At 42.3% G+C, this 107,149-nt stretch overlaps 1 protein-coding gene across 1 annotated transcript; it reads right to left on the minus strand.

The window, feature by feature from the left end:
- Positions 1-7,139: 7,139 nt before the first annotated feature.
- Positions 7,140-97,047, minus strand: LOC126199266 (acetylcholinesterase-like). Its single transcript, XM_049936072.1, has 10 exons — positions 96,902-97,047; positions 89,068-89,202; positions 72,332-72,596; positions 55,110-55,295; positions 46,288-46,493; positions 37,417-37,582; positions 28,823-29,004; positions 14,403-14,526; positions 8,241-8,367; positions 7,140-7,358 (listed from the first exon to the last, which is right to left on the minus strand). The coding sequence occupies exons 1-10, from the start codon at positions 97,001-97,003 to the stop codon at positions 7,211-7,213; spliced, it is 1,641 nt and encodes a 546-aa protein (XP_049792029.1). The 5' UTR covers positions 97,004-97,047; the 3' UTR covers positions 7,140-7,210.
- Between the last annotated feature and the right edge of the window lie 10,102 nt (positions 97,048-107,149).

Here is a 107,149-nt window from a genome sequence, read left to right on the forward strand (position 1 = left end):
GTAGTTCGTGGTGGTAGTGAGGCGTTCACAGAATTTTACTGCTATTGTTTCCAACAGTGATAATGTGGTTAGTGATTTGTCTTTCAGTGATTCAGATTCTGAAGAACCTTTGAGTCTAAAGAAGGAAGTAGTGATGGAAGTGATGATAACGATGAGTGTGCACAAGCCCATTCAAAACATGTTCGTACTACGACGCAAACTGAGCGAAGTAAGAGGAATCGGAAAAAATTAGTAATAACTCAGTGTCCTTTCTTTTCCATGTTTGCGATGGCGTATGAGCAGATTTTTTGAATAAATATAAATCACAGCAACCATTTGAATTACTTATTGTTTTATAGAATATATGGTTATTGCTCGAACTGGTTTGTGACGAGACCAATGCTTACTGCTTACCGCACACGGAAAAAAAGAAAGACGAGCAAGGGAGTCAGAGCAAAATTAAAGATGATGATAATCGGTTGATTGGTGATATGTATTAAATATTAATATACGCGCAGCCACTTGGGAAATGAAATACGATCGCACTGAATCAAGGTAACAATCACTGCTAAATAGTTGGAAACAAATGATATTGATCTACCACACCACTTCTGATTGGTCAGTGGAATTAGCCACAACCGCCGACATCTATTACCATAAATCTTTAGAAATTCAATATATATTGTAAAAGTGGGCAACTTTGTGGCAAAGGTATTCCTTTGTGATACCAGCATACTGTAGAGTTTTTTGTTCACAAATATTGAAACGTGAGTTAACTTGCACCGGGCAGCTCTTGTGGCAGTGTGTTCTATCTCATTTGTAGGTGGAAGAACGTTGATTTATTGGAAATTATCCTCTATTAAGTATAATTTTGAAGAGGTAACCAAATGAAGTTACATGTGGTGACCGTTCATAACATTCTGCTAAGCTACTGAGAAGTGGAAAATTATTCTCGTAAATTAAAGGGGTATCTTCGTGACAGCACACGTAACTGCAGAACAAGAGTATGTGATATAAAGTATCCGGACGCCTGGCTGAAAATGACTTACAAGTTGTGACGCACTCCATCGGTAATGCTGTAATTCAGTATGGTATTGGCCCGCCCTTAGTCTTGATGACAGCTTCCACTCTCGCAGGCATACGTTCAGTCAGGTGCTGGAAGGTTTTTGGGGAATGTCAGCCCACTCATCAGGGTGTGCTGCACTGAGGAGAGGTGTCGATGTCGGTCTGTGAGGCCTGGCACGAAGTCGGCGTTCCAAAATATCCCAAAAGCGTTCTGTAGGATTTAGGTCAGGATTCTGTGCAGGCCAGTCCATTACAGGGATGTTATTGTCGTGTAACCACTCCACCACAGACCGTGCATTACGAAAAAGTGCTCGATCGTGTTGAAAGATGCAATCACCATCCCCGAATTTCTCTTCAACAGTGGGAAGGAGGAGGGTGCCTAAAACATCAATGTAGGCCTGTGCTGTGATAGTGCCACTCAAAACAAGGGGTGCAAGCCCTCTCCATAGAAAACACGTCAACCGCCTCCGAATTCTACTGTTCGCACTACACACGCTGGTAGATGATATTCACCGGGTATTCGCCAACCCTATACCCTGCCATCGGATCGCCACATTGTGCACCGTGATTCGTCACTCCACACAATGTTTTTCCACTGTTCAGTCGTCTAATGTTTACGCTCCTCACTCCAAGCGAGGCGTCGTTTGGCATTCAGCGGCTTGATGGTTCAAGTAGCTCTGAGCACTATGGGGCTTAACATCTCAGGTCATCAGTCTCCTAGAACTTAGAACCACTTAAACCTAACTAACCTAAAGACATCACACACTTCCATGCCCGAGGCAGGATTCGAACCTGCGACCGTAGCAGTCGCACCATTCCGGACTGAAGCGCCTAGAACCGCTCGGCCACCGTGGCCGGCCCCGGCGTGATGAAAGGCTTATGAGCAGCCGCTCGACCGCGAAATCCAAGTTTTGTCACCTCCCGCCTAACTGTCATAGTACTTGCACTGGATCCTGATAGAATTCAGAATTTCTGTATGATGGTCTGAACAGACGTCTGCCTATTACACATTGCGACACTCTTCAACAGTCGGCGATCTCTGTCAGTCAACAGACGAGGTTGGTCTGTACGCTTTTGTGCTGTATGTGGCCTTTCACGTTTCCACTTCACTATCACATCGGAAACAGTGGACTTAGAGATACTTAGGAGTGTGGAAATCTCGCGTACAGACGTACAACACAAGTGACACCTAATCACCCGTCCACGTTCGAAGTCCGTGAGTTCCACGGAGTGCCCCATTCTGCTCTCTCACGATGTCTAATGACTACTGAGGTCGCTGGATATGGAGTATATGGCAGTAGGTGGCAGCACAATGCACTTAATATTAAAAACGCATGTTTTGGGGGGTGTCCGGATACTTTTGTTCACATAGTGTACGTGTGACAACTGAAATTAATGAAATTAAGACCATTTGTAACGGAGTTACCGAAAGAGAGAGTATTTTATTTTCCATAATAACTTTGCTTCTAATTGTAGCACGAAATTCCTCCGAAGATTGTATTAAATTTTTTAGGTTTTTCTTTTATCTCGTATCACGAACCTTGTTAGTAAGTGTGTAATAGTTTGGTGTAACTACCTTCGATATAGAATATTGTATTAAATAAGTTGTGACTTGCTTCGCTTTCTCGTAGGCTTTCCCTGGACAGATACGCAAATGAGGTGTAACCGTTTTGACTAATTACCTTGCTTGGTTCAGGTCACTTACTTTTCGCATTCTTATTTCGTTTCAGTAAGTGTAGTTCCGGTCATTTCAGCTTTATGAAAGAGTAATATATCTCCATTTTGTTTGTCTTGGACATCAAGTTACAATTTTTTAGCTGTGGTGGGGCGGGTGAGAGGGTAAGTTTGTGACAGTGAATATTTCGTTTTCCGAATAGCTAGTAGGGCAAAAGAAAGCTAATTTCAAATTCATGTGATAAAGATTACAGAATTCTACATATGTGGCATCTAAGAGTCTCACTTCATATTTTTAAAAGATTATGTTACAAAAACTGCTAAACGTGTTACAAAGTTACCCACTTTTGTGGTTATATCCTTTTACAGAGAAGACAGAATGTGATTCCTAGAAAAAAATATTCCGTTTTCCGAATAGCTAGTAGGGCAAAAGAAAGCTAATTTCAAATTCATGTGATAAAGATTACAGAATTCTACATATGTGGCATCTAAGAGTCTCACCCCCCCCCCCCATGAACCATGGACCTTGCCGTTGGTGGGGAGGCATGCGTGCCTCAACGATACAGATAGCCGTACCGTAGGTGCAACCACAACGGAGGGGTATCTGTTGAGAGGCCAGACAAACGTGTGGTTCCTGAAGAGGGGCAGCAGCCTTTTCAGTAGTTGCAGGGGCAACAGTCTGGATGATTGACTGATCTGGCCTTGTAACATTAACCAAAACGGCCTTCCTGTTGTGGTACTGCGAACGGCTGAAAGCAAGGGGAAACTACAGCCGTGATTTTTCCCGAGGGCATGCAGCTTTACTGTATGGTTAAATGATGATGGCGTCCTCTTGGGTAAAATATTCCTGAGGTAAAACAGTCCCCCATTCGGATCTCCGGGCGGGGACTACTCAGGAGGACGTCGTTATCAGGAGAAAGAAAACTGGCATTCTACGGATCGGAGCGTGGAATGTCAGATCTCTTAATCGGGCAGGTAGGTTAGAAAATTTAAAAAGGGAAATGGATAGGTGAAAGTTATAGTGGGATTTAGTGAAGTTCGGTGGCAGGAGGAACAAGATGTCTGGTCAGGTGAATACAGGGTTTTAAATACAAAATCAAATAGGGGTAATGCAGGAGTAGGTTTAATAATGAATAAAAAAATAGGAGTGCGGGTAAGCTACTACAAACAGCATAATGAACGTATTATAGTGGCCAAGATAGACACGAAGCCCATGCCTACTACAGTAGTACAAGTTTATATGCCAACTAGCTCTGCAGACGATGAAGAAATTGAAGAAATGTATGATGAGATAAAAGAAATTATTCAGGTAGTGAAGGGAGACGAAAATTTAATAGTCATAGGTGACTGGAATTCGACAGTAGGAAAAGGGAGAGAAGGAAACATAGTAGGTGAATATGGATTGGTGCATAGAAATGAAAGAGGAAGCCGTCTGGTAGAATTTTGCACAGGGCATAACTTAATCACAGCTAACACTTGGTTCAAGAATCATAAAAGAAGGCTGTATACATGGAAGAATCCTGGAGATACTAAAAGGTATCAGATAGATTATATAATGGTAAGACAGAGATTTAGGAACCAGGTTTTAAATTGTAAGACATTTCCAGGGGCAGATGTGGACTCTGACCACAATCTGTTGGTTATGAACTGTAGATTAAAACTGAAGAAACTGCAAAAAGGTGGGAATTTAAGGAGATGGGACCTGGATAAACTGAAAGAACCAGAGGTTGTACAGGGTTTCAAGGAGAGCGTAAGGGAACAATTGACAGGAGTGCCGGAAAGAAATACAGTAGAAGAAGAATGGGTAGCTCTGAGGGATGAAGTAGTGAAGGCGGCAGAGGATCAAGTAGGTAAAAAGACGAGGTCTAGTAGAAATCCTTGGGTAACAGAAGAAATATTGAATTTAATTGATGAAAGGAGAAAATATAAAAATGCAGTAAATGAAGGAGGCAAAAAGGAATACAAACGTCTCAAAAATGAGATCGACAGGAAGTACAGAATGGCTAAGCAGGCATGGCTAGAGGACAAATGTAAGGATGTAGAGGCTTATCTCACTAGGGGTAAGATAGATACAGCCTACAGGAAAATTAAAGAGACCTTTGGAGAAAAGAGAACCACGTATATGAATATCAAGAGCTCAGATGGAAACCCAGTTCTAAGCAAAGAGGGGAAAGCAGAAAGGTGGAAGGAGTATATAGAGGGTCTATACAAGGGCGATGTACTTGAGGACAATATTATGGAAATGGAAGAGGATGTAGATGAAGATGAAATGGGAGATACGATACTGCGTGAAGAGTTTGACAGAGCACTGAAAGACCTGAGTCCACACAAGACCCCGGGAGTAGACAACATTCCATTACAACTACTGACGGCCTTGGGAGAGCCAGTCCTGACAAAACTCTACCATCTGGTGAGCAAGATGTACGAGACAGGCGAAATTACCTCAGACTTCAAGAAGAATATAATAATTCCAATCCCAAAAAAGCATGTGTTGACAGATGTGAAAATTACCGAAGTATCAGTTTAATAAGTCACAGCTGCAAAATACTAACACGAATTATTTACAGACGAATGGAAAAACTGGTAGAAGCTGACCTCGGTGAAGATCAGTTTGGATTCCGTAGAAATGTCAGAACACGTGAGGCAATACTGACCTTACGACTTATCTTAGAAGGAAGATTAAGGAAAGGCAAACCTACGTTTCTAGCATTTGTAGACTTAGAGAAAACTTTTGACAATGTTGACTGGAATGCTCTCTTTCAAATTCTTAAGGTGGCAGGCGTAAAATACAGGGAGCGAAAGGCTATTTACAATTTGTACAGAAACCAGATGGCAGTTATAAGAGTCGAGGGGAATGAAAGGGAAGCAATGGTTGGGAAGGGAGTGAGACAGGGTTGTAGCCTCTCCCCGATGTTATTCAATCTGCATATTGAGCAAGCAGTAAAGGAAACAAAAGAAAAATTCGGAGTAGGTAATAAAATCCAGGGAGAATAAATAAAAACTTTAAGGTTCGCCGATGACATTGTAATTCTGTCAGAGTCAGCAAAGGACCTGGAAGAGCAGTTGAACGGAATGGACAGTGTCTTGAAAGGAGGATATAAGATGAACATCAACAAAAGCAAAACGAGGATAATGGAATGTAGTCGAATTAAGTCGGGTGATGCTGAGGGAATTAGAATAGGAAATGAGACACTTAGAGTAGTAAAGGAGTTTTGCTATTTGGGGAGCATAATAACTGATGATGGTCGAAGTAGAGAGGATATAAAATGTAGACTGGCAATGGCAAGGAAAGCGTTTCTGAAAAAGAGAAATTTGTTAGCATCGAGTATAGATGTAAGTGTCAGGAAGTTGTTTCTGAAAGTATTTGTATGGAGTGTAGCCATGTATGGAAGTGAAACATGGACAATAAATAGTTTGGACAAGTGGAGAATAGAAGCTTTTGAAATGTGGTGCTACAGAAGAATGTTGAAGATTAGGTGGGTAGATCACGTAACTAGTGAGGAGGTATTGAATAGGATTGGGGAGAAGTTTGTGGCACAGCTTGACTAGAAGAAGGGATCGGTTGGTAGGACATGTCCTGAGGCATCAAGGGATCACAAATTTAGCATTGGAGTGCAGTGTGGAGGGTAAAAATCGTAGAGGGAGACCAAGAGATGAATACACTAAACAGATTCAGAAGGATGTAGGTTGCAGTAGGTACCGGGAGATGAAGGAGCTTGCACAGGATAGATTAGCATGGAGAGCTGCATCAAACCAGTCTCAGGACTGAAGACCACAACAACAACAACAACAACAAAGGGTCTCACTTCATATTTTTAAAAGATTATGTTACAAAAACTGCTAAACGTGTTACAAAGTTACCCACTTTTGTGGTTATATCCTTTTACAGAGAAGACAGAATGTGATTCCTAGAAAAAAAAAAAACAAGGAAATTATAAATGATGCCAAAGTAATTCGTTTGTTAAACTCTGTCGCGTTCTTGAGTATTTTAAATGTCTTGGACCTGTGGCAAACTAGATTCGTTGAGTAGATGGAAGTAGTAAAACAAGAGCTGCCATTTTCATCGCAGGTTGTTTTGCGTTTGTTAAGAGAAATTCTCAGCTTACTGTGGGAGACGCAACGGGAAACATTTAATGAGTCATGGAGTCGTTTACGCTTTATCACTTTGAAAACAGATGTCCCAAGGAGTGAGAGAAGACAGATATTTCTACCTCCAATGTTGATCTTGCTTAATGGTCATGATAAATATAGAGATACTTCAGGCTACACATATTAAGTACACGGAGTTGATTTTCCCAAGTGCTAGAGATAGACTTAGAATTGATTCTAAATATCTTTTTTATGCAGAAATATTCCATCACTGTCAATAGGCATAATGGTCTGATGCCGCTTGTGGTCGGCAGATACCAGCACACATATCATTAGAGGTACAGTTTATTCACACATTCGGAAATATGCAGTGTACAATGCAGTAGCGAACGTAGACGGTGCCTTATTGAGGTAGGATTTGTTTCCAAAAGTCCATACGCTCCTTGAGGAGATCTTGCCGGGTGACAAACTCCAGCTTCATGTCCAGGTAGTTAGCAGTTTCCGCCGTGAACTTCTCCCAAGTTACTGGACTTCCATCTGTTGTAGGCTCTCTGCGGAAACAAAACGTCCACCATAAAAACCTCGACATAGCCACTTATCTAAAAGGCACCCATTGTCACTAAGCACAGTACAACAATAAGCGCTAACATACAACTACTTCAGTGATCTAATGATGGAAGTAGACTGGTGATTAGAAGCGTAAGAATCACGCAGTAGTGAAATATTTATGACAATTTTAAGTGAGAAACGTATGGAAATGACGTTACATTATAATTTATCGAATATTCACTGAGGTGTGATATACTTTTTAAAAAGACCGGCACTTGCATGCGGTGGCAACAGATACTTTTCAGTACACTGAAGATCAAAATAGCATACTGAAGTCAAGGGAGAGAGCAATGTGCACGGGTTTTTCTAATACTCAAAAATCTAACTGCATAAATTATACACTGTGCATTTGTACATATTTATACATACCGGTTTTATGAATGGTGTGCCCGTGAATCAAATTAGGCCTACATTTCCAGGTTTTTGTCAAAGGAAGTTACTATATGAAAGTAAATAATCCAGGAAAAACATTTATATCACTGAGCTATATTAGATACAGTAAAAAATTACGTAAGTGTGTGTATGTGTGTGTGTGTGTGTGTGTGTGTGTGTGTGTGTGTGTGTGAGTGAGAGAGAGAGAGAGAGAGAGAGAGAGAGAGAGAGAGAGAGAGGGAAAGGGAGGGAGAGAGACTACTTTCTTTGACTGCGCCTTATTCACAGCCTACTATGTAACAAAAGCCATTATGACCACCAACCATTATGACATGAAAATGATTTACATTACGTTTTGAGATACTGAAATATCCTCTTCCCAGTATTATAAGGCTCATACGCGACGTCTACGGCAATAAAATTAAGAGATTTAGTAGTCTGGGACTACTTACCCGAACTTAGCGAAATTTGTCCACAGAGTTGTTAGCAGCTCAATCACCTTCCCGTCATTAGAATTCGGGTCCATGTCTGGCCCAAATGAAAGAAACATGTATTGTGTTTCTGCTGCGTGGCTCATACCTGCAACAGGCGTCTCAGAAGAAAATACTTCCTTTGCTTCATAACAGACATAGCTCCAGCTAATCGCGTTCACTAAGTGTAAGAAATGAAGGTTCTAGTTGTAGTCCGGCATTTTTTCTTCTACCATTCCACTGCTGATGAATAATTTCGAGAAAAGAACATTTCTCTCATGAATTGCATTCATTCTAGAACTGTTAAGCAAGTTTTGATCTTATCTATGTATACTGGCGAGGCAGATGTGTATGTGTTATCAACAAACAAGTGACAAGAAGAAAATAATTTTTGTTTTCCTTTAACAGCCATTTCTATTAGTTTTGTCATAATCTGTTTAAAGAATCGTAAAAATCATCACATGTGTAAATGTGTGCAGTGTACTTTTTCGCATTATTTAGGTAGTCATGAAGATAATGTAACTGAATGTTAAGAATCGTCTTGTTTGGGCTGGAAGCCCCTGTCGACGTTTTTTGTTGTATACGAAGTGAATTTCCGTTTTCAAACTCCACTTCATGCCGAAACGTTGCAGCAGTAGTTTTTTACATTATGACGCGGTACCATACCCAAAAAACTTTCATGTCGACCAAAAACACAATGTTTCGACACATTCTCGTAAGTATCATCTACTGTGCGTTTTGATTCACTTTTGTAAAATATCATACAAACATCATGATTGTTTTCCTGTTTCAAGTAAGAAACTCTAGCCTGTGCATTTTGTTTCATTCGCTTGAATTACTCACCTAAAACTACATTATCTCTGAAAATGAATTGCAGCTTTCTAAACGATAAAAGGCACAAAAAGAAGCAGATCTGTAGAAATTCATTTTCACAGTTAGTGTAGTTTCATGTGAACTATCGAAACAAATTAAACAAAACTGTTGTAGGCATCAAACAAAAAAACAGCCATGCACCATGTATGAAATTTTACAGAAATAATTCGAGACGGACAGAAGTTGACTTACAGCTATCGGAACATGTGTTGATAAATAGTAAAAGAAATCATTATGTTTTGCATAAGGCTGAGTTTATAATGCCCTGCTTTAATTTTTTAATTATTTTAAATTTGCCTTGTAGTACCTTCTGTAAAAATTAAGAGTAAATCGAGTTTGTAAATGAAAAGATAGGAAATAGGGGCAAACATAGCAGTTACCGATCAGGGACATATATGGAATTTGAAGGTCACATTATGTACGACTACGAGAAAGGACACTACATTTGTGGAGCGCCAGCTTCGAGGCAACACAATTCCGGCGTTGACTACAGTGAAGAGGGTCATTTTGACGGGAGGAAAGTCATTGTGACCTACGTTGGTGCATCCATAGGTGACGGTCGTAGCGGTGGATGGTCCACTAAGATAATAGATTTACACTTAATTTATCCTTGATATTAATGGCTGAGTTCTGTGACTGTGGATTAAATTACTTGAAGAAATAGAGCAGGGAGCTGTCGATGGCTGTAACCATCAGTGTGTCGCGTCATCGAATACTTTGCACGAATCTTCAGTAAAGGATGCAAAGCTTCCAGCTGCTAACGTACCGCGAACCTGACAACAGAGAATGCAGATCTGCGTACCAACATGTATAGTAAAATGAGAAACAACAGTGACATCAAGAGTATTTCCATTTGTTCATCCTGTCACACTGCCCTCGATGGAGTGCAAGTCACTGATTTTCGCTTAGGTCGATCACCGTAGATACAGTACTTTTGGCACTTTTTTTGTGTTAATCATAATTCGCCCATTTGTAAGCTCCAAAACGTTCATTTGTATCATGATATTATAACACAAATTTTCTGAACAAAAAATATTTCCCATTAAAAAAGTATTTTCCTAAACGGATCGTACCTTAAACCACACTCCTTGAAGATTCCATTCTCATCAAACCCTCAAATAGTGCTTTTCATACCTTCTTACTTTGTAAATTCGCTGCCGAAACTAATGGTCTGTACACACACTACAATCTCCCTCCTCCCCCCCCCCCCCCCCCTGCATGCACACAGACCAAAGATCCGAAAACCTCTTTCCGAACGTTAAGTTTTTTCTCCAAATAATTCACTCACCATTATATTAACTTAGACTTTTTAGAAGCTTCCCCATCTCGAGTCTAAGAATACTACTGCAAAAAATGTGTTACTGACTATTTAAACTAGAATGGTTTTAAACCCTACCCTCTTGCCTACAATGATGTGCTAACCTGCTGTAATCCCATACTGTAACACGACCCATCTAAAACCTAAGATAATGTATCCTCCAGATACACTTGAATTAACAGCACCCATCGGCTCATCGGCTCCATCAATACAGCACTCCACTTTAAGAATTCACCTGGACCCACTCTGACCAATATATCTGACTAAATGGTTACATCTAAGTCCCACTATCTTCTACACTGCTACCGAAGTCCTGAAGCACATCAGTCCTAGAGCCCAATATTCTCCAAAAAATCCAGCTGTCCACCAGTTTCGCATTTTATCTAAATGCCATACTCCCTAAATGGTTCCCACTTCCTTTTCTCCCAAATAGATATCTTTGTTCAAACCCATATCCATTCTATCACACACATCGTCCCCTCCCCACTGCATTCAGTTCCCTATAAAATATGGCCGGATAGTTTCTAATTCTAAGAATTTGCGTAGTACATACTTTTTGATTACTCCCACATCAGCTCCCAGTCAATACCACACTTCTACCTCTATTTTCGTGCTACATTCTCACCAAACCGCTACAGAACCGGCTCCCAAGTTTCAGAAGTCGTTAACCGCTACATAAACCACCCCTGCATTAATAAAAAGCTTTTATTTGTGGTTATTGTACTTCGTGTTATATGAACATGCATGGCTGAAGTTCCACCACATAAGTCCGTCCGGCCCTCCTCCCTCTTTCTGACGGGCAAATATAATTCAAAACAGGAAAACTTGCTTGACGTATTTAATATCAAAGAGCCTCCCCAATTTCTTCAGTCACGCAACAAATAAAATCAGCAGCCTCCACCATCTATAGCCGTGCTCAGACGTCCGATCCATCATAACTGTTGAAGCAATGTTTCCTTTAATTTTCTGTGCCATGTGGTCTTCCGTATTGCGTTTTATACACAGCCTTCCTGCCTCTCTTTATTCTCAACTGATTGCGTTTGCCCCGGCCGCGGTGGCCGAGCGGTTCTAGGTTGAAGTAGTTCTAAGTTCTAGCGGACTGATGACCTCAGATGTTAAGTTTTTGATTGCGTTTGCTCTGTCCGATTCTTTCTGTGCTCATATTTTAACAGAAATACAGAACGACTGTCTGATTTAATCATCTACTTAGTTGGAAATTATATGTTTATTTTATTAGTAATTGTAAGATATATTAAGATTGAAAGGTTTTTTTTAAAACGCTAAGTAATATTATCATCTATTCGAGAACTGTTTCTCAGCTTTGAAGATGACAGCATATTCTAGAAGGAAGAAGTGGTTATTATACATCTAAAGTCTGACGAAGGAGTTCCAATCAACACCACCTTCAAAAATGAAGACATCCGCAGAAAAACGGGTTAAACGTCAATTATAAAAACTTACGGATAAGTGCTGCCATCTGTTGCTGGGTACAGGAAGTATCAAAATTAACATTGATCTCACCCCTTAATATCACTCAGGGGTGAGACCAGTGTGAATTTTGATAGTTCCCGTACCCAGCAACAGATGGCTACACTTATCTCTGAGTTTTCACATTTGAGGGTCAGCCCGTTTGTTCGCGTATGCCTTTAAATGTTTTATGTTATATCTTTAAGCAGGCGCACAGCTGTACTGACAACTTGTTGGAGCTGTGACTGGGGCAACATGGATGATCTCCATGTTATGTTTACAGTCATTCCTTGATTTATGGACCTCACTTCCTTGGTCTCATGATCACCGACTGTCATCAGTGATTTTCTGGTACTTCGGAAAGCAACACTAACAAGGGAACCTCCCCATCGCACCCCCCTCAGATTTAGTTATAGGTAGGCACAGTAGATAGGCCTTGAAAAATTGAACACAGATCAATCGAGAAAACAATAAGAAGTGGTGTGGAACTATGAAAAAAATAAGCAAAATATACAAACTGAGTAGTCCATGCGCAACATAAGCAACATCAAGGATAGTCTGAGCTGCGGAGCGCCGTGGTTAGCGTGAGCATCTGCGGAACGAGAGGTCCTTGGTTCAAGTCTTCCGTCGTGTGAAAAGTTTACTGTCTTTATTTTTCCAAGTTATGATCTGTCCGTTCGTTCAATGACGTCTCTGTTCACTGTAATAAGTTTAGTGTCTGTGTTTTGCGACCGCACCGCAAAACCGTGCGATTAGTAGACGAAAGGACGTGCCTCTCCAATGGGAGCCGAAAATATTTGATCGCAAGGTCATAAGTCAACCGATTCCTCCACAGGAAAACACGTCTGATATATTCTATACGACACTGGTGACGGCATGTGCGTTACATGACAGGAATATGTTGTCGACCCACCTAACTTGTACACTTGGCGAATGGGTAAAAAGATTCTTCTACCTTGCCCGATTTAGGTTTTCTTGTGAATGTGATAATCACTCCCAAAAAGTGAAAAAAACATAAGAGTTTTTCACATAAACTGCAGCAAATGAATGCAACAGTTTCACAGTCGCACTGTTTTCCCTGTGCTCTATCAAAACATATGTTTTTAACGTTTTCAAATTTTTCCGTATGTAGACCGTCAAATCCATCGGACGGACGGACGGACAGATAATAATTGTCTGAAAATAGAATATTTAACTTCTCACTCGAGAGAAGACTTGAACCAAGGACTTTTCGTCCCGCAGCTGCTCACGCTAACCACGGGACCACGGTGCTCCTGAGATCACACTCTCCTTTATGTTGCGTATCTTGCGCATGGACTACTCAGTTTTTATATTTTGCGTATTTTTTTCATAGTTCCACACAACTTCTTCCTGTTTTCTCGATTGATCTGTGTTCAGTTTTTCAACTTACAACTTAATCTGAGGGGGGTGGGATGGGAAGGTTCCCTTGCAAGTAAGGGAAGCAATAGCGCGGAGAAACACACCCTTGTCTCAGGTATTTTTACTATAATATTATCGCATCTCTCTGTCACCGCAACATCGCTATTCTTCATCATCATTGTGGTGTCACCGCCAGACACCATACTTGCTAGGTGGTAGGCTTTAAATCGGCCGCGGTCCATCAGTATACGTCGGACCCGCGTGTCGCCACTGTCAGTGATTGCAGACCGAGCGCCGCCACACGGCAGGTCTAGAGAGACTTCCTAGCACTCGCCCCAGTTGTACAGCAGACTTGCTAGCGATGATATACTGACAAATACGCTCTCATTTGCCGAGACGATAGTTAGCATAGCCTTCAGCTACGTCATTTGCTACGACCTAGCAAGGCGCCATTACCAGTTTATATTGAGATTGTTATTAATGTATCAACAAGAGCGATGTACACCAATTATGGATTAAAGTTAAGTATTCCAGCAGCAACGTACCTTATTGGCTATATTAATTACATTGTCCTGTTCCAGACCTCACGCCAGTTTGCGTGAGCTTTAACGCGTGCCTTTCGTCTTAATTCACAACAATCATCATCTCCATTTTCTTCTCATCTTGTCTTTGTTTTTCTTCTGTTGGTTCTGCCAATTCTTAAAACATTATCAGTCAGAGGACGTCTTTTCATCGTAGAGCTACTTTTGTCACGTTAGCTCATTTCCCTAAAAGTTGTACAGCCTATAATATCTTAGCGTGTAATATTTCGTCCTTGTCTGCTATTCCGTAGGTTTGTTCATTTTCCCCGACTACTTCTGAAACTGTGACTAAAACCTCCTGAAGCTGAATAATATTCTCTCAATATTTTAATTTCGATTCGTATTTTGCTATTTTCTTTTTCATATTAATTTTCCCTAGTACGTCGAATCCATATCGAAATCCATCCAAGGAATGCTCCAAAATACTGTTAAATCACTATAGCTTGAGAACTCTTGCATACATTTTACTTTCGTAAAATTATGTGTAATTTGTGGTTGAAAAAAGCATTTCCCGACAATACTTACCGTATTCTGTGGCACCGTAGCCATCATAGTCGAAGTAATACAAATAGACAGGTAGGTCGCTGGTATTTGCCACAATCCTGGCTAGTTCTTCAGCTGGCTGTATGAAGTCCATATCAGAATACATCTGTAAACAAACAACAAATAAGAATACCACTACCAAGTGAAGAATTTCTGCTATTATCATTCTCTGCTGTTTTTTAAATATTGTATCCCATTAGCTCATTAATAAGATGGTGTAAAGGTGCCGAAAAGTTATTGTTTGAAGGTAAAGGAAGTAACGCAGGAATGATGAAATAACTATTGAACCGTTCAACTTCACTAACTCGATGATATTGGAAAATTATCCTGCAACAAAATGTGCACTTTTACAATATTGTTGTGGAAATGCAGACTTCAGAGAACTTGAAGTATAATGTTCAGTGAATTCGCGACCATGGCTTTTCCCTCAAATCTGGGCCGTAAGAGAATGTGACGAGATAGGCCTAAATTTACCAGGAAAAAAAGAAAGAAAGATAATTCAGGAATTATTCACCATCTACGAAAAGAAGGTTTTGCCTCGACCCACGACTGTAAGCACACATGTTCTTCACAGTGCTATTTCTACAGTGTAATTCATGCAAGTATCATCACAAAGAAACAACGACTACAGGACAAACGTCTATCGCTAAAATTATTTACGTGGCAACAGTTTGCTTGCATTACACAACTGCTGCCTTCACAATCTGCTCGTGTTTATCAGCTGAAGTTTTCTGCTATTTCGCAACAGTCTTATAGGATCTCTTAAGTTCAGCGGGTGACCGATGAAGCAAATACGCTTTTGCCGATACATGCTGACTGAGAATAGTTCAGAGGCTCACGACAACTCAGGAAGCAATCAGACAAGATGGAGGGAATATGTAATCTACTGAACCCTTCAGCCAATACATTTGTTGGTCCCCACATCATTTGATAGGATTTGGTGTGTAAATAAAAATTAATTCTCGAGTAAGCCTCATGTGGGTGGGAAATAATGGATGTGTGAATTGTTTGTCGCTTTGTCTATAGAAAGACTGGGCGAAGAAACTGCACTTGGGTGCTACACTAATAAATGAAACTGAAAACAGATTTCACATGTATACAGGTACCTAATCATTTCATCTGACTTTAATCACCTGTCAGGACAACCCTTAAATGAAATCTCAGTATCTTGTATTGAAAAATGTGCAGCCATTCGGATCCGCAGGGGGAGTGTGAGAAAGGGGGGGGGGGCGGCCGACGTCCACTCACCCCGGTTGAATCTGGAGTAAATACAGGGTGGTCCAAAAGTCCGGAAACACCCTCATAAAATTCAAATGGAGTAGCAAACAAGGAAACAGAGCCCCTACACACGAGGAACGGGAAGGGCGAAACTTTATAGGCTATGCCACCAACATGGCAGCCATTTCGAAAGCCTCCATCTTGGATTCAACTCCAAAATTTCAAATGGGAATGTGGTCATGTGACATATCAAACAGGTAGAGAATTTCACCAGAAAAACAATGCCGTTGTTATTTTAAACATAGCTTTATTCATTCTCGGGTTATAGCAAGTTACATGTGGCAGCGGTGGGACGCCCGGCAGCATGTGTGTTATGTGCCGAAGAGACATTACGCCGATGTTACACAGTCCTAAGAGACCACCAACAGTCATAGGAATGGCTCGATATGTTGTCCATTATGTTGGATTGTTAATGCTATCCTCCGAACCCAGTCCTGATGAACTTAGACTAACACATCTGGCTGAATTTGACCACACACATCAACAATGCACTGCTTTACATGATGCAAAACCCATATTTTCAAAGAATAAACCAGTGCTTTGACATGACCCCAAAGATCAAAATCCAAAAGAGTCAAATCTGGTGAACGTGGTGGCCACTCCACAGCACCCCTACGACCAATCCACTTTTGAGGGAACTGCACATCCAGGTATGCTCGCACATTGTGAACATAATGTAGTGGGGCTCCATCATGCTGGAAGAATTCTGGAAATGTCCCGTCCTCCGTTAACAATGAGGGAAACACTTCTTCATCCAATAACCTCAGATAACCGTTGGTTGTTAACATACCATCAATAAAAAATGTCCAATGACTTTGGTGCCCCACACACCACACCAGACATCACTTTTTGTGAGTCGACCATTTTGGAAGCATCAATCCAATGCGGATTTGTGTCAGAGCAGTATCTGTGATTCTGCTTGTTCACTTGACCATTGATAAAGAAATTGGCTTCATCACTGAACAGCACCTGATAGGGGAAACATGGGTATATCTGCAGCTGCTGTGTCACCCATTCCCATAACTGGACCCAACAGTCTGGGTCATCCTCGTTCATGTGTTGGAGCAGCTGAATTTTGTACGGGTGCCATTCGTGCCGCGATAAAATTCGCAGTATGGAGGTACGGCTAATCCCACATTCTTGTGACAGGTGACAAGTACTCCGTTGTGGATTCTTGCCAAATGATGCCAACACGCTCACTGTTGTTGCTTCATCGGTGGCGGATTTTGGTCTTCCAGTCTCTTCCTGTGACAGAGCTTGTTGCTCAGAATTTGGCCAAATGCTTGGCAACTGCGCTGTGAGTGATGGGCTGTCTGGTTGGGTGATGACTGTTGAAATCCTCAGCAATGACCCGTGTGCTTCTTTCTCCTGATATCAAGATGATTTCAGTGCGTTCTTCATGTGTTAAGGACATTTTGTAATCTGTAAATAAGGAAACAATGATTAAAACGTTAGCATGAGTAAATGATACCTAACAGTTAAACACATGTAACATATCAGGCATGGGGTAGTCACTTTGCACCATTTCAGGCTCAATTTTATGACTTCTCAGTATGTAATACTCATGCTGCCGAGCGTCCCACTGCTGCCGCAAGTAATTGGCTATAACCCGAGAATGAATAAAGCTATGTTTAAAATAACAATGGCATTGTTTTTCTGGTGAAGTTCTCTATCTGTTTGATATGTCAGATGACAAAATTCCCATTTGAAATTTTGGAGTTGAATCCAAGACGGCGGCTTTCAAGATGGCCGCCATGTTGGTGACATAGCCTATAAAGTTTTCCCCTTCCCGTTCCTCGTTTGCTACTCCATTTGGATTTTCTCAGAGTGTTTCCATACTTTTGGGCCACCCTGTAGTGCCATTTCTTTCTTCTTATATAGTGATACATGGTACTTCCTGGAATTAAGGAAAAATTGGAAGGGAAGACCCTCCAATATATCTTTCTTTTCACACAACCTGTTTGTTTAACAATATACAGGGTGGTCCATTGATAGTGAACGGGCCAAATATCGCACGAAATAAGTATCAAACGAAAAAACTACAAAGAACAAATCTCGTCTAGCTTGAAGGGGGAAACCAGATGGCGCTATGGTTGGCTCGCTAGATGGCGCTGCCACAGGTCAAACGGATATCAGCTGCGTTTTTTAAAATAGGAACCCCCATTTATTGTTACATATTGGTGTGGTACGTAAAGAAATATGAATGTTTTAGTTGGACCACTTTTTTCGCTTTGTTATAGATGGCGCTGTAATGGTCACAAACGTATAAGTACGTGGTATCACGTAACATTCCGCCAGTGCGGACGGTATTTGCTTCGTGATACATTACTCGTGTTAAAATGGACCGTTTACCAATTGCGGAAGAGGTCGATATCGTGTTGATGTATGGCTATTGTGATCAAAATGATCAACGGGGGTGTGCTCTGTATGATGCTCGGTATCCTGGACGACATCATAAAAGTATCCGGACCGTTCGCCGGATAGTTACGTTATTTAAGGAGACAGGAAGTGTTCAGCCGCATGTGAAACGTCAACCACGACCTGCAAGAAATGATGATGCCCAAGTAGGTGTTTTAGCTGCTGTCGCGGCTAATCCACACATCAGTAGCAGGCAAAGTGCGCGAGAATCGGGAATCTCAAAAACGTCGGTGTTGAGAATGCTACATCAACATCGATTTCACCCGTGCCGTGTTTCTATGCACCAGGAATTGCAAGGCGACGACTTTGAACGTCGTGTATAGTTCTTCCAATGGGCACAAGAGAAATTACGGGACGATGACAGATTTTTTGCACGCTTTATATTTAGCGGCGAAGCGTCATTCACCAACAGCGGTAACGTAAACCGGCATAATATGCATTATTGGGCAACGGAAAATTCACGATGGCTGCGACAAGTGGAACATCGGCGACCTTGACGGGTTATGCATGGTGCGGGCAGCATTATGGGAGGAAGGATAATTGGCCCCCATTATATCGATGGCAGTCTAAATGATGCAATGTGTGTTGATATCCTACGTAATGTTCTACCGATCTTACTACAAGATGTTTCACTGCATGACAGAATGGCGATGTACTTCCAACATCCTTTCGTGTCCCAGTCCTAAAAATGTCAATGCGGTATGGTCAATTACTCCCGAATATTTGTGCCAAATTTTGCCCAACTAGCGGTACCATTGAACGATCTCCGAAAGAAAGGGGAAAAAAAAACAGATTGGGGCTCTTCCCAACAAGCATCTTTTGAGGCCTTAAAGAAAGCTCTAACCACCGCCCTTTGTTGGCTATGACTGATTTCATCAAGGACTTTATTGTACAAACAGAAGCCTCCAAGTTTCCGTCTGCAGGAAGAAGAGTCTTGGAGACGCACTGTAGCTTATGATGATTTTAAGTCGTATTTGGGACACCAACCATTTTTGTTAGAAGTCGATAATCTTGGTTTCACATGAGTGTTGGCAAGGCCAAGGAGAGTAGGGCAAATTGCTAGATGGGCAGTACGTATTTTCACATTTCAATTTAAGGTCAGATATATCCGTGGTTAGGAAAATTTTGTGACCCATGGCCTAAACGGAATGTTGGACCACTACTCGGAGGATCAACTGATGGTGAAGAAACTCCAGAGGGGGTTATTCTGGAGGCACTGGTTAATCAAAGTTGTGTTATTCTTAGTGGGCTTCCGCATCTTTTTAATGACATTTCCGTGCATCAGGATAGGGACAGTGATAAGTAGCATTAAGGAACGTATAAGGAAAGGAGAAAACGTCAGACCCTACTGCTTAAATGGAAAAGTAATTATGTTGCACTGGCGTGGGCAAAGAGGTGAGAAAGTAGTGATTCCGGTGATCTGGTGTCCTTAGTCTTTGAATATTATCATGAAACTCTGGTGGGGAGGTCATTTGGGAGTGTTCGAAACGCATATGAAGGTTAGGGACGACTTTGTTTGGAAGGCCATGGATAGACAGGTCAAGGATATGGTGTTAGGTTCTAAAACCTGTGGGATCAGTAAACCGGCCTTGAATACGTGATAAGACTTTTGGTCGTCCGATGTTGCGACTGAACCCGTGGAGAAATTGTATGTTGATTTCGTGGGACCTTTCCTACGTTCCAGAGAGGGCAACCGGTATGTGTTCGTTTGCGTAGATGCGTTCATGCGCCTCTGCTGCTTGCTTCCCACTTGAAATATTACCCCGTAAACGTCTATAAAGTGCCTGGAGCGACTTTTTGGTACCTTTGGGCCTTGTCGCATACTGGTTTCTAATAAAGCTGCTTCCTTGATATCAGGGGCATTTCGTAATTGTTGCTTCGAAATAGGGGTGGCTCGTAGTACAACCACACCCTATAACCCGAATCCTTCCCCGTCGTTGCGGATGAATCGCAATCTCAGGGCCGCATTGATCGCTTTCCATCATGGTGATGAGACCCGGTGGGATAGTTCCTTATCTTGATTAGGGTACGCCTTCAATACCGCCATGCACGAGGCCGACAAGGCCACACCGGCTAGCTTGATGTTTGCGTACAAACATCATTTGGCACTCGGATGATTTTCATCCGAAGAGGATGGACGCTGCTCAGATCTGCGCTTATTGGAAGTGCGCCTTTAATAACTTGAGGGTAGCCGATGGAAAGACGAAAAATCGGTATGATGCTGGAAGGCAGCCGAGAGCAGGGTATCAGGTGTGGGTGAAGAACTTTCGGGTGACAAGTCGTGAGGCAGATATAGTTATGGGAAAGCCTCTGCCCAGATTTGTGGGAAATAGGAGAATTATTAGAACCCATCAAACTTAAACCGAATGTGAAGGAGAATGCACCAAAATAAGAAAGTGTAGTTGTGCCGATGGAACTAGTATTATAGTTGTTTGCTCAGCGTAGTAGTTGTGTCTAGTGCCTTGCCCAATCTGTTCAGACCACCATGTTGCGCCGGCCGTAGTGGCCGAGGGGTTCTAGGCGCTTCAGTCTGGAACCGCGCGACCTCTACAGTCGCAGGTTCGAATCCTGCCTCGGGCATGGATGTGTGTGCTGTCCTTAGGTTAGTTAGGTTTTAGTAGTTCTAAGTTCTAGGGGACTGATGACCTAAGATGTTAAGTCCCATAGTGCTCAGAGCCATTTGAACCAGCATGTTGCTTTTCCTTGTTGAAATTAACAACTTATGGAAATGAGCGTTTGGCCTCGTTGGCCGGGTGGCCCCTTGCGGGGCAGGTCTGGCCGCCTTGGTGCAGGTCTTATTACATTCGACGCCACATTGGGCAACCTGCGCGCCGGATGGGGATGAAATATGATAAAGACAAAATGGTTCCAATGGCTCTGAGCACTATGGGACTCAACATCTGAGGTCATCAGTCCCCTAGAACTTAGAACTACTTAAACCTAACTAACCTAAGGACAGCACACACATCCATGCCCGAGGCAGGATTCGAACCTGCGACTGTAGCGGTCGCGCGGTTCCACACTGAAGCGCCTAGAACTCCTCGGCCACTACAGCCGGCATGATAAAGACACTACAACACCCAGTCCCTGAGCGGAGAAAATCCCCGACCCAGCCGGGAATCGAACCCCGGCCTGTAGAACGGCAATCCGTCTCGCTGACCACTCAGCTATCGGGGCGGACAGTTAATACCTTATAATTTAGAGGCGAAGATGAACTGTTTTCTCGCTGCTACTATTGTAAGATAGAGTGCAGAATTGTGTTTAATGCGGAAGTGCGAGTTTCAACCAGAATCAGCTCTCCGTGGGCTTCAGTTTGGCGGGGAAGGATGTGCCGACATTAATTCGTCAAGAGTTGCGGCGACTTGAATTTCCGCGCCGCCTCGTCGGGACTTGATGTGGCTCCGACTGCTGGCAGCCGCTCCTTGCCGGCCACGTTGCCACCTCTCTTATGACCCAGCCGTACCTCTGCAAGGGTCGAGGAGTCAGCTCACCTGCCTGCAGCAGGCCGATCGCCGCACCGCCGTGTTAGCATCTTGGTCCGTTTCGGTGTCAACGTCGCTGACACTGAACTTTTTGTTTTCACATGTGGTTAACGAAGACTTTCCGCTGGTAGTGGAACCTGTTGGGCGCTGCTGAAAGACTTGGTCGATGTACTTTAGCGGGAGCTGGGTTTTTTAATTGTACTAGTACTATTTAATGGAAGCAAATTTGTTGTTTTGGTAAACAGACAGTGTGGGCTGTCTTGTGTATAGAGCTTTTGTGGCAGTCTTGTTCAGGAGTGGAGTGTTAAATTTTTCGTGTTTTATGGTGGTGCATTCTCAATATCATTTATCTGTATACAAGTTCTTTTGTTCAACACATTCAGTTATACGTTCAATTGATCTAAGTCATTGAAATCAATTGTTTGAAAGTGTGTATCATTTACTGTGTCAAGTAGTATATTAACTATTTATCTTACAGGTGATCTTGGGCTTTTAAAATTTTTGCTGGTTTTCAAACTGTAATAAACAGTTGTTCAAAAGAATGTCATACGCACTTCCTCGTAGCCCTCCCACCGATTACAAGTGCCAACAACCATTCCACGTTCAAAGTCCGTTAATCTTCATCGTGCGACCTTAATCAAGTAGGGAGTGTTTTCACGTGAGTCACTGACTGCAAATGAGAGTTCCGCCAATGCACTATCCTTTTATACCTTGTGAACGTGATACACCACCGTCTGAATATGTGCATATCGCTATCCAATCACTTTTGTCACCTCAGTGTACGAACCATGCCAAAGATATTAAAAAACATTCACAGCAGTAACAATAATTAGGTCAGTAGTTCACTACACTCAGCTGGCGGCTACACGGGTAGCGGAGGCTGTGTGGCGTGGACTGGGCGGTTTTTTTAGGTTAGAAGGCCTCTGGAAAGTACGGGGTGGGCTGCAATCTCAAAGGGTGCATGGCAAATACAGGACGTACTTGGATCAAGGAACAGTCGGAATTGTAGATGTAAATTGTTGTAGTTGTACTGGGAAAGTCCCTGAGCTACAAGCGCTAATAGAAAGCACAGAAACTGAAATCGTTATAGGTACAGAAAGCTGGCTAAAGCCTGAAATAAATTCTGCAGAAATTTTTACGAAGTCTCAGACGGTGTTCAGGAAAGACAGGTTAGGCAGAATTGTTGGTGGAGTGTTTGTGTCTGTCAGTAGTGGTTTATCTTGTAGTGAAGTCGAAGTAGATACTCCGTGCGAATTGGTATGGGTGGAGGTGGAGGTTATACTTAACAGCCGAACTAAGTTAATAATTGGCTCCTTCTACCGACCCCCAGACTCCGATGATATAGTTGCTGAACAGTTCAGAGAAAATTTTAGTCTCGTAACGAATAAATACCACACTCATACGGTTATAGTTGGTGGGGACTTCAACCTTCCTTCGATATGTTGGCAAAAATACTTGTTCAAAACCGGTGGTAGTCAGAAAACATCTTCCGAGATTGTCCTAAAAGCTTTCTCCGAAAATTATTTTGAAGAGTTAGTCCACGAACCCACGCGAATTGTAAATGGTTGCGAAAACACACTTGACCTCTTAGTCACAAACAATCCAGAGCTAATAGAGAGCATCATGACCGATATAGGGATTAGTGATCACGAGGTCGTTCTAGCTAGGCTCAATACCGTTTCTTCCAAATCCACCAGAAACAAACGCAAAATAAATTTATTTAAAAAAGCGGATAAAGTGTCACTAGAAGCCTTCCTAAGAGACAATCTCCATTCCTTCCGAACTGACTATGCAAATGTAGACGAGATGTGGCTCAAATTCAAAGATATAGTAGCAACAGCAATTGAGAGATTCATACCTCATAAACTGGTAAGAGATGGAATTGATCCCCCATGGTACACAAAACAGGTCCAAACGCTGTTGCAGGGCAACGGAAAAAGCATGCGAAGTTCAGAAGAACGCGAAATCCCGAGGATTGGCTAAAATTTACAGACGCGCGAAATTTGGGACGGACGTCAATGCGAGATGCCATTAATAGGTTCCACAACGAAACATTGTCTCGAAATTTGTTAGAAAATCCGAAGAAATTCCGGTCGTATGTAAAGTTCACAAGCGGCAAGACGCAGTCAATACCTTCGCTGCGCAGTGCCGATGGTACTGTTACCGACGACTGTGCCGCTAAAGAGGAGTTATTGAACGCAGTTTTCCGAAATTCCTTCACCAGGGAAGACGAATGGAATATTCCAGAATTTGAAACACGGACAGCGGCTAGCATGAGTTTCTTAGAAGTAGATACCTTAGGGGTTGCGAAGCAACTCAAATCGCTTGATACGGGCAAGTCTTCAGGTCCATATTGTTCCTTTCAGATTACGCTGATACAATAGCTCCCTACTTAGCAATCATATACAACCGCTCGCTCACCGATAGATCTATACCTACAGATTGGAAAATTGCGCAGGTCGCACCAGTGTTTAAGAAGGGTAGTAGGAGTAATCCATCGACCTACAGACCTATATCATTGACGTCGGTTTGCAGTCGGGTTTTGGAGCATATACTGTATGCAAACATTATGAAGCACCTCGAAGGGAACGATCTATTGATACGTAATCAGCATGGTTTCAGAAAACATCGGTCTTGTGCAACGCAGCTAGATCTTTATTCGCACGAAGTAATGGTCGCTATCGACAGGGGATCTCAGGTTGATTCCGTATTTCTGGATTTCCGGAAAGCTTTTGACACCGCTCCTCACAAGCGACTTCTAATCAAGCTGCGGGCCTATGGGGTATCGTCTCAGTTGTGCGACTGGATTCGTGATTTCCTGTCAGGAAGGTCGCAGTTCGTAGTAATAGACGGCAAATCATCGAGTAAAACTGAAGTGATATCAGGTGTTCCCCAGGGAAGCGCCCTGGGACCTCTGCTGTTCCTGATCTATATAAATGACCTGGGTGACAATCTGAGCAGCTCTCTTAGGTTGTTCACAGATGATGCTGTAATTTGCCGTCTAGGAAGGTCATCCGAAGACAGGTATCAGTTGCAAAGCGATTTAGAAAAGATTGCTGTATGGTGTGGCAGGTGGCAGTTGACGCTAAATAACGAAAAGTGTGAGGTGATCCACATGAGTTCCAAAAGAAATCCCTTGGAATTCGATTACTCGATAAATAGTACAATTCTCAAGGCTGTCAATTCAACTAAGTACCTGGGTGTGAAAATCACGAACAACTTCAGTTGGAAAGACCACATAGATAATATTGTGGGGAAGTCGAGCCAAAGGTTGCGTTTCATTGGCAGGACACTTAGAAGATGCAACAAATCCACTAAAGAGACAGCTTACGCTACACTCGCTCGTCCTTTGTTAGAATATTGCTGCGCGTTTGTGGGATTCTTAACTGATGGGATTGACGGAGGACATCGAAAGGGTGCAAAAAAGGGCAGCTCGTTTTGTATTATCACGTAATAGGGAAGAGAGTGTGTCAGGTATGATACGCGAGTTGGGATGGAAGTCATTAAAGAAAAGACGTTTCTCGTCGCGGCGAGATCTATTTACGAAATTTCAGTCACCAACTTTCTCTTCCGAATGCGAAAATATTTTGTTGAGCCCAACCTACATAGGTAGGAATGATCATCAAAATAAAATAAGAGAAATCAGAGCTCGAACAGAAAGGTTTAGGTGTTAGCTTTTCCCGCGCGCTGTTCGGGAGTCTAATGGTAGAGAGATAGTATGATTGTGGTTCGACGAACCCTCTGCCAAGCACTTAAATGTGAATTGCAGAGTAGTCATGTAGATGTAGATGTAGAAATAATTGACGCTAATAATAATAATAATAATAATAGTAACAGTAATGGGCATTTAGAATGATATATATTAGTTTAGAATATTTGAAGCCTTTTCAGTATTATCGGGACGGGAACGATAAAGGAAAAGAGAAGACTGAAATGACAGTGACAGTGGCTATTAGGAAAGAACAAAACATGAACAGGGAACTCCGCCTGAGACGATGGGGCTCATTTCGCTTTCCCGCTACCGATAACTTTTAGCTGGCTCTCACCAGTGAGCGCGGATTACACCTTTGTTCGGTCATCGCTGCCTCCCCTAGACTTCAAAAGGAGGCGCTAGAGTCGCATTTGCGGAGAGGCCTCCGAAGAGCGCGGTCCTGGCAATTGGCAGGTAGTTTTCGCAGAGTCTGGAGCTGGGTACAGTAGCAGTGTTCGGAGCAGCGGTGCGGATCGGCACGATGTCTTTCCCGGGTCGTCATTCACTCTTTTTCACCAGGGCTGGGCAGAATGCAAAGGCCCGGTTCGCTTAAGCTGTGGCCAACTAGTTCAGCTCTGTGCACCGATTTCCCGGTCCGCAAGATGTTTGAGCAGATGTTCGTGTTTATGTTCATTGAGTCGTCATGCACGCCTTCTTATTTGGATCGCGTAATTTTATGACTAGTGTATTGCCTGTCTTCTTTGTGTGATTTTGAAGTAACATGATTTAATCTGCTCGCCAGCATTCTCTCTCAAAAAATTTGCCATGGTTAATGTTACGGTTATGTAATGTGCCCGGCTGTCACGCATAGCCATATCAAGGGCCTACGCCTTATCTGGTTTTCTATCTCTCTCTCTTTTGAGTTGTGTTTGTTTTAAAATTGTCATGCAAGAGAACCAGCTGTTTCTGAATTTTAATTTGTTTTCACGATGTTTTAGAAGATGGCTGGTTCTCCCTTACTATTAATCAGCCCTTTAAGCATGTTACGAGCTAATGGTAAGACCCTAGCGAGTGGTTATTCATATTCCTACCTGGAAGATATTGTCGCTCCCTTTCAGCAGTTCCCTGTTACCGAAGCTTATTTCCTAGTGCATATACACTTATTCGAAAGGCTCTATAAGTGCAGTTATGGGTGAACCATCACTTTTGATTGTAGTATAATCCTTCTGGTTTGTTAACTCCACTTTTGAAGTTACCGTGTCGGCGGCCTCTTGTCGCATGGGCCTGGTCTACTTGCGGTCGTGTGCACGGCTCTCCACCATTTCCTAGCGCTGGTTGCTATTGTTTGCAGTCGCTAGTCCTGGTTGTGTCTGCTCAAGTTGAGTATCTTATGTTATCTAACTTGGACTGTAACCGAAATTTTGTCGTCGGCTAAAAGGCCTTTGAATAACTGGCTTCACAGGGGGAATTTTCTGTTTAATGTTTTATATTTGAACTTGTGCATTTTATTGTAATTTTTTGGTGTAAGCCATTCGGGTATCCCCTAAAGGTCAATTGTTATTTTTTTTAATATTTATCTTTTGGGGGTCTGCCTAATGTCTTGAATTTTAATTTGTTTCAAGAAATTTATCTAGACCTGTTTTAATTATTTTAATTGGCTGGTATATTTAAACTTTTCAAATTTAAAAATGTTAAGAGAGGCCAATTTGTCAAGGTCTTATTTCTTGAATTTGTTTGTGGTTGTTATCATTGTAATTCAACGGCTGTAACTTTCACCATTTGAAGGCCTTCATCTGTATAATGACAAATTAACTTCATGCTATTTTGTCGAAACTGCATTATTCTCTTTTCTATGTACATGTATACCCATAATCTAACGCGCCACTGATGATGGAAATCTTTCTCATTGTTATGGTTGTAATATCGCCTTCTCCGTATACATACTTCCATGTTTAACATTTTAAAGAACATAGTTCTTATTATAGGAAACAACGATCTATAATTATTATAAATCAAATGGAAGCAGTCTCGATCGCATATTTTCTTTTTTTAAATGTGGTGACCAGGTGACCGGTTTCGATCTTATTATAAGATCATCTTCAGACCATAGATGTGTGCCGGAGGCAGTGGCGCATGCCAACCGTCTTGCTTATGGATGGTGGTGCACCGGCAGACATCCATGGTCTGAAGATGATCTTATAATAAGATCGAAACCGGTCACCACATTGAAAAAATTTATGCCATCAAGACTGCATCCAGTTTATTTATACTTCTATGTGGTGAAACTTCTTGGTGTGTGAGAGGTGCTTTACGTTATGTGTATATATGTATATATAAAAAGGTGCATCATACAGTTTTCGCTGCTGCATGATCACAGTCAGCATGGGAAGGTAAATAACAAATTTTGCATCGTAAATAATGAAAACATCTTCTCTTTAATAATTGATTTACATGACTTAAAATCTTTGCGAAGCACAATTACACTTGAAAGGCATTGTCTCACATCTTGTTTTGGCTGTAGGGCACCATCACTCCAAGGAAATTTATCAGCTGGGAAAACAAAAAGTGAAAGCTAATGTAAAATGTCTGAAGCTGAATTTGTCGGTTCGAAACCGGTAACGGCACTGTTTAAATAAATAAACATATTGTAGAAAGTGGCTGGTTACTGTTTTCTTCTATGCCAGAGTCAATCTATGTAAATTAACTTCAATTGTCCGGCAGGTTTCTCGAAGGGGACCTGTTGTTACTCAAAAAATTATTTGAAAATAAATGTCGTTTTCCAAGGATAAATGATGTTAGTTAAAGAGGCCTAGTCCTCCCATGTCATTTCCCTGATCCTGGTAACTCCACATGTCACTGCCGACAAGACGGGGGACTGACGAGAGTGAGCTGCACCTGATATGGGGGAGCGATGTGACTTGAGATGCAGTGAAACGCAGGGACAAACCCGTTTGTCGGATAATCTTCTTTGCTCAGTGATGAATTTTATTCATACTTTGAGTATGGTATTCTTATTTCCGTCTTTCCAGGTACTGTAGACCTCTAAACTGGATTTTATATGGATCGCGAACACGTTTCCTTTTCCAGGCATACGCCTACTTCAGCCGTTGTTATATGCGTCCCAATTCCTCCCACGTTCTTTATTAATTCTGCATTCCATGACTCAGGCCTACCGCTGTAATTCTCTTTGCAAAAGCAAAAGGTTTATTAACTTGTATAGTTGTGTGACAGGAACGACTACGTCATAATAGTTTTCAGATATCACTTCACAGACAGCTCACCACTAAAAGCTATGCAATGTAACCACTGAATAGTGGAGAGCTAAGAACACACGTAGGGGTGAATTGGAGACGTTCTGAAATCCATCAAACGAAATGTGACTATACGGAAGCTCATTTAAAAGTATATACAGTTCAGCACGAAGTTGTAAACAGTGGTGTTTTACTTGAATGCAGAAAACATTGATCTGTCTACCATTAATTTCACCGAATGCACGGGAAAGCAGATAACGTCTACAGTAAGACAGTACTTACGTCGTAAACAGCCTGGGTGTTATTCACGGAGAACCCTTCTTCCCCAAAGTAGAAATTCTCCACCTTTACTGCCGCTTCGGTTTGTTCCTCCACGGTTGGCAACGGCAGCTGGGAGCCAACGAGAAGTGTGAAGTTCTCTCTCATATCCGCAGCGAAAGCTTCGTCCGTCAGAATTCCAGACGCTGAAACAAAATACACGTTGCCCGTGAAATGCCACCTTCCTGGATAAGCATGTCGTTTTACATGTATGTTGTTACAACAGTATTTTACGGACTATAAGACGCATTGTTTCCTTCGAAAAATTGCCTCCAAACTAAAATAAAAATTTCCAGTGTTGATTTAAAATTCCTGTCCGTCTTAAAAATGGCCATATATTAGATGCCGAGGGAAACCTATCTCTATCTGGCAACACTGTATTCAACTGGCAGTAGCAGTGCACCGATGCGACGAAAATGGGTTCACAAGCTTGCTAACACTGTCTCGCTCCCGCCCCGCCAAACCCAGAACTCTGTTTAACCTACGACGCGTCGTTGCTGTCTACGGTACCAGTAAACTCGAATTGAAAGTGATTTGTGTTATCGATAACAGTACAATAATTTTGTTAACAGCTAGATATTTAATGGAAAAGGCATTGATATGCTGCGGCCTGTAAATTGAAAGTAATAATATATGCAGAAGTACATGGACACAGAGCAGCCGAGAGGCATTTCGGTTCTCCAACGGAAAATGCCATTTCGGATTAGCGGTCTAGAAAAGAAGAACTAGAAAAAATGAGGAAGACTAAATGTGCAAACAAAGGACTGAATGGAAAACGGCCAAAACTAGAGAATGACCTACTCAAGCGGATTCACACCTCCCAAAATAGCATTAATACAAAAATGATTCAGATACATTCTCGAAAGGTAGCGCGACAATGTAACTTAACAGACTTTAAGGGTGGACTTTTCGGGAAGCAGGGGCCTTGTAACCTATATAATATCAATGAAAAAATTTTGTAGATCGTTATCGTACTTTATGGAAACGACCGGTTTCGGCCTAGATCTGTCCCTTCTTCAGACAGCACCACGAGTTGAAGTTGACTGTGTGTAGAATACTCAGTAGACCTCAGATTCAGCGACAGAGGTCAACTGACTGTTCTGCACATCGTCAACTTCAGATGATGGCGCTGTCTGATGATGGTCTCAGCCTTCGCCGAAACAGATTATTTTAATAAAGTACACTCACGATCTAGAGTGTTTTTTCACAGATTTTAAGTGTGGAGTTTTTTGGTGCTACAGGTTTATGAAGTATCACGGACTTACCTGCGAAACAAAAACAAAATGTATCATAAAATGCCACAAGAAAACGAAGAGAAAATATTATCTTTTCATCTCTTTATTACTTAACATCGAAAAAACACCAATGTTGAACTAAGCCAAACAGCGAATATGGACGAAGCTCCCCTGACATTTGATGTGCCGAGTAAGAGAAATGTTGCCATGAAAGGTGCTAAAACTGTAACTATAAAAACAACTGGACACGAAAAAATGCACTACTCTGTTGTCCTTTCCTGTTGTGTTGACGGTACTAAACTTAACCCAATGATCATTTTCAGACAAAACACAATGCCAAAACTTTCTGGAATACCACCAGGTGTTATTGTTCACGTACATGTCAAGAGTAGAACACACGAGGCTGGTATGAAATTATGGATCAACGGAGTGTGGGGGAGAAGGAAAGGTGCTTTACCGATGAAGAGTTCTAGTGTTGGATCAGTTTAGTAGTCATTTGAAAAAATCTGTAAAAGAGAAATTAAAGCGGGAAAATGCATAGCTTGGTGTTATTCCGAGAGGACTTACATCACAACTGCAACATCTCGATGTCTCGATAAGTAAACCATTGAAAAATTTACATGAGAGAGAAACGAAGCAATTGGATGAGGGATGAAACCGAACACGAATTCATGCTGAAGGGAGCTTTAAAACGACCTGCAATCGAGCAAGTGTGTCAGTGAATAAAACAGTCGTGGTCTAGAGTGAAAGAAGCCGTTATTGTTAAAACTTTCAAGAAGTGCGGCATAAGTAACGCTCGCGATGGCAGCGAAGACCAGCTTACATATGAAGAGGACAACGATGAAGATAAAGATGAATAAAAAGAAGAAGAAGAAGAAAGTTCAGATGACGATTCTGAGGCATATAAAGGTCAATTCGGCATTATAAACTAAGAATTTTTTTAGACTGTCTTTGCAAACTCAAATGTTCAAATGTGTGTGAATTCATAAGGGACAAAATTGCTGAGGTCATCGGTCACTAGACTTAAACATACTACTTAAATTAACTTAACGCTAAGGACAACACACACACCCACGCTCGAGGGTGGATTCGAACCTCCGGCGGGAGGGGCCGCACGATTAGTGACATGGCGCCTCGAACCACGCGGCCACTCCGCGCGGCTGTTTCAGTCTATTAACTAAAATACTAAACATGTTATTTCTTAAAAAACTGCTTAAGAAATAAGGTGCGTCTTATAGTAAGTAAAATGCCGTATGGACAACACACTCTATTCCTCTTATAATCCATCCGCGCAGAAAAGGTGGCAAAATGAGTCGACAAAGCGAAAGATGTAGGATAATTCTTTGGAAGCAAGGTATACTTCCCAAAGTAAACGTTGTCTTAGATAGTCCACGATATTCCAGTTGCGATTAATAAAATTTACAAAACACGAACAGGATGGAAGCTCTCGGGACTTAGGTAAGGTCACCATTTTTCGTAGGTCCGCAAGAACAATGTTTCTCACAGCGCATAGTCCTTGAGGATCTGTGATGATTGCCTCACGTGGACTGAAACAGCCTGTATCAGACCAAACGCCAAGGCCAACCACGTGTTGATGGCAGGGGTTTCCGTCACAGATTGTGACGACTCATAGGTAGACTACAGTCCAACAAATAACCCTGCACTTCAGCGCTGGATAAACCTTAGTAACTCATCTTTCCACACGATTAACGTCTACAGGAAGATCGGTGCTGTGACTAGTGTGATGACACCAATGTGACGGCGATTGTTTACAAAGTGGTTCGTTTTGTTTTCCCAATTATTAGGTAACATTTTAGAAACAAAGAAAAGAGACTACGGTTTTGTGTATTGTATTTATGTTAACTCTTCCTGTACAGGGGCTGTCTTACAGCTGAAAGAGTTTAATTTCAAGGGAAAAGAGAAACTGGGGTTTCACATGTGTTGACAACAGGAACTACCATAAGCTGTGGAAACGTTTCCTTTCCAACACGGGCTAAATATGTCTTACATGTATTTATAATGATTTCCAGGTAACAGAGTCTTAAAGTTAATTAGAAAATTGAACCGAAATATTTATACTCCAATGAGATCGTGAAGGTCAAGAGTTCTTCATACTCAAACAGTAAACAATTGTGGAATCTTTCAGAAAGTATTCTCTTTTTGGTAACACATGAAAATTTCTCGCGAACCGGGCCTCGAATTCGGATTTTCTGTTTGCTGTGAGAGGTCGCCTTAACGACTTTGTCTACCCGAGCACCCTTCCAGGACAGATCCAAATTTCCATACGTTATTCTATCAACGAATCGCTCGCAACTTTACCTGAATTCTGTCCACAGGGTTTCAATTAGATAATCGTAATCAACGTTAATATTATGGTAGTCATTTTGCCTGTAGAGGCTTTTGATAATCATTTTTAACAACGTCTGAAGAAACATACATTGGTAAATATTTTGCAGCTGTACTAAATTTATGAAATTTCACGTGTCACCAACAGATAATATCTCTATACCTGATTCAGAAAAATTTTGCAATTGCTAATAAATTGAAGTTTAGTACAGCTGCAAGTTCATCACCAGTGTCCGTTTACTCAAATATTGTTAAAAATTAGTGTTACAAACCTAGATATGTAAAAATACGATCGTAATACTAAAGTTGAATACGTTTGTGTGCTTGAATCCCTGTGGCAGGAATCCAAGTTGCGAGCGATGGGGTCGTTGACAGCCTATCTTATATGCTGATCCAATACGAACTAACTTTTGGCACCTCTAGAAGAAATGTACTTTGATTTGCAAATTATATCAGTGTGAATGAGAAGAACGTAGTTAGGGGTGTTCTATTGTTTGCAGATTAACAGACTAAGTCAGTGGACACTGTCTTTTATTACAGAGGATCCTTTTCACCACCAGTTATTAATTTTCTGTGGCAGTTTATTATATGTACGTCACGGAGATAGAAACATGGTTTGATCATTTTGCCTGGTGTGATCAGTTTGTAAATTCATTCAAATGAAATGTACTGCAAAGTTACGAGAAAAATGGAGGAGGAGCTTTCAAAACGACCATGTTTGTTACAAAAATTGATATTTCCTTTTACTTTCTGCATTCTCCGGTCAAAAACATCCTGTGAATGGCGAAGAATTTCTGCCGCATCGATAAATCGGACAACAAGGTAATCAAAATTCCTCATATAGATTCACCAGTGAAATTCAGGAGTCTTAATGTGCAAACTTTCAGCTAATTCATTCCAGGTAGTCTCTTATAGTATCTGCAAAAGTAGATTGGACACCACTGTGCTGGAAGCACATTTCTACTCTAATCGTCAAATTTCCTTTCTTCTGTCAGTCGGTAGTTACATTGGACTGGCCTAAATGTAAAATTTCAATCATTGTTTCTTAGTGTTACTTGTTTACTTTTGGTGTTTCGTTGTCAGTTTGTTAGCTACTATGACACTATTAGCGGATATTAGTTTATTTGTATTTAAAAAATCGGAATTTATAAGGATTTCTCCGTAATTAGTATGATTATGAAAAGAGACTACGGAGACTTTTCACTACTCATCTGCATGAAAAGAGACTTGTAATACCTTATCTCGTTGCCCTGTTTCTGATTTCAGCTGTCGCGAGACCGTTCGCCTACTTAAAGGTATTTTAGCACATCTGGTAACTCTGAGGAACAGAACGGCAACAGGAATTTTAGCAGTGGGTTTAAAAATTTGTCGAGACGAGTTCAATAGAGATGGAGCCATAGATCTTACGGAGCGTGATGGTGGAAGAAAGAATCCGCCGATTGTATGAATCAACTACACCGGCAAACCACTGAAGTTACTTGGGGAAAATCGACAACTTAAATCAAGATGCTTAAACGGGATCCCAAGCTGCCCTCCTTCGGAACACAGGTCCACCGTCTTAGCCACAGCGCCAGTTCTCTGTTGATTAGCCGCGATGTTTGTCAGGGCTATGTGCATTCCTTAATTTCCTGAAGATATTTTGACGAAAATAAAGAAGGAATGTGTGACAACGGAACATATGTGAATAATATATTTGTTTGCACTGTCATCTTATGCAGAAGCTGTAAAAATCGGTTATGTTGGTTTCTCCGCCTTAAGCTCACTGCAATTTAAATAAACAGAGTTTTACATCAGATGCGTTTCGATTTTATTTATAAAGCATCTTCTGTGCTCATCCTGTAAATTAGATACGTATGTTTGCATATTTTGGTTGTTTTAGAAAAAAAGAGCATTTTGTTAAAGAAATTGGTGTGTAGTTTACTTGCAGTGATTCTGCCTCTGTCCGTGCTAACAAAGAGGGTGTAAGCAATGGTTTGAGAATATGTAAACAATAGGAAGAAACACCATAAGCAAATTGCATGCCAGCTTTATAAGCAAAATGTTGTTTTTAATCTAAAAACAAAAACGTACAAACATATCTACCCTATTTGCAGCATGAAGACAGAAGATGTTTTATATACATGAGCGAAACGCGTCTGGTGTAAAATTCTCTTTAATTAAACTGCAATAAGCTTAAGAAAGAGAAACCAATAATAACATCTGAATAACTCTTATTTAGCTAATGGCACTGTAATGTTTACCTTTAGAGCAGACAAATCTCAACAAGGAACAGCAGAACTGAAGAAAGCACATTTGAAAATATGCCTGAAATTAAAATTATTAAAATAATGTAGGCAATAACTAGCGCGTCGACAGAAGAACAGTACAAATAAACAATGAACTTATAAAAGTGGATCGGATTGTATATTTGTCAGTTCGAGGCAACAGCCAAACAGACAGAAAATAAATAAGTATACTGAACACTGAAATTTTTTTGTAGAGTTTTCAGTACACTAAACAGGTTTTTCAGAATTTGGCTCCTTCCTCCCATTGTGTCTCGAAAGGAAGGTTGACTGTGTTTATTTGACTTGAGACCATGTGACAAGTACGATGTTGTAGTGCCTATGTTATTCCGAATAACGGTGCACTGTTCCTTTAATAGGCACTGTGGCAACTATAGTCGTTATCAAATACATTAAATGTATTCGCAGTTGCAAATATGGACAACCATCGGGTGTGAAATGGAACAACGACTCAAAATTTTTGCTGGACAAGGACTCGAACACGGATTTCCCTCTTACCGCTCGCGATAAATAGAAGTATTGAAAATGTGGTGGTGTCGGGCGGATCATGTATCTAGCCGAATCGATTGTACATGAAGCAAGGAAATGCTTTGCTGCATTTCAAGAGATGATATCAGATCGATCTGACGTCTTAAATGAAGGCGGGTTCATAAGAGACAAACTAAAACTATTATGTGTCAGTCACTCTTCATTTTTTAACATGAATCGTTTCGAGGCCTTACACCACCATCATCGTCATGCGTATCAGTGGATTACATTACATTTTTGTTTTCTGGGTGGAGCCAGTTGTCTTAGATTTAATTTCGATAGAAATAATAAACATTTGTTAACATAATATGGCACAACGATTAAAATTTGTAAACAATAATTAATATACTCACATTACATAAACACAAAACAACAACATAAATAGTCCTGAGATTGTACAAATGTAGATATATACAACCTTGAAAGTCAAATAGCATTCATTACTAGCTTACATTGCGAATAAAATGCACAGATAACGTAATACAACATTTTGGCTTCACAATATAAATTATAAACCCACATTTCATCACATTTATTTGTTAATCTTTCGGTTTGATGATTTGGGAGTTGCTTTTCTGACTTCCTGTACATCGTCTAGTATACTTGAGATGCTTCTAATAAAGCTGATTGCCACGTTCTCAGCTTTATCAATGAATGTGTTAAGCCCATGTTACCTGTTATGAACAAAAATTGCAGGTTATTCATAGAGGTTCAGTAGTTTCTTTTTTAGTTTGTAGAGTATTATTAGATTACTGCAGCGTAGAACATGTTTTGTGTCGTTAATGTGACTAGTATCTAAATGTATTTACAAGTTCTGTAAACCCAGTTCGGAAACGTCGTCTAGTCTGGCTATAATGGGTACTTTGTCTCGTAAACATACGATTTGCAAAATTTTTTTTATTTTTATTTTTATTTTTGCTGTAGGGCAGTGAATTACATAATGTATTATGATGGAAAAAACAACTCTTACGTACCAGTGTGTTAGTATATTAGCAATTCACAACAGAAAACATGGGCAGAACACAACGACAAAGCTGAGACAGTGGCAGTGAACTCTTTTTGAAGCCTCGTAGACACATTAGACGTTGTTTCTCAAGCATATTAGGTGAAGCACAGTAACTTTTACTGTTATAATTTTTGTCAGTGCCTAAATGATAAAATAACTCCCAATACACCAAATCGAAAAATTAGCAAACAAATATGCTGAAATATAGGTTGATAAGCTGTTTACTTTTCATATTTTTCGTTAATGCAATAGTGATATTCTTGAGCGAAAAGGCCGTGAAGAGTTAAATACACACGTATTTGTTATCTCTCCTTTTTCCCAATGTAAGCTGGTGACGAAAGCTCTGTGACTGACAAAGCACTGTTTTTCTACTTCCATACAAGCTCTGTACTTTTAATGTTGTTGTTTCATATTTGTGTGACACCTAAAACTGATGTATATTTATGACGAACTTCAGGGTTATTTCTGCTGGAACATACTGCAACTAGTTTCATTTTTCTTTAAAATGTGTGATCCTACTGTTATATTACGTTAACAAATACTGGTTATACCATGTTTGTAGTGCAGGAGAACTCTAGAACTCAGAACAAACAACCGACTACAGCCAGCAAACAAAAATGTAATGCAACCCACTCATCCACCTGATGATGACGGTGTAATTTACCTTTTACTGCCATAAATGGTCGTGGTTGACACATCCACAGCCCATCATGGACGACACAACATTAACGTTGGTAGATGCTACTAGAAAACATACATTAACAACACACAAAACCCAAACTACAGCCCATGATGTATGCACAGATATAGAGGACATCTTTATCCACATGTGGATATTAAACGTCTAGCGACAACGACAATGATGATTATGATACGGTGCACTGCAACATAACTTCGGAAACACACTATAAGGTAGGCTTTGAATCTTAAATGTAGTCGCAGGCATCGGTGTCATGTATTATGTTAGGTTAAGCAATGAGGCACATAGACCAGAAAACAGTTAAGTAACAGAGCCTAAAGATAATGCACTCCCAGGTACACATCTACATTGTGAGACGTGTTGTGTGTCAGCAGTTATAAATGACATATTAGTGTAGTAATTTATGTAGTCGGCTTTGAGGTAACAGTGCACTACATTTGTATACAAGTTTGTGTACGTACATTCAACAATGACACTGCCATCTGCAGAAGTGACGCCTGTCATGACGGCGACCTGGTTGTAGCGGCCGTCCCTCAGGATGTCACCTGGAGACTCGGTGACCACCGCAGTGTCAGACTGTGGCTCAATAACGGGCGAAAAGGCGATTCCCTTGCGGCCTCGCTTCTCCTGTAGGGAGGTAACAGCAGGTGCTGCTCAAGGCACACTCAGTGTTGGAAATGGCAAATGAGAACGTTTATACTAAAGCTTGTGACAGGGGCACTTATAATTGCAGTGGTCAGATACAAACAACTTCACACATTCAATAAAGTCACCACATGACCGAACAATATTTTTCACACAATATAAAATTCCGATTTTCATTTACGTTTAAAGAGATAGCACAGTATAATTTTTTTCACGTTTAAATGTGAACACTTGTAAAGAAAAGTTATTTCAGACAGACCATTGAAACAGTAAAAATGTGTTAAATACGAGGGCCGTTCAGAAAGTAACCTCCAGTTGACTTAAAAAAATACACCAAGTTAAATAAAAATATTTTAATACACTCCTGGAAATGGAAAAAAGAACACATTGACACCGGTGTGTCAGACCCACCATACTTGCTCCGGACACTGCGAGAGGGCTGTACAAGCAATGATCACACGCACGGCACAGCGGACACACCAGGAACCGCGGTGTTGGCCGTCGAATGGCGCTAGCTGCGCAGCATTTGTGCATCGCCGCCGTCAGTGTCAGCCAGTTTGCCGTGACATACGGAGCTCCATCGCAGTCTTTAACACTGGTAGCATGCCGCGACAGCGTGGACGTGAACCGGATGTGCAGTTGACGGACTTTGAGCGAGGGCGTATAGTGGGCATGCGGGAGGCCGCGTGGACGTACCGCCGAATTGCTCAACACGTGGGGCGTGAGGTCTCCACAGTACATCGATGTTGTCGCGAGTGGTCGGCGGAAGGTGCACGTGCCCGTCGACCTGGGACCGGACCGCAGCGACGCACGGATGCACGCCAAGACCGTAGGATCCTACGCAGTGCCGTAGGGGACCGCACCGCCACTTCCCAGCAAATTAGGGACACTGTTGCTCCTGGGGTATCGGCGAGGACCATTCGCAACCGTCTCCATGAAGCTGGGCTACGGTCCCGCACACCGTTAGGCCGTCTTCCACTCACGCCCCAACATCGTGCAGCCCGCCTCCAGTGGTGTCGCGACAGGCGTGAATGGAGGGACGAATGGAGACGTGTCGTCTTCAGCGATGAGAGTCGCTTCTGCCTTGGTGCCAATGATGGTCGTATGCGTGTATGGCGCCGAGCAGGTGAGCGCCACAATCAGGATTGCATACGACCGAGGCACACAGGGCCAACACCCGGCATCTTGGTGTGGGGAGCGATCTCCTACACTGGCCGTACACCACTGGTGATCGTCGAGGGGACACTGAATAGTGCACGGTACATCCAAACCGTCATCGAACCCATCGTTCTACCATTCCTAGACCGGCAAGGGAACTTGCTGTTCCAACAGGACAATGCACGTCCGCATGTATCCCGTGCCACCCAACGTTCTCTAGAAGGTGTAAGTCAACTACCCTGGCCAGCAAGATCTCCGGATCTGTCCTCCATTGAGCATGTTTGGGACTGGATGAAGCGTTGTCTCACGCGGTCTGCACGTCCAGCACGAACGCTGGTCCAACTGAGGCGCCAGGTGGAAATGGCATGGCAAGCCGTTCCACAGGACTACATCCAGCATCTGTACGATCGTCTCCATGGGAGAATAGCAGCCTGCATTGCTGCGAAAGGTGGATATACACTGTACTAGTGCCGACATTGTGCATGCTCTGTTGCCTGTGTCTATGTGCCTGTGGTTCTGTCAGTGTGATCATGTGATGTATCTGAATGTGTCAATAAAGTTTCCCCTTCCTGGGACAATGAATTCACGGTGTTCTTATTTCAATTTCCAGGAGTGTATATACATCTTACAACTACATCTTTGCACTATTTTTCTACATAGTCTCCATAGCGATTGAGGCACTTATCGTATCTCTTCACAAGCTTTGAAATTCCTTCTGCATAAAAATCACCCGCTTGTGCCTGGAGCCAGCCTGTGAGCGCATCTTTGAGCTCTTCGTCGTCATCAAACCGCTGTGACCCGAGCCATTTCTTCAAATGCATGAAGAGGTGATAATCACTTGGCGGCAGGTCTGGGCTGTAAGGTGGATGGTTGATAACGTCCCACTTGAAGGACTCAAGAAGGGCCGTTGTTCTGCGAGCAGAGTGAGGACGGGCGTTATCGTGCAAAAAAACGATACCGGAAGTCAGCATACCACGGCGTTTGTTCTGTATAGCCCGTCGTAACTTTTTTATTCTTTCACAGTACACGTCTTGATTAATGGTCGTACCACGTTCCATGAATTCAACCAACAACACCCCTTTGGCATCCCAAAACACCGTTGCCATCAGTTTTCTGGCAGAAAAATCTTGCGAGGCTTTTCTTGGTTTGGTAGGCGAATTTGAATGTGCCCACATCTTTGATTGTTCTTTTGTCTCAGGGTTCACGTACTTAATCCAGGTTTTCTCACCGGTCACGATTCTGTTTAGCAGTGGTTCTCCTTCGTCCTCATAACGTGACAGAAAGTCTAATGCAGAGGCCATTCTTTGAGTTTTGTGGTGGTCGGTAAGAATTTTGGGCACCCATCGTGCACAGAACTTACGGTAACCCAATCTTGCTGTCACTATCTCGTACAAGAGAGTCTTAGAAATCTGTGGAAAACCAGTAGACAACTCCGACATTGAGAAACGTCGATTTTCACGAACTTTTGCATCAACTGTCTGAACGAGTTCGTCAGTCACCAATGATGGTCTACCACTCCTCTCTTCATCATGAACGTTTTCTCGTCCACTTTTAAATAAACGTACCCATTCACGGACAACTCCTTCACTCATAACTCTTGGTCCGTACACGGCACAAAGCTCACGATGAATAGCTGCTGCAGAATATCCTTTGGCTGTAAAAAACCTTATGAGAGCACGCACTTCACATTTGGCGGGGTTTTCTATTGCAGCACACATTTCAAACTGCCACAAAAACTAAACTAGCGCAGGTACGACGTTCACTCGACCACGGCTTGATGCCGACTGACATGTTGAGTGCGTGAACGCACAGATGGCGTCGCTACTCCCCCCACAACCCGCACTGTGACCAATCGGAGGTTACTTTCTGAACCGCCCTCGTATATTTTTATAATTTAGAAAAGATTACTAATGATTACTATTATTCTGATTATTTGTACGATTTTGAATAATCATTTAAAAAAAGCTACGGTGTCAGTTACCGAAGTATGAATTACTCATAAATGTCATTTCTTGTGTAGATAGTTTTATGATAAAATGAATCTCTGACCTCTTCCTTCTTTTCGGTGTGTTTTAAGTAGTTGTTATTGAGAAGAGTATGGTGTTGATTGCCAATGTCTGTTAAAGCAAATATTTTAATTGAAAACATCAGTCGTCCAATAAATTGTGTGTGTGATGATATATCCTTCAAAACAAAGTAATAAATAATGAAAATATTAATGAGAAAAAAACCTCGCAGCTGATCATTTTATAATGATGTATAGCAAAATTAGCGATCCTAGATCTTTGCTTTTCAGACAGGAGTCAACTTTCTAGATTTACTGTGACAATGTAAAACATGGAGAAAACTACAAAGAAGAGACTAAGATAAGTAACAGACAATATAACGAGTTTTAAGCCTTATAATTTCACTCAAAAGTTATTAAAAATTGTTTTGTATGTTGTCAAGAACTATTTAGGCAGATCACACCAATGTTCACCACTGAGGTTAGGCGATCAGTTTCAAAGATTGATTTTATCCTAATGCAAAATAGTGTTAGACGCTCAAAAGCCATTGCTGAATCGTAATGACCCTAACATTCTTAACCATTTGTGTAACTGCAGATTGTAAACTACATTAAGCCAAAAAAAATTAAAGACATTATTGCCAGTGGGCATTGACCTATATCAATTGGAGAAGTTAAAATTTTTTCTGGATTGGTATCGGAACCAGGGTCCTGTGTAAAAGGCTGATGTGCTAGCTACAGAGCTATCCGGACACAATGATCACCATAACCACGCAGACTACCCTAGCACTTCCCATCACCTCATGTTGGACACAAATTCTCAATTTATGCCACACACTACTGATGTAATGCCTCTGCTCATTAGCATCAATCCTCATGGCGTCTTGCTGATTTGTGTAAGAGTTCAAGCTTGACATGTATCTTCACTGAGGGGATCATTGCCCACCACCATGAATCAAGACGCATTAGCTGCTACTGGGTATTGATTTATATCAATAGGGGAAGTTCAAAATTTTTGCCGTACCATGGTTCGAACCTGGGCTCCTGCTTACTAGGCAGATGTGCTGGCCACTGTACATAATTAGGGTGATGACGGCAAATGATTCCTTCAGTGCAGTTGTACACCAAGCTAGACATCTCATGGGAATCGGATAGTGCTGCAAGTATTGAGGCTAATGACCAGGAGCACTATATCAATAGTGTGCGGTATAAGTTGAGATTTTTGGGTCTGGTAGGAGGTGTGCTAAAGCTATCCGTGTAGTCGTGGTGACCACTGTGTCTGGATGGCGTAGTGGCCAGTGGATCTGTCTAGTAAGCGGGGACCGATGTTCGAATACCACTCCACTACAAATTGTCAACTTGCCTCATTGATATAAATCAGTGCCCACTGCAGCTAATGCCTTCAAGTTATTTGTGTCTTGATCCATAGTGGATGCAGGATCAAACTGGTGCCTTTTCTTTCAGACGTGTCCTGAAGAACAGACATCACATATGTAAAATATTAGTTAAACTCTGACTCATATGTTGTTGTTCTCAATCGGCGTAACTCATACGAAAACCGTGTATTGTACAAAACTGAGAACTGTCCATTTCGTTTTCATGCAAAATCTTTGCAAATGAAACAAAATATGTTCAAAGGATGCAAGTTAATGTATTCGGAAAAAAATATGTTTTCCTGGTCACTTACAAATAACTGACAGGCCAATCACTCTGTTTAAAAATCTGTTTAGTTATGACAGGAAAAGACGTGTTCTCTGGTTAGAATATAAAACATAACACGAAAAACATAGCAGCTCGTAACAGTCCCCCATCGTAAACATTTTAGTTTCTGTTTTATGCTCAGGCTTCCCGCCAGTGTGAACAGTTGGTCATCAACTGTTTGAAAAGCTTCTAAAACACAATAAGAATTTAAGACTATTTTCGTACTTAATATTTCAGCAGTTGGCCCTGTGTCATTATACAGGTCCAGTGTACCTATTCTAAGACAAATTTGCTCCTGTCATTTGTTTTTACAGATGATTCCTGACAGGATTAACACAGAGCATATATGCCCATTATCATTGAAATTTATTTCTCCCTATTATGTCAACTACTTTATAGGTGTCTGAACTTAATGTACATGTGTTAACAGTTTCGGAGCTCTTGTTAGTACCAAACTGTCTGAAATTCGTTCTTCCTTATTTCACAAGCATATACATCGACGGTTCGTAAAGGCACCAATTCTTGCTTCACCAGAAGTCTACGTTTCTCTTAACTTTCCAAAGACTTGCCTTCTTGTTCAGGAATGTAAATGCGGTTATTCAGAGTATCGTGATAGGGAGTATATGGATTCCACGTAAAAGCAATGAAAGTTCTGAGCTCATAACAAATGTATTGGACTTTGTGGAAGATGGAGCTGTTATTGCAAGCGTTGAAATGGTTTAGTAAAAATTCTGGACTGTCCAGAAATTCAAATAAATTTGTTATGAGCTCAGTACTTTAGTTGTTTCCACGTGCAATCCACTTACTCCCTAGCACGATACTTTGAATAACCGCGTTTACAGCCATCAGTGTCTCATGATATTATGATTTTTTTGAAGTTCAGTTGTTTGGAACTGTTCATTCTTCTCTAGCGTCTCCTGATGCAGCTCAGACCTTGCTAGGTTGTGAGAAGGTGAGCAAGTCCCGACTCCACTCTACAAGAATAGCTGACTGTTGGACTGTTGCACCAGCCGGCCTGAGTGTGGTTTTTAAGCGGGTTTGCACGCTGGGGCAGAGAAAATCTCCCTGTCGTGAAACACGATACGCAGTTATGTTAGGTTGACTGACGAAAGTGATGACAGAAAGGGTATCACGCCACAAAGTTTAATAACATAATTTTTTTAGGTCATGAAAGCAGAGGGTTAATGAGAGAAATGAGAACTCACTTCTCATCCAGTTTTCGCTGTCTCAGCCAACTGGCGGTATATACTTGTCGGCTTAACATTTTTTCTGCTGAATTACTTAAAAATTTCGTGTAGCTCAATGGCCAGGTAAAAATATTCGATATAACGGCAGTCCATCGACTTGAGTATTGCTAATCCATCATGATTATGCAACTTGGGAAAGGGGATCTGGAAATCGTTTCATAAACAAGTAGATAGCTGAAATTTCCTTGCAGACCAGGGCTCAAATCCCTGACCTCTTATTTTGTTTACAGAACTGTTACAACTGAGCAAGACATCCACGATTCTCGTCCCGTCCATACTGCCTCAATCCTAACAGTATTTATCTCCTGTGTTCCAAAAGTCAGGGAAGCATTCCTGCATACCCTGGGGGCGAGGGGGGGGGGGGGGTCAAGCGATCCTAAAAAGACGTTATCGTAAAGTTGAAACTTACTGACAGTGCTCTGTTTTCAAACTTACTGATATATCAAAAAAACAGTTCAAAAATAAGTTATAAAATGAGTCGAAGACCTTGGCTGCTCTTTAGGACTGAGCTGTATGGGCACAAGTGACGACTCGTCCTTTGCTATGAGAATGAGTTGGGGCGTGTCTGCGTAACTCATTTGGAAAGAGAATGTTCGGGATTTGAGTCTTAACCCGTCACATAGTTGTAATCTGCCAAATAGTTTCAAAATAACACTCCACTGCAGAAAAACGCCTTTGTTTTCATTATTACTACCGTAATTGGCGTATCATACCCGTCGCTCTCTCCCCCTTCCTTCGCTATATACAAAACGAACTTTCCTCCATTGAACTTTTTCGATGTACTTCGTCATCCTATCTGATGCGGATCCCACTCAGTGCAGCCGTACTCCAGAGCAGGTTGGACAAGCTCAGTTTTGGCATTTTCTTCAGTTGACCTGTTGCATCTTAAAAGGGTTCTTCCAATAAGTCGCAGTCCTTGGTTCGCTTTCTTCACAACATTATCTACGTGGTAATTCCAATTTGCTATTCGTAATTGTAATCCCTAAGTTCTTAGATGAATTTACAGCCTTTACATTTGTGTGATTTACCGTGTAGCTCAAATTTATCTGATTTCCTTCAATTTTCATACATATGACTTCATATTTTCCATTCTTTAGAGTAAATTACCACTTTTCGCATCATTCAGATATCATGTGTAAATCATTCTGCAATTGGTTTTGATCATCTGACGACTTTACAAGACCGTAAATGACAGTATTATCTGCAAATACTCTAATAGGGCTGGTGAGGTTTGTCTCTTAAATCCTTTACGTAGATCAGGAACAAGAAAGAGTCTATAACGGATCCTTGGGGAAACCCGGGTATTACTTCTCTTGTATTCTATGACTTTCCCTCACTTACTACGAGCTGTGGCCTTGCTAACAGGAAACCATAAATCCAGAGGCATAACTCAGGTGATTCCATGTAACCAAATATTTCGATTAGAAATCGCTTGTGAGGAGCTTTGTCAAAAGCATTCTGAAAATTTAAAAGTATGTAATCAATGTAGGATTCCGTATCGATAGCCCTCGTTACTTCTTGCTAGTAAGGAGCTGATTGCGTTTCAGAAGAAACGGTAGTTTCTGAATCCGTGTTAGCTGTTTGTCAATAAATCGTTATCTTCGAGGTAATTTACAATGTTCGAACACAGACTTTGTTCCAAAACCCCATTGGAAATCTAGGTTAGTGATATGAGTCTGCAGTTCAGTGGAATACTCCAATTTTCTTTCTTGAGTACTGGTGTGACTTGCGCAACTTTCCAGTCGTAAGTACGTATCTTTCGTTGAGCGGGCGTTTTATATGTTTGCTAACTGTGGATCTATTGTATCAGCATTCTCTTAAAAGAACATGACTGATATACAATCTCGATCGGAGGCCTTGCTTTTCTTGAATAATTTAAGCTGTTTCGCTCACCGACAATACATATTTTTTGGTTTCTCATGTTGGAAGTTGTTGTTGAGTCGAATTCTGGGATGTTTATTTCGTCTTATTTGGTAAAGGAATTTCTGAAAACTGTGTTTAGTAAGTATGCTTTAGTGACACTGTCATCAATAACAATACCATCTGCCTCCTCTTGGCGTAGTATTGGTTCTGCATTCGCTTTTCCACTTCACATCATATCGTCAACAACTATAGAACGCTTGAATAGCGACTGAAGGGATTTTCACTCACAAAAATTTCGATGACTAGTCTATTTTTCAGGTCACTGAGCGCTCCTGGCCCACCCAGCCTGCTGTTAGCGCTTCTCTACTGACAATGCAATACCCCCCCCCCCCCCGGTCCCACCCCCCTTTCTTTTAAAGTGGTGGTTCCACCTGTAGTTACATCTAGTGGTCAATTCCGCGTTAAGTATGGCTGTCCAGATACTTTGATCATATAGTGTGTATTACTACACTGGAGAGTATCGCACGAAGCAAGTGTCCTTGATATGAAAATATTCAGAAAAACTTCATCAGAAATTTTGTCGCTAGAGCTCAGATTCACCTGGCATCAATGATCAGGAGGACAGGCGATTCAGGTAATTCCCTGTGCAGAACGTCGAGTGATTGCTGCCACAAACTGTCTAGGACCAACAAAATTGCCACAGTTCGACTCACGAAGTCTGAGAGGGCCTGGCTGTTGTCCCTGGTGAGGTCTGCGTGGTCGGCGGCCCTCAGGAAGGCAGCGACGGCAGAGTCGTTGGCGCCCTGCGTCTGGAAGCCGAGCGCCGCCGCCAGGCGGTACGCCTTCTCTCTGGGGCTCTGCTCCACGCTCCAGTTGCCGTTTGCTACGCCGCTCTCCATGATCACTCCACGGAACAGACCTGTAAAAATAGTCTCATTTCGTCAAAATAATCACACATGATTAAGGAGACTGAACTTTCGTATCTCGTCTATTTACTGACAGGAGACACATTGAGGTGGCAAAAGTCATGGAATGTCTCCTAATATCGTGTCGGACCTCATTTTGAGTAGCGTAGTGCAGCAGCTCGGCACGGCACCTGCGCAGTAAGTCGTTGGAAGCCTCCTGCAGAAATAATGAACCATGCTGCCTGTAAGTCGTCCATAACTGCGGAACTGTTGCCATTGCACGATTTTGTGCACAAAATGACCTCTAGATTATGTCCCACAAATGTTCGACTGGATTTGCGTTTGGCCACCTGGGTGGCTAAATCTCTCGCTCGAAGTGCCCAGAATACTCTTCAAGCCAATCGTTGCCCGTTGACATGGCGCATTGTCATCCAAAAATGTTCCAAATTTTTTTTGTGAAGTTCATGAATGGCTTCAAATAGTCTGCAAGCAGCCGAAAATAATCATTTCGAGTCAATGATCGGTTCAGTTTGACCAGAGGGCCCAGTCCATCCATGTACACATAGCCCACAACATTATGGAGCCACCACCGGATTGCAAAGTCCATTGTTGACCAATTCGGTCTATGACTTCGTGCTGTCTGCACCACACGCGAACCCTACCACCAGCTCTTAAAAACTGAAATCAGGACTAATGTGACGAGGGCACGGTTTTCCAGTCGTCTACGGTCAAGCAGCTACAGTCACGAGACCTGGAGAGGCGCTGCAGGCGATGACGTGCTGTTGGCGAAGGCACTCGCATCGGTCGCCTGCTGTCAACTTTAAGTACAGTTTCTGTCCTAACTAGTAATAAATGTCATTTGATATACTTTTATTGTGTTGCCACATTTTTGTTCTAGTGCCACCTTGGGACGCAGGTGTATGCTGTGCAATCTGCCACCCGTTTTAATGAACTATAGCAGCAAACCGTTTATGGTACTTGGGATTATTGGACTGAATTAATAGTAAGTTACAACATCCGAACGATGTCAATGTGTGGGAAGAACGATTGGTGATGTCCGTGTGAGCTAAAATACACTCCTGGAAATGGAAAAAAGAACACATTGACACCGGTGTGTCAGACCCACCATACTTGCTCCGTACACTGCGAGAGGGCTGAACAAGCAATGATCACACGCACGGCACAGCGGACACACCAGGAACCACGGTGTTGGCCGTCGAATGGCGCTAGCTGCGCAGCATTTGTGCACCGCCGCCGTCAGTGTCAGCCAGTTTGCCGTGACATACGGAGCTCCATCGCAGTCTTTAACACTGGTAGCATGCCGCGACAGCGTGGACGTGAACCGTATGTGCAGTTGACGGACTTTGAGCGAGGGCGTATAGTGGGCATGCGGGAGGCCGCGTGGACGTACCGCCGAATTGCTCAACACGTGGGGCGTGAGGTCTCCACAGTACATCGATGTTGTCGCGAGTGGTCGGCGGAAGGTGCACGTGCCCGTCGACCTGGGACCGGACCGCAGCGACGCACGGATGCACGCCAAGACCGTAGGATCCTACGCAGTGCCGTAGGGGACCGCACCGCCACTTCCCAGCAAATTAGGGACACTGTTGCTCCTGGGGTATCGGCGAGGACCATTCACAACCGTCTCCATGAAGCTGGGCTACGGTCCCGCACACCGTTAGGCCGTCTTCCGCTCACGCCCCAACATCGTGCAGCCCGCCTCCAGTGGTGTCGCGACAGGCGTGAATGGAGGGACGAATGGAGACGTGTCGTCTTCAGCGATGAGAGTCGCTTCTGCCTTGGTGCCAATGATGGTCGTATGCGTGTTTGGCGCCGTGCAGGTGAGCGCCACAATCAGGACTGCATACGACCGAGGCACACAGGGCCAACACCCGGCATCATGGTGTGGGGAGCGATGTCCTACACTGGCCGTACACCACTGGTGATCGTCGAGGGGACACTGAATAGTGCACGGTACATCCAAACCGTCATCGAACCCATCGTTCTACCATTCCTAGACCGGCAAGGGAACTTGCTGTTCCAACAGGTCAATGCACGTCCGCATGTATCCCGTGCCACCCAACGTGCTCTAGAATGTGTAAGTCAACTACCCTGGCCAGCAAGATCTCCGGATCTGTCCCCCATTGAGCATGTTTGGGACTGGATGAAGCGTCGTCTCACGCGGTCTGCACGTCCAGCACGAACGCTGGTCCAACTGAGGCGCCAGGTGGAAATGTCATGGCAAGCCGTTGCACAGGACTACATCCAGCATCTGTACGATCGTCTCCATGGGAGAATAGCAGCCTGCATTGCTGCGAAAGGTGGATATACACTGTACTAGTGCCGACATTGTGCATGCTCTGTTGCCTGTGTCTATGTGCCTGTGGTTCTGTCAGTGTGATCATGTGATGTATCTGACCCCAGGAATGTGTCAATAAAGTTTCCCCTTCCTGGGACAATGAATTCACGGTGTTCTTATTTCAATTTCCAAGAGTGTATTTGTTACTTTACTTTTATGGCCTTTCTGCTAGATATACGTAGGAGGAAGCAATATATTGGCTGACTCTTCTAGAAAAGCGTGTTATGGATTTCTAACAGGTTACCACATCTTCTTGCACAAGAGATCTCTTGTAGTGTCTGCCACTGGAGTTACAAGAGGGTCTCTGCAATGCTGTGGTGTTGACTAAAGGAAGGTGCTGTTCTTCTTCAGATCTCCTCTTTGTCTTCCATCTATTCTTTCAGTTATTGGCCCGAGAATGTCGAGGAATATTCAAGCATCGGTCGAAAAATCGTTTTACAAGTTATTGCTTTCAACGTTATCTTTACAGGTTGCCTATATTTGCCTACTATCCATAACGGATGCGTAAATTTAAATCGACCCTACTTTCACTACTTTGAAATCTGCATTCTGACTTGACTTCTTGTGATTTTAATATTTCCAAATCATGATCACATAAACTATTTATACGCTGATGTTACGTATGAGTAACTGTTTCCCTGTGCTATGTCTCGGCTGTAACACAGCAATACAGTAATTATCTTTTCTCTGGAAAAATAAACAAAAAGTTATCACTAAGGCCTTTGTAGGAAATAAACTCGTTTGTATCTCCAATTCTGCAGTGTTAAGTCTGCTAGAGCTTGAAGCGGGAGCTACACTCCTGGAAATTGAAATAAGAACACCGTGAATTCATTGTCCCAGGAAGGGGAAACTTTATTGACACATTCCTGGGGTCAGATACATCACATGATCACACTGACAGAACCACAGGCACATAGACACAGGCAACAGAGCATGCACAATGTCGGCACTAGTACAGTGTATATCCACCTTTCGCAGCAATGCAGGCTGCTATTCTCCCATGGAGACGATCGTACAGATGCTGGATGTAGTCCTGTGGAACGGCTTGCCATGCCATTTCCACCTGGCGCCTCAGTTGGACCAGCGTTCGTGCTGGACGTGCAGACCGCGTGAGACGACGCTTCATCCAGTCCCAAACATGCTCAATGGGGGACAGATCCGGAGATCTTGCTGGCCAGGGTAGTTGACTTACACATTCTAGAGCACGTTGGGTGGCATGGGATACATGCGGACGTGCATTGTCCTGTTGGAACAGCAAGTTCCATTGCCGGTCTAGGAATGGTAGAACGATGGGATCGATGACGGTTTGGATGTACCGTGCACTATTCAGTGTCCCCTCGACGATCACCAGTGGTGTACGGCCAGTGTAGGAGATCGTTCCCCACACCATGATGCCGGGTGTTGGCCCTGTGTGCCTCGGTCGTATGTAGTCCTGATTGCCGGCCGGAGTGGCCGAGCGGTTCTAGGCGCTACAGTCTGGAACGGCGAGACCGCTACGGTCGCAGGTTCGAATCCTGCCTCTGGCATGGATGTGTGTGATGTCCTTAGGTTAGTTAGGTTTAATTAGGTCTAAGTTCTAGGCGACTGATGACCTCAGAAGTTAAGTCGCATAGTGCTCAGAGCCATTTAAACCATTTAGTCCTGATTGTGGCGCTCACCTGCACGGCGCCAAACACGCATACGACCATCATTGGCACCAAGGCAGAAGCGACTCTCATCGCTGAAGACGACACGTCTCCATTCGTCCCTCCATTCACGCCTGTCGCGACACCACTGGAGGCGGGCTGCACGATGTTGGGGCGTGAGTGGAAGACGGCCTAACGGTGTGCGAGACCATAGCCCAGCTTCATGGAGACGGTTGCGAATGGTCCTCGCCGATACCCCAGGAGCAACAGTGTCCCTAATTTGCTGGGAAGTGGCGGTGCGGTCCCCTACGGCACTGCGTAGGATCCTACGGTCTTGGCGTGCATCCGTGCGTCGCTGCGGTCCGGTCCCAGGTCGACGGGCACGTGCACCTTCCGCCGACCACTGGCGACAACATCGATGTACTGTGGAGACCTCACGCCCCACGTGTTGAGCAATTCGGCGGTACGTCCACCCGGCCTCCCGCATGCCCACTGTACGCCCTCGCTCAAAGTCCGTCAACTGCACATACTGTTCACGTCCACGCTGTCGCGGCATGCTACCAGTGTTAAAGACTGCGATGGAGCTCCGTATGCCACGGCAAACTGGCTGACACTGACGGCGGCGGTGCACAAATGCTGCGCAGCTAGCGCTATTCGACGGCCAACACCGTGGTTCCTGGTGTGTCCGCTGTGCCGTGCGTGTGATCATTGCTTGTACAGCCCTCTCGCAGTGTCCGGAGCAAGTATGGTGGGTCTGACACACCGGTGTCAATGTGTTCTTTTTTCCTTTTCCAGGAGTGTATTTAGATGACCTACATAAAATATTTATTCGGTTATTAGAATGTCTGTATTTTACTGACACTGCATAGTTAGAAGCCGTTGTCTTCCAGACATGAATGTATGTTTGAAGGACATTAGCATAGAACTATACAGACGATGAAAAATACAGACACTACAATAATTATGTTTCACGCTAAGGCAAAATATTGTCTCTCCATGTGCGGTAATGACCTAATGTGCGAGCAGTATGGGACGTGGGCACTTGGACGTATGAATGTTTGGATTGTTTCCAGAGCCTTGTGCGGATAGCGGAAGCGGTTAAGACCATCGCTCGCGACAAGCGGGAAATCAGGGTTCGAGTCCTGGCCCGGCACAAATTTTCATGTGTCTCTAGTAAATAGTACGGCTGAAATATTATCATATTCACAGCTTTGAGATAAATTTCATATAAGATATTTTTCCTTGTAGGTACAACTACTCCTGCACCACAACCAAATCTTAGTTCATTGTAATGTCCGACCTATATACAGCCTTAACGAGGCACCGAGAGAGATGAGCGTGTGGCAGAACACTTGACTCGCAATCGGGAGGACAGCGGTTCAAAACAATGTTCGTCTACCAGACCTAGGTGTTCCGTGCTTTACCTGAATTCGTAGATAGTTCCCTTAAAAAGGACACAGCCGGTTTCCTTCCTTATCTCTCCCCGGTCTCAGAATGTCCTACGTCTCTAATGACCTTTCATATCTGAGTGACGCATTTGGTGTAAATGACTGTTCTTCCATCTCCACAGAATCCATTCACTAGAAATCGGCTACAAATGCGGCTGGAAAACATGTCTGTTTTTTCTCTGCGGAAGTAAATTCTAAGAGTAACATAATGTCACATTCAAATTACAGTTTGACACTTTTCGTTAATATTTTGATGTAACAAGCTCATTGAGCACTGTGATCTGCATTCTCCATTTACTATAAGAATTATTCATTAAAATGGCAGACCTTTGGGCTCCGAATCCCCGAATTATTTGTAAGCGGACAGAGCCTCCACTTACCAACCTCATGTAGTTGTCCTGTCAAGCAGTGATTTCGAAACGGAATCATTTAAACTTTCATCTAGCAAAGACGTGATAGTGAGGCTCTCGTACCAGACTTCCGTTACTTACTCGGTATTGCACAGACTGGATTAAATATAACAATTTGACACCGATAGAAACTGAAGACATAACACTAACACTATCTATAAAGCGAAATACTACGTCCAGGCCTGACTCCATTGAATACTGTCGCCTAAAAAATTGTCCCATGTCTTTTACGAATCCTTGTCATTCTTTGCAGTATCATCTTTTACTGAGATTACTACTTAGAGCAGTGTAAATTGTCCTAAAGTCTAACGCTAATAACCTATCAGCCTCACGTCTGTTTTTAGCTAAATCTTGAAACCATCCTTAACTAACACCTCCACCTCCACATGGCAACACACCAAGTAAGACCCATGTGGTCTACTACGATAAACAACTTCAACTCAAAGACCTTATTTCCTATCAATTAAGTAAACGGAAATGTTCAATACTGTTTTTTTCGTTGATGTCGAGAAAACCTTCTGGCTGTGTATGAAATTCTGGTCTGGTCTTCAAACTACTGACCTATACACACGCCGCTCACCACATCCACTTAATAGCATCACTCTCCCACATGTCTCACAAGTAGTCACACCCACGTCTGCATCTTTCACACTGCTGCTGGCATGCATCACTGAACCCCAATCTTGCTCTCCGTTATGTTCTTAACACTACAAACATCTATTCCTTACCTATTTCTTCCAACAAGCGGACGGCATCAATTACTTTGCTACCCTTTAAATTCTCTAACTATTCGTTACCTAACCAAAGAAAAGCGAAGCCAACAACTTTTGCCACATCAGTCGGCGATTCCGTCGTTCTGATTCCAAACTTCCTATCTTCAGTCAAGTAATTCCTGTTACTAACGCTGTAAAGAGAACTACACCAATTAGAATGTAAAAATAAAATAAACTCCTGTTTTAAAATACGGAGATATGTCTTAGTACAGCTCATCATGGTGAAACAGATAATTGTGACTAGCCGAGTCACGATACTCATAAATGAGGCATTATCTGGCAAAAAGCTAAACATTAGCTTGAAACAATATACGTTTAACCCAAACAGTAAGAATAGAGTCATATTTCCCGAAATATGTTCTTCCATTATCTGTCCTCTAATTGCAAATATGAAGTTTCAATGAAGTGATCAAAACAAAGTTGAATGGAATAGATCATGGCGACGCTCTGAACAACGTGAGCACTGTGGCTTTAGACTACGGCATTAAGGATGTACGGAAAATGATATAAGTAGGTAACCATAGAGTTTCAATTAGGAAATCAAAAGATGAGTTACGTTATTATCTCTTGTTTGTAGCTACAACACGGCGTCATGTCAGACGCTGATCTCTGTGCAGATAGAACACTCAAAACAAAATGCAGTGGCCCATTTATAAAGCGGGGTATTGTAAAGTGATTCGGTTCGACAGCAGCAGAAACACTGAACCTGTGTCACACCAATCCACACGACTAAAGAAATCATGTAGACTGACCTGACACGACAAACTACTCTACAAGTAAGGTATAAAAATGTAGCACGTAGTTTAACTCTGCTAGTAATGAATTTCCCTTCAGCCGCCAACATATTGGGCTCTGATGCTTTTACGTTATATGGTTTTAAGATGTAAGGCCACATAAATATAGAATCACCAATCAGTCTACATATGGATTAATAAAACTTTGAGCTGATTGTCAGTAGTTATTAAAAATAGCGTAAGGTTGGGTCGATTAGGTTGGGTCGATGCCATTTAAGTCGTTCCTAGATTTCATGAGCTCATACCCTCTGCGGTTAAAAGAAGTTTGGGGAAGCAAAACTCAACCTGATGCTAAGGTTACAGGTAATTCCTTTGATACGATTCGGTAATCGGATTTCAACCTTTATAATAACAGACATTCAACAATATGTTTTATAGTAACAATCAATGTCTAACACTCCTTCCATATGCCATTTGACAGATTCAAAGCCAATATGTGCGATGTAGTCTGTAAAAACGTATTTTTTCGTGTTTCAAGTTGTATAGTTAAGGCATTTTCTGAGTAAAAATTTTCTGAATCCCAATAGCGAACAGATTTATAAATGAAAAAATACTGGCTTCCAAACTCTGATACAGGATTACATTTCATACCCCATAAAATAAATGTGCAAATATGATATTAAAAATAGGCTGTTATAAAAAAGGTCAAAAGTGTTCGTTTCTTAAAAAGATCTAAAAACGTCGCAAACTGTTCCTTACTGAAAAAGATCTACATTTAGGTCCTCACTTGTAAATTTTTATACCAAGAAGTGCCTGGTATTGGTATTAGTCGTATTAGAGTACAGCACTAGCGTAGTTTGGTGGAATAAAATTGCTTACAGGACTGAAAATCAAATAGCTTTCTCACCACAGGCAGTCAGAAAGAGGAAAAATATCCACAAATTGGAAAGGAGAAATTGCACACAACATTTGAAATAAAGAAATTTCACGTTTTTCTGTACAGTGCAAGCTTCCATTTAATAATGAATAAAAATTACTTATTATTGCACCCATGTTAAACCTCAAAAAAGCAGATCGAAAATTTTTTATTACCTCGTTTGTATGGCAGTTCTAAAAATACGGATCATATTTAGTACTGACTTGAATAGCAAGTTCATTATGGTCCAACATGCAATATGCAAATACCCATGTGTTGTGCCATTTCCCAGTTGAACCAGAAATGATTTCGAAACATGGTTTGCGAATAATGACAAGGTGAAACTGATCCTGGATGAGACTCACCTCTAGCCGCCGGAGAGAAGAACAAGTGTGAAGTGGAGGAGCCGCCTGCGCTCTCCCCGAAGATGGTGACCTTGTCCGGGTCGCCGCCGAAGGCGGCGATGTTGCGCTGCACCCACTGCAGGGCGAACACCTGGTCCTTGAGGCCAGCGTTGCCAGGAATTTCATCGTTCTGAAGGCTCAGGAAACCTGGCACATGCCACCGCAAGTGTATGGATGAGCATCATTTAGTGTGAGTATGGAATTGTCTTTTAAGTAAGTGAGACTAAATTTGCTAAATTCTCATGATATATGTGGAAACTATACCAGCGCTATCCTGACAGTAATATTAATTTTCATGTACCTTGGGAAGCAGTGGACGGAGTGAAACTGTCATATCACTAGCAGTCGAGATGATAGGCATTTTATCGACGTGGCTGTAACGGATCATGCAGCCACGTCTCGATCCCCGAGTCCACAGATAGGGACGTTTGCAAGACAACAACCATCTGCACGAACAGTTCGACGACGTTTGCAGCAGCATGGACTATCAGCTCGGAGACCATGGCTGCGGTTACCCTTGACGCTGCATCACAGACAGGAGCGCCTGCAATGGTGTACTCAACGACGAACCTGGGTGCACGAATGGCAAAACCTCATTTTTTCGGATGAATCCAGGTTTCGTTTACAGCATCATGATGGTCGCATCCGTGTTTGGCGACATCGCAGTGAACGCACATTGGAAGCGTGTATTTGTCATCGCCATACTGGCGTATCACCCGGCGTGATGGTATGGGGTGCCATTGGTTACACGCCTCGGTCACCTCTTCTTCCCATTGACGGCACTTTGAACAGTGTACGTGTCATTTCAGATGTGTTACGACAAGTGGCTCTACCCTTCATTCTATCCTGCGAAACCCTACATTTCAGCAGGATAATGCACGACTGCGTGTTGCAGGTCCTATACGGGCCTTTTTGGATACAGAAAATGTTCGACTGCTGCCCTGGCCAGCACATTCTCAAGACCTCTCACCAAGTCAAAGCGTATGGTCAATGGTGACCGAGCAACGGGCTCGTCACAATACGCCAGTCACTACTCTTGATGAACTGTGGTATCGTGTTGAAGCTGCATGGACAGCTGTACCTGTAGACGCCATCCAAGCTCTGTTTGACTCAATGCCCAGACGTATCAAGGCCGTTATTACGGCCAGAGATGGTGGTTCTGGGTACTGATTTCTCAGGCGCTATGCACCCAAATTGCGTCAAAATATAATCACATGTCAGCTCTAGTATAATATATTTGTCCAATGAATACCCGTTTATCATCTGCATTTCTTCTTGGTGTGCAGTTTTAGTGGGCGGTAGTGTATATTTTGGTGAGAATCTTAGAGCTGCTGACATTCATTATGAAACTTGTGCTGTCAACGGACTAGATGTGATGAATGAGTGTTAAATTATCAGTGGTGCGCCAGTACTGTCATTTGTTTTAGAAGGGAAAGACAAAAGTTCATGATGTTGACTGAAGTTACCGTTCGTGTTAGTGAGCAACGAACTTGTACAGAAAACTGACAGAAATATTCGAGGAACCGTGGCCTCATGATATCTCGACTTTCGGACATCTTTTTGCAGATTTATTTGACGAATTTTCACGAGATCGTGGCCAAGCAGTTAGGTTTCCTCACATTCTGTACTTGTTGCATTTCAGTATTCTCAAGTAACATCATTTTATGCGGAAAGGACTTTTAAATTCGTTAAGAGATACGATAAATGCTTAATTGTGAATGAGATTAAGTCTATAGCTAATGAAACTGTGTAGCTTCAAGATTTCTTAATAAGTTTGCATTTGTGTTCAGTCTATGCGAGAATTTGCATGGGTGAAGTAATTATATTATTTGTGGCAGTGATCTCAGCTCTTGCTTTTATTGTGGCAAAACAGGACATACCAACAAGATTACCATTAATTATATCTGCGCCGTGACAATCCATGAATTGTTTATGATCGACAATGGGACAGCGCATAAATTGTAAAAGCAAAGTAGTCCCAGTGGAATGGACCGATTTTATGAGGATTTAATAGACATCGTTTGGCCCCAAAATTTATTTGGAGTTGTACACATTCAATAAGCTTCTATATTCTGAATCATTCATCTCAAAGTTATCGCTGAATCGGCGTATGAAACCTGAGAAATGCCTTGGTTTACCCCGTTCTTATGAATATAGCCAGAGAGTGGCTAACTGCAATTCGAAGAGTCGTGGAATTCGTTTGTTTAACCACTTTGGTTTTATTTCAGTCAAAACTGTTGATATACAGACCACAGCTATGTTGAAGATGTCATCCCATCTTTCACCAAAAGCTCTGTTTATAGAACAAGAAAAACAATCAATGTGGTCGTTCATCGACTCCCATAAATAAAGAAAAGGGAGCTGCAGACAGGAAAGGTGGTACCTTCGCTTGGAGCCTGTTATTAATAAATGCTGTATTCACTATAAATCGACATCATTACCTATGAAAGTCGTTTCTGATTTAGGGTACCATAGTCTCTACACCACGTGCTTTTTCACATAAAGTATAATGTATCAAATGAGGGTTTCTTGAGGTACCTGCAGTGAGTAGGAGCCCATGCTTGGAAACTCCATCCAATCAAGCTAAAGAGCGCAGAAAAAGTGAAGACCAACGCAAACTGCATACCACTCGAGCATTAATTACAGCCGTGTTCATCGAAGAAGCAATGACGGAAATAAAGGAAAGGTTCAAGGGTGGTATTAACATTGAAGGTGAAAAGATATGTGATAAGATATGCTGATAATATTCATACGGTCAGTGAACGTAAAGAACACTTACAAAATGGAATAAACACTCTAATGACAACAGAATATGGATTAGGGTAAATTTAAGAAAGACGAAAGTAATGAAAACTAGCAGAAACGAGAACAGCGACAAACTTAACGTTAGAGTTGCTGATCAAGAAGCAGATGCTACCTAGGTGGCACAATAACCAACGACGGGTGAAGCAAGGATGATGCAGAAAGCAGACTAGCACAGGCAAAAATCATGGCCAGGAGATGTCTACTAGTGTCAAACATAGGCCTTAACTTGATGAATATATTTCTGAGAATTTGCGTCTGGTGCAAGGCAGTGAAACATGGGCTGTGTGAAAACAGGAAATGAAGAGAATCGAAGCAGTTGAGATGTTGTGCTACAGAATAATGTTGAAAATTAGGTGGACTGATAAGGTAAGGTGTGAGAAAGTTCTCTACAGAATCGGTGAGGAAAGGAATATATGGAAAGCACTGACAAGAAGAAAGGACTGCAGGGTAGGACACCTGTTAAGACATTAGGAAATAGCCCCCATTATACCACAGGCAGCTGCATCGGGTAAAAACTGTAGAAGAATACAGGGAAATTTTATTGCATACGCTTCATGGCAGCTCAGTAATGCTGGACGAGATTATTCCACTATGGAGAAGGGAATGCTAGCAGTGATTTTTGGAACTGGGTACTTTTGTCGTTACTCTATGGCAGGCATCCAAGTTATTGAAGACGGAGGTTGCAAGTGGTACTCTGAGAGGAAGAGTTTGGCACAGGAGAGTAATTCGTGGCGAACTGCATCAAACAAGTAAGATGACACAAAAAAGAAACAAAAAAGTGCATTCCTGCCTTGCATGAATTCGACGAATGCTTCATAGGTTTCCATAGATACGTGGCACAAGCTGCCTATGGACAGGTCATGAAGTCAGCATAAATTAAGGCGAGGCTCTGTGGGCATGGGGCTGGAAATGGAAATGCCGTGTGCCTAGGGCCTCCAGTCGGATAGACGGTTCGCCTGGTGAAAGTCGTTCGAGTCGACGCCACTTTGGCGATCTGCTTGTCGATGGGGATGAAATGATGATGATAAGGACAACACAACATCCTGAGCGGAGAAAATCTCCGACCCGGCTGGGAGTCGAACCCGGGCCGTTAGGAATGACATTCCGTCGCGCTGACCACTCAGCTACCAGGGGCGGACGGCATTGGGCGGACACTCGATAATTTCACAGATGCATTCAATCGGATTCAGATTAGACGGATATGGTCGCCATGACATCAACGTCAGGTTACCATCATGCGCTTTAAAACTCAGTAGCACTGCTCTAGCCTTGTGAAATACAGTTATGCTGATGGGAGGTGTCTTCGATGCCAGGGAAGACTTCAAACACGCAAGGATCTTGAAGGTCTGCAGTGATATTCTCGTATGGTATAGCTCACACGGTGCCTTCATTTGCTACTACGGGTCATATTGAAACACAGTTGAATGTCTTCCGTGATATAACACTGCTCGCACCACCCTGCGTCCTTGATGAGAGGCATTTTCCGAACTACCGTTTGCCTGGATGACGGCATAATGGGACACGACCATCGGCCTGGTGTGATAACGTAAATCATCATCCGATCGGGCAACACGTTTTCAGTGATTCACTGTCCTGTGTTGGTGATTTCGTATCTAATGCAATAATAACTGACGATGTCATTGGGTCAGCGTGGGAACAAGTAGGTGTCGTCTACAGCGGAGACTCTTGTCCCACAATGTAAGCTGAACGGTGTGCTCCGGAACATTGTGCTTGCACCAGCTTCTGCCACAATCGCCACCTGTCTTTCTTACAGGCTGGGCAAGTTTCCGACCAGCAGTCTCTGTGATGGGCCATGGATTCCAACACCTTGCCATAATCTCGTGGTTTCACCGTATTTTGACCACACCTTGTCGCCACGCTTACGACACTAGCACACGAGCAGCGGACTACCTTAGCTGTTACCGAGATGCCACACGTGACTGGCAATAACAATATGCCGTTTGCCAAAGTCACTTATGGCAGAGGATTTCCCCAATTGTGGTCCGTATCGCCGCTATAATTTCCTCATCACCCTCTGCTCCGCTTATACGGTGTGTAAAGCGTACGAGGCAGATATTTTTATATTTTTTAATTTAATTTTATCCATTGCTGTCAGAGTTACTTCCTTGACTGTATTAATTTCGTAAAATAAAGAACTTACTTCAGTCACAATCGTGACTTTATTTCAATGCACTGTGCGTTACGAGTCCTAGGATCTCGGCTTCAGGTGCACTGGAAGTCTACATACTTTTTTTTCAGGTTTGGTGTTAATTCTGATCATGGTACGATTCCATTAGTATATTACAAAGTGGCTCATTGTGCAAATAAGCTTAGCAAACTAATACAAATAGAGAAATATCGTACTGTTTCCAGTGGTGGATGCAGGGTTTTGTAGGACAGTCTGACTAAACACGTTCAAATACACGTATATGCTTTTCATTCTGCAGCACATACTGTAAACACAAGGCAAAACAAATTAAAGAGTTTCTAATGTAAAGATACTGCATTTCTATAAATACACAGATATTATTTCATAGAAGAAAGACACCTATTACATTACTAGTTGTACAGGATATCATTCACCAAACAAATATCTGTGTATGTGTCAATTGTGGGTTGTTGTTGGTGGTGGTGTTGTGGTCTTCAGTCCAGAGACTGGTTTGATGCAGCTCTCCATGCTACTCCATCCTGTGCAAGCTTCTTCATCTCCCAGTACTTACTGCAACCTACATCCTTCTGAATCTGCTTAGTGTATTCATCTCTTGGTCTCCCTCTACGATTTTTACCCTCCACGCTGCCCTCCAATAGTAAATTGGTGATCACTTGATGCCTCAGAACATGTCCTACCAACCGATCCCTTCTTCTAGTCAAGGTGTGCCACAAATTTCTCTTCTCTCTAATTCTATTCAATACCTCCTCTTTACTTATGTGATCTACCCATCTAATCTTCAGCATTCTTCTATAGCACCACAATTCGAAAGCTTCTATTCTCTTCTTGTACAAACTATTTATCACCCACGTTTCACTTCCATACACGGTCACACTCTATACAAATACTTTCAGAAACGACTTCCTGACACTTAAATATATGTTAACAAATTTCTCTTCTTCAGAAATGCTTACCTTGCCATTGCCAATCCACATTTTATATCCTCTCTACTTACGTTATCAAATGATTGTATCATTAAATTCACTAATGCTTTTAGACTTAAACACTTTGACAAATCCACAATAGTCAATCAAATGTACCTAAACAGAGACTAAATGACACCCACAACTACCTAATTGAACTCCCTACAGAAAACCATGGTAAAAAATTGGTTTATTACAATAGTTGGAAATAATGTTTCACAAAGAAAAGTCTTCAGAAAACATGTTGAATGAACAAACAGAGTTTAGCAACCATAGTTTTCTCAGTGATCTTAAAAGTTTTATTTCTTCCTGAGAAAACAAATATTTAATTGCGCAACTACTGGACAACTTAATCCACATTTGAAATATTCACAAATATCTATTTTGAAAATGGTACCCTGTATAGCTAATACTTAAATAGCTTTCCACTTTGTTTGAAGAAATAATACCCATGTATTTGTGGAAATGTGGCATCTTTACATTTGAAACTGTTTCACTTGGTTTGAGTTGAATGGGAAGTGTGTATATGTACATAAACATGTGTGTTCATACTGTGGTTCAAAACCATGTATACAGCACTGGAAACAGTAAGTTATCTTTCGATCCGTATTACTTTGTAAAGTTACATTCACAAAGTGCCACTTTATTATATAATATATAAAATCAGAACTATATTAAACACGAAAAACACCCAATCTAAACTGTCAAAGCATCTGAAGATTAGTCCTCAGGGCTCGAAATGTATTGGGCATTGAAATAAAGTCTCGGCTCTGCCTAAAGGCGGTAGTTCATTATTTTTGTATATGGTACTGTAGTATGCTCACATATGTTTGTACTGGTTGCTTTCCTCTGCATCTAATAGTCTTCCTGTAAACACGTCACATAATTTACTACCTAATGTTTTCTAGATGGCCGTAACTGCACCACTACATGTACTATGTCTTTGAATACAGACTTACCCTTCTGTGTCCACACAGCCACACTTAACCACCTGACCTGCTACCCAAAGGAAAATAACCAATAATGGTCTCCTCTTACCACATGGAGATACAAACCAAACTAAAAAATTATGAATTTTAATAGCTGTAATTATTATTCTTCAAATGACATAAAGACTGATATACTGTTGTTTATACACCGTACACAGCTACAGGTAGTACAGGAAAGCAGCACAGTGATAGATAATGTTCCAATAGGCCAAGATAAATGTAACTAATAACATCTTTTCTTATCTAGTGAGGTAGCACAGAGGTTAGCACACTGGACTCGCATTCAGGAGGACGATGATTAAATCTGTGTATGTTCATTCTGATTTAGATTTTTCGTGACTTCCTAAATCGCTTCAGAGAAATACCAGGATGGCTGTGTAGAAAGGACAGCCGATTTCCTTCCCCATCCTTCTATAATCCGAGCCTGTGCCCCGTCTCTAATGACCTCGTTGTTGTGGGGTGTTAAACACCAATCTCCTCCTCCCTCCTAAGAATTTTTTTGTTAACGAAGGCCTTTCTGATCATGATGCACAGCTAGTTACAGCAGATGACACAGCTTCTTATAGTAATACAAAACTGTCCTCCAAAGTAGTGCATTCAGGTAACGATTTAATAATAGCCAATTTTAGGGAAAGATTGCAAAAGACTGGGATGAGGTGTACAGGGAACCAGATGCTAATTTAAATTTTAACCTATTCGTAAGAACTTTGTGAGTGTATTTGAAAGCAGTTTCCCAAGAAATCAGTGAAACATGATTGTAAGAAGCCATCTAATAAGATATAGTTTCTTAAAGTGAAGAAGAACGTCTTTTAAACAAAAAAGGAAAATTTATCCTTTAGCTAGAAGACATAATGATCCAGAAATAGTCAAACATTAAAAAGCCTCTGCCCAGTATTTAGTAAAATTATTAAAAAGCCCAGTAGTATGTGCATTATGCCTGAGATTAGCACCTCTGGAATATTGTTAAAAGGGAAACAGAGTGACCGAGAGCACAAGAAGACTGTACTTCTATCGTATTCATTGAGCAGTTTGTCAACAAAAAGTGAGAAGTGAAAAATGTATTCAGTTATTGTATGTATTGCAGAAAAAAAGAGATCCAGCTGCTCATTAGAGAATGCAAGGTTGTATATTGAAGAAATTGAAATTCAACACACGTGTCCTGCTGAAATTTAGAAAATAATGTATTCAGTCTACAGTAAAAGATCACCTGGGATTGAGGGCATTTGCAACAGAGAGCTAGAGGCTAGTTCGTAACAGATAAGTAGAATTCTCAGCCACAAATATAGTAGTGCACTGACAGAGAACATTTTTCTTGATAGACTGAAATATGCTATTCTAACAACTGCCAGGAAATCTCATTTCTGACAGCTTTCTCCATAATTCTTGAAAAAGTGTTTATTCATGAGTAAGTTACATATTTGTAAAAATTATGTATTAACAAAATGTCAATTTGGTTTTCAGAAAGGCTTTTCAACAGAAAATGCTATATATTCTTTCACTGATCAGATATTAAGTGCTCTGAATAACTGGACATCACTTACTGATCTTTTTGTGACCTCTCAATGGCTGTTGATTGTGCGATTCATGAAATTCTTCTAGATAAACTTCAGTGTTGTGGTATGAGTTGGACAGTTCTTCAAATGTTTTAACTGGCAATGCAGAAGGTTGAAATTAACAGTGAAGATAATCTGCAAAAATCAGCATGCTCTTTTAACTGTGCAGGTATCAAGAATGGTGTCCCCCGAGGATCTATCTTGAGTCCATTATTGTTCTTAATATACATTAATGACTTTATTTATTTATTTATTTACAAAGGGCGTTCAGAAAGTTTTGCATAGTCGTTTGTAATTTTCTTATTTTCAGCAGGAGGAGAATGACATTTTTTCTGAACATACTTGGAACATTAGCTATAAGTCGGAGTATAAAAGTGTTTTCTTTTAGTTACAGGTAAGGCATGATAAGGGTCACCGTGGTGTAGGGGTAGCGTTTTTGATTCATAATCAAAACGTTTTCGGTCCCGGGTTCGATCCCAGCCACTGCCTAAATTTTGATAAATAATCAGCATTAGCGGCCGAAGACTTCCGGCATAAGAAGTCAGCCTCATTCTGCCAACGGCCTTGTCAAAGAGGGCGGAGGAGCGGATAGAGGTTCAGGGCACTATCTTTTCCTAGGGGTGGGAAATTGCCCCTAAAGGCGGAAGAATCAGCAATGATCAACGACATGAGGATGCAGAAGGCAATGGTAACCACTGCATTAAAGACACGTAACGTGTTTCCACAAGACATGTGGCCTGTAATTGAAGAAGTGTCATGATGATCTCTCCATTGGCAAAATATTCCGGAATAGTCCCCCATTCGGATCTCCGGGAGGGGACTGCCAAAGGGGAAGTTACCATGAGAAAAAGATTGAATAATCAACGAAAGGATAACGTTCTACGAGTCGGGGCGTGGAATGTCAGAAGCTTGAAAGTGGTAGGGAAACTAGAAAATCTGAAAAGGGAAATGCAAAGGCTCAATCTAGATATAGTAGGGGTCAGTGAAGTAAAGTGGAAGGAAGACAAGGATTTCTGGTCAGATGAGTATCGGGTAATATCAACAGCAGCAGAAAATGTTATAACGGATGTAGGATTCGTTATGAATAGGAAGGTAGGGCAGAGGGTGTGTTACTGTGAACAGTTCAGTGACCAGGTTGTTCTAATCAGAATCGACAGCAGACCAACACCGACAACGATAGTTCAGGTATACATGCCGACATCGCAAGCTGAAGATGAACAGATAGAGAAAGTGTATGAGGATATTGAAAGGGCAATGCAGTATGTAAAGGTGAACGAAAATCTAATAGTCATGGGCGACTGGAATGCAGTTGTAGGGGAAGGAGTAGAAGAAAAGGTTATAGGAGAATATGGGCTTGGGACAAGGAATGAAAGAGGAGAAAGACTAATTGAGTTCTGTAACAAGTTTCAGCTAGTAATAGATAATACCCTGTTCAAGAATCACAAGAGGAGGAGGTATACTTGGAAAAGGCCGGGAGATACGGGAAGATTTCAATTAGATTACATCATGGTCAGACAGAGATTCCGAAATCAGATACTGGATTGTAAGGCGTACCCAGGAGCAGATATAGACTCAGATCAAAATATAGTAGTGATGAAGAGTAGGCTGAAGTTCAAGACATTAGTCAGGAAGAATCAATACGCAAAGAAGTGGGATACGGAAGTACTAAGGAATGACGAGATACGTTTGAAGTTCTCTAACGCTATAGATACAGCAATAAGGAATAGCGCAGTAGGCAGTACAGTTGAAGAGGAATGGACATCTCTAAAAAGGGCCATCACAGAAGTTGGGAAGGAAAACATAGGTACAAAGAAGGTAGCTGCGAAGAAACCATGGGTAACAGAAGAAATACTTCAGTTGATTGATGAAAGGAGGAAGTACAAACATGTTCCGGGAAAATCAGGAATACAGAAATACAAGTCGCTGAGGAATGAAATAAATAGGAAGTGCAGGGAAGCTAAGGCGAAATGGCTGCAGGAAAAATCTGAAGACATCGAAAAAGATATGATTGTCGGAAGAACAGACTCAGCCAACAGGAAAGTCAAAACAACCTTTGGTGTCCTTAAAAGCAACGGTGGTAACATTGAGAGTGCAACGGGAATTCCACTGTTAAATGCAGAGGAGAGAGCAGATAGGTGGAAAGAATACATTGAAAGCCTCTATGAGGGTGAAGATTTGTCTGATGTGATAGAAGAAGAAACAGGAGTCGATTTAGAAGAGATAGGGGATCCAGTATTAGAATCGGAATTTAAAAGAGCTTTGGAGGACTTACGGTCAAATAAGGCAGAAGGGATAGATAACATTCCATCAGAATTTCTAAAATCATTGGGGGAAGTGGCAACAAAACGACTATTCACCTTGGTGTGTAGAATATACGAGTCTGGCGACATACCATCTGACTTTCGTAAAAGCATCATCCACACAATTCCGAAGACGGCAAGAGCTGACAAGTGCGAGAATTATCGCACAATCAGCTTAACAGCTCATGCATCGAAGCTGCTAACAAGAATAATATACAGAAGAATGGAAAAGAATGCGCTAGGTGACTATCATTTTGGCCTTAGGAAAAGTAAAGGGACGAGAGAGGCAATTCTGACGTTACGGCTAATAATGGAAGCAAGGCTGAAGAAAAATCAAGACACTTTCATAGGATTTGTCGACCTGGAAAAAGCGTTCGACAATATAAAATGGTGCAAGCTGTTCGAGATTCTGAAAAAACTAGGGGTAAGCTATAGGGAGAGACGGGTCATATACAATATGTACAACAACCAAGAGGGAATAATAAGAGTGGACGATCAAGAACGAAGTGCTCGTATTAAGAAGGGTGTAAGACAAGGCTGTAGCCTTTCGCCCCTACTCTTCAATCTATACATCGAGGAAGCAATGATGGTTATAAATGAAAGGTTCAGGAGCGGAATTAAAATACAAGGGGAAAGGATATCAGTGATACGATTCGCTGATGACATTGCTATCCTGAGTGAAAGTGAAGAAGAATTAAATGATCTGCTGAACGGAATGAACAGTCTAATGAGTACACAGTATGGTTTGAGAGTAAATCGGGGAATGACGAAGGTAATGAGAAGAAGTAGAAATGAGAACAGCGAGGAACTTAACATCAGGATTGATGGTCACGAAGTCAATGAAGTTAAGGAATTCTGCTACCTAGGCAGTAAAATAACCAATGACGTACGGAGCAAGGAGGACATCAAAAGCAGACTCGCTATGGCAAAAAAGGCATTTCTGGCCAAGAGAAGTCTACTAATATCAAATACCGGCCTTAATTTGAGGAAGAAATTTCTGAGGATGTACGTCTGGAGTACAGCATTGTATGGTAGTGAAACATGGACTGTGGGAAAACCGGAAGAGAAGAGAATCGAAGCATTTGAGATGTGGTGCTATAGACGAATGTTGAAAATTAGGTGGACTGATAAGGTAAGGAATGAGGAGGTTGTACGCAGAATCGGAGAGGAAAGGAATACGTGGAAAACACTGATAAGGAGAAGGGACAGGATGATAGGACATCTGCTAAGACATGAGGGAATGACTTCCATGGTACTAGAGGGAGCTGTAGAGGGCAAAAACTGTAGAGGAAGACAGAGATTGGAATACGTCAAGCAAATAATTGAGGACGTAGGTTGCAAGTGCTACTCTGAGATGAAGGGGTTAGCACAGGAAAGGAATTCGTGGCGGGCCGCATCAAACCAGTCAGTAGACTGATGAGAAAAAAAAAAAAAAAAAGCCATGATGGACCGTGAAGGAGATGTCAGGTTGAACAACAGTCGGTGATGGAGTTCTTCTTCAAGACCGGCGATGACTCTGCCACATTCACAGGAAGTTGCTCCCTGTTTATGGGGGGGGGGGGGGGACAGTGGATCGCAGCAGTATCCAGCGGTGGTTGCAGAGGTTTAAAGAAGGTGATTTCTCTCTACTGGACCATCCACGATGCAGCAGACCATCGACGGCAGTGAGTGTTGTTGTTGTTGTTGTTGTTATTGTGGGGGAGGAGGCCAGACTGCGAGGTCATCGGTCTCATCGGATTAGGGAAGGACAGGGAAGGAAGTCGGCCGTGCCCTTTGAAAGAAACCATCCTGACATTTGCTTGGAGCGATTTAGGGAAATAATGGAAAACCTAAATCAGGATGGCCGGACGCGGGATTGAACCGTCGTCCTCCAGAATGCGATTCCAGTTTGCTAACCACTGCGCCACCTCACTTGGTAGTGAGTGATGTGAGTAATGGGACCATTGACCAAATTATCCAAAGTGACATATATGTGAGGACACGACAGCTTGCTGAAATGACTCATTTGTCATTGGGTAGTATGGTATCACGAGGCATTTCAGCAAGATGTCGTGTAGTCACACATGTCTTATTTTGGATGATTTGATCAGTGGTCTTCTTATTTACATCACTCACTGTTGTGGATGGTCTACCACATCGTGAATTGTCCAGTAGAGAAAAATCGCCTTCCTTAAATCTCTGAAACCACCGCTGGATACTGCTGCGATTCACTGTGTCCATCCCATAAACAGGGAGCAACTTCCTGTGAATCGATGTGGCAGAGTCATCGCCAGTCTTGAAGATGACCTCCATCACTACTGTTGTCGCAACCTGACATCCACGTCACGGTCCATTATGGGCCACTCGTAAATGAAAGAAAATGCTTTTATACACCAACTTATAGCAAAATGTTCCAGGTATGTTCACAAAAAATTTCATTCTCCTACTGCAAAAAGTATAAAAAAAATATAGATGACGGTGCAAAACATTTTTAACGACATTTGTCCTTTTCAAATTTCGTAGGATCAAAATTGAGGCGCATATCTCCAAGGTCACCAAACGTATCATGGAATTACAACATAAAAATAATAACATGTAAAAGTAAAATCTTTATGAACTCAAAAAAAGTAAACGCATCAACAATATAATGTAAGAATCGGCTTAAATTTTCAAGCAACTCCTCAAACAATAGAAGGAGTGATCCATGAGGAAAGTCTTAAGTTTCGATTTGAAAGCGCGCTGATTACCACTAAGAGTTTTGAATTTTTGAGGTCGCTTTTTGAAAATGGATGCAGCAGTATGCTGCACACCTTTCTGCACAAGTGTGTGTGAAATCCTATGGGACTTAACTGCTAAGGTCATCAGTTCCTAAGCGTACACACTATTTAACCTAAATTATCCTAAGGACAAACACACACACCCATGCCCGAGGGAGGACTCGAACCTCCACTGGGATCAGCCGCACAGTCCATGACTGCAGCGCCCCAGACCGCTCGGCTAATCCCGCACGGCCTTTCTGCACAAGAGTTAGGGAAGTCCGGTCCAAACGTCTGCCGAGTATTAACTGAGTGAAAGCTGCTTACTCTTGAGAAACGACAGTAAGGGATATGTGTACTGAGAAACCAATGTCAACATACCCAGACTAGTAAAGAGGGGTCGATAAGAGGTTCGCGAACTTGCACCACTTATTGCCTGAACTGCCTCTTTCTGAGCAAAAAATATTCTTTCAGAATGGGAGGAGTACCCCACAATATAATTCCATACGACATAAGTGAATGAAAATAAGCAAATAAGACTGATTTTTTGTCGAATGACCACTTATTTCAGATACCATTTGAATAGCAAAAATGGCAGCATTAAGTCTTTGAGCAATATTCTGGACGTGGGCTTTCCACTACAGTTTGATATCTATCTTAAGACCTAGAAATTTGAAATGTTCAGTTTCATTAATGAGATGTCCATTCTGTGAAATTAAAATGTCAGGTTTTGTTGAATTGTTTTGTTCTATTAGAAACTGAAAAACCGAGTCTTACTGTGATTTAGCGTTAGTCAATTTTCTACAAGCCATCAACTTATGTCATGAACTGCAGTACTTGAAACCGAGCCAATGTTGCATACAAATCTTCCTTTACTACCAAGCTAGTGTCATCAGCGAGCAGAAATATTTTAAAGTTACCCATAATACTAGAGGGCAAATCATTTATATAATTGAGAAACAGGGGTGATCCCAGTACTGATCCCTAGGGCACCCCAAAGTTGACCATACCCCACTCACACTCCACATCACAGCTATTTTAAGCACTATGAATTATGACCTTTTGCTGTCTGTTGTTAAAGTAGGAATGAACCATTTGTGAGCTAATCCCCATATTTCGTAATGGTCCAACTTCTGGGGCAATATTGTGTTATCAAGACAATCAAATGTCATAGCTAATTCAAGAAATGTTCCAAGCGTTCTCACAGAGAAAAGAGAATACAGCACGTTCAGTTGTGAAACTACTTCTAAAGCCGACCTGTACATTTGATAGTGAATTATGTGATATAAAACGATCAATTGTCCTTACTCATACAGCCTTTCCAATAACTTTAGCAAACACTGATGGTATAAAAATAGGTCTAAAATTGTCTACTTTATCCCCTTCTCCCATTTTATAAAGCGGCTTTACTACTGAGTTCTTTAATCGTTCAGGAAACTGATCATTCCTAAAGGAAAAATTACAAATATGGGTAATTACAGGGCTTGTATGTGCAGCACAGTACTGTAATATTATGCTAAATACTGAATCATATCCATGATAGTCCTTAATCATCAGTGATTTAATTATTGACTCAATTTCCCCCTTCTCTCTATCACAAAAGAGTATATCAGACATCAATCTCGGAAAGGCATTTGCCAAGAGAGTTATATGATTCCCTGTAGACTAAGTTTTTATTTAAATCACCAGCAATGCTCAAAAAATGGTTGTTAAATACTGTAAACATATTTGATTTATCAGTAACAGAAATATTTTTAATATGGACTGACTTTAAATCGTCGACCTTGTGCTGCTGACCAGACAATTCCTTCTCAACTGACCATACGATTTTAATATTTTTTCAGTGCGGTGCCATCTTAAGTCTATGGAATCAAATGGAATACTGTTTTCTACGTACATGGCCACTCCCCCACAACGCAAGGAACTCCTTTAGAAACAGCCAGATAATCTGTATCCTGGTAGAGGAAGCCTCTGGATTGTCGAATTATTTAAGTGGTGCTTCGATACACCAATAATTTGAGAGTCAACATCTATAAGCAGTTCACAAACTTCATCTCTAATACCTCTTATATTTTGAAAAAATATACTAATTCCTTCTCTACTTGGAAAGATGACGTCTTCTGAAGGTGATTCCTTAGTTAGAGAGACTTCCTTTATGTAGGTATACCTATCAGCTGACTTCAGTCTAAAAAGGTGCAGCTCTAAAGACCAACTACTACAGGAATTTTACCTGACTGAACCCACCACCACCCACTACACTGTCACCTACAAGCTTTGCCAGCCTCCCCTTCCCATACCTACTGAGGTGCACGCCATGACTAGTGAAACCCGATACACTGATGGACTCAATTGTCACCACTGCCACTCTATATTCTCAACGATGCAAAGCTTGCTCTTTCTGCCGATAATACAAGTTAGTAACCACACCAAAAGCAGGGATTGAAGAGGAAATTAAAAATAATGTCTTCTAGAAAATTATTAAGAATATCACTGCAAATGAACCCTCACATCATTTTGAGAAAACATACTATATTCAGCTGTGAACAGGAAATGGCATACCACCATTGATAAATATAGACTTTGAATAGAAGTCGGTTGCTCAGGCAGAATATCCAAAATTTCTGTCTGTGTGCACTGATGGAAAACTGAATTGGAAGAACCACAATGATGGACTGCTGAAACGTTTGAATTCAGCTACTTATGGTATTATGATTACTGCAAATTTTGGTGATAAAGAAATCAGGAAATTAGCCTACTATGCCTAATTTCATTCACTGTTTTCGTGAGACATCATATTCTTGGGTAATTCATCATTAAGAGAACAAGTATTCATTGCACAAAAATATGTAATCAGAATGATAGTTGGAGCCCACTCAAGATCACCTTGCAGATGTTTACTTAGAGAACTAGGGTTATTCACAGTACCTCAACAGTACGTATATTCGCTTATGCAATCTGTTATTAATAACCCACCACAATTAAAAAATAATAGCAAATCGCATAGCTGAAAATCTAGAAGAAAAGATGATCGCCATTATTCTTGCTTAAATCTGACTTCAACTTATGTAGGGGTCAATTATGCTCCCTCAGATATCTTTCATCATTTACCACACAGCATTATATTTTTAAAAAATGAAAAAAAAATTTTCCCTGACAATGCCTACTCAATAGATGAATTTTTAGGTATGAAGTATCAATTGTATAAAAAAAAGAATAATTAATTATGTCCTGTAAAGAAACCTTATGTTAAACTGACACGTTCATTACGAAATATCGTATTCATGGCCTCTGTAACAAGTATTAATGTAATGTAGATTACCTTACCTTGGCATTCAGTTGCAACACCAGAAGAAGTTATCCAATCTCATTGTTGGCAATTGTTATGATGTTTTAGCTCATGTCACACGTAAGGAATAACGTATTGAAGGGTATAGGGACATATCCCTGTAAACCTCAGCCACTGATATTAAGGAGTGCAGAAAAAGTTGAGGGGTATGCAAACTCCATGCCACTTAAGCATCTGTTATTATTCATGACTGGAATTATGACCATCATTCTATCTCCTTAAGTGTCAGCGGAGAATTCGTTAAATAGGCGTCTTTTCTGGAGACATGAACTGTTCGATTTTGTTTCTAGGGCTGGAACCACCATTGCCATTGAGGTACTCACCAATGGAACCAACGCGGTAATTGAAAGTGACCAGCAGCACCCCCTTGTCCATGAAGTAGTCGGGCGCCCTATTTGTAGATGACCCCACCGTGTATGCCCCACCGTAGATGTTGACCATCACTGCCAGTGGAGAGCTGTCGTTCACCAAAGGTACGTACACGTTGACGTACAGGCAGTCCTCAGAGCCAGCACCTTCCTGGGGGCACTCCGAGCCGTATGTCAGAGCATCCCGCGTTCCAGACCAGTTGGCTGCTGGCTGCGGCGCCTGTGGTCATAAATGACACAATCTGCTAAAGACATTTTGCTTTTCGAACGTTATTCTGGCATGGAGTAAAACAGAGCGCTTGTTGAAGGGAATGAATAGGTTTCCTAGCATAGATTGGCTGAAGGATGAACAAGGAAATGACGAAGGTGAGCAGCAAAATTTGGAAGGATACATTTGGGTAAAAATTTAACGTATTCTCTCCTCCAAGAAGCAATATTATGCAGGATGACTGAAGCAAAGACGACAGCAAAAGTAGTTTGATACAGTCAAAGAAAGCTTCTTCAATAAAAGAACTCAGCTGGTTCCAAAAATTAATATCCTCAACGCGTACGTCCGGAGCGTGGCATTGTATGGAAGTGGAGTATGTACTATGGGAATCGGAAGAACAAGAAACTCTCTGAAATGCAGTAAAAATAAGGTATCAAATCAAGAAGTACAAAAATTAATAGTGGAGAAAAGAAGCCATATTAATTCTTTACGAGAAGAAGGAACAGGTTGGTGAGACATCTACTACAGAGTAGTTATCTTGGAGCTGGAAGGAGCAATAAGCAGAAAAATAGTGGGGTTAGACGAAAATGAGGGTGGTGAGTGTAGTAGTTATCTATAGAAGAAAATATACGCAAAAAATAGGAACGGAGCAGTTAGCAAAAAACTGCGCTCAAAATTGATGACATGAGAAAAATAGTGAGTATAATGTTTTCCAAGTCACTACAAAGTGTGAGTTACGCATTTCTGTTGTCCGATAGATTAGTGATCCTTCAGTACAGTATCGATACTTGGAAATACAGTTCTTATCAAGTTTATTGTGTCTTCGTGAAATGGAGCTGTATGCAGACAGCTTGAGAATATTTGTCTATTTAGCCCAGAAAACAGTTCCAGGAATTATGCGAGTAGGTTTTGAAATCAGTCGTAGACATGAATTATAGGGACGTAGTTACCATGAAAGACGTAGGTTTTAAAATAATTCATAATCCACATAGAACATCCTAACATGGGTTCACTACAGTTTGGGAGTGAAATGCCAACTGAAGAGCACGTGCACCGCTTCAGGATGTTTGCATGAAGCCAGCAGAAAGTGCCTGAAAAGTTACAAAATTGTATCCTGTTACAGTGAATAGAAGGAGTAATACTGTGTGAAAACTAAGAGACACCAGACACAACTCAGGCACCCCATGGGCCTGTGGATGTTCTTATCCAGTAGAAATGTCTAGACGCCACACCAGAAACACAGACACATTATGTGGGTCAGACATAACGAAACGTCTATACTACAGTTAGAGAACATGCAACCAAATTTGGCTACAACACCTCCAATAAATCTGCCATAAATCTATATTACCTGCCCATCTTAAATACACTGGAAATTCTTTAGAAACTGTACGGAGTAATCTAAGGATACTGCGTATACTAAACAAAGGCAACAAAGTGGATCTTTTTGAAGCTTTGAAATTTTTTTATGAATAAAACAGAATATTATACGCGTAACATACCTAACTACGAAGATGGAACAGTGGCAATGAACTTTTTAATGGCGTCTTAAGCATAGTGGATAATATACAATAACTTTTACTGCTATCGCCTCTTTAGTGCCTGAAATTACGTGAACTTGAATCCAATGAACGCATTACAATCGATTCACTAACAAATAAATATCAATCTATATAAGTTTCTTAATAAGGCTATGCTCATATGACAAAGTTCTAAAGCTGTAAGCGATCTCGCACACACACACACACACACACACACACACACACACACACACACACATACACAGGTAGATTTTTTTTTTTCAAGTTGTGTGCTATTCAGAGATACAAATGTGTAACTATAATGACCTCCAGAATGGTTATCATTAAACTTTCGCTACTTGAGAGGGCCGCCATGAAATACGACTGATCGTAGGACAATGAAACATTGTGGAAACATATATAAGGACATATGGAAGGGAAACTAAGAAAAAACCATCGAAAGAAAGACATTTTAATTTTCACGTCGGAGGCTAACATTTGTTACTTTCTTACCATTTCAAGCTCTTGCTTAATATGGCGACCGTCTAGACACACAACAGGCTGGAACCACACTGGAGGCTGCTCTACTGCTGCTTGAAACATCTCAGGTGGGATGTTGTTTTTCTCGCTTCCCACGCCCGGGTTCCCGAGTTCGATTCCCGGCGGGGTCAGGGATTTTCTCTGCCTCGTGATGACTGGGTGTTGTGTGATGTCCTTAGGTTAGTTAGGTTTAAGTAGTTCTAAGTTATAGGGGACTGATGACCATAGATGTTAAGTCTCATAGTGCTCAGAGCCATTTGAACCATTTTTGGGATGTTGTTTACATCCCTCGCTATGCTCAGCTTCTGCCGCCGCATTGCTGTTCAGCATTCTCATACATGGGAATAATAACTTCTTCCACAATTTATGGCGCATTTGGCTGTCGTTCTCTTCCAGGAGCAATTCCGAAATGTCCAGCTAATTTGATCTCCAGAATCATGTTACACTCTATTTGTATCAACTGTTTCACCTGAATATGAGGTTGTCATCCCTCAAGACGCGTCGCGGAAGAAACTGAAAGTGACCGACATAAATATTTATTGTAATTTATAACTTAAACAGTCAGAGTTTCCTCGTCAGATTCTAAAATGGATGTCGTAAGCTGAAGATTTCGAAAATCACTTCCAACTCTCCGAATTATTGCTACGAAAACTGTAAAGTGACACGTTGCTTCCAGCAAGAGTTTCGTTACAGGTAAAGTATCACTTACAAACCACGGACAAATCATTCTCCACAATATGCAATAATCCTCAGTTGACTACTGCCAGTGTCGTCGTAACTGCCGTCTGCTTCACATCTGCTGTACAGCGAGCTACGTAAATTGAAGAATTAACTATGTTTTTCTTTGTCACTTGTATTTCCGTGTGTTTTTACTTTTAGGAAGCTTTAATTTTCGAGTACTACTAATAGTGTTCCGTAGATTTCGTGTTTGCTTTGAATACAGTCAGAGAGAGTACCTTTAGTCAGCTGTAGTGCCAGTAATGTAAGTGTTAGTTCTAAATACAGTCCAGAGACAGGTAGTGCTTGTTTTCATTGTTTTCAACAAGAAGTGTCTACTAACCACAGTTTAGTTAGCTATCAGCTGTCTTTAGTGAATTAGCAGTCTAGTTAAAAATTTATTAACTCTCTACAGTAAATTGTTGATTTCTTAGGATGGGTAGGATGTGTGACTTCTGTATACGGACGCAGGAGGAGCTGGCCACTGTTCGCGAACAGCTGAACGTGCTGATAGCCACGGTCAGCCGTCTTCAGGCTGCTGCTTCGGAGTGTAGTGGCAGTGGGGAGTCTGGTGCGTCGCATGGTACACCCCAGGTGTTACATGCTTCACCTACCGTCCCTGCTGTCGAGACATCTTTGCGGGTACCGGGCGCCGTTGGGCTACCCTCTCCCCAAAGGGAGCGGTGGGTTCAGCGGCGTTCGCGTCGCACGAGGCGGAGGGTCAATGTGGAGGCTGGCCGTGTGGCATCGCCCGCTCTGCCTGTGAGTGGACATATGGCCGCTCCTTCAGCAAGGTCCGAGCAGGCACACGGGGGGAGGAGTTTATTAGTGATTGGGAGCTCCAATGTTAGGCGGGTGATGGAGCCCCCTAGGGAAATAGCAGAAAGATCGAGCAAGAAGGCCAGGGTGCACTGTGTCTGCTTGCCGGGGGGTCTCATCCGAGATGTGGAGGAGGCTCTGCCGGCGGCGATAGGGAGAACTGGGGGCACCCGACTGCAAATTGTTGCTCATGTCGGCACCAATGACCCCTGCCGTCTGGGTTCAGAGGTCATCATCAGTTCATACAGGTGCTTGGCGGAGTTGTTGAAGGCGGAAAGACTCGCTCGCGGGGTGGAATCTGAGCTAACTATTTGTAGTATCGTTCCCAGAACCGATAGCGGTCCTCTGGTTTGGAGTCGAGTGGAAGGCGTAAAACAGAGGCTCAGACGATTCTGTGGAGATCTGGGGTGTAAATTTCTCGACCTCCGCTATGGGGTGGAGAAATGTAGGGTCCCCCTGAATAGGTCAGAAGTGCACTATACGCAGGAAGCGGCTGCAAAGGTAGCGGAGTACGTGTGGAGTGCACATGTGGGTTTTATAGGTTAGAGAATTCCCTCCCTAGGCCCGACAAGACGCCTGCTGAGACGCGACAAGGTATTAGTAGGCAAAACGCAACAATATTGATGTGGTAATAGTAAACTGCAGGCGTGTATATAGAAAGGTCCCAGAACTGCTCTCACTAATAAACGGTCACAATGCCCACATAGTAATAGGGACAGAAAGTTGGCTGAAACCAGATGTAAACTGTAATGAAATCCTAAACTCACATTGGAATGTATACCGCAGAGACAGGCTGGGCAGTGAAGGGGGAGGGGTGTTTATAGCGATAAGAAGTGCAATAGTATCGAATTGACGGAGATCCGAAATGTGAAATAATTTGGGTGGAAGTCACGGTTAAAACAGGCTCAAACATGGTAACTGGATGTCTCTATAGGCCCCCAGGCTTAGAAGGTGTTGTGGCAGAGCACCTGAAGGAAAATTTGGAAAATATTTCGAGTAGACTTCCCGTCCATGTTATAGTTCTGGGTGAACACTTTAATTTAACAGATAAGGACTGGGAGACTCAAACGTTTATAACGAGTAGAAGGGACAAAGAATCCAGTGAAATTTTTTTAAGTGCGTTATCTGAAAACTACATTGAGCAGTTAAACAGAGAACCGACTCGTGGCGATAACATATTAGACCTTCTGGTGACAAACAGACCCGAACTATTTGAAACAGTTAATGCAGAACAATGAATCAGCGATAATAAGGCAGTTACTGCATCGATGATTTTAGCCATAAATAGAAATATTAAAAAAGGTAGGAAGATTTTTCTGTTTAGCAAAAGTGACAAAAAGCAGATTTCAGAGTACTTGACGGCTCAACACAAAAAGGATCGGTGGACAAAGTTCAAAACCATCGTAAAATATGCATTACATGAGTATGTGCCAAGCAAGATCGTGAGAGATGGAAAAGAACCATCGTGGTACAAGAACCGAGTTAGAAAACTGCTGCGGAAGCAAAGGGAACTTCACAGAAAACATAAACATAGCCAAAGCCTTGAAGACAAACAAAAATTATTCGAAGCGAAATGTAGTGTGAGGAGGACTATGCGAGAGGTGTTCAATGAATTCAAAAGTAAAGTTCTATGTACTGACTAGGCAGAAAATCCTAAGAAATTTTGGTCTTACGTCAAAGCGGGAGGTGGATCAAAACAAAATGTCCACACACTCTGTGACCAAAATGGTACTGAAACAGAGGATGACAGACTACAAGCCGAAATACTAAATGTATTTTTCCAAAGCTGTTTCACAGACGAAGACTGCGCTCTAGTTCCTTCTCTAGATGTCGCACAGATGACAAAATGGGAGATATCGAAATAGATGACAGAGGGATAGAAAAACAATTAAAATCGCTCAAAAGAGGAACGGCCGCTGGACATGATGGGATACCAGTTCGATTTTACACAGAGTACGCGATGGAACTTGCCCCCCCCCCCACCCCCCCCCCTTCTTCCAGCGGTGTACCGTAGCTCTCTGGAAGAGCGTAGCTTTCCAAAGGATTGGAAAAGGGCACAGGTCATCCCCGTTTTCAAGAAGGGATGTCGAACAGATGTGCAGAAATATAGACCTATATTCTAACGTCGATCAGTTGTAGAATTTTGGAACACGTATTATGTTCGAGTATAATGACTTTTCTGGAGACTAGAAATCTACTCTGCAGAAATCAGCATGGTTTTCGAAAAAGACGATCGTGTGAAACCCATCTCGCCCGAGAAGGCCATAGACACGGGTTCCCAGGTAGATGCCGTGTTTCTTCACTTCCGCAAGGCGTTTGATACAGTTCCCTACAGTCGTTTAATGAACAAAGTAGGAGCATATGGACTATCAGACTAATTGTGTGATTGGATTAAAGAGTTCCAGATAATAGAACGCAGCATGCCATTCTCAATGGAGAGACGTCGTTCGAAATAAGAGTGATTTCAGATGTGCCGCAGGGGAGTGTCGTAGGACCGTTGCTATTCACAATATACATAAATGACCTTGTGGATAACATCAGAAGTTCACAGAGGCTTTTTGCGGATGATGCTGTAGTACTTAAAGAGGTTGTAACAATGGAAAATTGCACTGAAATGCATGAGTATCTGCAACGAATTGACGCATGGTGAAGGGAATGGCAATTGAATCTCAATGTAGACAAGTGTAATGTGCTGCGAATACATAGAAAGAAAGATCCTTTATCATTTATCTACAATGTAGCAGGTCAGCAACTGGAAGCAGTTAATTCCATAAATTATCTGAGAGTAGGCATTGGGAGTGATTTAAAATAGAATGACCATATAAAGCTGATCTTCGATGAATCAGATGCCAGACTGAGATTCGTTGGAAAAATCCTAAGGAAAAGCAATCCGGAAACAAAGGAAGTAGATTACAGTGCACTTGTTTGCCCACCACTTGAATACTGCTCAGCTTTGTGGGATCCGTACCAGATAGGGTTGATAGAAGAGATAGAGAAGATCCAACGGAGAGCAGCGCTCTCCGTTACAGGATCATTTAGTAATCGCGAAAGCGTTACGGAGATGATAAACTCCAGTGGAAGACTCTGCAGGAATGACGCTCAGTTGCTCGGTACGGGCTTTTGTTGAAGTTTCGAGAACACACCTTCACCGTATATCTCGCGAAGAGACCATGTGGATAAAATGAGAGAGATTAGAGCCCACACAGAGGCATACCGACAATCTTTCTTCCCACGAACAATACGAGACTGGAATAGAAGGGAGAACCGATAGAGGTACTCAAAGTACCGTCCTCCACACACCGTCAGGTGGCTTGCGGAGTATGGATGTAGATGTAGATGAAGATCCACGTTGGCTGAGAGAAGTCGGTAAACAACTACCTTGGCCTGTCAATATACGGTGCGGATTTTTCAAGAACTGTATTATTAATCCTTGTTTTATTGCAGGAACTCTGAATAACTGCAAGTGCATACGATTCCTAGCAGATATGCTACTGCTTTTATTGGAGACATTCGACTGGAAATAAGGCAGTTTATTTGATACCATCATTACTCATGTCCCACACATTCCCACCAGATAATTACAGACAAAACAGAGAAATCGGTCGTTCGGGAAGCATTATGTTACATGCTCTCCGTCTACAATTTTTTACCCTTCACACTTCCACCACATAATAAATTGGATGATCCCTTGATGTCTCAGAGGGTGTGATCCCTACTTTTAATCACGGTACGCACAAATTTCTTTTCCACTCAGTTCTATTCATTACCACCTTATTGGTTACCTATCTACCCATCTAATCTTCAGTACTGTTCTGTAGCATCACAGTCCAAAAGCTTCTATTCTCTTCCTGTTTGAACTGTTTATTATACACGTCTCTCATCCATACAAGGCTACATGCCATGGCAAATACGTTCAGAAAATACTTTCTAAGACTTCAGTTTATACTCTATGTTAGTAGATTTGTACTCTTCAGCAGCGCTTTCCTTGCCGTAACTAGTCAACATTTTTTGTCCTCTCTACTACTGCCACCATCAGTTATTTCTATGTAGAAATAGCAAAACTCAGTGTCCCGTTTCTTATCTAATTCCCTCAGCTTTGCCTGATTTATTTCGACTATATTCCATTATCCTTTTTTTTTGCATTTGATGGTGTTCATCTCATGTTCTCCTAACGAGACACTGTCCATTCTTTGAAACTGCTTCTCGAAGTCCTTTGCTGCCTCTGACGGAATTAAATTATCATCGGCAAACCTCAACACTTTTAATCTCGAGAAATATGTTCCAGAGACATTAAAGACCCAAGGAAGTGTTATAGGCCCTGCGTTGTTCCTGATCTATATTAACGACATAGGAGAAAATCTGAGTAGCCGTCTCAGATCGTTTGCAGATGATGCTGTCATTTACCGTCTTGTAAAGTCATCAGATGATCAAAACGAGTTGCAGAATGAGTTAGATAAGGTATATTTATGGTGCGAAAAATGGTAATTGACCCTGAATAAAGAAAATTGCGAAGTTGTTCACATGAGTACTAAAAGAAATCAGCTAAATTTCGATTGCGAGATAAGTCACACAAATATGAGGGCTGTAAATTCAACTAAATACTTAGGGATTACAATTACAAATAACCTAAATTGGAACGATCACATAGATAATATTGTGGGTAGAGCAAACCAAAGACAGCGATTCATTGGCAGAACACTTAGAAAGTGCAACAGGTCTACCAAAGAGACTGCTTACACTACGCTTGTCCGCCCTATTCTGTAGTATTGCTGTGCGGTGTGGGATCCGCATCAGGTGGCACTGACATATGACATCGAAAAAGTACAAGGAAGGGCAGCTCGTTCTGTATTATCGCGAAAGAGGGGAGATAGTGTCACAGACATGATACGTGAATTGGAGTGACAATCATTAAAAAAAGGCGTTTTTCGTTGCGACGGGATCTTCTCATCAAATTTCGGTCACCAGTTTTCTCCTCCGATTGCGAAAAGATTCTGTTGGCACCCACCTACATAGAGAGAAATGATCATCACGATAAAATAAGAGAAATCAGGGCTCGCACAGAAAAATTTAAGTGTTCGTTTTTCCCGCGCGCCGTTCGAGATTGGAACGGTAGAGAGACAGCATGAAGATGGTTCATTGAACCCTCTCCAGACACTTTATTGTGAATAGCAGAGTAATCACGTAGATGTAGATGTAGGTGGAGATCTCTATCTACGATAATGAACACAGGTCGAACCAATGAATAAAAATTTGTACCAAATCTGCGATTAAGACCCAGGTTTCTTGCTCAAAAGGGCAGATGCGCTAACCACTACGCTACCCTGGTACTGTATCTAACACATAAGCACAATTTACTCTAGTGAACCTCTCCCTAATGCAAACTCCAATTTGCGTCTCAACCGAACCTGATGTTTCCCTTCTTAACTCGTATCAGTGATGCAGGCGCTCTCCAACACTGGAACAGCTAAGGTGCTATTCCATTGTTGGTGAGCCCCGGAAATACTGATACGAGTTAAGAGTGCGAACATCATGGTGGACATAGACATGAATTGTAGTTTTTGTTAAGGTGGGATGCTAGGGGTGTGCGCTAGGGTAATCCAAACAGCTATTCTAGATGCAGTGACAGGGTGGAGCAGTGGTAGCACGTCTGTCTAGTGAGTAGAAAACCCTAGCTGGAATTTGGTGTTGGTCCAGTTTTTTCACTAAATGAGCATGTATTCATTCTCAACATTTTTATTTCTTCTCCCTGAAGTTGAATTCCTTATCCAAATTTTCTCTGTGGCTTCCTCTCCTGCTTGCTCATTCTACAACTTAAATAATACCAGGGACAGGCTACAACCCTGTCTCACTCTCTTTCAACAACCGCTTCCCTTTCATGCCCCTTCGCCTCCACCCCCACCCCCCATTTCGCTCCCTGTGTTTTACCCTACTGCCTTCAGAATTGCAAAAGTGTATTCCATTCCAACCGGCATTTTCAGAAGTTTTCTCCAACTCTTTAAAAGCTATAAACATATGTTTACCTTTACTTAACCTATCTTCCAAGTGAAATCGTAGGGTCAGTATTGCTTCGAGTTAGAATTTTGCAAAACATAACTTAGTAAACTGAGAGTTCGCAAATACCCACACCAGTCAGGACTTGCTTTTGTTGGAACTGGAATTATTATACTCTCCTTTAAGTCTGTGGTATTTTCGCCTGTGGAGGTGGAAGAGTTTTGTCATGGCTGGAATTCCCAAGGAACCAGTGGTTCCGATGAAATGCTGTCTATTCCAGGGGCCTTGTTTCGACTTGTGTCTTTCAGCGCGTTGTGAAATTCTTTCCGCAGTATCATATCTCCTGTCTCATCTTAATCTGTATCCTCTTCTCCAGTACTGTCTCCAAGTACATTTCGCTTGTATAGTCCTTCTATATACTCCCAACTTCCAGCTATCCTTTCTTTGTTCAGTACAGGTTTTGCATCTGAGCTTTTGATGCTCAAACAGCTGCTTTTATTTTCACAAAATGTCTCTTGAATATTCCTATCTATCTTTCCCCTATTGGTATAATCTTCTATATCCATTCGCTTCTACAGTAGCCACTCAAGCTTAGTCATTTTTAATATTCCTGTCAGTCTCATTCTTAAGACTTAGGATTCCCTTCAGCCGTCTTCATTTGCTGCATTTCTATGTTTGCTACATTCATCAATTAAATCTAATATTACCTGTTACATCCTAGGATTTCTACTAGGCCTTGCCTTTTTATCTTTTTGTTCCTTGCTACTTTCACTATTTCGTCTCTTAAAGCTTCTTCTGCATTCCTTCATTTCCTTTCCTGTTCCACTCGCAAGCAGAGAGAGGGAAAAATGACTATCTGTATGCCTTAGTATGAGCTCTAATATCTCGTAGTTCGTGCTCATGGTCCTCACGCGTAGTGTATGTTGGCGTCAGTAGAATCATACGGCAGTCAGCTTCAAATTCCGGTTCTCTAAATTTTCTCAATAATGTTCCTCGAAAATAACGTCGCCTGCCCTCCAGGAATTCCCGAAGCATCTCCGTAACCTCTAAGTCTTCTACGAAACTGCTGGTGGCAGATCTAGCAGCTCGCCTTTGAATTGCTTCGATGTCTTCCTACAATCCGACCTGATGTGGATCCCAAATACTCGAGCAGTACTCAAGAATAGATCACACCGGTAACCTTTACAAGCGAACTACTCTTTCCCAAAATTCTTCCAATAAACTGAAGCCGACCACTTACCTTCCCTAACACTGTTTCTACATGCTCATTCCACCTCGTATCGCTTTGCAACGTTACGCCCAGATATTTAAGCGACTTGGCTGTGTCAAGCAGGACGCTACTAACGCTGTATCAGAACAATAAGGTTTTTTATCCTATTGATCCACCTTAAATACCAAGTAGGAAACAGGTAGGGCCTCTTTAATAACAGCTTCAGTTAAGTAAAATTAGAAGATAGAAAACAGGCAGGCCTTCAATGATAACAGCTTTAGTTAAGTAAGATTACTAAACAGAGAACAGTCAGGCCTGAAATTACCAAACAGAAAAAAGGCAGGCCTTCTTTAATACCAGCTGCCGTTAAGTAAAATTACAAAATAGGGAACAGGAATACCTTCTTTAATAGCAGCTTCAGTTAGGTAAAATTACCAAATGGAAAACAGGCACGCCTTCAGTGACAACAGCTTCAGTTAGGTAAAATTACCAACTAGAGAACAGGCAGGCCTTCGGTGACAACAGCTTCAGTTAAGCAAAATTACCAAACGCAAAACAGGCAGGTCTCCAATAATAACAGCTTCAGTTAACTAAAACTACCAAACGGAAAACAGGTAGGCCTTCATGAATAACTGATTCAGTAAAGTAACCGAGAGTTTGAATTGCCTCCTCACAAGGGGTGCGCCAGAAGGCTTACGCGCAAGGAGCACAAAACTACACCAAATAGGAAGGCCAAGAAAGGTCATAACTAGAGGAGCAACCTTCAAAGGCCCTTTTCGTTGGGTACAGACCGCCAAACGAAATATTAATACAGCAAGGTCAATTACATGAAAGCAACAACAACCAGCCAAACAGTATTCCCGCGTCACTGCAAGGTACTATACTACGATGGCGAAAAGCCCGAAAGAAAACTAGGCTGCCAAAGTCGATTATATAGACTGACCAACTATAAATTTTGAGACGCAGGCACCTCCTAAGCCAATAAAATGAAATAAAGGTGACATCTGCAATGGCCGAAGGTATCTCGAAACCGGCACCCGGCCGTATTACAAGAGAAAGGTACTTATCTGGTGTTCGAAGACTTTCGGCAGAGAGGTCGGCTAAAAACCAACAATCTAGGTACGACGGAGCCGTCTGGCCACAACTTAAAAGAAATACGTTATCTCTCCGGCTCAGGAAACACCATCGGGTCACACAGTTTAAGTTAGCCTGTTAACAAACATCCAAGGCCAGTATCGACTCAGGAAAAACAAACAACACCCACCATTCAAGGAACCCACTGGTAATGAAATAGGTTAGTTAAGAAGTCACAATGATTGCAAAAGACCTCTAGGTATCAATAAGAAAATAACAGTTAAGACCTCAAAATCCAAAACAACTTAAGTTGACGAATCGAAGATGAAGCTTGCCGGTTCAAAAAGGGCCCAGAATTCAGCACAGCGAAACTGGCCTCAACTGCCTCATAGTTGTGATCGTCCCACAGATGATTGGCCAGACTATGCACGAAGTCGGCACTCGAAGTCAGCTAGGTATTCAAATCGGCCCACCAATATGCCCAGCAACCATTCGCCAGACTCCGTGCCTAAAACGATTGTGCAAGTGCTCGCCTTAGACACCGGCGGACACCTCACACCGTCACCCACTCTCCATTACCACTTCCCAACTCGCCACACCATAGCACTCCCCATCCCCCATGAACAACCTCGAACAAAGATCTTAGTGGCCTCAAACCAGAGGGACATCATACGACAGATCGAGATAGTGGCTCCATGAACTCGAAAGGGGACGCCACCAACACCACCACGGCTCAGACATTTTACTGATAAATTTCTGACCGTCAGAGTGTCTTTATTCTGAACGCCGTCTCACTTATGTTGCTACCTATCGACTAATGTGTGTTCATCAGAATACCTCGAACTACCGTCTAGCCTGAAACAACCCCATGTGCACTCCACAAGTTTCCTGCTACCAGAGTAACTGCTTCCTTCAAGTAGTGCACCCCTCTCCCCGCCTGATAACGCAGGTCTAGAAATCTGTGGCCATCGCAGAGTCGATGAAGCCTTTGGTTAAGACCCTCCACTCAGCTCCAGACCAAAGGACCCTGATGAACTCTGGCAACAATGCTGCAAATTGCGAGCTCTGCTTGATCCCCATTAAATAGTCTTCACCACCTCTGCCAGCCGCCTGTATGAACTGAAGATAGCCTCAAAACCCATGTAACAGACGTCGTTGTTACCGACTTGAACCACAACTTCAAGACGACAGCACGCTGCACGCTAAAAGTCTCAGGCAGAGCTGCCTTCACATCTCAGATAAGGCCCTCTGGTAGACATACCGAGTGCATATTGACTTTTGTTCCAGTCCTGAACACTGTCTGTCCAAGCAGCTCCATAATATGCCTAACATCGAAGTTCCCGATAACTAGTAATCCTCTCTCCCCGTGTGTCTGCTCGAACCCTGCTGAAGCAGTGACTAAATAGGCCCCCTGTTTCGAGCGACGTGAACGCTTTACCACGCGCCACTCACCGTGCAGTGAGGGCTGATGCACCACCTCGGATACAGTAGGAGGTGCCTCGGCAGCGGAGCCATTGGGCAAAGCAAGCGTCACCTCAGCTGTTCCACGCGACGCGCCACATTCTCCGCCGCCGCTACCCACCAAGGAAGCAACATTAGGGTGACTGACCGTAGCTAAAAGTGCATTCAGCTGTCCGCGACCGCTGCAAGCTCCTCCTGCGTCCGCAAGTAGCATGCACACATCCTAACCTGATAAACATAAGCGATGTCATCAGTCACAGAAATCAATCGCTGTTATCAGTTATATAGAAGTATATATATAAGAAAGGCGGTCGTGAGAGAGGGGCAATTACCAGATTTGTTAGAAAAACTTTAATGATGTGTAATTCTGCGACAAAAGATGTTACTTGTACAACCAAAGGGTTCGATTCGCAAGAACTTACTAACAAAACGAAATCGTTCAATTTGTTCTTCGAAATTGTTCGCCGCTTAAGTCCCTTACAGGGTTAATCAACCGAAGACTGAGAGGAATTTCACTTCAGAATCGGCATGATTACTCTGCAACTCACATTTAAACGGCACGTGGGGAAAATTAACGCCTAAATCATTCCGAGCGAACTCTGACGTCTCTTACTTTTTTATGGGAGTCTCATTCCTTTGTGTAGGTAGGAACCAACGAAATGTTTTCGTAATCGGAGAAGAAACAACTTCTTGAAAGGTTCTCGGTGTTGCGTCGGATGATATTGTCTAGCCGGCACAATATTTCTGCGAGGCAGTGATTCATCATCTACAGGTGCGACAGTATAAGATGGCTGCTGGTATTCTGCCCGCTGCGCCACAGCGTCGCAAACATTCTCAATAACATCCAACGCGTGACGCTACTACAAAGTTGCTCTGCATTCTCGCGAGATATGCTCTCGAAATTGCAATAGCTCACGTACAGATCCGAATCATGGAACATATTACACACGTTAATGCACACTGAGGTGAGGAAAGTGATGGGATAGCGACATTCACATATACAGATGACGGCAGTATCGTGTACACAAGGTACAAAAGGTCAATACATTGGCGGAGCTGTCATTTGTGCTGAAGTGATTCATGGTAAAAGGTTTACGATGTGATTATTGCCACACGACAGGAATTAACAGACTTTGAAAGCGCATGAGACATTCTGTTTGGGCAATCGTTAGCGAATTCAATATTCGGAGATTCGCACAGTCAATCGGGTGCCGAGAATACCAAATTTCTGGAATTACCCCTCACCGCGGACAATCCACTGGCCGACGGTCTTCACTTAACGACCAAGAGTAGTGGTGTTTGCGTAGAGTTGCCATTGGTAACAGACAAGCAGCACTTCATGAAATAAAAGCAAAAATCAATGTGAGACGTGCGACGAACGTATCCGTAAGGGCTATAGCAGCAGACAACTGAAGCGAGTGCCTTGGCTAACAGCATGATTTCGTCTGGAGGGCCTCTCTGAACTCGTCACCACATCGGTTGGAACCAAGACGACTGGAAAACTGTGGCCTGGTTTAGATGAGTCCCGATTTCAGTTGGTAAGAGCTGATGCAGGATTAGAGTGTGGTGCAGTCCCCACGACGCCGTGAACTCGAGTTGTTAATAAGGCATTGTGAAAACTAGTGATTTCACCTTAATAGTGTGGGCTGTGTTTACATGGAATGGACTCAGTCCTGTGGATTTTAAGTTATGTGGAGACCGTTTGCAGTCATTCGTGGATGTCATGTTCCCAAACAACAACGCCATTTTTATAGATGACAGTGCACGACACCACCAGGCCACAATTATTCACAATTAGTTTGAAGAACATTGTGGACAGTTGGAATGAATGGTTTGGCCATCCAGATCGCCCAGCAAGAAACACATCGAACCTTTATAGGCCATAACCAAGACGTCAGTTTACGCACAAATACCTGCACCGCCTATAGAGGCGGCATGGATCAACTTTTCTGCACGTCACTTCCACGACTTGTTGAGTACATGCCACGTCGAGTTGATGCACAACGCCGGACTGAAGGACGTTCGACACGACTATTGTCGCCTATGTGTTTATATCTCACGTAATCATCACGAGGATAAAAGTAAAGAAAGTTTTACGATATTGCGGTGCCTGTGTTGTTCATAAATATGATGCAACGTTCGTTCGGGCACGCGTGCATGTTCAAAGAAACAGGCACTGCGGCGACTACAGCCGTTATTAAATACATTAAATGTATTACCTGTTGCAAATATGGACAACCAAATGCTGTATAATGGAACGACGACAGTGAAAATTTGTACAGGAATGGGAGTCGAACCCGGATATCGCGCTCACTGTGAATGAATGCCTTACCATGTTTTTGCTGTTCTCGTTCATTTGTTTTTTAAGATAATGTTAAACGTATGAAAATCTTTGTTTTTCAAACATAAAAGACGTGTTAATCATAGGAAATATTTCTTGAAATCTCCCCCGAGCGAGCTGTGTAAGCAAGACGTCTGTGCCACTAGCCTGCTGTAGAGCGACTGAACCCGTATTTCCCGCTTATCGTGAGTGGATGCCTTACCATTTGGCTATCCAACACTCAACGCCAGAGCCAAACTTCCATACCTCGTAATCACGACTCTGCATCATGTACTCATATATCCATTACATATATTCCCCTAAAGGGGAGATGTTTTGCTTGGAAGTCTCTTGCTCGGCGTCGGCAGACAAATACAGCATTGAAGTGCCTGCGTTATTCAGAAGTACGATACAAAGTTTCTTCAGACACACGTGCATGGAAGTATGGCCCTAGTCGCGAGTCATGCTCGGATAGTCAAATGGTAAGGTGGCCATTCGCGATAAGCGACAATAGAAAGTTCGACTCATGGTGCGGCACAAATTCTCGTGCAATTAACAGCGGTAAAGTCTCTACAAGGCGAGCTCTACTTACCAGTTACTTACGGTTTTACACTGGGTTAGTTTTGAGTTTCCACGTTTATCTCTTGAATTTAAACCGTTGAACACTTTACAAACGATGTATGAAACTAAAATCACTGACATGCGTGAGGAGCTGCGCTGCTCGCGGGCGCGTCTGTTCAAGGTGCTGATTGTTTTCTAGACGGGGTGTCGCATTCCACACAGTTTCCTGCAAGATGAGAGAGGGCGCCAGGGTTTAGCGGAGGTACTCACCCTGAAGCGGAGGTCTCCGAGCGGCGGTGTTGCGAACGGGATGCCGACGAACCTGTTGTAGAGCGTGCCGTTGAGCGACGTGGCCACCACGCCCCTGAGGGCACCCGTCTCCACCGTCACGAACACGTCCTCCCCCTGCAACAGATCCACGTGTGACGAACTCTGGAACAGAGTGAACGTTATGTACAACAACATAAATGTATAAGCGTAACTAAGCCTAATAGATGTTTGCCCATCATACTCATTACTCGTGGCAGATTAATCTACCAAGTCCCGTACGAGTTCGGGCATAGCGTGTGCGTTCGCACAAGAAGGTCAAAGGCCGGGAACCCATATTTTTTTAACTATATATATGACGGTAATATTTGTTCCCGTAAGAACAGTTACCGTGGATGACCATGCAGCTTTGCTAGAAATGATTTGATAATTAAATAGACACCCTAGCTGCAAGCAGGCGTTGATACAATTCATTGGGGACATGTTGAAAATGTGTGCCCCGACCGGGACTCGAACCCGGGATCTCCTGCTTACATAGCAGACGCTCTATCCATCTGAGCCACCGCTTATTAGGCGCACTACGAATGTAGTGTTGTGAACATGTTGGGAATGTGGATCTCACGGGGAGCGTGCAAGGGATAAGTCCCTGCAGACGCACTATCCTCCGTGCCCGCGGTGGCTCAGATGGATAGATCGTCTGCCATGTAAGCAGGAGATCCCAGGTTTGAGTCCCGGTCGGGGCACATATTTTCAACATGTCCCCAATGAAGTGTATCAACGCCTGCTTGCAGCTAGGGTGTCTATTTAATTATCAAATCAAGTAATATATCTAAATAAAAGACTTTCACCAACTGAAATATTCTGTAACTCAGGCAAAACCTTTAGTGTAATCATTTGCGATAAAAAAAAAAACACAAACGTCGTGGTATCAGGAATATACACTATCATCGAAATCTTAGATACAAGAGGAAACGAAAAAAATGGAACGACCACATGTGAGCGTCGCAGTAAGTGCCCATCAAGACATCTTCAGAGATGCTTCTTTCTCTATAGGAAACAAGTGTACCCAGCTTCAAACGTACAGGTGACTCAGTGGTGACGAAAGCAGTACCGTTAATTCAAAATGCTCCCTTTCAGTTTCCACGTACTTCATGAACAGAGCGTAGCCTCTTGCTACATTTGCTATCTAATGTTACAGAGACATCATTTGGTCACTGTTCTGCTATATGCCTCAGGTGCCTAGTTTCAGTCATACTGCGTATCGTTTCAAAGTTGTGGTGATAATTCCAAATCAGTGGAGAACTTCAAAGTTGATCATAACTCAGTCGATAAATAGTCATTACTGGCCGCCAAAATTCAATGGTTTCTATAAGGATATCTCATGAGTTTTATTTTCCGGCAGATAATGGATGTGTCGGCGGCAAATAGCAAACGATTAACAAGCTAGGTCCTTAACCGTGCACTCGACCTCAGGAGCTGGACAGCTAATCCTCCGGACTTGAATTGTTGAATCATGTGGAGCCTGTTCTGCTTCGGCGTAACGAACTGGGTTCCACCAGTAGACTCAATGACTTTTCCAGGTCTCAGCACAGCCATTCTTCAGGAATCGTATAGGTATGGATCACATCTTAGTATGCCACGTCACAAGTCACGCATCCTAGGAACAAACGTTTCTTACGCTGAACGTTTTGTTCCTGTGCAAAAGACTTACTGAATGTGCTCCTTCTCAGGTCGGATATATATTCTACTTAAAAGGTGCTGTAGGCAGTGTTGTGTTACGGCATAAAGTCAAGCGCCGGCACGCCAGCCGAGAACGGTAGAGAAGAGAGGGCTGTGAGAAGAGGTCAGCCAATCACTCAATAACTGACCTCTGTCCAGGACGACAACACGACAGCAGCAGCTCCTATACGAAGAAAACATAAGCGCCGCGTCCGACCGGTCGCGGCCCCAGTCGAGGAATAGCTTCGAGAGTAGCGACCTGAATAGAAGCCAACATTTGGCAACAAGTAAGAAGAGCCCCGTGCCTGGCTACCAAAAATTTTTTATTTTTCTTAGGTTTGTATGTTTTGCTTGCACCTTAATTTTACTTGTTTTTTCTTTGCACGGATGTGTTTACTTGCTTTAGTGTCTCTTACAGTGGTGTTTACTAATCGGTGTTTTCAGGTGGACGTTGCCAAAGTTTTCTTTGCATATGCGCTTATTTTAATTGCTTGCCTTCTCTGTTTATTGCAATTTTCTCTCCCATTATGAGTAACCCACCTCTCCTACCCCTTGCTCAGGCGCCTCAGCTGCAAGCGATAGATGCCAAGCAGCTAACACAGATGTTTCAGTTTCAGACCCAACAAACAGCCACGCTGCTGAAAACGGTATAGAAGCTCCTGGTGAAGCAAAGAAATACAGTGCTACAAGCAACACCTGTAGGTGCGAGTTCCATGCCACCTTTTCACCAATTTAACGAAAGCGACGAGGAGTAGCTTGAGCAGTTGCAACAGTTTGAAGCCCACAAGCTCACAATGTACTAGATGCTGTGAAACTACATTACTTTTGGTCAACAGTAGAAGTGCAGTTTTTCACCTCATTCAGAAATTGTTCCCTGACGCCACTCCAAGTAAACTTTCCTATGATCAGCCGGCCGGAGTGGCCGTGCGGTTCTAGGCGCTGCAGTCTGGAACCGAGCGACCGCTACGGTCGCAGGTTCGAATCCTGCCTCGGGCGTGGATATGTGTGATGTCCTTAGGTTAGTTAGGTTTAATTAGTTCTTAGTTCTAGGCGACTGATGACCTCAGAAGTTAAGTCGCATAGAGCTCAGAGCCATTTGAACCATTATTCCTATGATCATGTTGTAGCTTCGCTAACTAACAATTATGACCAACAAGTGACAGTGGCTGCAGCTAGGTACCAATTATTTCGTTGCAAAAAAAGATCAGACCAAATTTATCGCAGGTGGGTAAGAGATTTGCAGAGTATTAAGAGGAAATGCAAATTCAAATGTGCTTGTGGTGCTTTATATTCAGATGTTATGTGCGTGATGTGGTTGTATACAACGTAACTGATGTCAAACTTAGAGAACAGATTTTTAAACAGTGAGAGCCATCATTTCAGCACGTAGTGCAGATACTAGGTCAGTGTAATTCAGGTGCCATTTCGGCTGATAAATTTCAGCAGCGACCGGCCCACTAGGTAGCGACAGCATGCACTTGCCATGCCGTGTAAACAGTTCTCCACGTCACGTAAACATTTCTCTAAACAGGCGAACAGAATTACGTCAACCCTCGGTGCTATTCACGGCACACGCACCAAAACTGCCCGTACCGACAAGTACAGTGTTACGCTTGTGGCAAGAAAGGCCACGTACAATCCGTATGTCTGCAACGGAACAAACATAAGAACTCTGTCCACTCACAAAAGTATATTCACAAGGCCCATGTAATCAATGCAATGTGTTCAAAGCCTGCTGCGGGCATTAGCAAAACTAGCAAGCAAACAGTTTCTTCAGTGCTACACCAATCCAACAAACTTTTTATTCAATTGCATTTTTGTGGAAAGCGTGTGAAATTTCAAATGGACACGGGTGCCTCTGTTACATTTCTGAATCGTAACAAGTAAGAACTGTTCGGCTCCCCACGCCTGTCTAAAATTAGCCCGCACATAATGAATTACAGTGGCCATGACATTCACGTTCTCGGAAAATGTACTTTGCCAGCTATGTATCGCTCGCATACACGAACTGTGACTTTCACTGTGCTACAATCATGCACTTGTGAGAACATATTTGGCCTTGATTTGTTTGATCTCTTTGGATTTCAGATTCCGGACAATGTGTTGTCAGTGACTGCATTCAAAGCTAAAGACAGTGTAGCTGGTTTGCTGAAAGAATTCTCTCAACTCTTTTCTGAAGGTTTAGGCAAGGCTAACAATTTTCGTTGCACATATTACTATGAAAGGCAATGCTCAGCCGAAATTTTGCCAGGATAGAGCTGTTCCCATTGCATTACGGGACAAAGTCACTGCTGAACTTGAAGAATTGCAAGATAGCGGAGTTATTGCGCTCATATCAGATAGTCAATGGGTAAGTCCACTGGTTTTGCTCCCCAAACCATCAGGTCGCATTTGCCACTGTGTTGACTTTATAACTACAGTCAACCCACAAACTGTGATTGGTACTTATCGATTGCCATGGCCAGAGGATCTCATGGACATATTACGTGCTGGTCGCTACTTTTTAAAAATTGATTTGCGGGACGCATGTCTTCTAACACCGCTAGATAAAGAATCTCAAAACTCGTGTGTTGTGAACATTCATTTGGGCTTATTTAAATATTTGCGTTTTCCTTTTGGCAGTGCTTCCGCACCTGCCTTTTTGCGACAGTATTTGGAACAGCGCAAGTACCAAACTGTTCAAACTAGTTGGACGATATTGTCGTAGCAGGTCGTACACCTGTAGAACACATAGCAAATTTCTGTGCTTTGTTCCGTTTGTTATCTGATACAGACTGGACAAGTGTGATTTTTATAAACCTTAGTTGCAGTATCTTGGTCATGTCAAAGACAGTCAAGGTGTACGTCCTCTTCCGTCACACTTGTTAGCCATACGTGACCTGCAAGTTCCTCGCAGTGTCACAGAATTGCAGCCAGTCTTTGGGATAATGAACTATTATATTCCCCGTTCAAACCGAATGCTGTAGAAATTGCAGCTACATTGATTCGCTTGCGTCGCAAGAACGTTCCCTTTGTTTGGACAGACGAGTGCCAAGAAGCTTTTCAAAAGCTTAAAAATGCATTGCTCAGTGATCGATGCTTGGTTCACTTTGACCCTGACAAACCAGTTGTGTTCCAAGTTGACGCTCCCTCTTGCGGAATCGGTGCAATGCTTTCGCACAGAATTGGTGATAAAGACAGGTCTATTGCTGTTGGACCAAAAGTGTTGTCCGAAGCTCAGTGTAACTATTCACAAACAGAGAAAGAGGCATTGGCTATTGTTTATGGTGTCACCAAATTCCACCACTATTTGTATGGCAGAAAATTCTACTTAACTAACGGATCACAGGCCATTGCAGTCCTTGTTTCATCTGACGAAGGCGCTTCCTGTTGAAACTGCCCAAAAATTGCACAGATGGGCTTTGTTTTTGTCTCAGTACCAGTGCGAGATTGTGTATTGACCGACAGCTCAACATGGTAATGCGGACGCACTTTTATGTCTTCCGATTGGCCCTGCTACAGACTTTGACGTTTCAGCTGCCTCTTGTTGTCATATCGATGTTCAGGATTCTGAATTGTTTTAATCCTTTCCTCTGAACTGTAGGAAAATTGGACAGGTCACGGAAGATGATTGAGATTTGAACATTTTGCTACAATACATTCGCACTTCTTGACCTCGCTCATTGCGTACCATAAAGATCGCTGATACTTTGCACGTCGGCATAGCCTTGCTATACAGCGTGATGTGATGCTTGTTCAAAATGACAGTGGACGGTCACATCTGTTGATCCCTAAAGCTTTGCTAAAAGAAGTGTTGCAGTTACTTCACCAAGGACACTGGGGAATTGTTCGTACGAAACAGTTAGCGCGTCGACACTGTACTTGGCAGGGTATGGACACCCAAATAGAACAGATGTCGTTATAGTTTCACGCATGTGCGGAAAATCAGTCCTCTCCGCCACAAACATTCTCTGCTTGGCTCAAGTCGCAATCACATGGCACATAGACTTTGCGGAATCTTTTTGGAACATTCGTTGGTTGATTGTGGTAGACCCTTACAGCTACTTTCTTTTTGCTGTGCTAATTAAATCTACAACGTCACGTAACGCAAGTCAGGCGTTGCCCTCCATTCTTTGCCTCGAAGGTTTGCTTGAAGTCATAGTGTCGGACAACGGCCCTCAGTTCACGTCAAATGAATTTGAAACATTCTGTGAATACAATGTATACAAAATCTAACAAGTGCACCATTACATCCACAGTAAAAGGGCGAAGCGGAACGTTTTGTAAGAACCTCCAAGCAGCAGATGGCCAAACGTCGCACCACACACACCAGGGATCAAGCATTGCAACTGTTTCTCGCCTCATATCGTCCGTATCCACGAGATGGAACATCGCCGGTGGTATTTCTTCATGGACACCGCCATCGGATACTGCTCGACCTGCCGACCCTTTTGAGCATCGATTGCCGAAGGGAGATCGCAAGTATCGCTTCGCGCCGCATAATATTGTGTTCTTGAGGGTTTATAGCGGCAACAAACGGTGGGCGCGACGTGAGATCCTTCGTCGACTTGGCGCATGCATGTATCTCATTTCAGGCCAAGACGGATTGCAGCCCGATATCTCAGTCATATTCGCCACTGTCATGTGCACGGTGATCCTTCTGTGTCTCTTCCATCAGATTCGCGGATCCAGAGGACAGCGCGACCACAGCAGCCGCCAGAGGTTGTCTTCACGACAGAGTGGGACGACCCAATTGAGACAGAGCTTTCGCCTCCTCCGCCTTCTCTCATCCTACCGATGTAGCTGGAACCGCCCACACCGCAGCAGCCGACGCCTTCTACATATTCTTACGGGTCTCAGGAGGTGGACGCGTACCCTACTGGTCGCTTTCCGGGGAACGTTTCCACCAGAGCGAAGGCCGAACGGTATGATGCGACTGGAAGAATGACTTCCCCTGCAGCCACATTTTCCAGCCCATCGCAGCGTCCACGATCCTGCCTCCCCCGCCGTTGTCGCGCTCCCTGTACGACCACGGTCCGTCACTTTGTTGGGAGGGGGAAGGGGAGAACGTACGGCGCAAAGTCAGGCGCCGGCAGGCTAGTCGGGAACGACAGAACAGAGGGGGCTGTGAGAAGAGGTCAGCCAATCGTTCGCTGACCAACCCCACCTCAGGACGACAACGTGACAGCAGCGGCCTCTGTGTGAAGAAAAGCTTCAAGACTAGCAACCTGGATAGAAGCCAACATGTTGTATTTCCAATGTCTTGTGATTCACATGGACATATTTCTGTAATCGTTCAAACATACTACCAAGGAAACATGTGTATTATTAGCAACATCTATCGTGAACATGAATATAAGTCTCACTCAGTTCGTACCCCATGAGATTCTTGTCTGAGATTCACTTTGTCCTTAGCAGTACTCTGTAGACCACATTCAATCTTCTGTTTTTCAAGGATCCTGGTAATCTTCTGAAAGTATTTTGAAGTCTTATCAACGCTAACGAATACAGTGTCGAGAATTGCAGCTAAATTTACTACATCGGTCTTCAAATAACCTGCGAAATTACAATCAGAATATAGCAACTTAAGTCCTTAAAATAAATCCATCAACTGCAAATCTATCACTACGCACAACCGTAAAACCGTCCTTAGCTAATGGCAGGCCATGACGTTTAAGGATACGAGATTTGAAGTAAATTACTTCTGTGTTTCCGTTTCACTGAAGTACTATTCTACACCAATTCGCCAATCACCTAGCCGTTAACACACAATTAAATGATAATATTCGTCTTTTCCGGTTCTGCAGCGTCAATGTAAGATGTACAACAGCTCACAAATTTGGCGGAAAAACAACAAAACAATTGTGCTACAGCTGCACAGGTATTGAGATGGGACAAACACTCAGTACAAATAGTACGTCCAAGAGCAAACACAAGTACAGTACAGTTCGGAAACGCTCTATTTTCAGTAAAATAAACAGAGGGAACGTTCAAATGACTTAATTCAACTGGTTGCGAGTACACAAGTAACAAGATTCTTGTCACGGACGCAGTCGTACAGGAGGCAATATGGCACAAAGCGTGCAGTGTACCAGAAGTAGGGGTGAAGAAATAAGTCATGAAGAGTCAGTCCGAGTACCTGGAGCAGCTGGGGGCGCGGTGCTGAGTCTGCGACTCCCACACAGAGGGCAGCGGCCAGCAGCAGCGCCGCACTGCGCATGTTTCTGTCTGTGAGCGCCATGTTTGTCTTCTGGCTGCCCTGTAGTCGGCAGCTCACGTTACAACTTCTTCAGTGACCGACCTGTCATTCTTATCTCAGAGGTATATTACGTAAAGCACTTCATATCAGTCTACGTGGTGGTAACAGTGTAACTTATCGTATCGTATCTCTACTGAGATTGCTGTTCAAACAGGAGCTCAAACCGTCTTGCGTCACAATTTAAATAATGTCAGTAACCCATTCAGTTTAATGCTTTGGTAACTGGAGTGATTGCATATGGAAAGTGGAAAGGATAGACCGAGCGAGGGTACTCAGTGGTTAGCGCAATGGACTTGCATTCAAGAGGACGATGGTTCAATTCCCCGTGCGGCTACCGAAATTTAGGTTTTCCGTGATTTCCCTAAGTCACTCTAGGCAAATATTGGGATGGTTCCTTTGAAAAGCTCAATCCGTTCCTACATCGAGCTTTTTCTCCGTCCCTAATGATCACGCTTCAGACGGGACGCTAAACTATAATCTTCCTTTCTCCCTTCGAAGGAATTTCTACGCACATTGACAGATGTAAATTCTGCGTCTAGTTAAGACGCCACCGCTTTCAAGCATCTTATTCAGACAAGGAATGTACGTTGTTTTTTTTTATCATTTACTCCATAATACACATCAGGTGAACAGGTACTAAGTACCAATTTCTCAGTCAAATTTGGATCTCAGAACGTGTCACCTTTCAGTAGTCGGGCCGCACGGGATTAGCCGAGCGGTCTATGGCGCTGCAGTCATGGACTGTGCGGCTGGTTCCGGCGGAGGTTCGAGTCCTCCCTCGGGCGTGGGTGTGTGTGTTTGTCCTTAGGCTAATTTAGGTTAAGTAGTGCGTAAGCTTAGGGACTGATGACCTTAGCAGTTAAGTCCCATAAGATTTCACACACATTTGAACATTTGAATTCAGTAGTCGAACAGCTGTTTGTATCCTAATGCATAATATCCGTAGATTAATTTTAAATAGAAACAATTGGTATGTATTGTACAGGAGACAAATATATTTATGCCATTTGCTCAGTTAAAATATTTTAGAATAGTGGCATTGCTATTATCAAGGAATAATAGATTCTTAAATTAAAGTAAAAGTGATATTTAGTAACCTGTTAATGGTCTGCGTTTAGCCAGACATGGAAACAAATGCTTAAGAAGTCTATAAAATTATTCATTTTCAATCGTTTTGATAGGAGTCAAGCACAAAATGCGAGATATCAAATTATTTATCATCCTAACTAACTAAAATCATTTCCTTACGTGGTAATTGTTGTTATCTTTGTAGGTTCTGTGAAATACGGGGAGCAAAAGCCTGACAAGAGATTAGATTATCATCCTAAATGAAATCGCCACTTTGCATCGTATTTTTTGCTATCTTCGTAGATGCCACACGCGGAGTCACCAAATAACTTGTGTTCCAGATGTGCCAGCACTGTTCTGCCAGCCATTTTTAATCGACAGTGATGTATCCGATCCTTTTCCGGTGAACAGAATTCTAGAGAAATGTAAGAAAGTGGTAAATCTCTCACTGCGTCGTATCTGTTCGAAACTAGGACTTCAATTTCAGCCACGCGGAGTTGCCGCGAGGTTTGAGGCTCCCTGGCACAGATTGCCAGGCCCCTCCCGCCGGAGGTTCGAGTTCTCACTCGGGCAGGAATGTGTGTGTTGTTCTTAGCATAAGTTAGTTTAAGTAGTGTGTACGTCTAGGGACCGATCACCTCAGCAGTTTTATCCCTGAGGAATACTCTCACCCAGCCCACGTGCAGTGTTTCGAAGAGAAAACGCAACGAAATTGCTTTTACTTACTTTAACCTGGAAACCCACATGTGACTCTGACCCTTATTTTGTGGCCTGAAATGCTTCCCCCGCATATTACATATTACCCATACGTAAGCAAACGTAATACAGATTTAAAAAGGGGATTGGGGAGAGGGGGTTTAACCAGAGTTAACCAAGACAAATCGCATATTAGAAACATAGTTTTAGAACTCACGCACTTTTTACATCTGCATTTGTCTCGAAGTTCAATAGCGACTCACATTTATCTGCATGGCCGCAATTTTTATTTACTAAATCTGTACTCTCTGCATTCGGTAGGCTGCATCACCCTAGAGTTGTATACAATTAAAATGAGTGGGATACGTTTCGAGAACATGGTTTTTGAGCGCATGTGGAGGTGCGACACGCGTAAAAAAATTAATTAAACAAAGATCAAGGGCAGAGGACAGTAAGTTAGTAAGAAATCGAAATTATGCTGCAGAGCCGTGTAATGATCAACATTCAAATACGGGACAACATTCCTCATGTATAAATACAGTTCAATGGACCATGTGCCTTTGTACCCCATTATATTGAGGAAACGCACTTGAAACCTCGAATGAATTAATAAAAATTGGCAATTGATCCCAACGTGTTCTAAGGGGGTTGAAAGCGCTTTTAAGATCCAACATTTCGTATGTTACTTGAGCCTACAGAATGTATCATGCTCAGAAATATGGTTGGGCCTGATATGAAAGGCCACGTAACATACAACCGTGTTCAAGACAAGGCGTCTGTACTGCGGAGTAAATCAGCAGGACCAGTCACAGCAGCAGAGTATCCTGTCAGTTGACGTGAGACCTCCCAAAACGAATTCTGCCTCTTCGGATTCCTACTGATTGGCTCCACTCATACCTCGCACAACCCGGCAAGACAAACCTTACTGTATCCATCCACAGACGTGATGCTTTTGCGCACAGATACATGGCTGCCCACCTTTTAGTTAGGTTAGCGTCGCGCACACGAATATGCGGCATGGAATGTGGTTTGTGCCACAGAAGACGCCTTTCGTGTTGAGTAGGACTCTCAAACTGAACATTTTGCAACGTATCCTTTCCATACTGATACCGATGAATTGTGGAAAAATAATCATTCGATCTGCATTTTAGTCCAGAGACTTATTTCACGAACTTTAATCACGGTTCGACAGACCATCTTATTCGTTGACAAGTTGAAGCCTTTTTGGTATTTTCGGAAGACTTCCCGAAGTGCTCAGGACCTGGGATACTCTCTACTTTGGTAACTCCAGCGAGATTCCCGGGAAATGGGGGAGAGGTGGTTTACTCGGAAATGCACCTCTTCTAACGACACTTGTATTAGTAACTATTTTACATGTAATTTTATGTAAATTTTTTTGCTCATGTTATTAGTCGATAACAGAGACGTTACTTCTGTAAGGTTGATATTCACTCACTGATGTGATTCCGTCGTCTGTCTCTTGTTTAATTATGTGAAATTTTCTCTCATTCCTGTAGTCTTTAACCTTATGGTCTGTCTTTGGAAAAGTAGGACGAAAATTCTGACTGCTTCCATACTAGCACAAATAAACTAGTGTACTCATAGATAAAAAGTGATACTGATTCAGGAAACACGCCATTCAAGCAACGTTGCGTTTTATCAGAAAGCTATTTAAATAACGTCAAAACTGGTTTCTGGAATATGCATTTCTAGTTAGCCTTTGTTCATTTATTGTTAGTAATACATTATGTGCTTGAGATTATTTCATAATAAAAAGAATATTTAAGTGGCATCCCCATGATATTTTGCTTCCAAGAAAATACGAGACAGAAAATAAATATTGACATCATGTATTTTGTAATGATGGGATGGTGCACTGTTACAGGAATAAAAATTGTTGTCCATCTCTTTTTCTCAGTACACCATTTATAACAAGTGCGAGAGAGGAGGGAAACCTAGGACTGACAGAGATTCAGAATTTCCAAACCTGTTTCGAGGTTCCCCCTTGCTGGACAATTTCAAATCAGACCTTTATCATACATTTTAGTTTCTGACAAAGATTCAGAATTTCGAAACCTATATGGACGAACAATACTCCCCTTGGTGGAAAATTTGAAATCAGACCTTTATCATACATTTTACTTTATTCACAGAGTAGTGCCATTACCAAAATTTGACATGCAGAGCGGTCAAAATTTTTCAGATCGAATTACGTTCTCGAGTATCAGTTTCACTATAGCACGTAATGGTGGTAAAATAGTGAGCGGAGCTTCTAGAAGGTGAGGCGCTCTGAGATTTTATAAATTGGCACATTTTTAATAGGACACATTTCACTGTTGGTAATACGTCTTTACTATTTTTGAAATAAAGTAAATCTCCATTTATTTTGTATATTTTATTGGAGTAATTTTTATAGATAGAGAGAAACCAACACGATCAGCCAGCAGTAAAGCTGTAGAACAAGCTGTCGAAATATTAAATAAACTTGAAGTAGTCATTATTGCCATTAAAACTGTTTTGACTACTCAGACCAATTTGAAAACGGAATTATTAACTAAAATTGAGCAAAATTTTCGTGACCAGAAAGACATTTCTTATGCACAGAAAGAATTATCGCGCGCACAGGAACAAATTTCTACTGCTAATGCCAAAACACATGCTGACCTTGTCAATAGAACAGAAAATGTTATTGAGCATGAGGAGGTCATAATACCAGAGCAACTAAATATCATCAGAAACCGATAAAAGGAAACGTGGCCCACCGTCTAGAAGAAAAGACAAGCAAAAAACCAATTTAAATGATGTGAAATATTTACAATGAGAGCAACTATACAATGATAAAATCGAAACAATACTTTAAGCAGACAAAGAAGAAACTGACATATGAGTAAGTAAAATGGTAGATAACGATTTAGGACAATGAAGAAAGAGCATATTATTCAGATAGCAAATCTCAGTGAACACATTACGGGATTAAAGATTCCATTACTCCCAGAGGGGTGGCATGAATTTATAGGAAAAGATGCACAACAATCAAGCAAGACATTAATATATTAACTCAAGTAATTTGAGTCAATATGTTCTCAAAATTGCCGGCCGGGTGGCCGAGTGGTTCTAGGCGCTTCAGCCTGGAACCGCTCGATCACTACGTTGGCAGGTTTGAATCCTGCCTCGCTCATGGATGTGTGTGACGTCTTTAGGTTAGTTAGGTTTACGTAGTTCTAAGTTATAGGGGACTGATGACCTCAGATGTTAAGTCCCATAGTGCTCAGAGCCATTTGAACCAGTTTTTGGTATCAAAATTGGTGTGATTCACATTTCATCCAGTCTGAGTGGTATTTGTACCACGAGCCAGACCCAGTTCGTAAATCAAACTACAGTGCTGCAGCCAACAATGAAGCCAAGTGAGATGAAGCAGCACTCTGGGCAATAGAGGCTGCAGGTAACTGCGAAACTCATGAGGAAGTTTGAAGGTATTTACTTGCAAAATACTGGTCCAGATAAGTTTAAGAATGACTCCATAAAGATATTTTCAATCTCAAACTGTATAATGAGCTCCAGGGCAAAACGTCAAAGTAGGCCTGTGCTGTGACATTGCCATGAAAACAACAAAGGGCGCAAGTCCCCTCCATGAAAAACTCGACCACACAATAATGACACCGCCTCCGAATTTTACTGTTGGCGCTACCACACGCTGGCAGATGACGTTCAACGAGCATTCGCCATACCCACTGTTACGTCTGCCACAGACGGCCCCTGCCAGGCAGACTACACTCAAGACATCCCTGTGTACGATATAACATACACAAGCACTTGCAGAGGCAACCAAGAGGAAAACAATTCTTCAAAACGAACAGAACTTGCTAGAGACTAATGCGAACCTTTTTCTGTAGAGGTCGCCTCACAGATACAGGGAAAATTGGAGTACTCCGCCGGCCTCCCCCGGCTTTATAAGGCCAGCGCAGCAGCAGTACAGCCAGTTCCTCGCCGAGCTAGGACCAGCTCCGACGGACCTCACCGACGCTCTTGATGAATGGTCGTCTACAAGTTATTTGTTTTTGTGTGTATATAGTGATTGTTCGAGAAGTGTAGTTCAGTTTCAGCAAACGACATTATACTGAGTGTTCTTCAATACTGAGTATTCTCTACCCACATTCTACCGTAGTATCGCTACAATGTTTTTCCACTGTTCAATCGTCCAATGTTTACGCTCCTTACACCAAGCCAGGGGTCGTTTGGCATTTTACAGCGTCATGTGTGGCTTATGTGCAGTCGCTCGACCATGAAATCCCAGTTTCTCACCTCCACCTGTCATACTACTTGCAGTGGATCTTAATTCAGTTTGGAATTCCTGTATGATAATCTGAACAGACGTCTGCCTATTACACATTATGACCCACTTCAACTGTCGGTGGTCTCTGTCAGTCAACAGATGAGGTCGACCTATATGCTTCTGTTCTGTACGTGTCCCTTCACGTTTCCACTTTACTATCACATCGGAAACAGTGGACCTGGGGATGTTTACGAGTGTGAAAATCTCGCGTACTGATGTATGACACAAGTGACACCCAATCTCCTGACCATGTTCAAAGTCCGTGTGTTCCGCGGAGCGCCCCATTCTGCTCTCTCACGATGTCTAATGACTACTGAGATGGGTGATATTGAGTACCTGGCAGTAGGTGGCAGCACAATTTACCTAATATGCAAAAAGTATGGTTCTGGGGATGGCCGAATACTTTTGATCACATAGTGTTCCTAGAAGCCATAGTTCCAGAGTGGGCATAACATAAGTTCTCAGTCATATGACTGATAGTAAATCAGAAAATTAGATAAAGCAAAAATGTGCCCCCTGGTGCAGTTTCTGAGAATCGTAGGGGCAAGCAGCATCCATCAAATTTATTAAGATCTAAGGGAGTACACATGCAAGATGTATTGTGCCAGGAGCACACAGTCTGTGATGCAAATGATGAACACAATGTGCAGTCAGGAGACAAGAGCAGAATTAAAAGATAAAACATAGTCATAATTTTCGACAAAAGTGCAGAATTAAGAAACTTATCTAATAGGGTTTTACAAGCACTGATGATGGAAACGAAGTACGAACATTTCTTGGAACAGGATTAAAGATTGTGGAAACAGTTAGCCCCAATTGTAACGCAACAGAAATTTTGACACCGTTGCAGGTCGAATTAGGGGAAATGTTTTCACAGTTATTTGTCGTTGTAGATGGTCTGACAACTGACTGCATTGTCGGAACGGACTTTTTAAGTGAGTAGTACACAGGTGTCAATTTCTCTGCTAGGAACTACATGTCAAAGGAGTTGTCATGATTTCACTGTGGATTTGATTACTGATAAATTTTGTCAGGGAGTTAAACTGAGATTTACGGGAGAGTCCAAGGATGCCAGGAAAAATGATGTAGACAAAATAAGCACAAATGTACAGGGTTCCATAAATAAGGAAGATAAAGAATCAGGTTATATCTATGATACATTAGTTATAGAATCATAACAATACTGTATTTAAGGGATGTCCTGTATTATACATGGATTTCAGTGTAAAGTATGTCCTCATGAAACATAGTGTCATGCTTCCTACAGTGTTCCGTGGGCCAAGTGACCAGCGGTAACGACAGAAATTGGAAAGCTGTTAGATTGGATTCGCATTGTAATCCTTTACTTGCTGTATTTAAGCCAGTAAGTAGCACGCATTTAGTACTTGATGAAAGTTTCATAAACAGGTTGTTTGTTGTGATCAGGACCAGCCCAGAAAACTCGGAAGAAGGGATTCAGAACTTCCATTAGTCAAAATATCCAGATTTAGTAACAGCTACCCCCACTTCCGCAGAACATCTCAAAATACAGCGAAAATTTTTGCGCAAATTTGAGAAGGATAGAGTCACAGTAAATTTAGAGAAATCTAAATTTCAGTGCAATAATATAACATGTCTTGGGTATATCAGCACACCACAGGGGCTTGAACGTGACAACTCTTAATTAAGTAGTGTTAAGAAATTTCCATTTCCCAAAAATATGAAACAATTAAATCCTTTACTTGGTTTAGCAACTTTTTATCATTCATTTATTCTGAATCAGTTAGCAAACAGTGAAGATCTCTCACAGTCACAGGTACTCAAAAACATGTTCAGTAGTACAGATCCAGGAAATGCCAAAGAGCTATTGAAAAAAATCAAGCAAGCTCTTTGCAATGCAAAGTTACTATACCATCCAGACATGAGACAGGATTTTTGTCTCTCAATGATACATCAGATATTGGTCTAAGAGAGTGTCTGTTTCAGATAAAAAGGCTCTGAGCACTATGGGACTCAACATCTGCGGTCGTCAGTCCCCTAGAACTTAGAACTACTTAAACCTAACTAAACTATGGACATCACACACATCCATGCCCGAGGCAGGATTCGAACCTGCGACCGTAATGGTCACGCGGTTCCAGACTGAAGCGCCTAGAACCGCACGGCCACACCGGCCAACTCTGTTTCAGATACATCCAATTAATGCTAAACAACCATTTCCACAGTTGGATTCACAATCATGATCCATAGCAGTTGCGAGAGATCCTACTCCATCATTGAATTAGAAGCATCAGCTATAGTGTGGAATTTCAACAGATATTGTCGCTACCTATGTGGGCACTGTACAAATGTGTATTGTGACCACGAAGCCCTCAGCTTTCTATTAAATATACATTATTGCTTGCAGGTTTAGAAAGAGTGCCGACTTCCTGACAGGAATATTGTTTTAAGATTGTATACGTTAGGGACCAAGGTAATGTGATAACACACACCATATTTAGTGTATACCACCTGTCAGTGATATGACATTACATTTCATTTTACTTAATGAAAGTGAGCCTAGGCGAAAATTTTTCTTGAGTCAAAGCAAAACATGGCACTGATGCATAAAACTGATCTTAGTTAGCTAAGAGGGAAGCATCAGCTGCAAAAAATCCACTTAAGAAGTTAATCTCTCATTATAAAGCTCATAATGGAGTCTAAGTCTATAGAAGACATCCAAACTCTAATGCCCTATGCGTCTGTAAACCTTTTTAGGCAGAAAATAAACTTATTTGGTATGTGGATCATGCATGGGGTCACTTTGGAGTGGTTAAGTATGCCAGGATGACGAGGGAGTATTGTTATTAAAATAAATTAAAAAAGAAGTAGCTTGTCTGTTTTTCTACAAGGCAAAATCTTCCAATATCTGTAGAAAGGGTGAACCGCATCCTGTCCTACCTATGAAATCATTACAGATAGTGGCTACTAACAACCGTGACCTACTGCCTTGAATCAGAGCAGGAATGGGGTTTGTGGCACTTTTGTACGACATGTTTTCTAAACATGTGTGGCTGTATTTGGCACGTACTACAAGTTAACCTATAATTAGAAAGGTGCAAAATGATTAAATGCGGATATTTATTCAGTCTGATGCAGTTCTTTCACATAATTGCACTACTTTCGCTTGTAACGAGTGGAAGGATTTTCTGCAAGAACATGGATTTAAGCAAATACGAAAATCTAAGTACTATTATGGAATTACCCTGGAGAGGGTGTTTAGAGAGCTATACCAGTTTATCAGAACTTACTGTCGCCACAGGCTACATACGTTTGAATAGCATTTAAATCAATTTGAGGAAAAAATGAATGATTTATCTCGTATTCCCACAAAACGAACTAGACCAACCTGACGATAATTAATAGTTTTCAGCAATTCCTAAGCTTCCATGCAATGAATCCACATGAAACGAAAAAAATTAAGCAAGTTGTAATTACACTTTGTGATATTGCAACGCAATGTAACCAACTCATTGACAGCAATTGGTGACAGATGCCCACATATCAGCTGGGTGACAGTGTCCTCATATGGTGTCATAACATCTCTGTTAAACAAACGTAATGAGAAATGGCAACTATCGTACACGCTAAGACAAAAAGAAAAAAAAGCACAATGAACGAATTGTCCGAATTGAACTGAAATTGGTAGATGTGGTGAACTTGTAAAGACAAATAAAAGGTTATAATTTCAGGTAAAATGGATAATTTATTCAAGAGTGAAAGCTTCATAGATTGAACAAGTCAGTAACGCGTTGATACACCTGTGGCCCTTTTGCAAGCAGTTATTCAGTTTGGCATTCATTGATAGAGTTACTGGGTCCCAGTGAAGGATACTGCGCCAGATTCTGTCCAATTGGCTTATTAGATCGTCAAAGTCCTGAGATGGTCGGAGAGCCCCAGCAACAATGCTCCAAATGTACTTGATTGGGTAGAGATATGGCAACCTTGTTAGCCAAAATATTGTCTGGCAAGCACGAAGATAGGCCGTAGAATTTATTGTCTTGTGCAGGCGG

This window comes from Schistocerca nitens, chromosome 8 (assembly GCF_023898315.1).
Source record: "Schistocerca nitens isolate TAMUIC-IGC-003100 chromosome 8, iqSchNite1.1, whole genome shotgun sequence".
In the NCBI taxonomy this organism is placed as follows: Eukaryota; Metazoa; Arthropoda; class Insecta; order Orthoptera; family Acrididae; genus Schistocerca; species Schistocerca nitens.

What these genes read in the sequence shown, in the direction of transcription:
- LOC126199266 (XM_049936072.1), bottom strand. Translation starts at nt 97,003, where the DNA reads ATGGCGCTCACAGACAGAAACATGCGCAGTGCGGCGCTGCTGCTGGCC. An exon ending in TCGGAGACCTCCGCTTCAGG is followed by an intron (nt 72,597 to 89,067) that starts GTGAGTACCTCC and finishes TTATGACCACAG; the next exon opens with GCGCCGCAGCCAGCAGCCAA. An exon ending in GCCAGGCCCTCTCAGACTTC is followed by an intron (nt 37,583 to 46,287) that starts GTGAGTCGAACT and finishes ACCTCCCTACAG; the next exon opens with GAGAAGCGAGGCCGCAAGGG.